The sequence below is a fragment of the Thermobia domestica genome, chromosome 14 (assembly GCF_964235325.1).
Source record: "Thermobia domestica chromosome 14, izTheDome1.hap1.1, whole genome shotgun sequence".
Taxonomy (NCBI): domain Eukaryota; kingdom Metazoa; phylum Arthropoda; class Insecta; order Zygentoma; family Lepismatidae; genus Thermobia; species Thermobia domestica.
The window spans coordinates 16243779-16387957 of record NC_137467.1 but is presented as its reverse complement, the minus strand read 5'-3'; the positions used below and the strand labels follow the sequence as shown (position 1 = coordinate 16387957).

The window sequence follows — 144179 nt, the reverse complement described above, 5'->3', positions numbered from 1 at the left end:
CGATGGTTCGGGGTGTGTTGATAGTACTTCACTTCTACCTGTACAGAATTTTTACATTACTTTACACACTGGTTTCTTTTCATCATTTGTAAATTAGTACTTTGCTACTTTCTAGTGCAAATGGAAATGGAACTTGAAAAATCATATTATTAATTAGTTATATCAAGCACAGCCAACGAATTTCAATATTTTTAACTGCAAATTATTTAAAATCTAGAAGTAATTAATAATAAAGTAAAATAAAGTAATTAGTTATGTGACTCTTATAATTTGTAAAATAAAGTAAAGAAATTGAAATACACTGGGAATTTAAATGTCATGGGGGAAAAACCGGGAATATTCCCATGTTTATTTTCCTTCCTACTGGGAATATTCCCACTGCCCATCACTACTTATGCATAGCATTTTTGGGGAAGTCTAAAAGAAATATAAAGAACAGTGTCGATCACGAGAGGAGACAAAATAAGGGTTTCTTGTATCGTCTCGATTTTAAAAAAGTTTTTTCATCTTGTCTCGATTCGCGTAGAATTCTTTTTTCTTCTCGCCTCGAAAATATTCTCGTGTCGTTTTGTAAATTTATGTACAAAATTTATGCTCTGATTCTTCTTTTCTTAATTTAATTAATAAATGTAGACTGACTAATAACAGGAGCGTCATTTCAGATTTTGCTTGGGGGGGGGGGGCAAAACCTCTCGATATAAGTAAAATTTCGCATTTTTCACTCATTTACTATTACTCTATTGATAAAATCTATATAAATCTCAAACTCGGAAAGGGGGGGGGCAAATGCCCCTCCCTGCCCTCCTAAATGAAGCCCCTGACTAATAAAATACGTGCTAAGTGCCAAAATGAAAATGTTGAGCAAGAAAGCTCAGATGTCACTTCGGAACTGATGAAACTTATACCCATGCCCATTCTTCTGGCGAATATTTGAACTACTTCCACAGTGAATACTAAAGAGCTTGTGGTTCACTGACCAATGTTAGGCACATAGGTCACATTTTGATATTAAACCAAATTTTCCCAATTTTTGGAACTTGGCACGGATTTTATTTTCAGTCTATAAATTATCAGAATCCTTATGCCTCACGAAAGGTCATGAAGAATGCGATATGCCAATGTTTATTATTGAAGGATGTTTTGCAATGACTTTACATATTTTTAATCGTCGGTAAATACTCTTCGTTGTGTTCGCGCAATCCTTTTATCAATTTAAGGCTTTTATACTAAAATAGTGTTTGAGACCTAAGACAAAAGTGAGCTAGAGTTACTCACAAGTCTCGAGAATTGTCTCGTCTCGTCTCGTCTCGATTATCGGCTCGTGTTCAAGATTAGGCGAGAAACTTCTCATGTAGACAAGGAACACTAATAGACTGGAATAGTGATGTCGTCATTTCCTTTCCATTACCATGGTGATCGCCATGTTTTTTTTCTATACAAATGCATGAAGCTAATGGGAGCTAAAGAGCTTATTTCTAAAACTCCTCATCCCTAAGTAACAAGGTAGAAATCGTTTGATTGATTGGTTGATTTTGAGTTTCATGTCCCGTTATATGATACGTGGACCTACTGATTAACGTGGAATCCGAACCACATGAGCTCCCGCCGGGAATCGAACCCGGATATCCCGCGCCAAAGGCGCGTACGCTAACCGCTTAGCCACGAAGAAGCTCAAGGTAGAAATCGAATAGTTAATGTAAGTACATTATCATGTAATGCACCATAAGAAGCAATTATACGCAATATAAGCTCCCTAACGTGTAGATTGACAATATATGATTTTTTTAAAAAAAGAAAGAAAAGTATTTTAGAATAATGTTAATTCTACTGGGGCAGTTACACTTCTAATGTCTAGTCTTTATAATGGAAGTGCACAATATTATTTCTAAGTATAGCCCTACAACATTACAAAAGAAAGAAAAGGCTAGCCTTTAGAAATATTCAATCCAGACCATCAGTGGAAAGAGATAACATCTTTTCTTACATTCTGTATAAACTTAAAAAAAAAAAAAAAAAATAGGAAAGGTGCAATAATTACACATCCAATTATGAATGGTTCTCTGTATATTTTAAACAACTGTTAAACAATAACCCTGTTCAAATTTGCAATATTATATCTATATGATACTCATATTATTGAATAAAAAAAATCTGGAATTATTTAAAGTTAATATCTGATTATGAACACGTTGAGTTCACTTTAAAGTTTAATTTAACCTGAAAAATATAGAAATTCTCAAAATATACGATATCAGAGGGAAAATTTCACAAGATATGTCAACTCCCTGATTTCAGTTTCGATGCTTGTCATGCACTTAACAGTATATTTAACATGTCTCTTTTCTAATTACCTTTTCTATCTTGTATTCAATTTCATTGATTAGAAATACTTAAAAAGAAACATAAGTATTTCTTTCACTCTAATGTTTGCAGTTCCGAAATATTTCATCACTGTTTTCGTTTTGCACATAGGTTCTTTAGGTATTTAGGCTACTTGTTGTTTAGCAAATAAAGTGGCAATTATTATGGCGACGCAAAGGATGTGACGTCACACTATTTTCGTCTATAGAGAATTAAAATGTAAGAGAAGGGGTAAATTTTATCTTTAGATGGTACTAGCATAATGCCTGTTCTTTACACGGGGAGAATATGTTTCATTTTGGACATGAACGGGTGAATTTAGATTTAAACGGCATCGAAAGTGTCACTGTTCGTCTCAGCGACCCCGAAAATTATTTGTTTGTAGGGATGTGCACGAGACAAGATTTGAGGCTGTCTCGTCTCGAAAATGTGCTGTAAAAGTGATGTCTGGACTCGAAAAACATATATTTTTCTATTGGAAGAGCTGTGTCTCGACTCGAATTTTCTCAGGAAAATTCCGTCTCGACTCGACTCGTGCGCATCCCTATTTGTTTGGCACCAATATAGGTCATTTTCGATCATTTTTAAATACCTCCCTCCTTCCCGAAGTTGCGCGGCTGAATTTGGATTTAAACGGCATCGGAAGTGTCACTGTTCATCTCAGCGACCTCGAAAACTATGGATTCGACACTAATATACGTCATTTTCGATTATTTTAAAATATTTACCCCTTCACCCTCCCCTACATAGTATCGTCAAAGTGAAATGATAAAAGCCATCACATCCCCGAACCTCATCTATGTTGAAAATTTGATCGAGATCGGTTGGGTTGTTCAAAATGTACAACGTCACAAACATAGTCACTTCTATTATATAGATGGATAAGTCATTCAGTGAAATAAAAACAAATTATGCTAATATTATGCAAATAACAATACTGCTTCATCAGATTCAGCTGTTCTAACGGGAAAGTTCTTTTGCAATACGGAGTATGCACTTTTATTACTATATTTACGCAATATTCCACGTAACAATGATGTCATTATTAATAATAATAATTACATGTGATCAACTAGCCATAAACTAACTTAGTTTAAGTTTATTTCACGTCACTCGTAAGTTGCTGTGAACGAAATCAGTTTCATGGTACGTCAGGCAGATGAACTATGAGTATGTTGGTAAATAAATTCGTTATTGTTTCCAGCATGTCATCTGCATGTAAATAAGCGCTAGGGAACAAATTATTTACAAACTGTTTTATTTACATATCAGGATGTTTCAAATATGTTTATTACAATACTTGCGAGGTTATTGTGCTCACGAATATTACGGTATATAACGGGACAAAACTCCAAAGATTCGACATATATCAATTAAAACATTTCATTAAGTGCATAAAATGACATGGATAAATATAAGTACTCATGCGCAGTTTTCGAAAAAATCCAGAAAAATCGATTCTTCTATTAATCTAAAATTCGAAACCGTATGGTAACCACGTAATCTGTTAAGCTAAAACTGCTCCTGAAGTGTATTCTAGTCAAGTTACATATGACACTATCAAGACAAAAAAGCTTTCTGTTTTACGTTCCACGGTTATGCGGTGTATTCTAAAAGACACAATGATGATCAGAAGTGAGTGAAATGGTAGAATGAAGAGAGCTCTAAGAAAACACATACAAGTTTGTTCACCACAAAGCCCACTTGGCGCGAACTGGGGCCGAACCAGGGACCCGACGCACATAGATATTACCAAGATGACAGTTCGCTGTGCGGTTAATGAGGTATAGCTAAGGCTTGAAAAATCTTGCTTGCAAGTACTAGCGAGCCAAAAAAGTCTAGTAGCCAGACCATTTTGCAGTCACAGTGTTTATACAAATAAACAAAAATCACTTTGTGACACAGTAAACATAGCAATACATTTTTTGTTTTGTTTATTGGCAGGTCTCTTACAAATAAGAAAAAGAGTGATACTTGCTATTTATTCTTGAACTTCCTGTGAATATGACCAGCTATATGATGGCCACTGCTTTTGATATATCAGTAATCGATAGACTGCTTTGGGTCAATTAATTCAAGGTCAGGTCCATTTAGATTTATGAACATTAGCAAATTAGAACTTGCTGAAACCTCTTTCACAATAACTGGTGGAAACTGGCAGAACACAGATTATACTTAACATTTTTGAAAGCAAACGAAACCTGTCTTTGTGTTACACTGTCTTCTGTAGAAGTTCGGGAAGAAGAAAGTATTTTGAAATGGCTTTAAATGTGTAGTAGTCGCTTAAACTACCCTTAATCAGTTCACCCTCCTACATTTTTTGTTCGTTGTGTGCAGTGGCGTATTTACGATTTTGTTTCGGGGGGCTGCTTTGCCTGAAAATGTGAAAATTCTGCAAGATATTTAATATACTTTACTATAGTAAGTAAGATTTCGGGGGCTTAAGCCCGGAACCCCCCATAAATACGCCACTGGTTGTGTGGAATGAAACATGTTTTTGATCGTATTTTACTCGCCAAATGTAAAAAAAAGCACTAGCCACTGGCGAGCAGGCGGGTGGATTTTCCAAGCCCTGCATATAGCCCAAAATTATAATTATGGTTAATAAGGTATAGCCCAAAGTATAGTTACGGTTGATGAGACAGAGCCCAAAATTATAATTATGGTTAATGAGATATAGCCCAAAATTATAATTATGGTTAATGAGATATAGCCCAAAATTATAATTATGATTAATAAGATTTAGCTCAAAATTATAATTATGGTTAATGAGATATAGCCCAAAATTATAATTATGATTAATGAGATATAGTCCAAAATTATAATTATGATTAATGAGATATAGCCCAAAATTATAATTATGGTTAATGAGATATAGCCGAAAATTATAGTTATGGTTAATGAGATATAGCCGAAAATTATAATTATGGTTAATTAGGTATAGCCCAAAATTATAATTATGATTAATGAGATATAGTCCAAAATCATAATTATGGTTAATAAGATATAGCCCAAAATTATAATTATGGTTAATGAGATATAGCCAAACATTAAAAATTATAATTATGGTTAATGAGATATAACCCAAAATTATAATTATTTTTAATTAGATATAGCCCAAAATTATAATTATGGTTAATGAGATATAGCCAAAATTATAATTATGGTTAATGAGACAGCCCAAAGTTATAATTATGATTAATGAGATATAGCCCAAATTTATGATTAACTCATAAACTTTTTAGTCCTTATGCAGAGTCGTTGTGACGCGCGATTAGCCATACTAAAGAGTTCAAATAATATATGTTTCCTGCCCATTATATATATTATAGCATAACTATAATATTGTCCAAATTTATATGTGTGAATCCATAGATTTCACCGAACTGAACCAAATTACATGTTTGAGGGCAAAATCTCTTGCAGGGTTTTCAAGAATATCGGAAAAACAAATACTTAATACGATAAAGAGAATGTCATTTTTTAAAATGACAACGTACTCAACAAACGGGTCGAATTGAGATCTCTCTCTTTTTTTTTTTTTTTTTTAATCTGTTAAAAGAGAGCTATAGTGGCGTAGTAGTCTACCTACCAACTAGGAGGACAAGGTTTTGATCCGTTTTGGTGTGAGAATTTTTTTCTAATTTCAATGTAGCTTAGGGGTTCACCCAATCTGGGTTTCTAGGGTTTAAAGATAGCCAAAACATGTTGCTATACGTCTGTGTCAAAGATTCGTAGGTGAAGAGAAAGAGGGCACAGTGGCTTTAGTATTAGAGCGCTTACCTCTGGCGCATATGGTCCCTGGTTCGACCCCCGGTCAAGTAAGTTTGTGATAGACAACATCGTGTCCGTGGGGCTTTTCGGGGTACTCCCGTTTCCTCCACCTTTCCAATTCGATCAATTCTTCCATCATCATTCACTTGCCTTAATCACCGTCTTCCTTAATCTAACAGGCATAATCGTGCGACGTTAAACTGAAAGATTTCAATTTTATTTTCGAAAGTGAAATGCCCTTGAGCCCCCTATGCCTAGGTTTATCTTCTCCTTTCTTATTATAACGTTAATTTCTTTTTTAATTAGTACTCCGTTCATGACCATTATGCTCAATTGATACCTGTAACAAGACTTAAAAAAAAAAAAAAAAAAAACAAGAAAAAGGAGAAACACGACTGATGGAATTAATAATTATATACGAAAAAGATTCAACGTATTAGGTTTCTGGTAATCCATTTTCCACTACAGTAATTTTCCTTGTTAAGGACACAAGATATCATCGTATCTATCGCCAATGACAAAAGGAAGGAAAGAAAAAAGGGGGGAGTATGATTACAACAGGGACAAACTGACTGAAGCACTATCGTTTCCTTCGTAAAGTATTAAGTTTCAGATAATCCTCGCATGGAGGCGCCACTATTAAAGTATACCCTTTTGTTTTACTCACGCCATCTTTGGTTTTTGCTCTTGATTGAATACGCTTTGTGCGTGCATTGTTTCTACTGTACTTAGTTTCTCATACAGCTTACACCTCCTTACTCGAATAAAAGCTCAATTTCAAACGTTAAGCAACTTTAATACAACAGCATAGAATGCATGCCTTGTTTAATAATATGGCCCTGGCCAGTTGCGAAATTGCTACCGCTACAGATTCTGCAACCATTGAGTTTATTGGATGGAATGAAGACTTCTTTTTTCATATACACATATTGTATGCGTATTTTAAAAGCACGTTGTTCAAAAGTTATCTTTCAAAACTAAATTATATAGGTATATAAGCAGCGCACAAAGGACCATCTACAGCAGTGCTACCTAGATATTTAAGAGTCTTCATCCCGGCGAAGTTTAAATACCGCTAATTTTACAGTAATTATGTGATATCTTCAAATAGATAAAAGATAATCGAAATGTGGAACAAGAGCGCCCTAGACAATATTATTTTACATGAGAAACCGTTATCACGACTCACTTATCTGCTTTCGATTTCGAGCCATTTTGAAAATCGGCATTTATTTTCGCGTTTCTAAACGGCTGAAAACGGAAAGCTACTAGGTGACATGTGGTAACGATGAAGACTCTTAACCTTTTTTTCTCGCGTACCCCTAGACATAGTTCGCCGTTAAATTGTGTACCCCTGAAGCTATTTATAAGAAATTAAATCGAAATTAACTTATTAAACTGACTACACATGTTCTGTTGATTAAAAAGGGGGACAAATAGAGACCCAACAAAAAGACAATCAGTGTGCCAAGCAAGAGACTATTTACAAGAGGGTACAATGCAGATCCGAAAAACTCAACATCGGAAATTTCAATGCGAGACATCCAGTTCTACTGAGGAGGATGTTCCCCTCACCCTCCCTGATAATTCGTATACTCAAAACAATATTCAAAATTCAGAAACTAAAAGTAACTTTAGAACTAACCTGTCAATGAGATGACTGAGCTTGTTTCCGGGACGTCAACTCCTTGATTCTTGGTCAAATCTTCGAGAGTTCGAGAACCAGAGCTGATTCTGGATTCAAGCAATTTCTGTGCTTCCTTTTTGTTGATGTTAATGCAGAGAAACCCTGTTCTCACAAATATATTGATGGAAATGGATGACGTTCTGAAACAGCACTGTCAATAATTTCATTGTACTCTTTTCGAGCATAAATCCAGAAGTCACAAATTGACAAGTTATCGAATTTCATTTGCAGTGAACTGTTAACAGACATTTCCAGCAGATCCCCAGAAACAGCATTATGTACCCCTAGAAACATCTTCGCCTACCCCCCAGGGGTAAGCGTACCCCCGGTTGAAAATCACTGATCTACAGGATGGGGTAAATGCTCCTCAGATTTTCGAAAGGGGTTCAGCTACTCGAAATACAAACTAAAATATATTAATTAGACTTACTTACTCCACGCTATAGTATTAAATATATTTAATACTGTCGTACTATAGTGTATTTTAAAGGAAGTGTCAGAATGCTTATATCTGGTGTCTGGAAATTCCTGGTTCGATCCCTGGCCAAGTAATTTTGTGGTGGACAACATCGTGTCCTCGATGTTTCTCGGGTTATTCCAGTTTCCTCCTCCATTATCATTTTACCAATTCTTCCAGCCTCATTCACTTGCTGTAACAATTCGTCTCCTTTAGCCTAAAATGGCATAATGGTGGAACGTTAAGGATTTCATTTGATGTTATTCCATCCTCCTACCCATATTTATAGTTTCAATCATCAGTGCTTCTGTCATTTTAATTTTTGCTTTAATTTCATATTTTTGAATCTTTTCCTCAAGTTTTCTAACACGACTTAATATGATCAAGAGTTTCTTCGTGGCTAAATGGTTTGTGTACGCGCCTTTGGCATGGGAGACCCGGATACGATTCCCGGCGGGAGCTCATGGGGTTCGGATTCCACGTTAATCAGTAGGTCCACGTCTCATATAGCCTCGCTGCTGAACGGGACGTTAAACTCAAGATCAACTCAACTTGATATGATCAAGATAAATTCTTAAACTATAAGCAATGCACTGTTAAAAATTCTTTCTTAAATCTAAGAAACCGTTTCTTATCTGTGTACAGACAATATCTTTTCTTAGAAATAAGAGTTTACGACTCTCGTTAATGAGAAATGAAGAAAAGTAAATGAGGCTGTATTAAGCGAAACGAGAAAATATACTGTTACTTTCCTTATGAATGAGAATTGTCAAATCTCATTTCTAAGAAAATATTATCTCGGTGCACAGATAAGAAACGCCTTCTCAAATTTAAGAAATTATTTTTAACAGTGTGGAAAAAAATCTGGTCATCCTACCTCTGCCCTACTAGCACAGTGATTTTTCTTCACCTCTGTTAAACAAGTTAAGACAGAATTTGCCTTTTGGCAGAACAACCACTTAGCAACACAGATTAAAAACAAGAAGGAAAAAAAAAAAAGACGTTATGGTAGTTAGAATTGAGAGAGAAAATATTTTTACTTTCGAAATCCTAAGCGCTTGAAAAGAAGGAAGAAAAAGTCATAATAATAATAACAGCAGAAGATGAGAAAGAAAACAACCGGAAGAGCTACAACCATGCCGCATAAACAAAACGATTCAACTGGATGAAACAGCAGATCAAACGGATTGTATTATGAAATATTAGGAAGCGAAATCTCTGGTTTAGCGTTCTGTGGTTACGCCCTGCAGCATCAAGAAAACGGATGATAAAATACAGAGTGGCCAAAAAGTAGGTATACACACCAGCATGGATCAAGTATAACATTTTAATTGATTAATATAATGAATTTATTTGCTTTGATTTGTTCCGAGCTTAAAGTATAAGTGAAAATAAATTAAGAATAGATAAGGAAGAAACTAAATACCCGGCTATTTGAGGCGATCGCAAAGCGTATTTATTGCTCATGCGTACCCTTGAAATACGCTGACCATGTATTTAAATGTAGATGGCTAATCATAAACGCGAAAGCAATAAAATAGCTGAGAAAACGTCATCTCGAGCGTATTTGGTGCGGGTCGGAACAATAGACCGCTTGCTGTGTAAAAGATTTCAAAAGGAAGGAAAAAAGGAAAGACGTGTTGCCAGGCAAAGGGATTGTAACAAGAAACAGCTGCTTGGAAGATGGTTTGTGCAGAGTATTGGAACTCTGCTATTACAAACCTGGACCCGGCAAAAAGACCTGGAAACCCTGACTGGCTCACAGTATGATTTACACATCTGGTGAAAGTAAAATTACTGAATAGCACTTTGGCCGCGTTCGCTACAGGGGGTAACGCTTTCTCAAATAGCCTAAGACTAAGTGAATAACTGTATGGACAACAAAAAGTAAATCATTTTAAATGCCATGACCGATCAGTACGGGACTGTATACCTACTTTTGGGCCACCCTGTATAGTAATTCATCATAAATGACATCTTGAACAAAATCTATGGACATCATACTCTGTCGCCTAGATTGTTTGGACAGGATTGTAGAGAGTCCAAATGACAAACAGGTCCTCAACCTATGTGTCGCGACCAATGTTGTGTCACGGAATTTTAGAATTTAAAAATCATGAAGAACTTAATAATAGGCTAATTAGTTAAAATCGAGACAGACTGTACCAGTCAACACCTCCAGCGACAACAATAATGCTCAATACTATAAAGAGTCATTATAAACAATAATTGGTTTCAGTATTAAAACGGATATTATTATTATTATTATTATTATTAATAATAATAATAATTATTATTATTATTATTATTATTATTATTACTATTGTTATTATTAATATTATTATTATTTATAATAACGTCAACTAAATGCGTCGCGATGCCCTGGACATACAGTAAAGTGTGCCGTCAGTCAAAAAAGGTTGAAAACCACTGAGCTGGAAATGTACTGAAAAACTGGATGCAAAAATCAGTTTTTATAAAAATTGGACACCAGTTTGTAGAAAAACCACACCCGTAAAACTGACATTACGGTTTTCTCCAAAACCATTTCGTTTTTTTTTAACTGAAACTGGTTTGATAGAAAACCGAACCGGTTTGATAGAAAACCGAACTGGTTTGATAGAAACTCGGACCGGTTTTAATATAAAGTCGAAACCGTTGTTTGATAGAAAATGGAACCGGTTTTAAAAAAGAAACCACTTTTGATACAAAAACAAAACCAGTGTTTGATACAAAACCGAACCGGGTTTAAAACCGAAATCGGTTTTTGATAGACAATCGAACGAGTTGTGACTGAAAACCGAACCGATTTTGACAAAGAACTGTATTTTGGAAAAAAAAAGAAAAAGAAAGAAAGAAAGAAAGAAAGAAACTGTTTATGTGCATCACACTAGTTTGGAAGTCTACACTTGGTTCACAATGTGAAACGTAACAGAATTTATTATTATTATTATTATTATTATTATTATTATTATTATTATTATTATTATTATTATTATTATTATTATTATTATTATTATTATTATTATTATTATTAATCTAGATAAGTGATTTTCAACCTTTCGATACTAGTGAACCGGCAAAAGACAGGGACAATTATTTGTGACAGCAAAGTAGAAAGCACCACACTCCACTTAGTTTAAATCTGGCAGTTATTATTAATACTATTTATTACTGAAATAATGAGTGTTAAAATTCAAAATCTTAGAGCCAGAATTGCATTAGTAAGAGAAGTTACAATTCCCACTTATCTACCAGATTTAGTCTAACTTCTATAGAAAGTAATTTTTATGAAAATGCAATATTTGCTGCTGTTTATTTGCCAAAATCTTCGTTCGTTAATTCAATGCATAAACTGCAATACATAGAGCGGTTCAATGTCCAGTCGGTTCCTGTACATTTTGTCTTAATTGCACACAGAGCAGGATAAATTGTTTCACAGAAATACAGTCTAGTCGATTCCTGTATTTTGTCTTAATTGCAAATAGAGCATACAGAATAAATTGTTTCACATAAACACAGTCCAGTCGGGTCCTGTATTTTGTCTTAATTGCAAAGAGAGCAGACAGAATAAATTGTTTCACATAAATGTAGAGTTGAAAATGTCATTTTAAGTCTCAAAACTTTTCTGCTCACATTACGATATTCTTGACAAACAGATAACCGAAACTAATTAAAAATTTACAGTATTTTTGAATCTTGAAAATGAAACGAAATTTTTAGTTTCACGTCCCACGATTATGAACTTTTTAGGCTGAATAAGACAGAATGACAATGGGGTGTTTAGCCCGGGGCCGGGATGGCAAAAATAATTTAAGCTATTATTTATATATTTTTGAAAGTTTAACTAAAGTTACGACATATCTATCATAGTCTGGGTTCTGGCTTCCACCCAGTTTTATCTTCTAGATCCACCACTACGAGCATGATGACGAAAATGAATGATTGTAAAACAATTTGTAGAGTTGAGTTGAGTTGATTTTGAGTTTAACGTTCCTTTTCAGCAGCGAGGCTATATGAGACGTGGACCTATTCATTAACGTGGAATCCGAACCACATGAGCTCCCGCCGGGAATCGAACCCGGATCTTCCGCGCCAAAACACTTGGCAGAATGAGAATGTGGTAGGAAACGAGAGAACCCAGACACGATGTTTTCAATCACAAATTTGCGTGTTCTGGGATCGAACCTCAGAACTATGGCGCCAGAGTCTTAAGTTTTTACGTCTCACGATTATGCCGGCTAGGCTAAAGCAGACGATGATGATGAGAAATAAATGAATGAAATGGTTGAATGAACAAAGTGGTAGGAAACGGGAGAACCCCGAGAAAACCCACGCACACCATAAAGTTCAATTGGTGCGATCTGGGATCGAACCAGGGACCCCATGCACCAGAGGTGAACGCTGTACCACTGAGCCACAGCGGCCTTATCGCGCCAGAGGTGAGTAACTAATCAATATATCTTCAAATACCTTGAATCTGGAGTTGAGAGTTGCATGAAAACAAAATTCCATGGATGAGATGACACGAAGTCATAGACTAAAACTAACTATCTGCTACGCTAATGCAGAATGGCAGAATATTTTTCGCGGATAGCCGGTTGAAAACCACTAATCTAGATGGTACAAAAAAAATTAAGGTTTCAAATTTCGGCCTTTATTATACACTTCGTATATATGCAAACAAATATGTTTGGAAGCTATATTTAATGTTTACATATGTCTTATTTTGCTCACTCTGCTGATGAGAGTTGGAAAGTCAAACCCACGCTCGGAATTCATTCTGTGAGTTCTAAAGCACTCGTAACGATGGCGCCGTATGTGATATAGAGTTTCAGTGACATTTTATTTCTTTGACCTTCTGATGTTTACTTTGAGAATTCCTTGCAACATCGCTTAAGATCAGAGAGAGAGTATCGCCTCTCCGTGTTCCCTTTCGCTTCTTCAAGCAGGGTAGGAAAATATTATAATTATCAATATTCCATGCAGATGTTCTGTTATTCATAAATTTATATTTTCCTGTTTTAACAAGGTTGTAGATAATCTATTGTGCAGAATGTAAAAAAAAAAAAAAAAAAAAAAAAAAAAAAAAGCCCATAACCCATATTCACATATCTGCCACCAACAATGGCGTATTTAAAATTTTGTTTCGGGGAGAATAATTGTGTGCTAATTTTGCTAATTTTATTCCTGGAAACGTGAAAATTCTGCGAGATATTTCATTTACTTTAAAATAGTAAATAAAATTTCGGGGGGCTTAAGCGCGGAAGCCCCCTAAATACGTCACTGGCAACCAACATTGAGTAAATTCAAGTAAACTCAATTCACGAGCAAAGTACCCAGGGCCGGCCCGTGCAATGGCGTCATTTGCCGTCCCTCCTTTCTCCAAAAAAAATCTTAAAAGTCAGGATTTTAAGTGTGCTACACCATCATGAACAACAAATGGGAGGAAATGGACACTCACTCTCAGAAAGGCCTAAACACTACAAAATCTCGTTGTATCTCTTTTTTTCTGTAAATAATAACCTATTATGTTACGTAGTGAAAGATAAAGCAAACACACTTGCAGAGGAAATATGGTAATCCTTTTTATAGAATTCAATATCGAGCTTCAATCTCAATATATCAGTTTGCAATTATAGTGCAACTAGCTCTTTTATCTTTATTTCTTGATTTTCCTCCTACATCTGTTAAAAAAATTAAAGAAAAGAACTTGTTTCCATCTTTAATGATAAGGAACTTGTTTGTGACAAAGAAAAGACTAGTTTTTCATATCAAAACTATGATAACTAACTAAATGGAACAGGTGTTCGCTGCTCTATGAGAATTGAGTTCTTGTATTTAACCACAATTAAGCAATTCATGTTGGGATTTGACTATTTGCTTTAGCACTGTCCATGTGACCTTAAATTAATGCGACCTAAACATGATTTATGAATGTAGTATTCAAATAGAAGGTTAGATTAGTAAATTTAACTACCATAATGATGAGGTCTGTTTCCAACAAGAAATATTTATTTTAAATAATATAGTTATGACAGATTTTGCCGCCCCTCGAAAAATGTCGCCCCGTACAAATGCACGCGTTGCATATGGTACAGCTGGCCCTGAAAGTATCTGATCTAAATTGACCCTTTGTGTAATAGCGATATTTATATATGTCACTAGCTACCTTAATCTAGTGTACTGTGAACATATATATACGTTTTATACAGAGTGATAATGAGCTACCGACAAACTGTAGGAGGGGATTCCTTACATCAAAATAAGAGAAAAAGTTCATATGGACTTGTGGGGAAAAGTGCATCGTTTCAGAGCTAGGGTTGTCCAAAATCGTGAAAATCCCAAATTTCAAAACACCTTATTTCGAATTCGAGAAACTGTGGGTGGTGGTCATTATCAACGTAAAGGAAGTCACGCATACGCAATCCTAAAATGCATATTTTAGGGGTGCCCACAAGGGAAGGCTATGACGCAAACTGCGTCATTGAAATATTTGGGGGGTAAAAATCTATATAAATATGTTTGAGTGGGTGTAAAAATTAATCGAAACGATTTTTTTCATGGAAGAACACTTACGGATAGACAATTGGGGGGGTTGCGTCATGGACATAAGGGGGGTGGGCACCACTGCATATTTCATTAATGTTCAATGGGTGTACAGAGTATTCTGTGCAGGCTGAAATTCCCAGACATGCTATGAACCGAATTTTGAGATATGCTCTGACTTTATGATTGGTCCAGAGTCGGCAAATGATAAACCTTGATAACAGTGAACATGGAATCTTTCTGGCGCGATGTCGGAAATGTTAAGGATCCTCAGCAGCACGGTCTCTAGTATTCGGGAAAACGCATATGTTGCAATGTTTTCTTTCACGCTTACAAATGGAGAAAACGTGAAATATACCGTGACGAAATACATCGCATCACACGTTATTCCGAACACAAAAATCATGGAGCTGCCGGTTCCTAACACTTCCGACTTCCCTCTGAAGCATTGGATATCCATTGTTGTCAAGGCATACCTTCTGCCTACTTTGGACCCTTCTTGTAATCAGGGTATTTCTAGAAACTCTATTGAGAGCATATCTGAGAATTTCACCCTTTAGGACATACCCTGTACACCTGTTGGAAATTGACGAATTATGCACTTTTGGATTGCATACGTGTGGTTTCCTTTACGCTGATAAGGACCAGTTTATGAAATTCGAAATAGGGCCTATTGAAATTTAGCTCTTTCGCAACTTTGGACAGCCCTAGCTCTAAAACTACGCACTTTTCGCCATTAGGTCCATATTAACTTTTTCTCTTATTTTGATATGAGGAATCAGCTCTTATAGTTTGTCGGTATAGTTCATTAACACTCTGTATATTCGTCCTTAGATACTAGGTACAGTATTTGTTCAAAAAGGGTTTCCATATCTAAAGTTTCGAACGCAAGACATTCTTTAAAAATATGCCTGAGTTTCCATTTAAAAAGCCGAGATTTCTTGTGTAATTTTGAAAACAGCTTAAGTTACCTTATAGTGTAATTATGTCGACAATGATGAAGCTGTATTGTTTACAGGAACAGAACGTTACCTATACTTAGCTTTAACTTTTGGACAGAAGATATACACTATGTTCTTGCAACAAGTATTTATAATTTTCTACATGAATGTGTTTGAAATTATATTTTACTACAATGAAGTGTATTAATCGATTTTTTTTATTTGTCCACCGAACGTTCATTAGAGAAAATACTCTTTACTTGCTGTAATACTGCTTGGAATTGCGAAATAATACTGACATGTTTAAAGAATATTACTAAATGTTTGAATGCCATTGTTGTATCTGAAAAATTAATTAACTTTTAGGAGCCATTTTGAGCTCATAAGATTAACTTTGTTGCAGGCCGAAACTGCGATGTTAGGCAACCAGTAGAGAAGTTACGTATGGCGGGTTGATGGACATTGCAGGCACTTTGCTTAAATCTGTATGCCAAAACCTATTGCATGCTGGCAATTTCAAAGACCTCAAGAGACGTAATGAGGCGTACTCGGACGGATATAGATTTATTAGAAAAACATTTCCACTTGATATCGTGTTACTTCTAGAAATTTGCTACAAACTCATTCCAACATCTATACATAGCAATTCACTTCCTTTGTGAGTCTCCTATCCTTTACTTGTGTGAGTAAGGAGACATGCACAGTGGGAAGGAGATTCATGGCCATAACAGAACGATGCGCTGAGTAGACAGCGCAAGTTCAGCTAGTCCTTATTTAGTTTCGATGGCATTTCAGTGGTGGCTAGTAAGTGTCTGTTATGCAACACAGCAATCAAAAGGATTATATTGGTTGCATAACCACCGTATCAAGTTCCTGAAAGTTACACAGGTTGACTAAATTCAAACTGGCAGCCAAGAGAAAACGTATCCTAACCAAAAAAACAGATACTAAATCGTTTTTGTTTTTGGTACAGTATTTCGCTTACGTCTCGATCTGTGTTCCTGAAGTAGCCCCGCGTAGCGAAGTTGCTAACGCTCTACCCTTCGGTGCGAGCACTCCCGGGTTCGATTCCCGGTGGAGTCACTCGATCGAAAAAGTGTAACACGCTAATTGAGGCCAGCGACCCTGAATGAGGTTTTCCTCATTCACACCAGGCAAATGCCGGAGTGGTACCTAACTCATAGGTCCCAGGCCGCTTCCTTCCTTTCCCAATCCTTTCTTCCTTCCCTTTCCCTGGATTGTGTGCTCGCCGAGGGACGTCATCCCTCAAATCGTGATGGGCTAAATGGCCTTAGGTGCCGAAAGCCCAGAAATCTAAATCCTCGATCCTACATCTCTGTGTTCCTGAAACACTTTGTGTAGTTCTAATATTCTATTAGAACGTAATATAAAAAGTCAGTTTACAGTACTAAAACCATGAACGACCATTTCGGGTGTGATGTTAGTTTAACGGTAGTAAAAGTTTATTACTTATAGATTTTTTTTTCATTTTTATTATGTCAATATATCTGAAGTAGAAAACTCGGGAATAGCATTTTTAACCTTCTCCCCCCTCCAATTTTAATGGACTCAATAAACGTTAGGTATATACAGGGCAAGCCAAAATTGTGGATCCGATTTCAGAAATTTATGCTGTCAAATCTAAACGGCGTGACAAACATCTTGGCATTTGAAGGCGGCACTCCAAGTTCCCTTTAAATGCTACTAGCAAATGAGAGGCTAGCGGTATTGCCACGTTTATTTTGTACACACCCACATCTATCCCTTGTCACCTGATCGCGCTGTAATTTGTCTCCTTAGCCGTAGCTACACCCCTTTACTACTTGGCAACGTCGCGCCAGAGCATGTGTTTTATTAGTTTAGCTGAAATGTCAAGATGTTTGTCACAGGCTTTAATAAACATAACCTATATTATTGTGAGACATATGCTAAAAAGGGCAAAGTGTCAAAGATTTCTTCTAACAAATGACAAATATTTTATGTGAGCACCTCGCACAACAGGGTACACATCAAGTCGATAGTCCATCTTCTGCCAAACCTTGTGCACCATACCGCCAATGCCGGATTTAGGTTTCACGGGGCCCTAAGCTATTGAAAGGGGGCCCTTTATACTTCAAGCCTTCTTTATCAGTGACAAAATGTCGCCGTTTTTTAGGTTTGAATATATGCTATATGCTAATTTATGGACCTTATGGATATCTAAATGAAAACAAGGGCCCATTAAAAACAGGGTTGGGAAATGGGGGATCTGTTATAAGCGGGGCTGGATAACAGAGACCTCAATACAAGAGAAATAGAGCCCTATTACTTGCTTCATAACAATAGAAAACTCCATTGTTGTATGTGCGTTTTATTTTATTTACTTTTCTTGTTATTTGGAAATTACATTACAATCATTTTTTTCTTTAAATTTTTTACGCCCCCAAGCGAGTGGGGCCCTAAGCTATAGCTTGTTTAGCTTATACGTAAATTCGATACTGCATGTCGCGATCAATATCGGCAATTGCTGGTCTGATGCGGACACTCAGGTCATCAACAGACCACTTACGAATGGCCTTCCCCATAGGTGGATCTCTCCGATATTTAGTACGTAAATGCCGTTGCGCGCTAATCACAGACTTGTTCACATGATACTCAAGCACACCCTGTTCTTCAATCAACGTCATTTTCCTTAACTGCTCGCTGCTGACTCTCAGCGGTAGAAAGTAGAAACACCGCGTGAAATCTAAACTTCGAAAGTTAACCTTTCAAAATGCATGTCTCGCAATAACATATGTTCATTAGATTTCACAAAAACAAACCCGAGTCCAGCGTGTCCGACATGTCTTAAATCGGGTCCATCATTTTTGACTTGCCCTGTAGATAGATAGCTACACTTGTTCTGCGTAAGCTCCTACAGAGACTGTGATTTTAGCTCCGAAAACGTTAGAAATTGAAGTTTTAATTTATGGATAAATTCTAAACGATAAGTTTGTTCCGCTAAGTCTAACTACTTCATTTTTAGAATAGTCGCTGCTAAAACTATTACATTTTCACTGAACATTGCTCTGCTAACTCTATAATAATTCGAACGAATTCGAAAAAAAAAAAACTATTTTGTCCACCGATTCGCTCTTTTCTTTCCTATCTTTTATATCGTTGATTATTAAACTTCCCATATTTTGTCCAATCTTCTCCATTCTCTTCATTCTTCTCCACACTCAAATTTTGAAAAAAAAACTTCCAGTAATTTTTCATCATTTTTGCCGTGGCGCTGATTTCTGTATAATTTTGGAGGAGAAAAGACATGTATCTGCTTCGTTGTTAGATGTCCTCAAGAAATCATTGAGAATGTTAATATAAATATGGCGGCTGCACAAAGCTTCCTGGAGAGAATGAATGAGTAGATGGGTGTCTGTTCTTCACACATGCACATAGGTAGCTCAACAGTTGGCAGTTACTACAGAGCTTAGCGGTTGACTTCCATGATGGGACGTTCAAAGTCCAACAGAATCAAGTCCCAGTTGTGAGGAGAAGAAACAAAAAGTTTATACGGTAAACTTAAGAATAAACTTTACGAAGCTACCGTGTACCCCTAAAGGTTAAATGATTTTCATTATCTATACAAAGCTAACAAAAAAAAAAGTTCTGTGTGTTCGCTTTTTATGGAGGTCTATGTTCCATTGGCCCTCACACCTTGAGTTGAATGCGAATGGAGATAAAGCGAAGGTCAGTTGTTAGTATAGGTATATCCTATATACTACCTGGTTGTGGCAGCTCAGTTACACCGTGAACTTGCGTAAGGGCAGAGTGAACATGGGACTTCCACAGAGCGTCATAAGTTCGTGTATGCTGTACGAGTTCAAACTGGGGTCAAACGTCGCTGCAACGGGGCGGAAGATATGCCATGCTTTTGGTGAGGGAGTCGTGACTACGCGGACAGTGCAGCGGTGGTTCAACAAGTTTAAAGACGGTGACAAAGCATTCGAAGACGCATCACGTGACGGAAGACCAATACATGTACAAAATGAAGATCTTCAAGCAGCAATTGAGGCGAACAGTGCCCAGACATATAAGGAAGTGGAACTACAATTCAGTGTGAGTGGAGAAACCATTCAGCAGCACTTCCATCAGCTTGGGAAGCACTACAAGTTGGGTTGATGGGTCACACATGATTTGACTCCAGGCCAGAAGGCAACGCGAGCAAACAACTGTATTTCTTTTCTGTCTCGTCTGAGGAAGGAGCCATTTATGGACATGGTGTTGACATGTGATAAGAAGTGAGTCCTGTATGAAGCTCTACTAAGCCATTATCATTGATTAGCATCTCATGAACCGGTTCCAAAACAGCTGAAACCAGAAGAAGGTCCTTCTGTGTGTTTGGTGGACTGTTTGCGGCATCGTGTATCGTGAACTGCTACCAGCTGGTAGCAACTGTCAGCAGTTGAACTGTGTTCAAGAAAAACTCAAAACTTTGGAGCCAACAATTCTAAATCGCAAAGGGGTCCTCCTGTTGCAGGACAATGCTAAGTCCCATGTGGCTAGGATGACCGGGCATACCATTCTACGCCTTGGATGGGAAACACTATTGTTTTTGCCATATTCCCCGGGCATTGCACCGTACGGTAATCACCTTAGAGAACGCCAGTTTAAATCTCTATGAGAGGTGCAAAATGCATTTGACAGCTTCTTCGCTTCATGGCCCATCAAGTTCTACCGCGATGGAATTCATGGCCTTCCAGAACGTTGACAGAAGGTCGTCGATGCTGATAGGGACTATTTTTGGTACTCAGGTACGTCGTAGGTGACATATGGGTGTTCGAAGGTGGTGGGTGAAAAAGCCACAGAACTTTCTTGGTTACTTTTATATAATAATTATAGAACATTCCTCAAGCCAAGCATGGAAAAGTCGCCTCTGGGTTTGGATATGTAAGTCCTTTACCGTCACGTAGATTTAGGTTTGTTACTTTGCCATAATTTAGTGAAAAATTCTCACTCTTAGAAAAAATGAAGGGAATAAAATGATATTTTAAAAAAGGAATTAAAGTGTTTGATGGTTGGAGGACGTAGAAACATATACAGATTGCATCTGTCTCGTGTGCTTATCATCATTTCTCTCCACTTCCTCCTCGTAGCAGCATGTGATGACTGATGAGATACACAGCCGATAGATGTAAATATACTTTAACTTTAATGTTTGAAAAAAGAAGTTCCAAAGTTCCACATTAAGTTCTTTTATAAGTGCCAGTTTAAAATATTGTAGCCAAGTTTTTTGATTATTTTTCTTCTGTTATTTTGGTTCGTACAAATACACACACACACACACACACACATATATATATATATATATATATATATATATATATATATATATATATATATATATATATATATATATATATACGAACTATATGTACACAAATACATTGATATAATAGCATATATTTGCGGACCTATCACATTAAAAACACGACAAATCAACGAAACAACAAACAAAAGCACACAAAATTATAATGAAAGTATATAGTTTTGCTCAGCAAATAATTAGTTTATATTTAACACAAAATTAAGTGCTATATCCCTCTTTAGGGGTTGCATCTCGCAAAACACAGTCTTATTTACAACCTAGGGCAGTGGTTCCGAACCAGTGTGCCGCGAAATTTGAGAATTTAAAAATTATGAAGTATTTAATAATTTGGCTTAGTTAAAGTCATTTTTGAGACAGTTTTTTTTAGTCAATGCGTCCAGTGGCAGCAACAATGTTCTGTACTACTGTCATAGAGTTAGAGTTACTTCATAGAAACGTATAGGCTTACACGGATCAGTTTATAGAAACTTATAGGATTACATAGAGTCACTTTATAAGTGGGAACTTACAGGGTTACACACAGCCACTTTAAAGAAGCTTATAGGATTACATAGAGTCACTTTACTGAAACTTATAGGCTTACACAAAGTCACCTTATAAAAACTTATAGGCTTACATAGAGTCACTTTATAAGTGGGAACTTACAGGCTTACACAGAGCCATTTTAAAGAAGCTTATAGGATTACATAGAGTCACTTTACTGAAACAGAGTGACTTTGTAGAAAATTATAGGTTTACATAGCCAATTTATAAAAACTTGTAGGCTTACATAGAGTCACTTTATAGAAACTTATAGGCTTACGCGGAGTCACTTCAGATAAATTTGTAGGCTTACATAGAAGTGAAATATTTGAGTTTTACGTCCCACGGTTATGCCGGCTAGTCTAAAGGAGGCGGTCATGATGAGTAATGAATGAAATGGTGGAATGAAGAAAGAGGGAGGAAACGGGAGAATCCCGAGTAAACCCACGCACACGATGTTTGTCCTCCACAAAGTTCACTTGGCACGAGCCGGGATCGAACCCGGGATCCTATGCACTAGAGGTGAACGTTCTACCACTGAGCCACCGCGGTAGACTTACATAGAGTCACTGTATAGAAACTTATAAGCTTATACGGAGTCACTTTATAGAAACTTACAGGATTACATAGAGTCACTTTACTGAAACTTACAGGCTTACAAGAGTCACTTTATAGAAACTTCTAGGCTCACATACGGTGACTTTGTAAAAAATTATATGTTTGCACAGCCAATTTGTAAAAGCTTATGGGCTTATATAGAAAAAAAATGAAATCTTTGAGTTTTACGTCCCACGGTTATGCCGGTTAGGCTAAAGGAGACGGTGATTATGAGAAATGAATGAAATGGTGGAATGAAGAAAGTGGGAGGAAACGGGAGAACCCCGAGAAAACCCACGCACACGGTGTTTGTCCACCACAAAGTTCACTTGGCGGGGGCTGGGATCGAACCCGGGACCCCAAGCACCAGAGGTGAACGCTTGGGCTTATATAGAGTCACTTTATAAAATGTTATAGGCGTATATAGAGTGACTTTATAAAAGCTTATAGGCTTATATAGAGTCACTTTATACAAACTTATAGGTTTACAAGAGTCACTTTATAGGAACTTACATCTTTATATAGCAACTTTATAGAAACTTATAGGCTTACATAGATCACTTTATAGAAACTTATAGGCTTACATAAATCGCTTTATAGAAACTTATAGGCTTACACAGCCTATTCATAGGAACTTATAGACTTACATAAAGTCACTTTATAGAATCTTATAGGCTTACATAGTCAGTTAATGAAAACTTATAGGCTTATATAGAGTCACTTTATAGAAACTCATAGGTTTACACAGAGTCACTTTATAGAAGCTTACAAGATCACATACAGTCACTTTATATAAAGTTATAGGTTCACATAAAGCCACTTTTTAGTAAGTTATAGGTTCAAATTAAGTCACTTTATAGAAACTTATTGACATAGACAGAGTCACTTTATAGAAACTTATAGATTCACATAAAGTCATTTTATAGAAACTTATATGCTTACATAAAGCCACTTTATAGAAACTTATAGTCTTACACAGCCTATTCATAGAAACTTATAGACTTACATAAAGTCACTTTATAGAATCTTATAGGTTTACATAGTCAGTTTATGAAAACTTATAGGCTTATACAGAGTCACTTTATAGAAACTCGTAGGTTTTCACAGAGTCACTTTATAGGAGCTTATAAGATTACATACAGTCAGTTTATAGAAAGTTATAGGTTCATATAAAGCCACTTTATAGTAAGTTATAGGTTCAAATAAAGTCACTTTATAGAAACTTATTGACATACACAGAGTCACTTTATAGAAACTTATAGATTCACATAAAATCATTTTATAGAAACTTATATGCTTACATAAAGCACTTTATAGAAACTTATAGTCTTACATAGCCTATTCATAGAAACTTATAGACTTACATAAAGTCGCTTTATAGAAACTTATAGGCTTACACAGCCTATTCATAGAAACTTTACTATTTCCATAAAGTCACTTTATAGAATCTTATAGGCCTACATAGTCAGTTTATGAAAACTTATAGACTTATATAGAGTCACTTTATAGAAACTCAGGTTTACATAGAGTCACTTTATAGAAGCTTATAAGATTACATTCAGTCACTTTATAGAAAGTTACAGGTTCACATAAAGCCTCTTTATAGTAAGTTATAGGTTCAAATTAAGTCACTTTATAGAAACTTATTAGCATACACAGAGTCACTTTATAGAAATTTACAGGCTTATATATTATATTTATAATAATAATAATAATAATAATAATAATAATAATAATAATAATAATAATAATAATAATAATAATAATAATAATAATAATAATAAATAGACAAATGTATTGCGATATCATGGGCATTTAAAAGAGATTGGTAACCACTGGCCTAGCGAGGGTAGAAAGAGGCTATTTCCACAAAACTTAAAAAATTTAAACACCAGAGATCTGTTAAATGGAAAGTAAATTCAAGTTCTCTTTAAGCCGCTTAGGAATTGTATTTCGTAAAACTCCGTCATATCTATAGCCTAGGACATCAAGGACAAAACATATGCAAAATTTCAAGGTCCTACATTGAATAGTTTCGGGAATATGATGATGAATGAATCAGCTGAGTGAGTCAACGGATTTATTCTTTTATGTACATAAGTGTAATTTTGTTATTACAATTAATTTCGGAAGTACCTTTGTACTTATCTGATGTTGTTTAGGATGAAAAAAAGAAAATGTTTTATTTTGTGTTTTAAAAAATGATAGCCTTAATCTCATTTCAAGGTATTATGCACTTATCGAAGGTCGTAACATTTCCAGTGACGTTTCAGCCTTGTTCTGTGAGGAAGTCAGATCATAATCTGGTCATGGGCGGGTAAATATTTCCTCTGCTGGATAATACAAGAGGAAACGGGACTTTTAGTTTGTCATTATTTACGTCCATTAAAAAAACTACTAAACAAAACTCAATCTAGCACTCACATGGGAAATGAGCAAGTTAACACAGGACGTAGTTGTGATTAACAAGTATTCTGCAAAATTAATTTCGTGAGGCATAAATGTTTCTCCCCTTTCTTTCTTTCGGTTGATGGTAAATTCACAAATATACTATTGTACTTATATCGGCCGAGAATTCCACACTTATTTTGTATTCAATTACTAAGCGTTATGATTAACCCTTTTAAATTATTTTTTTAAACGTAAATTATGGACTTTCAGTCAAGCGGCTACATCATCATCCCTATTTATCCTACGATCATGGTTCGTACCTCATTAACTTCAGAATAGAACAGCCTTTTAAACGGAACCATTCATGTCTTTATCATATATCCGAGGTGGGAAAATCCCGCACAAAGGGATTTTTTGTAAAAAAAAATCCCGTTTTTATATTTTTTTTACCCCTTTTTACGTCCCCTATGTTAACGCAGAGATCTGAAACAAATCTAAAAAATACTAAAGGGTGCACTGAATGTGTGTACAAATTTCAATCTTCTAGGTGCAGAAGTAAGCCCGTCAAAAGTAATATCCCCGCAATATCCCAGATTCCCGTATGAAACAGGATCTTAGGTAAAAATTTCCTAAGACATTTCTATTTACTCTAGGATCATGGTTCGTACATCATTCTCTTCAGAATAGGACAGGCTTTCAAACGGTACCATTCACATGTCTCCATCGTGTATCTAAGGCGAGAAAATCACAGAAAAAGGGATTTTTTGTTAAAAATTTCCTTTTTAAAACCTTTTTACCCCTCTGGACCCCCTGTTTTAACACAGAGATGTGAAAATAATAAGGGGTGCAGTGAATGTGTGTGCAAAATTTTAATCTTCTAGGTGCAAAAGTAAGCCCGCCAAAAAATAAAAATAAACATAACAAAAAATATTTCTTTAAGTTATGACGTCATCACCCCTATGTCTCTAAGCAGAAAAGCATGAAACTATGGTTCATTCCCGTTGTGCCTACTTCCCGTTCTGCCTACAGACCCTCCAGCACTTTAAAGAAAATATTTTTAATTATCTTATCTCTAGGCAGAACGGTAATTCCCGTTGTGCCTACTTCCCGTTGTGCCTACTCTTTCGAGACGGGGAATTATGTGCAGGGAGGAATTTTTGTAGGGAATATTTCTTTAGTATTTCTAAAAGCTTCTGTAAAAACAACCACCACCTCTACAAGTTTCATCATACATGGAAAATTGGTTGACTCAGTTGCAAGAATGTTAGACATTGTATGTGAAACAAACATTAAAAAAAAAAAAAAAAAAAAAAAGATCTAATATCAAGCAATTTCAGAACAAAATTTTATTTGGGTTTCCAGTAGTTTACCTCCAGCATGCTAAGACTTGCAGTACTAAAAAATGCCACAGTTCACATCCCCAAGACATGTCTGGCCAACTATTAAACAAACAACGCAAGAGGATGCATAAGGCAGTTTAGTTGCATAGATCATAGTTGCAGTTTAATAAAGAGATTTTTTTTTTCAGCGGCCATGCATCTAAAATGTTATATATAATTCTTCACTTTATTGAAATAACATTTTCTAAATACTGAAAACCCAACGAAACACATAAGACTGTTATAGTAATCAGATGCGTAGCTAGAGGGGAACGAGCGGGGCTGTTGCCCTGAGCGCTAATAGTAGGGGTCGCCGAACAAGCAAGAAGAAAGAAAAAATATGGGAAGTCAGTAAACGACGCGTCGCCCTGAAAACGTATTGGCGTCCGATTAAATCAATATTGTTAGTTTGCAAAGAAATAGATATGATAAAAATTTTCTTGCTTGCTCCGCTCGCAACATAAACGTTTGCTCGCTACATAAGTACGTTGGCTCGCTACATAAGTACGACATATTGCGTGTAATACAGAATCATGTATAGAGGACAAAGCACCTGATCATATATAGAGGTGATGCCGGAAAAAGATCTGTGATGTAGAAGACAAAGGCTTTTTTTAGAAAAAGAAAAGAGACCGAATTATGCATCTTCTTGCATTGTTTGTTTAATATATGGCCAAATATATTTTGAGGATGTGAACTGTAGCACCTATTACGTACTGCGAGCCTTAGAATGTTGGAGATGAACTACTGGAAAACTGAATAAAATTTTGTTGTGAAATGACTTGATATTAGACCGAAATAAGTTTACTTTCTTGTAACTGAATCAATTAATTTTCCATTTCTCTGTAAGTATTAAAAAAACACATCTCTACTAAAGTAGACGTGAATAACGCTGCTAATAACAAAACTGTACCTAGTCATTTTTTCTGAGAAGAGCAAGTAAGATAACATTTAAAATATATGATGAAATTTAAAGGAATAGTTATTCTTCTTACAGAATCTATTAGAATTACTAAAGAAAAAATCCCTAGAAAAGATCCCTCCCTGCACAGAATTCCCCGTCTCGAAAGAGTAGGCAGAACGGGAAGTAGGCACAACGGGAATTACCGTTCTGCCTACAGATAAGATCATTAAAAATATTTTCTACAAAGTGCTGGAGGGCCTGTAGGCATAACGGGAAGTAGGCACAACGGGAAGACACCGAAACTATACTTAACGTGTTTAATAATGCCTCTAGACTTGAGATAATAATAAAAAAAAAAAAAAAGATCCGACGTAAAAAGACCTATTTGTACTTTTTACATCGAATAATGAAGATTCTACCCTTTGACCCCTAAAAATAGGTGATATAATTTAAAAGGAGTAAAGAGGTCGCTCGTGCTTTTCAGGTAGTGCCCCGCCTTTAATGTGCTAGACCCAAATTCGATTTCCGACGGGAGCTGATATGGTTCGGATTTCACGCTAAACTGTAAATCTATATCTGTTATAGCCTTACTGCTGAACGGGGCGGTAAACTCAATTCAAGTCCAATCCAAATACAACTCGTAATGATTAAATTCAGAATATGTTGGAGAAGCATTTACAGCTTTGAAATGAGATACCTGGGTTCAATGAGTGCATTTTTTTTTATTTATTGTAATTTGGCATTCCTATTTGGCTCCGAAGCTGTTATATATGAGACGGAATTCGAAACAACGTAATGCGTTTAAGAATGCTCTCCTATCGGGGATCGAACCCAGGGCCACATGCACCAAAGAACGAGGAATTGTGAAACTACATTCTCCTGTGTTGACAAGCAATGGTCTGTCATCATTACTCCAATCTATTATCTTTTATAATAGTTTTCCATCATCTTGATGTCCTGACGGGAGTGATCCCCATGTTCACCACTAGAAGCATTGAGACAGAGAAGAAATCCAGGTGATAATGCACGAAATGAATTATAATGCACGTACATGCATCTTAATTCTTGAAAAAACTGTCAGCATGCTTTCTGCAATGTTCATGAAGTTAGAAAATTTTTTGCTTTCCAATAAATTATTCACTAGATCCTGCCAAAGCCATTTTTTTCTGTCATCAGAGTTCCCAATATCACATCTTGCGCCCCTGTACATGACCATTTTTACAGACATGGTCGATAAATTCTGATGAAACCTTACAAGAAAAAAAATGTTAGTTTAGTTTTCTCTAATTCACACATGTTCAAATTCTGATAGACCTTGCACTTATCTTACAGTGCAAAGCTTTGACACATACAGAGGTACACAACAACAGAGAAAATGAAGATATAGTGAGAAGACAGAGAGGGAAGAAGAGAAGGGAAAATAGTGTTTGTTAGCAACCTAACACATGTTCTTCGTGTGTTTGACGATTTTTTGTCATCTTCGGATCAAGGATTTGGTGGATTGCAGGATTTCCGGATTACAACTTCGAGACCTGTTCCATTCAGTGGTGATATTAGTAGTATATTAGTAGTAGGGATGGACAAAACCGGTTTTCATAAAAGAAAACCGGAAACCGGTTTCTAGAAAAACCGACATTTCGGTTTTCTCCAAAACCCGTTCGGTTTTTCACTGATACCGGTTTCGGTTTTCTTCAAAACCGGTTCGGTTTTCAGCAAAACAGATTTCGGTGAAAACATTTGGAAAACACATTAAACTATTTCTGTGGAAACGGAATCGGATTCCGGAGAACAAGGAAATATTCTGGTAAGAAATAGAACCAATTTTGAAAAAAAAAATGGAACCGGTTTTGAAGAAGACCGAAACCGGTTTCGGTGAAAAACCGAACCGCACAATCTTCCGCTAACCTCTTCGTTTTCACATATTAGTTTTCTATTTTGACATCAAACATTAATTGTAGTTTGCTTCTCTCTCTCCTCTCTTTCCTGCCACCATACCCTCTAGCATGTCCCTCATGATACAGTTTCTTCTTAGCCAATGTCCTAACCAGTTTCTCTTCCTCTTCTTACTGATATCTAAAACTGTTGTTTTCCCCCTACCATTTCTAACTCCCTCTTATTCGTTTTCCGTTCGACTCAATTAATTCTTTTTTTTTTCCACACCCATATTTCGGAAGTTCCACTCGTTTTTCATCACTTTTGCGTAAATGTCCATGTTTCTGACCCATACAGTACTATTTCACACGAAGCATTTAATGAGTCTTTTTCTCAACTCTTTATCAAGATCCCACAAAATAGTTTTTTTCTTCCTCCTAAAGTCTTCTTTCGCCATTCCTATTCTTGCTTTTATTTCACGTTCACACTTACTGTAAACAAAATAGTTTTAGAGTTAGATTGTGTGTTTTCTGAACACCCTGTACAATTAACTATATTGCTACAGTGTTCAAAACCAAACACAGTTGAGCAGTAGCTTACGCAAAAGCGATTTCCGCGTTTTAACCTCTCCCTTGAGCAAGATATAGGAAAATAAACATTTAACGTACTCAGTGGCGTATTTAAGGGGGGACTTCCGGGCTTAAGCCCTCCCGAAATTTTATTTACTATTTTAAAGTAAATGAAATATCTTGCAGAATTTTCACATTTTCAGGAATTAAGTTAGCAAAGCCCCTCCCCCCCTCCCCGAAATAAAATCGTAAATACGCCACCGAACATAGTAATATAATTACTGTATGTCCAAATACGTGAATTGATATCAACTTGAGAGTTTGAACTTCTTCTCCTACTTGATGAAATTGTACGTACGCCTCTGTAGTTGAGAGAAAGATAGTTATTGCCAGGGGGGGGGCTATATGATGTATTTTTCTTATCTTGTGTTTAGTTAAAGAATAATGTTTTTTGAACAGAAAAGCCGCTATTTCACGCAAACAGGAAATTACGTACAAGATATTGTGCGGTATAAATCGAGAGAAAGAGGCAGAATGGTTCTGTAAATGGACTCTGCTGCTTTATGGGACGAAAATGATGATACAACTGGAAGAAAGTGTACTGCGCGCAAAGAAGAGAAAAGGAAGAAGAAGAAGAAGAAGAAGAAGAAATAAAACAGGAATCTACATGAAGTGATACAATAAACGTATTTTAAACTTCCGGCAACTTTCTGTGGCTTTATACAACGAAGAACAATCGTTTTAAGTTCTTCTTCTTCTTCTTTTTCTTTTTCTTCTTGGTTAACAGAAAAAGAGACAGAGAAGAAGGACATTAGTTATGCATGAGTTGCATTAACTCTTTTTTCTTTTTTTCAAAACGTCAAACTTATGAAACACAGAGCTTTTAACAATATTTTTGACGCTAAGCAACAGGATTGGAGAGATATTATTTACGTTTTTCGGATAATTATCTATCATGTATTACTTAAACAAGAATTTTACGAAAACCAAAAAATGGATCAAAAGATTGCGATTTTGGCCAATAATTCGTTTTTGGATCAGGGGCCATAAAATTTTTGAACGGGCCCTAAATCTAGTTTTCGTATTTTCTACAGAATAAGCATATAATTCTGAGTTATCGCGGCACACTCATAAATATTATTATTGGTATATATATATATATATAGTGATTACTGATCTCACAGAGAAGAAACCTCGATCACTGTTTTTTTCCGTGGTAAATCATTATCTTATTTTTCGTTCTAATTTTAAAATAGAAAACAATTGCAATGAAATATTGTACTCAAGCTTTTAAAAATACGCTTTCTTTTTTGGAAACTGTATCCAACCTTTCACTAAGAAGGAAGATCACTAAATAACGAACGAACAAACAAATCTCTTGTACTTTTAAAACAAATGTAGGTAATTTGTATGCATGTTTGGCATGATTGCTATGTCGAAAGGATTAAATGATATTTTAAAATTTCAAGTTGCGAAATATCTGCAACAATAAAGAAGCAATAATGGTCATAACAATGATAATAAATACTTTTTTCAACATTAAAAATGTACAGAAAAGTAACAAGGTATGAAACTTAAAATTGTAGATTCATAATAGAGGTTCATTGTAATGTGAAATACAGTTATACATTTTCCCCCATGTCTTGCAATTTGATACCTATAGAATTAACAATTTTGTTTCGATTTTCTCGCGGCACACCAGCGGCCCATTCACGGCACACCGGTTGGGAAACGCTGGGCTAGACTATACGTAGTTCTCCAGTTATAAGGCCTACAAGAAAATTTTTGATTGAAATATATTGGATCTTTTGGTTAAAAGTAAATTTATCCTATAGCAATGTATTATACATACAATACGTCCAGGGAATTTAAATATAGCCCTGTTTGGTGTAGCATTTTTGGATCTATGGTTATCTTAGCTCGTCACGTTTTTAAGAGATGACGTCCCTCGGCGAGCCCAATATCCGGTTAAAGGGAAGGAAGGAAGTGGCTTGGGTAGGTATATGTTAGGTATCACCCAGGCATATTCCTGGGGGGAATGAGGAAAACTCAGGATGGCTGGTCTTAAAAAGCTCTTTACACTTTTCCACAGATTACCCTCACCGGGAATCGAATCCGGGACCGCTCACATCGAAGGTGACAGCATTAGCGACTACGCTACGCTGGGCGACATAACCCAATCCTGTTTGAGAACAGTAGTGCGACGTCAAGTTTTGCCCAGAAGCGCCGGGGGGGGGGGGAAGCAAGATTGTTTACCGATATAAAAGTTTTACGTTTTTGGATCAAAAGATCCAATATATTTCAATCAACAAAAAATTCCTTGTAAGCCTTATATCTGGAGAAGTACATATAGCGTAGCCAAATCCAAGCTTAGCTACCAGTTAACTCAGTGTGATTTGCTTATTCCGTAAAAAAAAAAAAAAAAAAAAAAAAAAAAAAAACTCGATGTAGGGTCATTTAAAAAAAAATATGGCCTTGATTCAAAAACTAATTATTGGCCAAGATCACAATCATTTGATCCATTTTTGGTTTTCCTCAAATTCTTGTTTATTAGTAAATTCGTTTACAATTTATTAGGAAGCATGCGTTTCTCAACGTTAGGGAGCAATTACCCATTCTCTCCCCTAATGACGCCTCTGTTTGAGAAATACCCTCTCCTGTGGTCTAGCGAAGCCGGTATACTGTACTGAACTGCCACTGATAAATAGTAGGTCTCCTGCGAGGATCTTTCCCATACTTTGTACAGCGGGGGACACTTCTAAATGGTACACCTTAGCCGTAAATCTCCATATGGCTGTACCATTTAGAAGTGTCCCCCGCTGTACAAAAATTATGTTGCACAATTATCGCAGACTTGGATTCTTCTAACCAAAATACACAGCTAGCACGCTCGGGACTAATAATGACAGCTCTTTGCTGCAACTGCCGCTAGCGCTTGTGGTGGCTTGTTTCTGAACTAGTGTACTACGTGAGTTGAAACTTGATGTACAGGGTGAGCATAAAGTCCTGCCCTGATTATAAAAAAATATTACGGAATAACCGTTGGACAGAATAATGTAAATTCTGGACCGTTACATAGATTAGTATTACAAGTTTTTTTTAAAGACCAATAGATAGCAGTCCCACAGGAAAATTGCCAAAAGTGAATATTTTTAATTTTTAGGGGGTCTAAAGAAGGGATGAAGAATTTCCTTATATTATTTAAATGAGTCTTTTTTTTTTTTTTTGGACATATAATCTTAGGTACTTAGAATTGGAATAAAAACTTAAATTTGGTACCCTTGTACGTTTTCGTTAGCACTACCTAAATAAATCGGTAAAAATAAATATTCCAAATTTAGAGTGGCTTTATAGGGAACTGAAAACTCTTTCCTTTTTTTTTTTTTTTATGAAACACCTTTTACACCCTCAAATTATTGAGCACTTCCTGTAGGGCTACAATGATTAAATTTGGCATGATTGTAGCTTTCCGGAACTAACCCACAGGAAAATTGCCAAGAGTGAATATTTTTTAATTTTTAGGGGGTCTAAAGAGCGGATGAAGAATTTTCCCATGTTATTTAAATGGTTTCTTTCTTTATTTTTTATCTATAGTCTCATGTTTTAGGTACTTAGAATTGGAATAAAAACTTGAAATTCGGTATGCTTGTATGTTTTCGTTACCGTTATCTAAGTGAATCATCAGAAATAAAAGTTTCCAACCGCAGAGTGGTTTTATGGGGAACTGAAAAATCTTTCCCATGTTATTTATGTGGGGCGTCTTCTACACCACAAAATGTTTAGGCACTTCCGGCAGGATTAGATTGATGAAATTTGACATAATTGTAGGCTTCCAGGACTAACCGACAGCAAAATTGCCAAAAGTGAATATTTTAAATTTTTTTAGGGGTCTAAAGGGGGATGAAGAAATTCCCGTGCTATTTAAATGGGCGTTTTCTTGGGATACAAAATCTTATCTTTTAGACAGTTGAAATAGGAAACGAAACGATAGAATTGTGTGCGAGGCCGACAGTGTGTGGGAGCGAAGCCCCTGGATAGGCAAATTCAGGAAATATGAAGAGCAAATTCACGAAATTAGCTGTTGATACAAAAGCCGATAAATAAGAAATGCGAGGCCGTAGGCCGAGCAGACTCGGGGGTCTGGTGGCGGAGTCCCTAGCTAGCCAAAGGCTAGTCGATATTATAAAAGTTTAACTGTAAGCTATATAAATTATATGTTTCTGCTACGTCATTAATAAATAATATATCGGATATCTTTTTGTGAAATCTAAAATTTGCTGATTTTTTTTTCAGAGTTGTCTTCTTGTAACCTTAATAATTTGGCCACCATTTTTAATTAAAAACCATAAATAAATAAATAAATAAAAATTTAAAAAATGAAGTGTTTCCAAATCCAGGAGCAAAAACAAGTGGCAATTTTCTTTTCTTTTTTTAAAACAAAACGCGTAACTGAACACTTTTTGTTTATATATATATATATATACAGTGAAACCTCTCTAAAGCGATACTGAGATACGAAGCTGTAGTGCGCGTCACGCGAGTGCCTGTGCTCCTGACATCTTTTCGTGTTTTCGTGAAAATATAAACTGTTATTCCCCACATCTTAAATAAACATTGAAATAAACATTTATTACAGTGTTTGCGAACATTTAAGTGCTGTGACGAACTCTAGTGACTGTGAAAGTGCGGTGCAGTGTGCATGTTGCATGCGTAGCTAGCAGTAGAGTTGGTAGTTAGCAACAAAGCACGGCAGCACTATAACCGCCATTTCGACGAACAAGAACAGTTTTGTTCAGCAAGTTGCGTGGCCCCGAGACGACAGAAACCAAGAACCTGCTTCTGATTGGTCGGAGAGACGCAGGTGCGAGAGCCAATCAGAAGCCAGCATTCGCTAGCAGCACACACAAAAGAGCAGGACCATCGTCAACTAGCTCAGTTGCCCGCTGGAGCGGGAGCCCGGCTCATAGGCTGGGGAAAAATAAAAATTAGGTCCTGTTCCCATAAATAATAAAAGATCCCAGCAATACGGCTAAAAGAAAAACTGGCCGCTAGGAGCTCGTCCAATACGTTCCTAGACAGCGTTTAGAAGTCAGCCAAGAAATGAAACAAAACACTCAGGTCGCCCCCCCCCCAAGAAGCAGTGATCCACATACCAACCAAGTGCCTCCCGTCAGGAAACCACCCGCAGGACCGGAAACAAGCCTTGCGAAACAACTAAAAGCTATGAGTTTTAGTAACTTAGGCTCTGTTCAACGCCGCAGAACAACCCGTCAGGCTAAATTGGTTCCTATGAGTCTCGAGGAACTCCACGCCCTCACGGCTCAAACCACTTCTACCCCTCACATGAACGAAACAGCTGACAGTGCAACCGTCCACGCGGATGCCCCCCAGATCCAAGATCAGTCCATCGAGATGGCAGGGTCCAGTGATGAAGAATACGACCCTACCGATAGCGCAGGAGAGTTCCAACACCCCAAGAAGAAAGCGAAAAGAAGACCAGAAAGTAGCATTACGCCACCTGTTGAATTCAGGAACTCTTTCTCGGCGCTGGACACCACCAACGACCCATCCAACGCTGGGGGTGGTCAAACACCCACCGAATATGAAGAAGAAAATCCGGAGGACACCGTCCGCAGCAGGAAGATACCCCCCCTCTTCATATATGACGTCCAGAAAAGACATACTTTCATAAAAACGCTAACCGCAAACTGCAAGGATCCCTACAAAATTCTGCAACCGAGTGCATACATAAAAATCCACTGCACCACCTGGCGCGACTTTGAAATGATGGAAGCCTTCTGCATCCAGACCGGACAATCATTTGCCACAGAACTTCCGAAACAAACACGCCCAATCAAAGTAGTCATCCGGAAGATGCCACTCGACACTCCAACGGCTGACATACTACAGGACTTGAAGGACCAGGGGTTCACCCCAACCAATGTGGTCCAGATGAGGGGACGCAGTGACCCGTCTGGCAACAGGCCCCTGTTTCCGCTATTCCTTGTTACTTTACCCAAGGACCCAACGAACAACAAGATTTACGATCTCAAGTACCTTCTTAGTTACAGAGTGGCAGTGGAACCCTACAAGGGTCAGTCAATTCTCCAATGCTACCGATGCCAACGAGTAGGGCACACCACGCAAACATGCAGGGCGACCCCTCGCTGCATCAAATGCGAAGAATCCCATCTCTCCACGGAATGTCCGAAGAAAACGAGGGACACTCCGGCAAAATGTTGTAACTGCGGAGGCGAACACCCCGCCAACTACATGGGCTGTCCCATGCTCAAGGCGGCCAAAGCCAAGAGGAAACAGCCAACCCAACCACCAGCTAAGTCGGACCCTCCCTCAAAATCTGATACCAGCCGCAGAAGAAACAACGCTACATCTTACGCAGGAGCAGTCACGCCGGAAGACAAGAACAACACCAACCAGAAAACCAGGAGGCCCCCCAACCAAGAAACAAAGAAAAATCAAACAACCCAGGACAACTCCCAATCCAGAGAAGAAGACACCGAGGACAAACGCACTGAACCGTCATTGGCAGACACACTCAAAGAGATCCGAGAACTCTTCTCGGGCCTCAATCTTCGTTCAATGCTAGAAAAGCTGCGAGTAGGACTCCGGAAGGTGAAAGAAACGACAGACCCACTAAGCAAAATCACCATCATGTTTGAGGTAGTCGCGTCCATCCTTGACGATGGCACCGACTAAAAGAAGAATCAACAGACAAGTCAAAGTGCTGCACTGGAACGCAGAAGGAATCCAAAAGAAGAAGAACAACCTGGAGGACTTTCTCCGCAGAGAAGAAGTGGACATAGCCCTATTGTCAGAGACCCACCTAAAACCACACCTTACCCTAAAAATCCGCAACTACTCCACCATCCGTACCGACCGTCCCGACCGACCCCTTGGAGGAACAGCAATTCTAATCAAAGACAGTATCCCGTACGACCCTCTCCCTCTACCACCTCTACAATCCCTGGAAGCTACAGGGATCACCCTCCACTCAGCTAATGGACCGATAATAATAATAGCAGTCTACAAGCCTCACAACAACAACCTCAACGCAACAGATCTGCAAGCCCTGCGACAGCTAGGACACCGGATTCTACTAGGGGGAGACCTCAACAGTAAACATCCGGCGTGGAACTCCAATGTGTCAAACGCAAACGGAAGGATCCTCCACAACGCTCTCACCACCATAGACTTCACTCCCACGGCTCCAACGGAACCCACGCATTATCCCAGAAACGGCGGGATGCCTGATGTACTGGACATGGTACTGACAGCGAACCTGGCAATCCTAGGTGTACCTCAGGTTATCCACGGCCTCGACTCGGATCATCTACCCGTTCTACAAACGATCGCAATCAGCTACCACTTCACAACTCGAACCCTTCCAACTCTGCACACAACAGACTGGGACCACTACAGATCCTTGCTCAGCGACATGTTAGATCCACGCCGGATAATTGAAACAACGGAAGACATAGAGGCCACCACTGCGTCCCTGACCGCAGCCATCAACTCAGCCATAGCCATCGCCTCAACCACCTCAACAACGACTCATCCATCACACCAGACCACTCCAGAAGAACGACGCACCTCAGCCTTGATCCACTTGAAGCGTTGGGCCCGGAAGCAGTGGCAACGTACCAGAATTCCCCAGTTCAAAACACTTTGGAACCACCTAGTATCCAGAGTCAGGAAAAGGCTCCTTCGAATCAAAATCAGAAACTGGAACCTCCACCTCCACCTCCAGGAGCTAGATGCACCCAGCAGGCAATTCTGGAAGTTAGTGAAAAACATCACAAGACCAGAAGCAAACTCCAGAACACTCACACTTCAAACTCCACAAGGAACAATACACGAACCGGAAGAACAGGCAGAACTTTTCGCCCAGACCTTGGAAACCACCTTCCAGATCAACGCTACCAACACGCCAGCAACCACCACTGCAGCAGTACATAGATCCTACCACCTCTCCCGAATAGAAGACCCACCTCCTCCAGAAGCCCTCACAACACCGCGGGAGATACAAGCAATCATCAAGAGGATCAATGCACACCGGGCTCCAGGTCAAGACCGAGTGACGCCGCAAGCACTGAAGCACCTCCCGAGAAAGGCCCTGGTCCTACTCAGTAAGTTGTGCAACGCCATTATGAGAACCGGACACTACCCAGAAGCCTGGAAAGAAGCAAAAGTCATAATGCTGGCCAAACCAGGAAAGAAAAGATCAAACCCGGCCAACTACCGCCCTATCAGCCTGCTCTCGCATACCAGCAAGGTGTTTGAAAGAGTACTGCAGAGCAGACTTCAGCAATTCATAGAAGATCATGACATCATCCCGGACCACCAGTTCGGCTTCAGGAAAGGACACTGCGCGGATCAGCAGCTGGTACGGGTGGTAGAGAAGATATGTGACAGATTCAACGAGGGAGGCCACACCTTGGGGCTTTTTCTCGACATAGAAAAAGCATTCGACAAGGTGTGGCACGAAGGCCTCTTTCACAAGATGATGCTCCAGGGCACTCCGCACTACCTTCTGAGAATCATCAAATCCTTTCTTCAAGGAAGAACCTTTCGTGTTGCCCATGCAGGACACCTAACACCCTCCAGACCTATCCTAGCAGGAGTCCCCCAAGGATCCTGCCTATCCCCAACCCTCTACGCCATGTACACGGCGGACATTCCCACAACCCCCAACACAGCGGTAGCAACATTCGCAGACGACACGGCAATCTTTGCCAGCCATGGAAACATCAGATACGCTGAACTATACCTCAGACGACACGCCGAACTTCTCCACCGATGGTCTGAAGAGTGGAAGATCAAAGTCAGCGAACAGAAGACCTCAGTAGTAAACTTCACAAGAAACAGAAGAAGGGTTCACGTCAGGATCACCATGGCTGGAACACCCCTCCAGAACCGAGATGATGCCAAATACCTCGGAATAATACTGGACAGGAAACTTACATTTGCTCACCACATACATTCCATCGCCAAGAAAGCCAGTCAACGCCATCAAGCCTTGCTACCGCTACTCCTCTCCCCATCCCTCACCCTGAAAACCAAACGCCATATATATCAGATGAGCATTCGTCCCATCCTGATGTATGCCCACCCTGCATGGCAACACGCAGCAAAAACGCACCTCAGCCAACTACAAGTCATCCAGAACAGAGTAGCCAGGGCTATCACTGGACACTCGAGAGACACTCGCCTCGAGCAAATACATGAAGCTTTGGAACTCCCATTTCTACATGACTACAGAATTCACAGATCAGCCAACTTCTGGAGGACAATCAGAGCCTCACCACACCAACACATAGCCACCATAGGAACGGCCAACCCAAGAAGACGAACTTACAAGATGCCGCACCCCTAAAACGCACAACCACTAAACTGACATAGGAACAGCAAAAGAGGAGCGCGACAGTTGCGTCCTCTCTCACAACAAATACGCACGCAAAACAAACGACAGTCAACAACACAAATGGAAGGCAAGGGCCCAAGCCCGGTACTTAAATCAACCACAAAAACCGCCAAGAAATCTCTGCTCTCTGCTCTGCTCTGCCCTCTCTAAAGCGGACAGCCGTGGGGAATCAAAAATTGTCCGCTATAGAGAGGTTTCAGTATTTTTTATGTAAATTAGTGAGCAAGGTAATATACAATTAGAAATATTTTTGCATGAATCACGTTTTTACGAATATAACATGCATTATCCTTTGTCATCCAGTACTCTGTTCGAGGCACAACATGGAAATAACATGTTACAGTTTTCTGCACTTTACACTTATCAGTACTTCCTTCGTTTTCAGTATGGCGCTTTAATTTGTGGGGTAATTGCAGTCCTGAAGTGTCCTTTTTGAGACAATATATATACCTGAGCGCAAAAAATACTAAACTTGTCATCTGGTTGGTTAGAGATTCCAACGGGACAGTAGCATAACGTGTCATCCCTAACGGCGGGCAACTGTCAATCACTTTTGTGTCTAAAATAGCTTGGGTGGGAGCGTGATGTAAGCAAAGGACATAAGAGTGTTGCTAAACAGAGACGCTTCATTTGGGTTGCTGACCAGACATTTGAGGAAGCAAAATGTTTTCACAATGCTTCCTTGGTGACACATGTAAGAATTGCTAAAAATGTATTTTTACTACACTTTTCAACTTATTTTTTAGAAAAAGTGTCCGTAATACGGAGGTAAATAATACCTATAAAAGACAGAAAAGACTGTCCGTGTCCGTACTAGAGAGTGTCCGCTTTAGAGAGGTTTGCCAATATGTTTTTTTTTCCTATTACAGTGTTTGGGGATTACAAAATATGTCCGTTAAGGGAGGTGTCCGCTTTATAGAGGTGTCCGTTAGTAGAGGTTTCACTGTATATATATATATATATATATATATATATATATATATATATATATATATATATATATATATATATATATTGTACAATAAACCATAGTTTTTACGCTGAAATATTTTTTCGTGTTTGCGCTCATTTTTGGTGTTTTTTGGCTTATCTGCGATTTTCGCTATCCGCGGTGCCCTTGCCACCCAATTCCGCGAATAATCCTGCCTTTACCGGGTCCGTAGCCAGCCCCAAAATGTAGAGGCGGCTGGTAGAAGTTTAGTGGGGCCCGATCCAACCATATTATAGTTCATTTGCAAGCCTAGTGAAACATTTTAGGGGACCTGTAAAATTTAGGGGGAGGGGCGGATCCTAACCCCCCGTAGATACAGGCCTGGGCCTTACTGTATTGTAAAGTGCCCACAATTCAAGTATTTTTGGAAATTTATTTTGATTGTTGTAAAATAAGGAAGCAACAATCAAGCTATTTGTTTAAGAAAATAAAAACAGGTAACGTAATTACAGGAAATTTTCCTTTAAAGAAATAACAGAGTTTGAATTTTCATAAGAAAGCATGAACTTCCATTATTATTTTGTGTACTTTACAGTATTCTTTTTGAGAGTTAAATTAATGATTTTAATACATTGATAAATGAAGTTCTTTTTTTTAAAAAAAAATAAATTAATGTTATTTTGTACAGGGACATTTTACATTTTTAGATGTCATTTGTAGGATAAATCCTGTGAACTTCTTTTGTAGCTGAAAACCTCCTAAGGCGTAGTAGTTCTAATTCTTTGTTTTTCCGCAGCGAGGCGCTGGTAATGCTGTTGTCTAGCTGGAAGGAAAGAAGAAAAGAAAGCGGTATTTATTTGTGCTCAGTGTTTCGTCCATGATTAAGGTTGGAGTCTTTCCGTATAATTGGAAACAAAACCAGCGAAAACGACCTTTCTCCGTGTAAATAGACGAACGAACGTTATTAGAAACTGAACGAGTGAAAGGGGCGCTTTGAGCGGAACTTCAATATTGTTTCAAAAGGGACTCAGGCATTCCTAATTCTTTGGGTATTGTTTAGTTTCTTTTTTAAATGAGACTGTGGTTAAACAAATATGAGGGTTGTATAAAAAGTAAATGCAGTACAAGGGATCCGACCAGAGATAGAGAGGTACAGAGCATCTAAAAGATATTTATTTTTAACACATTTGTAGATGCAGCTCACAAGATCAATTTACACTTAAATGATTAACAAATTAAAAAAAAAAAAACATTAGTAGAAAAGGAAGTGGAAGGAAGTCTTTTTTGAAATTTATATTTTGAAGGTACCATCCCAACATTCAATGGTGGAACTGACAAAAAATTGATACAAATTTAGGTTGCCTGGTCAGGAAATCCGAACTTGTGGCCTTTTGATTGCCAAGTAAGAACGGTAACCACTGACCAAAATCTGTTTTCAGTGGTATAACTTTTAATTCTGAAGGATACTACAGGATTTATTACTATTATTATGGTGCAGATTTGTTGTACGGATCCATACATAAATTCTTCACATGCAGACTTCTATTTCAGTACATTGACTTTTTCTATCTTAAACAATCATTCTTCGGGAGTTGACTTGCATTTCTCTGTACAGATTCACTTTAGGGCGGCTTCAATGTAGGTACACAGTACGGGTTATTGTGCGAAAGAGACTTACCAACTTCAGGTAAGTGGCACTAAAAAATACGAATGCTATTCGAGTCAGGGGAGGAGCGCAGTAGGGGGCCTGAAAAGTAACGAGGAAATGTGTCTGTAGGGAGCAGGAAGTTGGGTATACACATTAGCAAGGATAGCGTAAAACGCTGCATATTGCATGAAGTTACTTACTTTATGTGTTGAATTATGTATCTGTACCTTACTGAAGAAGTTATACGTAGGTGGTATCCCGATATGTTTTCATTGTTTGCATATTTGTGTTCCAAAGTAATATAACACATTACTAACGTAAATTTCACAATTATCTGGATCCCTTAACTCTCGGGCATTTCTATAGTTGCGCGTCGTGAGTTAGCACATTGACTTCAGATACTTCACTTTATTTACTATGGTTACTAGGTACCATATGGGCTAATCTATGCATAACATGTTCGACATTTATTAATTTATTTTTACGTAGATACACATGTCACAGGTTAGAATATAACATGTTTAGATTATATACATACCACTATATTATAATATTATTACAAATTTAATGTATATTACAAATCTGTGGATCAGTACAGTAAATCTGCACTAGTACAACATTATAAATAACCATCTGACTACTGTAGAGTAAGCCAAGAAAAACAGTCCCTGAGTTCGAAAATATATACTTTAATATGGAAAGAAGTATCCTGACCAAACCTTTACAATATTGTAAGGTTCCGCGTGTCTACACGTCATGCAATAAACACGTGTGAACTACATGTGTTAGTAGTAAATAAAAACAAACAGACAACGGTCCCGAAGAGGAGTCGCCCACCATCGCCAACAGTCGGAAGGACGAGGATCACCGAAAGAAGCCGACACAACAGGATAAAAGGGAACTGCACGCCTCGACCAACATCAATCTCCACAGGTTGATCAAACCAGCTAAAGCCCTAAGGTGCCCGGCCATTGGGTATCTCTCACGACGCTTGGTCAATTGAAAGATACCTAATCCTAAAGCCCTAAGACGCACGGTCATTGGGTCCTTCTCTCTCTCTCACGACGGCCGGTCACCGAGGGAGACACCTAAATCATACAAAACTTAACCCCTCTCACGACGCCCGGTCAAAGAGAGTTACCTCACCTCAAAGCCCACAACGCTTGGTCATCGGGTTCTTACCACACTCTAACCTAAAGTATTTAAAGGAATTTATTGTACATACTTCTGTATTAGAGAAACTTTTTATAATAAAAAGGTGATGAGAAAAGTCCAAATTCCGAGTACTATATTTGCTCTACCCAAGAAATTTTACAATATTTACATAAATTATTATTATTTATTTATTTATTTATTATTTTTGACTCGATGTGCGCTCCAACTGTTACGCGACAAACGTCGAGACCGTAATCGACCTTCAATCACGCATCCTCAAGTGTACCCAGTGAGATGCAGCTGCAAGCTGTATTGACGCGTTTTTGAAGATCATTAAGGATTTTGGGTAGTGAAGGTGGATACACGTTGTCCTTTACAAACCTCCAAAGATAAAAGTCATACACAGTTGTCCCCTGATCGAGGGGGCCACTGGCAAAGTGGAGATCATTGGGTCCAACTCGTCCTATACATTGGTTTGGCAAGTTGTCATTCAGAAAGCTGCTTACTGATTGATACCAGTGTGGAGATGCTCCATCCTGATGTAGAATGTAATCGTCTGTCTGCAGAAAATTGAGGAATTAACCAGTCACGCAGCATTCTTAAGTTAGTTTCACCTGTGATTGTATTTTTCTTGAAAGAGAACGGACTGTACACTTGATACTCTGACACCACAAAAATATTACCTTCGGTGAGTCACGTTCCACATCAAGAGTAACATGCTGATACTCGTTGCATAGAATTCTGACACGAAACTTCCGTTAAAACGCACGCTGCACTGTCACAACACTGCTTGGTTTGTCTAGAGTTCTAGAACTTATCAGCTTCTTTGCTGCGAGTAAAACTCCATTTTCAACATTATTTCCCTCTAGCTGCCTAGGTTTGAACTAGCGATTCTGAAAAGAAAGATACAAAATATTTTGAGTTAACTGAGTTTTCAATTTTTAAAATATTATTGTAACTATTAAGTACATAATAATTTGAAATCAGCTTCACATCTTTTGTAGAATTTGAGTTGATTTTGAGTTTAACGTCCGTTTCAGCAACGAGTCTATATGAGACGGGGCATACTGATTAATGTGGAATCGGAACCACATGAGCTCCTGCCGGGAATCGAACCCGGGTCTTTCACACCAAAAGTGCGTATGCTAACCCTTAGCCACGAAGGAGCTGGAATTTGATTACAGCCAGATACTTTTGTGTATACTATACATACATTAGAACCTCTATATCATAAATGTTTAGTAATATGGCGTATATTTTTATAAATACCATTAGTTTCTGTGAAAATTTCTACACCTAGAAATAATGATAAGAGTGCTTCTGTACTCACTCAATTTACATGCCAGGATATGATTCCGCTCGAACGGGGCCGCATGACGGGACTACTAAAAACTCGGATTTTCGTACACTTAATAATTAGTGCTAGTTCACGACATCACGCCAAGGTAGAGAAGCGTGTGTGGAAGCGAAGAAGACAAAAGCACAAGTCAATGGATGACCTGCAGCGTCGTCCATAGTGTTAGCTACGGTTAGATTACGTCTGTTGAAGCTGGAATTGTAGGGCACATGTCAATAGTTATGTTCAGCTCACCCAAAAACACAAACGTCTCAGGCTATAATGGGCTGGTGAACACAGTCGCTAGCGTGCTGAATGGCACACGGTCATGTTTTCGGGCGAGTACCGCTTCAAGTTAGATATTATCGTGACATTTCGGGCGAGTGCAATCTAGCAATCTGCGGAACGGCTGGTGAGTCTAATAGCGTGAGGTACCATTGGGTACATCACGAAATCTCGACTGTTATACATTCAGTGCAACCTAAACAGTGGCTTCAGCGAAATTGGTCTTCTTCCCTCAGGCTACTTCGAACGCCACATTTCAGCAGGGCAATATCTGATTGACCACATATATTTAGGAACGTGCTACTCTTCTTCGAGGACCGACTGCGATCACTACTTCACTGGTCTGCACGGGTATCTGACATATTGTCAAACGAACTCGAATATGTACAGGATATGATTCATTAGCACTTGATTTGTGATGTTTCTCTGCAGCCAGTGTCGATACCTTATGGACAAGGACGTACGCAGGGGGGGTGGGGTTCTGGCAGTGTTGGGAAGTAACGTAACGCAAGTAACGCGTTACTAGTAACGCGTTACTTTTTAAGTAACGTTTCCTAGTAACGCGTTACATTTTTCCCAAAGTAACTGTAACAGTAACGCGTTACAAATTTTTAAGTAACGTACCTAGTTTGCGTTACTTTTTTCGCGTTACATTTCAGATGAGTAACTACAATATATGTATATTTTTTTTCGGAAACAAATGTTTTTTCCTATAAGTGAATTTCTCAGAATGAAACAATCTAGCATGAACTACGTATGTCAGTGATCGACAGTCACAGACACACAGAGAAACAGATAAGTTCGTAGTGCCACTTGCTGTTTTTGAAAGATGAGGACAGACTTAGGGAAATCACGTGTACTGATTGCAAGCACCTGGAAGATTTTGTCGTAGATTTTGACAGCTCCAAATCAATACATTCAGTGAGTGAACTACGAGTGCAATGATACCGGTAGTCTATTTACCTTTGATTGGTGTTGTTTTTATAAAGATGGAGAACGAAAATATTTTACCGTTCAAACATTTGAAAGAATACTTTTTTCTTAAGATTTGAGGATGATGGTCGAGTCGAGTTGGAGGAAATTTTTCGAGTCGAGTTCTCGGGTCGAGCTCAAAGATGTCTGTTTCTAGTCGAATCGAGTGTCAAAGAAAACTCGCTTGAACTCGCTCGTGTCCATCTCTACGAGTAACGCAGTATGGCATTTTATCAATGTTACATTATATGAAAATGTTCATATATCAAGTAAAAATTTGTCCTTGCATTCACATAAAGCGGTTCAGAACGTGCAATAATAATAATAATAATAATAATAATAATAATATTAATAATATTAATAATATTAATAATAATAATAATAATAATAATAATAATAATAATAATAATAATAATAATAATAGCGGTAGTAATAGTACTACTGAAAATTGAAGTCATAATTTTTTTCACATTTTTAAAGTTTCGGACCTAAAAGTAACGCGTTAGTAACGCGTTACTTTCGAAGTAAAGTAACAGTTACTTTTCGGGGGCAAGTAACGCGTTACTAACGCGTTACATTTTAAGAGAAAGTAAAGTAACTTGTAACGCGTTACATTTTTACAAGTAACTTACCCAACACTGGGTTCTGGAGATCCGGACCTCCCAAATCCGGACCTCCCAAATCCGGACCTTTTTTTGTAAATTTAGTCTAAATTTAGTGTAGGGGAAATTTTAAAATTTTTAATATAATTTAAGCTAAAATTGTGTTTGGATCCCTCCCGAGATAAATTCCTGCGTACGTCCCTGCTTATAGACTCTCTTGCAAATAGATTGGTAGTCTCAGGAATATATTGAACTCGTGTTTGATTTGATGCTGTCACACATAGAGGCTCCGATTGCAGCACTTGAAGATGTCACGTCGTACTGATTTCTCAAGGTTAGTAGTGTTGTACAATTTCTGAAACTGTAACGTTTCTGTAACCATGTAAGTAATTTACAGTAGAATTGCCACCTTCTCGTAAGTCTAAACCGGAAGACATTAAACATATCGAACCAGCGAACGAACATGTGGAGATCGCTGGTTCATTATACGTGGGTATGAATGAAAATTTACAACAGAAAGTCTTGAAACAGGAGACTCGTTAATTAAACGGAACGTGAACCGAATAAAGAATAACATTACTTGCGGTGATTTCACTATTACCAACATGGAACATTTTTAGTGATAGTCATATTAGAATCTCGACAATCTATATATATAAAAGAGAACGCACAAAATCCTTTGTCCGCTCATCACGCTAATACGGCTGAACCGATTTCTTTCATTTTTGGGGGGTTGTTAGGATTTGGACCCTAGATGGTTTTTATCATATCACTTTAATTTTCAATTACCAGTGTCTTGAGATAATTGACCAATCAGGTGTCAATACGTACAAAAAATCCTTTGTCCGCTCATCACGCTAATACGGCTGAACCGATTTCTTTCATTTTTGGGGGGTTGTTAGGATGTGGACCCTAGATGGTTTTTATCATATCACTTTAATTTTCAATTACCAGTGTCTTGAGATAATTGACCATTCAGGTGTCCATACGTACAAATCCTTTGTTATTAGTTCATCATAGGTATAAAAATAAACGTATTTATATGCAACCCGCATGACCCTGTGACTCGGCGGGTTAACATAACTGACAGGCGCTATAAATCACTTGAAAGCGAAAAAGTAAAAATTATCTAAGTAACAAAGTTTATTGCGTTCCGGGATGACCGCAGCGAAGCGGGGCGGGTTGGGGTGACCGCAGCGAAGCGGGGCGGGTTAACATAAATGACAGGCGATATAATGTTAACATTAGTGCAATCTTCTATGGTTTTTATCATATCACTTGAAAGCGAAAAAGTAAAAATTATCTAAGTAACAAAGTTTATTGCGTTCCGGGGTGACCGCAGCGAAGCGGGGTGAACGCTGCTAGTCATATATATACGCCATGAGCAGAAGTTAACAATTGTCACTAAGAATTTATCTCTCATATTATTTTGTACTCGTAAATGTTTTGGATAATTTAGCGTCCCGCCATATAATGCGTCCCTATCTATCCCATATTTTGTAAGTGTTTCGCATAGCTTGGCGTCCTACCATATAATGCGTCCTTATCTGTCCCATATTTTGTAAGTGTTTTTGATAATTTGGCGTCCCCTTATATAACGCCTCTCTATCTGTCCTATATTTTTTGTTTTGGATAATTTAGCATCTCGCCATATATTCCTATCTGTCCCATATTTTGTAAGTGTTTTGGTTAATTTTGCGTACCGCCATGTAATGCATTCCTATTTGTCCAATATTTTGTAAGTGTTTTGGATGACAGTTATAATTTAGCGTCCCGTCAAATGATCCATTTCCATCTGCATCATATTTTGTGTTTTGGATAATTTAGCATCCCGTTATATAATGCGTCTCTATCTGTCCCATATTTTGTAAATGCTTTGGATAATTTACCGTCCCGTTATATAATGCGTCCCTCTTAGGTGTAATTCGGGACGCTAAATAATTTTCTTAAAATTCGTTATGTCTAACCTGATTCGGGACAAATGCTAAGTGTAATTTGCAACATAAATTTCATACTACTTAGACATGTCTTTCTTATTGTTTCAAATTTTCACAAACAGCATTGTATGATATTACATTTCCCTTTTCCTTCCTTCTTATGCTCCATAGAACCGTCATTGGGTATGGATTCCGGGAAAGCTATCTTCCTTAATTTCCAAGAATAATTTCTCTCCTAAATTTTTCAATAATTACAATTTGTAGACAAGTTTTAATTAGGAAATGCATTTGGATTTAGTTTTAAACTAGTTTGGAACTTTAAATTAACAGAATACTTTGTAATGGATAAAGTACTTTATTAGTTTGAAGCTTTAAAAGAAAATGATTATTGGGGAAAGAAACTGTATTTTTTGTATGCAAACTATTCCAATTTGAAAGTTTTAAATATTGTGTGCAGTTATTATATAAGCCTAACCGTTATTACATTACGCAGCGATTACACAGAGAAAAATCCGTTCTCCGGACAGCGGTATATTGTACAAATATACAGTATCCTCTTGCTTAGTATATAAATCAGTAGTGAGCATACGTTATCCGTATGCTACATAGGCACTGCCCTTAGATGTTACATCATGCCGTTGCAGGATTTCTGACATCTAACAGTTTTCCGTATATCACATGCATATACTTATGTTACATTCCTAAGCTATATGTTATATACGTCCATTTGTATGTGAGATCCTGATCGCCTACATCGTTTCATACAGAAAGTACGTATAGATGGAACACTTATACAGAAAGTATTATAAAACATGCGTTTTCAGTAATACGTCTGTTGAACGTTAAGTCCAAAAACTACAGGAAATACGCATGTAACCTATCTTTTTAAGTACGCCACCTACAATTTTTTTCTCATGTATGTCATGAAGCAGGGACGTACGCAGGGAGTGGGTCCCGCGGGGTTCAAACCCCACCAAAATTCCGACTCTTCTATAAATTTAGTCTAAGTTTACGGGTGGTTTTACAAATTTTAATTTAATTTATCCTGATATTGAATTTGGCCCTTCAAAGAAAAGCTTTCGACCCCCGAAATAAATTTCTGCATACGTGCCTATCATGAAGTGTTGTACGTTTATGTTTCCACAAATGAAGTGAAATTTCTATTTTCATGTCTCACACTTATTTCCTTTAAGGTAAATAAGACGAATAATTACTGAAAATATTTGTTTATGTGCAGCTTCTACGAGTAAGATAAACCATAAACATACGTTGATTTCTTAGACATTTATTTTTACTTCGAAATATTACATTTCAATTGTCAAAATTAATTTTAACAAGAATTTTATGAATGTTCCAAAAATTGATCAAAAGATTGCGATCTTGGCCAAGAATTTTAGGAATGATCCAAAACAAATGCATCAAATATTACAATCCTGACCAATAATTAGTTTTTGGATCAGAGACCACAAAATTTTCGAACGGCTCCTAAATCGAGTTTTCGTAATTTTTACGAAATAAGCACATCATACTAAGTTAAGTGATAGTTTGGGTTTGGCTACATTATATGTAGTTCTTCAAATATAAGGAGTACGAAAAAATGTTTGATTGAATAAAATACATTGGATGTTTTGATACAACAAAAAATAGACTATTTTCATCTGTTTTGTTACTAAGCTGAAGCATGTTATAGTAAAAAAATCAGAAGTTATAAGAAATTTATTTCTTGTGTTTTTTATTAACAATTTGCATTTGTAGTACGTATTTTCATGTATTACACATTAGTATATGCAAATTTTTATAATTTCCTAGAATTAAGTTGTATAGGATTGTTTTTAAGTCCATGCAATAATAGTTAAAATTTACATTGTTGAGTCGAGTAAAAATTTACATATTGTAAAATTTTGTCTATTTAGGGTAGAGCTAAAAAATGGTACACAGTAATTTGCACTTTCCCCAATCATTTTTTTATTATAAAAAATTTCTTATATACAGTAGTAATAAATATTACAGATAAAATATGTTACCCTAGATATCTTAGAGGTCTGCTGGTGAATTTGTAGGAAAAATAGTGAAAATTCTCATTATTAAGTGTGCACCAATTTTTCCTTCATCACACACTTATTTTTATTGTTTCCTTTAGGCTATAAGGAGTAACGATGGAATGTAAAAAATTTCATTAAAACTTTATTATGAAATATTCGATTGAAGTTTTGACTATTGTTTTAAGACAGAGAACGAAATCTCAGATTCTGATTTCTCTCTGAAGAACAGTTAGCAATAGTAAGACCAGTATTAACACTGGAAAGACAAAAGCTTTCAGTTAAAAAAATAAAAAAAAAACACAGAGGAAGAGAAGAAAGAACGAAAAAGAATGGAAGAGACAAGAATCGAATCGAACCTCCCAGCTAAAGGAAGAGACGGAAAAGAACTCGTTAAAGGGCATAGAATTAGAAGAAGAAGACGACCAGGTATTATTGGAAAAGAAGCAGGACGAACACAACGATTCATTGAATCAGGACATTTCAGTCTTCTCTCCTTTGTCTGTAACGTGATCGACGGTAGCGCCACTAGTCAATGTTGCCAAAATGTTAACATAAAAAGATCACTAAACGAAGAAATGAAATAAATCCAATTTTGGGTAAAAAGTCACTAGATTTTCTTTTCATAAAATTTCTCATTTAGGTATATGCTCAGTTTTAAACATTCAGATGTAAGTTCTGTGATGGCTTACCATGTTCTTAAGAAGATCAAGGTCTGTACAATATGTTCTAGTCACGTCTTCTTACAGGACACCCTTTGGTGTGCGAGATCCGGGTTCGACACCCGGCGAGAGCTCATGTGGTTCGGATTCTACGCTAATCAGTAGGTCCACGTCTCATATAGTCTCGCTGCTGAAAGGAACGCTAAATCCAAAATCAGCTGAAGTCAACTCTTACAGAACGCAACTAATCATTGAGATAATTGGGGTCATTTCCTTCCCTCTCTTTCCTGTACATTTGTTTGTATATAGAAGCCATAATATTTCCGACACAACTAATATTATAATACACGTTATGGGATTTAAAAATGAAAATAATAAAACAAAAATTGAAAGTCAAAAAAAAAAAAAAAAAAAAGAAAAAAGAAAGTGAAACTAACAGCCTTTGATGTAACTAACATGTAAGCAGTGATGAAAATTTTCCGATTCATAAAAACATACTCCAATTATTCCTACATCGTTGTTTAGTCGTGATGTGAGTTGGAAAATTTTCTTCTATATTTTTCCGGAAAATTTTCCGTTCTTAACAAATATCAGTGTTCAAGTAACAATTTCTCAGTATTCATAAAATTGATTGAATTCATGTATAGAAATGTTAAAAAGTGAAAGATCGTTTAAAGAATCTGAAAATTTTCATGGCTCAGACAATTTTCAGTACTATGTAGGAACAAGTGAAACAATTTTTCATGAATCGAAAAATTGTCTATCCTGTACAGTGATAAAAATTTTCTTCAAAATTTTGAAGCGGAAAATTTTCCGATTCATAAAAACATACTCCAATTATTCCTACATCGTTGTTTAGCCGTGATGTGAGTTGGAAAATTTTCTTCTATATTTTTCCAGAAAATTTTCCGTTCTTAACAAATATCAGTGATGAAGTAACAGTTCCTCAGTATTCATAAAATTGATTGAAATCATGTATAGAAATGTTGAAATGTGAAAGATCTGTTTAAAGAATCTGAAAATTTTCATAGTTCAGACAATCTTCAGTACTATGTAGGAACAAGTGAAACAATTTTTCATGAATCGAAATATTTTTTGTCTCGTATGGAAAAATTGAAGAACTTTTTATGAGTCGGAAAATTTTCATCATTTTGAAGCAAAAAGTAAAAGAACTTTTGGTGAATCGGAAAATTTATTAATTTGTAGAAACAAGCGAAAGGAATTTTCATTAATCGGAAAATTTTCATCATGATGTACAAACAAGTGAAAAAACTTTTCATAATCCGGAGAATTTTGGATATTATTTATAGTGATATTTGGTGGAAATTTTTCCACTATATTTAACTGCACATTCAGCTATAAAATACAATTCCTGTAGAGGAAAGTTAGACAGCAGCTTTCGGAAACCAGAAATTTTCTATTTCAAGTTGGGAAGTAAAAATGTACAGTGTTTCTCTCTCTCTCTCTCTCTCTCTCTCTGTGTGTGTGTGTGTGTGTGTAAAGTGCAGGGAACATACATCGAGTTCGTAGAACAAATATCCCATTCGAATATTTAAAATATAACAAAAAATTGAAAAGAAACCTTCATGAATTTATCAATTTCACAAACAGGAAATTCCACTACTTTTTCGCATGTAGGCCTGCCTATGTAATGAAATAACTACATACATTTCCTTATGAAGATTATTTTTGTAACAGAAAATAAGAAAAAATGATTTTATTGTGTTTAACGCTCATAAATCATAATTTCAATATTGGAATTTTGTATAATGAACATCTTAGAGCAGATATTTGTATTGTAAAACTGCCATTATTATGTATAAAAATGTATTAGAAATAATGACGATTCGATAGAACAAGTACACACACACACACAAACACACACACACACACACACACACACACACACATATATATATATATATATATATTATTGTAAATTAAAATGAAATTACTTGTTGCTTTTAGAACGCAGTGCTAATAGTGCAGCTTTTTATGTTTCTTTTATTATTTTATTTGGAAGAAGAACTAGACAAATCAGCTTCCTTATTAGTTATATTTCACTTTCTGTTCTGAACGAATATATGAATAAATAAATGTTTATTTCCAGAAAATGGTCAGTATTTGCTCTCATGAGTTACTTAAACTCAAATTTTGAAAAGTAAAAAATTTACAGTAAGCACTTTATATTATATCTGCTTATTTATGAATGTTGCAGTATGTAAATCTATAAAATGAGTAAAGCTATGAGAAAACCGTCTTATGCGTATTAAACTGACAAAATGTAATATTGTATGGTCAAAGGTGGATTATGAGGGAAGAACGCATTGAAGTTTTTGAAACATTCTTGAAATGAAGAATCGTTATATTTTCACTTGAAACTTTTTAAGACAATATTTATTACCAATAAATTTTACAGCTAAAGAACGATTTAGGAATAAGTAATGTTTTTATGAATCGGAAAATATTCATGACTGTTAATAAATTAAAAGTTTAAATAATAGAATGGGATATTTGTACTCTGCGAACTCGATGTATGTTCTCTGTACTTTGCATACACATACACACACACAGCGAGAGAGAGAGGGAGAGAGAGAGAGAGAGAGAGAAAGAGAGAGAAAGGAGTTGAATTGAGTTGATTTTGAGTTTAACGTATCTTTCAGCAGCGAGACAATATAAGACGGGACCAACTAATTAACGTGGAATCCGAACTACATGAGCTCTAGCTGGGAATCGAAGCCAGGTCTTACATGCCAAAGGCGCGTATGCAAACCGCTTAGCAACGAAGGATCTCACAGAGAAAGAGAAAGAGAGAGAAACACTGTGTAAAATTTTACTTTCCAACTTGAAATATTAGAAAATTTTCCGGTTCCCGAAAGCTAATTGGAAAATTATAATTTGTTGCTGTCTAACTTTCCTCTACAGAAATTCAATTTTGTAGCTCTATGTCCAGTTAAATATAGTGAAAAACTTTCCACCTAACATCACTATACATAATATCCAAAATTGTCCGGATTATGAAAAGTTTTTTTGCACTTGTTTCTACATCGTGATAAAAATTTTCCGATCTATGAAATTTCCTTTCACTTGTTTCTACAGAGCAATAAAATTTTCCGATTCACGAAAAGTTGTTTTAATTTTTGTTTCAAAATGATGAAAATTTTCCGATTCATAAAAAAGTTCTTCAATTTTTCCATATAAGAGAAAACATTTCGATTAATGAAAAATTGTTTCATTTGTTCCTACATAGTACTGAAAATTGTCTGAGCCATGAAAATTTTCAGATTCTTTAAACGATCTTTTACTTTTTAACATTTTTATACATGAATTCAACCAATTTTATGATTGCTGAGGAATTGTTACTTGATTACTTATTTTTTTTTCAGAAGTTCGACCTCACATCACTACATGTAAGTATATTTTGGTAAGGTGGGTTATGGCACTTTACTTCTGAAATAACCATAATTCCAGTTTTTGGTCTAACGGGATTTTAGGGAGGTTATGTTTACAACTAATCAGCATCATCATTTTAGGTTCTGCTTTCTTTTTTGGAAAGGGGGAGGGGCGACATCTTTCACCGGCATAAGAATTTAGTGCTTTTTTTTTTTGAATAGTATATTAGTTACAATTGATTAAAATGCGTGTTTTGCTCGAATTCGCGGGGGATTAATTGCTCCTTGCCCTTCCCAAATGACGCCTCTACAACTAATCAACTTGCTATCAGTGATGTGTTTCTTATGCCTCTTAAGTGAAACTCTGCAAACTAAGGACACCAAAGCCAGTGGCTGATCTATCCCGGAACCGGGGTGTCTACCCCCACCCCGAAATAATTTGAGTTTTAAAACAATAAATTAAACTATGATTTATATATTTTTGAAAGGTTATAGTAAACTCATGCTACAACTGGATAGTCTGGGTTCTGGATGCCCGCCCAGTTTTTACCTTCTAGATCCGCCACTGAGCGGAACTTGGAATGTGCAACAGAAGACGAAGCGGGACTGTGGTCTGAAATGAAATCAATGTTTCAGTTCTACGTTCTACTGTTATCCCGTGCATGCTAATGACAGCTGGATTAACCCGTGCAGGCTAATGACAGCTGGATTAACCCGTACAGGCTAATGACAGCTGGATTAACCCGTGCAGGCTAATGACAGCTGGATTAACCCATGCAGACTAATGACAGCTGGATTAACCCGTGCAGGCTAATGACAGCTGAATTAACCCGTGCAGGCTAATGACAGCTGGATTAACCCATACAGACTAATGACAGCTGGATTAACCGATCTGGAGGCCCGGGGCTAGAAAAAATATGTGGCCCCTGCTCATCTCGACTAATACATTTCTATTAAAGTACAGTAGGAAACTAACGGGAATATACAGTGGAACCTGGATAATTCGAACTTCTGTAATTCGAAAACTTCTTTATTTCGAATTTTTCTCTTGGTCCCTAGAATTTTATATACGAACAATGCTAAAAAGAAAAAAATCATGGTTGATTCGAATTATAATCTGGATAATTCGAAGTTTTTGCCGTGTAAATCTAAAAGGAGGTCAAGTCATCGGGTCGGATTTTCCAAGAAACGGATGAAGATACGTACTGTAGCAGGCTTTACACCAATGCGCTGGCCGGTCGCCTATTTTGTTCTGCACACGTCTCTACTGCTCATAAATCAAAATAGTGGCACTTCCCGACACAGATCAGCAGTCGCATTTTCTGAAAAATGTTGATCTTTTTAGTCTCATGACAGTTATTTGTCTATTATGACAGTAATATTCTTTTCTGTTTTTATGATTTTTTCAATGTTCATGCATAATACAGTGCTAGTGTATGTACGTACGTATTACAGTACAGTATTTTACTTCATGTTGAATTAACCTATGTTTTTTCTAGTTTTACAATGAGTGTATGGTACTTAAAACACTTATTATTAGCTCCAATAATGGTCATTATATTAAAACCTGAAGTTTGTTTATTTCAACCATTTACAAAAACTTTTCTAATTCGAATTTTTGGATAATTCGAATTTTTCTACTGGTCCCTTGAGGTTCGAATTATCCAGGTTCCAGTGTATTTCATATTTTTGGTCATTTTTTATCTTATAATGATGAGTGTATCTTGTATGATTCCTTTTAGACAGCTAGGTGAGATATTGATCAGAGGGAGGTCCCCGTACATCTGGAGGCTCGGGGATACATTCCCTCGCTTAGTCCGGCCCTGGCTAAAGAAGAGGATGACAATGAGAAATGAATGAAATGCTGGAATGAAGAAGGTAGGAGGAAAAGAGAAAACACATGCACATGGTGTTTGTCCACCACAAAGTCCACTTGGCGCGAGGCGGGATTCAACCAGTGAACCCACATACCAGAACACTCTGCCACTGAGCCAAGGCTGCCTCGTGGGGTGGTCTGGAAAAGTTGTATACTTGACCAAACTTGTCGTCGCTTGCGCTGATTAAAACAAATAACAAAGTAAGAAATGGAATAGGATATCAAAACTGCTTGGAATTGAAAGTGCTTGATTCAGGGGCGGATCCAGGACCGACTTCTAGGGGCGGGGGCGGTGGGTTGTCATACTGCTAATTTGAAGGGCTCCAAACTTTAGGATGAGTTTTATTTATATATATATAAAATAAGAAAGTTTTCTCTTCTGGGGGGGTGGGGGGTGATACCCCGAATCGCCTGCCCTGGATCCGCCCCTGGCTTGATTACAGAAGAACATGTTTCTCGCTAGATTTGTAAATAAGTCGCTTAATTCCAAGGTTACTAATATTATATATATATATATATATATATATATATATATATATATTGTCGCTCTACTTGGAAGTCGAATCCCACAAATTTAGCGACATTTCCCTCAAATTGGATACACTTCCGCTAGACAGTAGCGCTACTGGCGACTTAGCGAAGAATGATGGAAGAAGAGGAAGAAAAAGAAACGTACTCTATAAAGGCAAGCACCAGAAGAACCCAGAGCACAGAAGAAAAGAAATTCCTGTTTTCTACGAGTCATATTTCAGAGATGCCTCAACTTTAGTGCAGTAAATTGATTGGTCGAGAAAGAATATATATATATATATATATATATATATATATATATATATATATATATATATATATATATATATATATATATATATATATATATATATATATATATATAATATGTGTGTGTGTTTGTAATCTTCCTTTTTCCTTTCTTTAGCTGCTTTACCTCTGGATCTGATTTCCAATTTTCAGTTTAGACAGAACGAAGACAAGGTGAGTAGGCAAATTCTAAGAAATTATTTTCCTTTGCTTTCAGCAACAGAGACGCGAGAATTCTGATCTCTGGCCTTGAACCAAGATCTGGAAAGGTTGAAAAAATATGAAGCTGTTCTCTCTACTACATCACTAACTTCAAAATGGTTTCTAAGATTCAGTTTTCTAATACCAACATTTCTATATTGGGATTTAACACTTCAGGAGTCGCGTCCCTGTTTTGTAACCGAAAGGTCGCGCACGGTTCCTTCTACCGTGTTGTTAAAATTAAATTAAATGATATGTAGTTTGTTCAGAATATTGTTTCAAGCAAGCTTTTTAAAAGTTTTAAATACTTCATTTTGGTTTCCATATGTAGCAAAAACTTTAAGAATGATTAAAAAAAATGGATCAAAAGATTGCGATCTTGGCCAATAATTAGTTTTTGGATCAGGGGCCATAAAATTTTTGAACGGGCCCTAAATCTAGTTTTCGTATTTTCTACAAAATAACCACATCACACTGTGTTAAGTGATAGTTTGGGTTTGGCTACACCATATGTAGCTCTCCAGATATAAGGCCTACAAGAAAATTTTTGATTGGAATATATTGGATCTTTTGGACCAACTGGATCAGGAGCCACAAAATTTTTGAACAGCCCTTAAAGCGAGTTTTCGTATCTTTTACGGAATGAGCACATCATACTGAGTTAACTGATAATAGTTTGAGTTTGGCTACACTATACGTAGTTCTCCAGGTATAAGGCATCCAACAAAATTTTTTATTGAAATATAGGGAGTTTTTGGATCAAGGGCCACAATATTTTTGAACGGCTCCTAAATCGAGCATTTGTATTTTCTACAAAATAACCACATCACACTGTGTTAAGTGATAGTTTGGGTTTGGCTACACCATATGTAGCTCTCCAGATATAAGGCCTACAAGAAAATTTTTGATTGGAATATATTGCATATTTTGGACCAACTGGATCAGGGGCCACAAAGTTTTTGAACGGCCCCTAAATCGAGTTTTTTTTAACATAATAAGCACATCTTTGTACTATCCTACAAAGAACAGGGAACACCTAAAGTTATATTTTTAGAATTACTCTTTCGAAGAGCTTTCATTTCTATTTTCCAATCGATTTAAGTTTAATTATTTTCTGATAGTGCTCCAGATTCAAGTACAATGTTTAAAGTATTCATCGTAATCAGTGTTTCAGAAGATCTCATTCCGGGGGCTAGTAGGGATATCTATATATAAAAATCCTGTTGTAGAAGCACAAGTTCTCTTAATGGCAGTTTTATCAGCAACTAACCATTGTTTCATGGTCTTTCTCGTTCCGAACAAAGACAGAAAAGTGTCAGCCCTTTTTGGTACTGAGTTTTGAAAGGATGTTGGTTTGATAATACAATTTAGTTTTTTTTTTAAATTGTTTTATGATGTTATTCGAATCTAAGTTATTTTTAAAATCGAAAAGTAACATAGGCCTCCTTATTTGTTGAAGTAGCGCCAGAGGTTCTGAAAAAAAAAAGGGGGGTTTTGAAAATAAGTGTAGAAGGCTTGCATTTCGACTGTACCGACGGTATTGACATATATTCCTGTCGTAGTAATTCATTATTGCTTCAGTCGAAACCAAGCAGTCGCTGTTATAAGATTGTAGTCGTGTTGTGTGTTGTTCTCTGTTAACCAAACCATACTTGGTTAAAAATTGTAATTTTAACCACTTGGGATATCAGCTCTTTTTGTGGGTCTCAGCAGCTCTAGTGTTCCCACGAGATGAGGACATCTTTTCGAGACGAAACATGCTTTTTACGAGACAGGACAAGAGAACCTGAAGTCTCGACTCGTTTCGTGGTAATACTATAGTTTTTAACTGTCCTAGATATTTCCATATTTATGTGCCTGTCCAGTCTTGTTGTCATGAAAAGTATCGGAAAGTCACAGTAAAATCAGAAAGAGTTAAGAAAAAATTGTAGGACCCTCTGGTGCGAAGAATTGTTGGTTCAATGCAGGTCCATATGAATTCCTGATGGACATCGTGTCAGTAAGTTTTTTCGCAGTTCTCCCATTTCCTCCCACATTTCTCTACTAACATACCACAAAACGTTAGTAGAGAAAATTTAAAAAATAAGGTAAAATAAATTAGTTCTTAATTTGTTATATTCATCACTGCATATAAAATAATCAATAATGTTCGTGTAAAGTTGATATTTTATAAAATCGTTTCAGTTTGCAAACAGATATGTGCACGATCTTCTCTGGGTATCTGTAGATAAACAAATCTTAAAGTGAATTAGAGAGCAACGTTGAACTTTGACCTTTTGTGAGTGAAACAAGTATGGTTGTAGCCTTCTTCCTCCTTTTCTGTTCATTTGGTTTCGTGTTTTCTTCTTCTTCTTTTCATTAGTTATTGATTCATTTGTTTTGTGTGTTTGTTTTGAGTTCTTTTTTTCTCTCTCTCTTCAATTCTTTCCAAAAGCAAATTCCTTGAAACTACTAAACAATATGGCTTAATAAAATTTGATAAGAAAACGATGATTTAAATTCTCACTTTGATAAAATGGTTTAATTAACGGCACAGATTAACAATACAGTCATTAAAAAGTACAAATGAAAAGTAGAATAAGGTTTAAGAAAGATACTTATGAAGGTCGAAAACTTCTATGTCATTTGCGAATACATATGCTAGCTTGTAATGACACCTAGCACTGGTTGGTGCATGTTTTGGGCACTTCTTTTTCTTCTTTTATTACGCTCATACCTATCATCGTTAACGCGCTTGCTCTTACGTATGTAACCTCGCGTTGTTGTACGGGCGCTCCAGCTTTGTCCCGCCCTAAATCGGAAGAGATTCAATGCTAGTTTGTAGTAAACATTTAGCATAGGTTAGTATATTTTTTTCGCATTTATTTTTATGGCATAGTGTATAAGTTATTAAGAGTTGGGAGAATTTTAATTTTTAAACAATTTCTTTTGGAGGCTCCCCTCAACTTTACTGGTGCCGGTGGTAAGTGGGAAGTTTAGTTATGTGCCTCTACCGACTATACAAAAAAAAAAAAAAAAAAAGGAAAATGTAGAAGGTATTAGGATAGCATTTCCATGAAGAAATGCAGCAAAACTGTTGTGTCTATTTGACCTCAAATTCTTAATCTATGTACAAACACCGTGCTCGTGGGTTTTCTCGGGGTTCTCCCGTTTCCTCCCACTTCCTTCATTCCACCATTTCACTCATTTCTCATTATCACCGTCTCCTTTAGACTAACCGGCATAACCGTGGGACGTTAAACTTAAAGATTTCATTTCATTTTCTTAATCTATGTATGAAAAAGATTGCTTTTAAACAAAAATCAACCTGTTCTAGGTGCACCTATGAAGCCAGATTTTTATTTGCTCTAACAACAATGGGTAATTTATTTCCTTGTTATTATTCAATTGGTTTAAAAGGGGGCACGGTAGCCCAGTGGTAGAGCGGTTACTTCTGGTGCGTGGGGTCGCTGGTTCGATCCCCGACGAAATAATTTTGTTGTGGACAGCATCTTGTCCGGGCTACTTCCGTTTCCTCCCGCTTTCTCATTCCACCTATTCTTCCATCATCAGTCACTTGGTTTTATCATCGTCTGCCTTAGCCTAGAGAGCATAAACGTAGAACGTTAAGCTTAGAGATTTCATTTCATTTTCTCTCCCTAAAAAAACTCAATTATATACAGAGTGGCCCAAAAGTAGGTATTATCAAGTATGACTTTTTTACTTTACTAAGATAATGAGTTTATCTGCTACAGTCTGTTCCAAGTTCAATGTATGAGTGACAAGAAGCTAAAAACAAATAATAAACTAAACTAATTCAAACTTGTATGGATAACAATAAGTACATTAAATAAAATGCCATGGACCGATCAATATGAGGGCCACCATGTATTATGTATTTTGTACCCTCATCACTGATATTTACTAGTACGGTGGTATTTTGATTACATTAGTGGTAGGTTTTCGTTAAAAAAAATGGAGGTTTTGGTAATAAAGAGTAAATAAAATGTGCCATAGCTCTAGGGCTAGTTCTTTTCTGTACCTAGGTATAATCCAACTTTTCGAAAATAGGAGTATCACTTCGCCTTTCGATTACAGCGCCACTACCATTAGTTCTCCGTACTCTAAACTTATAGTACTGTGCAGTATGGTCTTGTCAGCTCTTGCTGCTAGTTAAGACAAAGAGAAAATTAAGTTTGGGTATTCAAAACTGACAAGTCTATCCTAGGATTTTGTAAAACAAAACTAGAGCAAAAAAAGGTAATGAGATCGTAACAAAATGAAATTTAACACTTTTCGAATGGAAACAGATTGTGATGCTGGATAATGAGAAAACGGGTGAAAGAGAAATGATCTACGTAGAATGGGAAAAATCTAACACAGCGCTTGCCTGACACTGTTGGCAGTGTTGAATTCAGACATTTTCACCCGGGGGGGAATATGAACTTCTCGGGGCAGGGGAGTTTGGGTGAAGTAATTTGTACATTTTGTGATTGAAATTTTGAGAGTTTCTCCGGGTGGGGAATGAATTTTCTTCGCGGGAGAGATTCCGCCCCGGGCTACCCGCTGAATTCCTCCCTGACTGTTGGCAATACTCTACTGGTGATGGTCCCCTTGGCATGTTGCAATCCATCCTTGTAATTCTGGTCGTTATTCTATGGTTGACATGATGGCTTCGGACAAAATTTTGACGCGAAAACGATACAAACAATATAAGTTTCGTACATCGAAATGATCTCATATAAAAGCACTCTTTAGACAACAAATTCATCGTTGACATCTACTAAAATAGACACGTAATTCAGAACGTATTGGCATTTTAGTTTGGGTAAAATCGGTGCACGAAAAACTCGCTGAGCCGTATGCAGAGTCATTTTGACACGTGATTAGTGCCATACTAAAAAGTACGACTAACATAAGGTTCCTGTAGTAGTCAGGCCTTTAGTGTGACTCTAATCATTCCTCAAAACGACTCTGCATAAGACGGATTATTTCTTAGGTAATGTCGGAGCATATCTTCCTGAGGACATGTTCTTTGGTTTTGTTGAAAGACCTCGGTCATTGAATTTTTTAATTCAGTGAATCAAAGGCAGTGTGAGGGAAGACCTTACGTAGACTGACGTCAGATAAAGCGATCTTTACAAATACGGATAAAAAGAACAGCCTGTTTTTTTTATTCATTAAGAAATACATGGGAAAGAAAGGATCACAACAATATAGAAATTCTTATAGAAAAATTAGAAAACACATTTCTTATAGAAAACACATTTCAAGATTGATGTGGATTAATTTTCACATGAAATTTGGGAGAAAATAATCGAATTGAAATGCGATTCAGATGCCGAAGAACTGTTTCAATTAACATCTTTGGAAGAATTTTGGGTTTGTTTCCTGTTTATTTACCCAAGAGTTACCAAAGAAGTCTTCAAAGTTGTTGTTCAATTCTCGACAACTTACATCTGAGAATCAGGATTTTCGACGTTCACCATAATACATTCAAAGTATCGCAACCGTTTGGAAGTGTAAAGTAAACTCAGTTGTGCTTTGTCACCCAATATCAAGAAACCTGTGAACGAAGAGCAGTGACAGCTATTAGACTTTTTTTTTTCCTTTGCTCTTACTTGATAAATTTTTGAACTCCGCTTTATACACTGAAATAGCATTTTGTACTCATTGTTAATAATTTTGTATAATAATAATAATAATAATAATAATAATAATAATAATAATAATAATAATAATAATAATAATAATAATAATAATAATAATAATAATAATAATAATAATAAAGTTTTTAATTACGTAGAAATCTTGAACAGTAATAGAAAATACAAAATGTCAAAACATGTAGCGTTTTGAAGTAGAATGTAAATCTTTATTACAAGTTATATTTTATTCATAATTTCATATTTTACTTCTGTCATACCTTCGGACCCCCTTACTCGCTCTTCACGTCTCCTAAGTTGAAAACCACTGGTCCAAATGAACTGTAAGCTGTACTGAAAAAAAAAAAAAAAAATGAAAACAAAAATAATAAAAAGAAAGAAATTAAATCTTTCACTTTAAGTTTCACAATTATGATCTTTAGAGTAAGTGAGATGATGATTAAGGCAAGCGAATAATAATGGGAGAATTTGTGGAATGAGAAAGTGGAAGGAAATTGGAACAGTGTTTATTCCAGACATGTTTTTTGGGGGGCACTGCTCCCTGGAGCTCTGAGAGTGCCCCTCCCAGAGGACACCAAAATAATACGTCTGTAACATAATAATAAATAGAATAGTACCAGCAGTGCCCCCCCAGAATATTAAGTGCCCCCCCGAAACATTTTTCCTGAAAGAACGACTGAATGGGAATATCCCGAGAAAAAACACACGTGAAATAAATTAAAATTTAAAATACAATTTTAACATTGACCTGGTAATAAAATATCAAATGAATTAGGTTTGTTATTTTTCTTTCATAGAATTTCAGTCCAATCTGACATATGTCCGAAACTTATTATTATTCGCAATATATATAAAAATTGTGTTCAATCACGATATTTCAGAGTACAGAGTTTTGTTATGTTTGTCACACAACACATGGTATTATAAATAGCTTAAACGCTTATGTTCTAAAAAACAAAGTACATAATCAATTTTATCAGTATTATATTTTACGATAACATTGAGCGTCGAACTTTGATAACATGTTGAATCACGTGTTTTTTTTTTTTTTTTTTTTTTTTTTTTTTTTTTTAGTATAATATGACTTTGTTCTTATGTAGGTTATCTGTATAAGTGAATGAGAGTTTCTTGTCAACAATCCTGTAGATAGAAAAGTATTATTCATAAAAAATAAACAAATAAAAGAGATATTAATAAGAATTGTAGGAAAACCGCGTCTTTCAAGCAGGCTGGTAACCGTCCAAAAATGTAGAGGGGGCGGTAGAAGTTACGGGGGCCCGATCCAACCATATTATAGTTCATTTGCAAGCCTACCGTGAAAATTTTAGGGGGCAGTTAAAATTTAGGGGGACCCGGTCCCCCAAGACCACCCCTGGATACGGGCCTGCTTTCAAGTCATTAGAACTACAGTTATTGTAACAGAGTGGTGCTTGAGCGATTGACTAGAAATTCAAACTCCGATTAGTGACAATTTTACAGTCTTGTTTTATTACAAGTGTAAACTCTTTAGTCAGTACAGAAAAGGCCGTGGATCGTGTTCAGAGTTGATGACGATGGATTTTGGTGAGTCAGAGTAGGTGACAGTGGATGATAGTGGTTCATGGCTAGTGGTGGGTCACGGTGAATCAGAGTGGGTCACGGTGGGTGGTGGGTCAAGGTTTCATTGACCCACGCCAACTCTGCCCCTGCTGACTTCACCTAATACATTTCTGTGAAAGTACAGAAGGAAAGTTACGGGAATATGTTTCATATTTTTGGTCATATTTTATTTTATGATGACGATTGTATCTTCGTGATTCTTTTTAGATAGCCAGTTGAGATTTTGGTCAGAGTGGAGGCCCCTTGTCCACCTGGAGGCTCGCGGCTATAGCCCCCCCTAAGCCCCTCCCTTAATCCGGCCCTAGTAATATATTATAGTATAGAATTATTTTACTATCTGTTTGCATAGATTGTTAAAATGAAAATACCGCTAAATCAGGGGCGAACCAAGAATTTTTTAATGAGAGGGGGTCCAAAGTTTGACGGGGTTAAATAAGTACAAGATACTACGTCTATGAACCGGTGTTATTCTACATCCGAAAAAATATAAGTATAAAAAATTTAATTGTCATGTACTGTTACTTATATTCTCAGCAAAAATGATAGAATTAGATTCCTTTGTAAGGAATGAAAGAGTACAAATGAAGTATAAGATGCAAATCTTCCGGCTCCATCAATCATTTCCCTGTTAAACAAGTATAGCTTTATTGACAAAGTGAACAAATATATGTTGAAAAATGAAATGAAATGAAATCCTTAAGTTTTACGTTCCACGTTTATGCTGGTTAGGCTAAAGGAGACGATGATAATGAGTGAAATGAAGAAAGTGGGAGGAAACGTAAGAATCCCGAGAAAACCCACGAGCACGGTGTTTGTCCACCACAAAGTCCACACGGCGCGAGCTGGGATCGAACCAGGGACTCCAAGCACCGGAGGTGAACGCTCTACCACTGAGCCACCGCGCCCCTCAAATATATGTTGAGTTACCAGGTTGGAGGAGGGGTCCGAGCCTGGTGAACCCTCCCCTTAGGTGCGCCCCTGCATTACATAACATGTTTTGTTAAGAGGTTTGTACGTTTCACAAACATCTATTAAGCTTAATCATTGTAGAATCTCTCTTATCCTAACAAGCTCATAAAATATGTAGGTTTGTAGTTCATTACTAGCAGGTGTACCCCTATATGTTATGAGGAGGTTTCAAAAAGTCTATACTTGGAGGGAATCCGGAACAGATGGAGCTAGTGGCGCGGATTTCTGTTTAACTTTGTGCGGGCATTCAGGTTTGTCACATATAAACTAATAAAACATTGTTTTATGAGGATTTTAACTCTGAAGCACGATGGTACTTATATTATACCACCTTTTAGATAACGTTTTAGAAACACCGTACCGCAGAGAGTTAATATATATACGTAAGCCCAAGCAAACTCCAGAGAATTCATCCCCTCCACGATCAGCACCCAAGGGTAGGACATCCTTGTGTGAGCCCCTGAATCAGTGGAGTGGAGAACCACCCAATGCAGTTCCGTGGAGAACCCAGAATTAATTTTAAGCTCTCCCCAAGATATGTTTTTCTAAAAATGATTTACATTCTGTCAAGAAAATACCAGGAATTGTACATTTACAAATCCCAATAAAAGGGAGCGTCGAAATTATTCTTGTCGCTACGTTAGCACAACTGCCCTCTGTGCTTACGCGGAATATGAGCGCCATCTGTGAGTTAGTTTGTTTACAGTGTCCCATTTGTCAGTTCATCGCAAGTGTTTGTGGGTGATTTCTACCTAGGTACAATGGATAAAACTATCAAGCAAAGAGTCTGTCTGAATTTTGCATTGCAAATGGAATTATGTGTGCCGAAGCGCTGAAAATCTTACACAAGGCTTGCGATGAATCGACTTTATCAAAAACACGTGCGTATGAGTGATACAGTGCATTCAAAAGCTATCGAGAGGTGGTATAAGATTTGGCTCACTCTGGTCTACCATCAACGTCTTCAACTGAACTTAACATCGCTAAAGTAAAGAAAATGGTGACTGAAAATCGTCATTTAAGTCTGAGAGAGATAGCCGCTGAAATTTGTGTCTCATGAGTCAAGTTGTACCATTTTAAACGATCGTTTGGGCATAAAACGTGTTGCTGCTCGACTAGTGCCGACGCACCGACTCATAAGACTATCATTGTGAACGAATTTCTGGTGAAAAACTAAAAACTAAAAACTAAAAAAAAAAAAAAAAAAAAAAAAACTTCTGGGACAACCACGGTATCCCCCTGATCTGGCTCCGGCCGACTTTTTTATTTTTCCAAAACTCAAATTACCACTTTGAGGCACCCGTTTTCATTCGGTAGAAGACATCAAAGAGAATTCGGGGCGAGTACTGAAGTTGATTCCGGAAAGTGCGTTTCAAAAATGTTTTGATGATTAGACTATTCGTTGGCATAAGTGTATTATTTCGAAAGGGGCCTACTTTGAAGTCAATACAATAAATTTGGATGAATAATGCATATTTTGCTTTATTGACAAATTCCAGTACTTTCTTCACAGAATGTGTCTATGAAATTTCATGAACAGAAGTGCATAGAACCATTAATGGGAAAGTAGACTACTCAATGGTCAACCTTACCCTACATTGTAATTGGGGTTTTATCAACATAAACACCTACGAAAAAAGTAAAATTACGATTAGAAGTGTCGAAACTGTTGGATAAGAGATGGTACATTGTTGATTATCCTACATACGCTTTAAACTACAGCGAGCCAACGTGTTTTGCAATACTCAACCCTACCGATCATTAACCAACCATTCACCCACGTTGGGCCTACCAAGCCGACCATTTTCCTAAGTTGGATCTACCAAGCAGATCATCAATCCACTTTGAACTTACGAAGTATGCTCCTAGGGAATGTAATAGCATCGTGGAGAATAGTGACTCTATTTGGATTTTGTTCCGGAATCGATTCCATTCAATCCATTCCAAACTCCATGCTTCATTGGTGAATAATGGGGTCCAATCCTATACTTTCGGGGCCCGATATCTAGAGACATCGGGCCCCGGGCTGATTTGTGACATCACTACTGTGCTTAGGGAACCACGACCTTTACATTGCCACCTCCCGCGTCCAAAGACTACATATTTCATTGGTGAATAGAAAGGACCCAAGCTTGGAACTTCGGAGATTGATTTCTGGGTTTCCGGGCCCCTTTTCTGACATCACCGCGGCGCTCAGGGACCATTATTTATCGCTACCACTCGCGACCAAAAACTCCATGTTTAACATGGCTTCCTTACCGCAGGAGAAACAACTCCATGCTCTTTATATGTTATCGATTGTACATCATATTATTGAATAGGTTATGTGAGCGTCCACGCTCACAGAAGGATCAGGATGATGTCCTTAACTCATCAACTCACTTGAGGGTAACTGGAAGGCCAGTTGGAAGTTGGCGAGCCTAGCGCGACGAAGCCTAAGAGCGAGCCACTCAGCGGAAAGAAAAAGAGAAGACACCCACGCCTCGCTCTCATTTTTGGCGATTCAGGTCATTCGACTCTCATTTTTCGACTCGGATTCGTCTCTCAGAAACCAGTGAGAAGCTCCAATTCTTCATAGCATCAGTGATATATAAAGTCATTATTTTAACCAGTCCAACGCAGTCTCCAGTTGAAGAGCCAATCATTCGAAGAAGAAGCTGAGGAAACTATCCGGGAGAAGACAGCTTCCAAGAAGGAATCCACCACGTGGGCTAAGAAGGGGCAGACATAATTGCGGTCCTTGAGCGTCTTCCAGCAACTATAAGTTAAGTAAAACGATTTCTTGGGAACGGTGGACGAATACCTTAAATTACCTTTTTTTTTTCTTAAATTCATTCATAATTTTATCACCCTCCATTCTCTTTGCATTCTGTCCATTTTATTATTTCATTAAGTCAGCCGACATCAGTATTGCAGACAGAATTTAACTTCCACTTGTGTCTAACTTACCTTAGTTCAAATAAATAGTTTATAATACCTAAACAGTTCTCTTGTTTAGTTATTGAAACAGTGTGCCTTTTATGTCTAGGTAGCCGCTTCACGGCCTATGTCTCTGTGTGGTATTTCTCTCTGCCATCGCGCGTAACCTCTGTTGCTATCGAGACCGACAATAAACTTGTTTATTGTTCAGGGTTTGTGTTTCCCTGGTTTTATTGATTGGATAATTTTCCAAATTATCACAATCAATCAAATCGGCGTGCACAAATATGAAGATTATGAGACTCAGGTGCAGTTTTACTATAAGGAGGCAGGTTTAGGGCCGTGCTCGATAAAAAAAAAAAGCTTTAATTTGGCACACAGTGTGGGATTTTGCAGGGACCCATCAGATAAAGAGAACAACCATTTCACGCTTTGTTATAGAGAGAGGGAACCGATACAGTATAGTTTTAACGTCTTTTGATTCACCTTCTATATTTACTGCGAACATCTCAAAATTTCTATACTGTTTTCTGCATTTTGTTTCCGTATTTCAGGTAATTCATTCACATTCGTCCATTTTTCCATCCATTTTAGTAGTTGTAGAGCATTATTTTCATGTTATGGTGTTTTATTCAGAAGTCAAATGTATGTATGTGTATGGAATATGTTAGAGTCGTGAGTGAAGTGCATTCTATGTCCGCTGATTTAGGCACAGAGTTAGTCTTTGTTAAGGAAAGTTTTCGACCACGTGGCTAGCATCATCGCCTTGTTTGTTTCCACAAGCATCACGTTCATAAGTTCATTTCATTCCTAATTCATTTTTCTCAAACAGTGTTATTTTCGTGGTATTACTAAGTCATTTCATCATTCTTCGAGTAGCCCTCCCAAATAGAGAAAGATCGTATTCTCATTCATTAGTGTATGATATTACGTTGTGGGAAAATGGCGATGAACATCGACACTTTTAAAGAAGCAATGAAGTCCCTTATGGATGATCAGTCAAAAGAATTGACAGAAAAATTGCAATCCAATAAAGAAGAGCTCACAGACCAGCTCAATAAAAACAAGGAAGAGTTCACAGACCAGCTCAATAAAAACAAGGAAGAGCTCGTTGACCAGCTCAACGAAAACAAGAAAGAGCTCACGGAAGAATTCAATGAACAGCTACAAGCCACAGAACGAAAACTTTCCGGAACAATGACAGCTATTGAGAACCATATGCGCTCAGAATTTAGTGACGCGAACGAGGAAATTAAAAGCGAACTATCGACGATGTGCGACGTCGTCATTTCAATCATGCAACACACTGAGCAAGCTCTGGAAGAAACGCGGAAGAGTATCCAATCCCTTGATAACCGGTGTTCTAGCCTAGAAACTGTAGTTGCTAACAATAAAAGTGCTATTCTTAATTTGGAGCACAAAACGGGTGTCATTTTTAAAGCCACACAATCAGTACAATCTGACTGCGCGAACGCCTACAGTCATATCTCTTCCAGAGTTATTGAAGTTGACCATTCCCTTACAAATTTCGCCCAGAACTTTAACGACTGCATATCGAATCTTACAACCGAGATGGAGAGAAACCGTGATGCTAGCACCCGCCAATCTCAATCTGTGCTAGCACAAGTCCAGGCACTACGCCAGGAAACTTTTACCGGTCAATTCGAGCTGCATCAGCGTTTACTAGCTCTAGAAAATAGACAAGAACGGCACTATCGTTCTTCGGAACACGTTCAACTGCAGGGTCAAGGGGACAACTTTTCCCAAAACCAGCATCTTCTGAATGTAAGGGAACCCGCCACTGTGCCCTTGTTCGGTGCCAGGCAACGTCGCACACCCTCTCGATCCGCCCAGTTTTCACAGGCGACATCCGCATGCGAAGGTGACCTTAGCCCAAAATTTCAGGATGAGGCCTATGAAAGTGAATCCTCAGGGTCAGAAAGTGAAAGTTACCGTCACCCTACACCTCGCGTCAATGTCCGTTTTTCTGATTTGGCCCACCTCACGAAGTTTTCGGGAACTGGTGCTTCTCTATTACCTGACACGTTTTTGGCCAAATTTGAGAGCGAGATGTCATTTCTTCGAGTTCCTCGTTCACAGTATCTAGAATTGTTGCAGTTCTGCCTCGAAGGTGACGCCCTTTCATGGTTTCAGTTAAACAGAACGAACATTCGAAACTACCAGGAATTCCGAACTGAGTTAAGAGCACACTATCAGAATAGCTTCATAGTCGCAAATAAACTGACTTTATTGCGAACGCAACATTTTTCGCCATCTCGTCACACCTCCGTCGAATCGTTCGTAGTGAGTCGTTTTCAAGACATTAGAGCTTTGTGTCCTTCTATTTCTGACACGGAAATCATTTCCACACTGATTCCTTTGTTGCCTACGCGATTTCAGACCTACCTGGTGGCAACACAACACGAGAGGTTTCATGACTTTGTTTCCTGTGTTCAGAGGCTTGAAGCGTTACAGGGATCAGTGACAGACACCCGTTCCGCGGCGCCCGGTTCCAGTAGATATTCAGCGCCTCGCCTCAGCAACAACCCTCGTCCTGCATATTCGTCTCAATTTCCCCGTAATAATAACATACAGAATTTTCCAGCATCAAATAGTCACGTTCCTTCCCGCACGTTCCAGAGGCAAGTTAATCACGTTGCACTTGAGAATGACGAAACCTCTCGCAGGAACCGTGATCACTTAATTGAATCACAGCCTTCTCGTACTTCCCTCAGACGTCCAGCACGGGCTGCACGTAATAGACGCCGTAACCGTAACCATAGCTTACAACCACGTGATACACAGGAATCTTCCCGTTCCCAACAATCGCAGGTTCGATTTCAGTCTCCTGCATCGGAACCGGAAAACGATTCCCAGTACGAGAATCGCAGGCCATCCCCACGACGCCCTATAAGTGACGATGAAATGTACTACCAACAAGAGCAGCATTTAAACTGACTCGCAGCTTTCTTGGTACGGAGGTCAAGAATAGCTTAGACACCGTGAACCGTGGTAGTGAATCCTCCAGTGAAGGAACTAGTTTCCAGTGTAAAACTGAATATAAGACCTTTTACGTCAGGCAGTCATTGCTATGTGTAGACCCACGAAGTGATACTTCTCAGTTTGTTAACCTTAGTGACGATGACAACGAAAGCGAGGATGAAATACAGACCCTTTCGAATAAGCAGTTAGACTTTCTCGAATGCACGTGCAGTTCGAAAGTCGTAGTAAATATTCTAGGTAAAGAATATACGTGCTTGTTGGACGGAGGAAGTGAATGTTCCCTCATAAGCAAAGACATGTGGTCTAAAATAAGCACTATTGTCTCGTCACCGCGACTCGAACCAGTTCCTCACGTATCACTCGTCGGATTCCACGGAGGCAAACGCGCCCATGTAAAGGGTAGAATTTCTATTCCCGTGAAACTTGGTCAACTAGAAATTATCATACCATTTCTTGTAGTGCCTAATATTAACGAGCAAATTATTCTTGGACTAGATGCACTTTCACAACTGCGTACTATACTTGATTATGGTAATTGCACGGCTACTTTTCATCATTCCGACTTTTGCGCTATTTTAAATATTTTGCCAGTGGCCAGTGAGAAAGAAAAACACAAAAGTAGTGATAATACTCAGTTTTATAGTAACAACATATGTGTCAGTACGTCTGTTGACTCTCAGTCAAATTCTAACCACGAACATCGTTTTGACGAGAGCTACGAGTTGCATTACGATCCTGACGATGTCACTCTTGAGGGTGACGAAACTTTTTTGAATGTAAATTCCCATAAGTTAGTAGCATTAGGTCGTACTTGCGTAGAAGAAAGTAATAACATTTTTAATGGACGGGGTATATCTCCAGAACAGCATCCAGAATTATTTGCTACTGATGCTGAAATACTTCAAGCGGTTGAATCTTCCCATGTCCCACCCGAATACAAACAGGATCTCACCGATATACTAATCAAACATCGTCACGTTTTCGCCAAGTTTCCCGGTTTGTGTCGAGACTTCCAATATGACTTTGGTATCACACATACTGAACCGATAGTACGAAAACCTTATCCCATTGCTTACAAATATAGGGAAGCTGTTAACCGTGAGATAGATAAATTGCTTTTCCTTGGGGTGATCGAAAAGGCCTCTTCCCCACATTTAAATCCGCTTCACGTGGTGCTGAAGAAATCAGCGGAAGAAGATGGACTGCCATCCATCCGTTTAGTAACGGATTTAAGAGGTGCTAACGCCGTTACACCGTTACATCACCAAAGGCCAGAGAAAATAGACGAGCTTCTCGCCAAGTTCAGTGGCAAAAATCTCTTCAGTACTTTAGATTTCTCTCAGTCCTATCTACAATGCGAAATTTCTCCCCAGTCCCGACCGTATACTGCATTTTTATATGCCGGAACGCAGTACCAGTACACTGTAGTACCTAACGGTCAGAAGAACGGCTCCACTGCCCTGAACATGTGTTTGAACCATGTGCTAGGTGACGAGTTATCACGTCAAACCATAAGATACATCGACGATGTATGTTTAGCGAATTCTAGTCCCACTGAGCATCTTTCTTTGTTGGATAAAGTGTTGGGAAAAATCAAATGTTCAGGGATGACACTGAACTTGTCGAAGTGTGATTTCTTTAAAAATGAAACACAGTTTTTAAGCTTCAATATCACCTCCCAAGGATACAAGAAGAATCCCCAGGCTGCAGACGCCATTAAGCGCCTCCCCAAGCCTCACAATGTGAAATCTCTTAGGAGATGGTTAGGCATTATTGGATGGCACCGCCGTTACATTCCCAGTTTTTCAGTCTTAGCAGCACCTCTCTTTAATTTATTGAAAAAGGACTCACGCTGGCAGTGGACTGAGGCCTGTGAAATCGCTTTGAATAAGCTTGTCAATCTCGTCATTGAAGACGTTATGCTGTCCTTTCCAGACCATAACAGACAGTTTTTCATCCAAACGGACGGCAATCTACAAGCCGTCGCTGCAGCCTTATTTCAAGTTGATGAGAACGGCAATAAGCGTGTCATAGAATATTTCTCGAAAATGTTATCCCCCGCTCAGTCCAAATATACCATAACGGAAATTGAGGCTTACGCAATAGTGTGCGCCGTAAAGAAGTGGGAAGCATATCTACTTGGCACGCATTTCACGGTCCTTTCAGACCACAAGGCACTCACGTCACTGAACAATGTTTGTTCATGGAACCCCAGGTTATCACGTTGGTTCATCCAACTTCAACGTTTTGATTTTTCAATAGAATACGTCCCGGGAAGACAGAACGAATGTATTGATGCATTCACACGCTTGCTTCCTTCATTGGAACACAAAATTGTGAGAACTCACGCTCTCAATGTGCTGAACGATGACGTCACACGTGTCACCAGACAGGAACTTATTGACATGCAACGCAGTGAATCTGATTACCACCCCATCATTCAGTATATTGAAGCAAAGTCTGCGTCTCAAACAGCGTCACCTGAAATGCCTTCTACGTCAAGCGACACCCAACAGAACGCAGCGACCCACCGTGGTAAAAGATCTTGGGACACCCTATATAAACTGCAAGATGGCATTCTCACAATAAAAGACTTTCGCTTCCCAGATCATTTTCGCATCTGTCTCCCACACCAGTTACGATCCAAAGTCATAGAGTCTTACCACAACATGGGTCACTTCGGTAGAGACAAAGTTCTTTCCAGCATTTCGCGAGCGTTTCACTGGCCACAAATGCGCAAGGATGTTGCAAAATACATTCATGATTGTGTCACATGCATGCGCACGAAACACCAAAAGATCCCCACCGCACCTTCCATGGGATCCATTATTCCTAGCTCTAAAGGCGAATTAATTTCTATAGACTTATATGGTCCTCTCCCACGTGGCAGGCAAGGCGAAACATTTCTGCTCACTGTCATGGATTGCTACTCACGATTAGTCCAGGCATATTGTCTGAGGAGTGCAACCACTCAGAGCATAGTAAAGTGTTTAGAGAGCAGATATTTTCAACACCTAGGAGTACCATTAAAGGTGTTAACGGATAATGGTCCACAGTTTGTTTCTAATCATTTTAAGAGCTTCTTATCTCGATATAACATTAGACATCTGCGGACAACTCCTTACCATCCGGCTTCGTCACCGGTAGAACGCATTCATCAAGACATGTCACGCTTGTTTCGCCTATTTTGTTCACAGAAACATCAAGACTGGACGCTTTTTGTATCTCAAATAATTATACTGCTGAATCACTCCATTTCCTCGTCCACTGGAATGTCAGCAGTAGAGATACATTTTAACGACGACCCTAGTATAGCCATCGCTCGAATATGGCAAACCACATTAAAAGAAAAAGACTCCAATGATAACGCTTCCTTTTGGCGTAAACGTTTACTTATGGCCGATCTCAAGAGACGACGTAAGATCGAGCGTCGCAACGACAAATTGCAGCAAAAAGGCGAAAAGCTGCCCACAATCAAAGAAGGTGATCTCGTTTTCTTACGCTCACATCCAGCGAGTAGCGCCATTAATAAACAAATTTACAAATTTTTCGACGTGTATCTGGGGCCCCTCCTCTGTTACAAACGCGTGGGAAATAAAGCTTTCGAGTTGTTAGACTTAAGAGATGGTTCCTTGCATGGCACTCACTCTGTTGACAATCTGAAGCTTTGGAAGCCATCAGCGGAGATGAGAGAGAAATGGTTGCAGGGCGTGGGACCGACGAATACGGCTGACAGAGACGATTAGGACACGCATTTTGTTTGAGCGAGGTTAGATAGTAAACTCAACCCCCCCCCCCTCCTTCAATTTTCCACCTCTGTCACCTTCCCTTGTAGTATATAACATTCACATTTAATAACTAATTTTAAGCGCATACCCCCCATTCTCCTCCACTGGTCCTTTGTATAACGTCCAAACCAACCCAACAAAAGTGTAATACAGTGCCTCGAACTGTGCTCAACAAAACATCAGTCATCTTTCACTAAAGTGTCGTGCAGCACAAACTGCCAATGTGGTCACAACTCCTCAGTGCATCGTCATGTCACTCCGAACAGTGCTTCATACGCTACTCTGCAACAACCGTAAGCGTATCCAGTTCAAAGTGCGTCGAGTTTTGTCGAACTCACATTTTGTCACGGAACTACAGCACAAACATTCCCAATAGTGCATCATGTTAGTGCGTCACGAACGGTGCCGGCTGTCAGTGAAAAAAAAAAAACGATAGAAAGAGAAAGACAAACCTGCATCTAAGTGCATAAATAACAAAAATTATAAGAGTAGATCTAATTAGTGTTGTTTCTATCTCCAAGTTGATTGTATATTACTATATAATCATTTCATTGAAGTCCGTTCATAAACTGCATACTATATTAACCACATATTTATGAGTGTATAAAATAATGTGTAACTGGAGAGGAATCGCATAATTTATTCTCCAAAATGCGCTGCAGCATACAACATATATATATTGTAAAGTGCGTAAATCTATATGTATAAGTGTAAATAATCACCTGTTTTTACCCCCCCCCCCCATCAGTGTACAGTGCAGCGAACTCAAAACTTCGTTTTCGTTTTGATCTTATTCACAGCTTCAACTCCATCAAGAGAACAAGATCATCCATCACACAAGACAAGAAACGAGCCAGCATTGACAGATGTCCACAACCAACACCAATTAAATTAAAAATCATATAAAGTAAAATATTTTTTGAAGGCTCTCAAGCCATTATGTAAGGGTGGTGCCCATTAACCAAAATTCAATTTGTAAGAGGGTGACCTTTGTAATTAACTTTTTCTTTACATTCAAATTCATTGTAATATTTCAATTCCTTAATTTCAAACCGTACACTGTGACCAAGAAATCTTCACCCACATCTTGTCGAGTATACCAGGATCTTCTTCGTCGTGAGTTCTTCCTCTCGGAGCACCAATCTGTGAGCGTCCACGCTCACAGAAGGATCAGGATGATGTCCTTAACTCATCAACTCACTTGAGGGTAACTGGAAGGCCAGTTGGAAGTTGGCGAGCCTAGCGCGACGAAGCCTAAGAGCGAGCCACTCAGCGGAAAGAAAAAGAGAAGACACCCACGCCTCGCTCTCATTTTTGGCGATTCAGGTCATTCGACTCTCATTTTTCGACTCGGATTCGTCTCTCAGAAACCAGTGAGAAGCTCCAATTCTTCATAGCATCAGTGATATATAAAGTCATTATTTTAACCAGTCCAACGCAGTCTCCAGTTGAAGAGCCAATCATTCGAAGAAGAAGCTGAGGAAACTATCCGGGAGAAGACAGCTTCCAAGAAGGAATCCACCACGTGGGCTAAGAAGGGGCAGACATAATTGCGGTCCTTGAGCGTCTTCCAGCAACTATAAGTTAAGTAAAACGATTTCTTGGGAACGGTGGACGAATACCTTAAATTACCTTTTTTTTTTCTTAAATTCATTCATAATTTTATCACCCTCCATTCTCTTTGCATTCTGTCCATTTTATTATTTCATTAAGTCAGCCGACATCAGTATTGCAGACAGAATTTAACTTCCACTTGTGTCTAACTTACCTTAGTTCAAATAAATAGTTTATAATACCTAAACAGTTCTCTTGTTTAGTTATTGAAACAGTGTGCCTTTTATGTCTAGGTAGCCGCTTCACGGCCTATGTCTCTGTGTGGTATTTCTCTCTGCCATCGCGCGTAACCTCTGTTGCTATCGAGACCGACAATAAACTTGTTTATTGTTCAGGGTTTGTGTTTCCCTGGTTTTATTGATTGGATAATTTTCCAAATTATCACAATCAATCAAATCGGCGTGCACAGTTACATAAATTGTAGACGATATTACATTTTCGAATTTATTGCTTACGTGTATTTCTGAGACTTTTTTGTTATTTTATGAGTTTTCAATAAAGAAGGATACGAGTGTGGCAGGGGCCCCTTTCTCTAGTGCCACTTCGTTAACACTGCGGACCCGTTAGTTACGCCATTGGTTACTATGAACGAGAATGGAGTTTTGAATTAGTTATAATTAATCGAACAATATCTTAAGTGATTTTGCAGAGGGCAGGGCCCACCCGGAAATTTCCTGGCGCTCCAGTCCGCCTCTGCATATATTGTTTTCTTCTTTCATTTACATTAATAAATACAGTATAATATATAAAAATCAAACTCTTTACAAGTGGCAACATTGGAAATAAGGAAACTAATTTATCTGAGTTGGCAATCTTGAAGGCGGGGGTCTGTTGTTAATCTTTTGTGTGATTTATCTGTGAGTTGCTTGTATTCGAATGTTGACACTGATATGACCTTGGAAACATATTGAAGGTCTACGTCCGTAGCTTTTATACACACACATGCATACATACACACAATACACATGATAAAACATCTAGTTGTGACATCAACCTTTCCATTTCTTTTTCTTTCTTCCTTTGCTTTTTTTTCCTTTATGTGTATCAATGAGTCATCATCACTTCTTCTTCTTCTTTATCTACTGTAGTAAACATTGTATTTACACATACCATATTGTTTTAAAAAGAAGAAGAAGAAGAAGAAAAGTTCATTCGTTGATTTCAATTTTGTATAATCAATAAAAGGTACGATCAGTGGCGTATTTACGATTTTGTTTCGGGAGGGGCTTTGCTAACTTTCGGGGGGGAAGGCTTTGCCTAAAAATGTGAAAATTCAGCAAGATATTTCATATACTTTACTATAGTAAGTAAGATTTCGGGGGGGGGGGCTTAAGCCCGGAATCCCCCCCCTAAATACGCCACTGAGTACGATCACCCGAACTAACTCTCGTGCTAAGCTGAGAATGGTTATGAGTTAGGCAACATATATTTAATTCCATAATTATACAGGGTCTTGCAAAAATGTCTCACCATATTTTGGGAACAGATTGCTCGCACCAAAACAAGAAAAAAAAGTTCATATGGACCTGTGCTTAAAAATGGATAGTTTTCTAGTTATAAAATGCCGAAAACGTTGAAAGAAGTGAACTTTAAAAGTTCATAGCTCCACTACTATGAGAACTATCGTCACTGGCGTATCTGGCATGTAAATTTTTATTTGGGGGGGGGGATATCAAAGAAAGTGGTTTAAATGGTAACCTAGCCCCACCTGTGTATTATCCACGATTCCATTTCTTACCTTTCTGCTTACCTTCACGGATCCCGTGAGCTATAGCAAGAACTCTGTTATAATTAAGGCCCGGATTTTTATGTTTTTACATATTTTTTCCTTTGTATGTACGCTGGTGAAAATATGAAATGTTCGCAAATTACGAAGTAAGCAGCCATATAAACCAAAATCACGTTACATATTTTTACATATTTTGAAGTCTGTTACATATTTTCCGTCTACTGTACATATTTTTTATATAAATTCAGTTTCCTTGCTCCTTTTCGCTAATTTTCTTTAAATAATACGCAAATAAAAATAGGCCTATATATGGAACAATAACTCAAAAAGTACTTTATTTAATTATCTGTATTTTTTCTCTCACTTTGTTCAACCGATTTGAATTGCGGGAAAGTTGGGTTAAAACAAATCATACACCCTACAATATGCAAAGAAACGTCGTCTGTTATCGCTTCCAATCCTGAAAAAAAAAGAAAAAGATCTGTTTTTTAATATATATAAAGAAAGAAAACAATATAAGGATTTTTGTGCTTATCGCCTTTGCAAGCAGACGCCACTCGGATGTGTGCCGACAAAACAAACTAAAACGCACACAGTTGACTGGCTCTCTCACCTTTTTTTTTTTTGTATGTGCAACCTCTATGGGTGGGGGTGGGGGTGGCGGTGAGAGGGAGGTGATTGGAGCGGCTAGGCTTTATCACTTGTTTCTTAAATCGAATAAAAAATCGCTTTTGTATGACTCGATGGCTACTTCGCCACTTCTTCCTTCAAACAAAGAGAAAAGAGATTCAGTTTCGCTACCGGTTTATTAGTGTGCATCTTGTGACCGAGTCAGTTTGTTTCTTGTTTTCAATGATGGCTTCCTCTTTAGCGTCAAAATTGGAATCGTGGATAGCTATGGATGACGCTTATACCACAAACGGTAAAAATGTATTTTGTCAAGTATTCGATAAGAAAGTGGGCTGTTCAATGAAGTCGCAATTGGACCAGAACACCAAAACAGCTCTTCACATGAAAAACAAGGTGTTACAGCGTGCCACAAAGCAAAAACTTTTAACCAAAACAAAACCAGCATATGAAAATAACAATGAATTTTACAAAGACCTTGCCAATGCGTTCATAGCAGCAGACATACCGTGGTATAAATGGCAAGTCCCACAGTTCGCGTCCTTTTTGGAAAAATATTGCAAGAGACACATTCCTAACGAATCTACTATCCGCAAGAATTATTTGGATGTGTGCTATGAAGATACTATCAAACACATTCAAGCTGAAATTGGTGATTCGCATATATGGTTTGCGGTGGATGAAACTACATACGTATTAGGACGTTTCGTTGCCAATCTGGTATTGTGCTGCCAAAATGTCTTGAGCCGTGGCAAAAATGCGAACTAAAGCTCACACCCCGACACACCCACGCGTTGAGCCAATAAGGGTTCATCAGTTGCTAAGCGAGAGAGCCTTAGCGAAAGAGATTGGAATTCTTCAGCCGATAGCAGCGCCTGAAACGGAAGACTAGGAGTCAAGTGAATGTGGTATATTTATAGTAGGAAAGCTTGACCCTGATTCTCCATCACGACCATTTCTGATCTGTTCAAAAGTTTTGGACAAAACAAACCATTCCACAGTTGCACGTTTCGTAAATGATGGACTGAGAGTGTTGTGGCCAGAAAGTGTTCCTGCAGAAAAAGTGCTTCTGATGTGTTTTGATGCTGCGGCGTACATGTTAAGAGCTGCCGATGCGCTTAAAGTGTTCTGCCCAAACCTCATTCATATGTGCTGTTTGGTCCATGGATTACATCGTGTAGCAGAGGAAGTGCGGATCAACTTCCCTGAAGTCAATGAGCTTGTGTCTTCTACTAAGAAAGTTTTTGTGAAAGCCCCTGGTCGTGTGCAGTGCTACAACAATATGCTACCAAATATGTCGCTACCACCGCAGCCTGTACTGACACGGTGGGGCACCTGGATACAGCCTATTAACTTCTACAATGAAATTTTGATGCTGTAAAGTCAGTTGTCACCACATTTCCTGCAGAGTCCAGTGCAGCAGTACGTGATTCTCAAAGTGCGTTCAAAAATCCTGTTGTTCAATGTTCACTAGTAATTTCGGGTGGATTGCAAATATTAGCGAGAAGCTAGAAAAAAATCAATATTTTTTATGTTCAATAATGTGATTTTTTACTTTCTTGATACATATTTTCATTTGTTTCTCTTGAAAATTTGTACGTATCTGTAGGAAGTTATTACAGAAAGATGTTACAGTATATTTATTAGCTAAGAAAATAGCACAGACACAAAATAAACACGAAAAAATATTTTTACATATTTTCATATTTTTAACATATTTCTTACATATTTCATTGATTTTTGTTACATATTTATGTACATATTTCGGTACTTTGTACTACATAAAAATCCGGGCCTTAGTTATAATCGTTTCACAGCCTGAATATTACCTAGGTATATTCCAAATAAATATAAATATTATTATTTATATGTTATTCTGCCGTCAATATATAAATTAAATTAGAATAAAATATTGAATATTTTGTACTTCAAAATATTGGGGGGGGACGCGTCTCCCTAGTACCCTCCGCCAGAGATGCCCATGACTATCGTAGTCCTGTCAAGACATCACTACGAAACTTGTGTGTGATCTATCAAATAAATATCCATGTTTAAGAATGCTCCAGTACTTGCACACCAATTTTTAGAGAGGTAAATGGACAGTGATCAAGTACTTCCAAACAGCCTCTCTAAAAATGATTGTGCAAGCACCGGAGGTTCTGAAGGATGGATAATTATTTGGGTAGTTCATGTACTAGTTCCTCAATAATGTCTTGTACCGACTACGACGGTCCTATAAGGTAAACGCACCGGATTTCGACAGGACCTTTTTCAAAATCAATCGCCTATTGTGGGCATAATATTGGTATGTATTGGCTCATTTTTTCCTTGAAATGTACAGTCTCTACTAATACTAAGTCACTTCAAGGCTCAAATGTTAATGTTAGAAATTTTTATGAAACTGGAACTCGCCAATGGAACCCGAATTCGACACACTTCACCTGGTTTCGACAGTTGCGGTACCTGAATTCGACACCTTTAATTATTTACATGTAAAACATTAAGTCTGCATTATTAGTAATAGTAATCTCTTCTCAGCTTCAAATATTGTTTTATTATTATGCAGAAATAATCAGACGGACAAATGAACACAACTTAAATTTTCTGAACTGAGTAGTTACTTCGATGATCCTCAATTCGACATGCTGGAACCTGATTTCGACATTGCATGTCGAACTGAGGTTACAACGATCGAAGAATTATGCAACAAATAGCTTTATGAAATACTTTGAACATACTTGTACGTTTAGATATTCGGTTAAAATTATATTTGCACTATTGAGCATGAATTCGACAACCTTGTCGAAATCCGGTTCACGTTACAAATAAAGGCTCGTGTTTTCGACAACACCCCGTTCATGTTACACCACAACCTTTGTCCTCACAGAAGAAAACAAAACGCACTGATTGAAACTCCTTTACAACATTAAAGTACCACTATTTGCTTGAAGCAAACCTAACTTTAATAAAAGTCTTATGAAAATAACCTGCCGTCTTATGATTTTCTTAAGATTATGTGTTTTTCTCGAAGAGTGTATCACACACACAACAATATACTTCTTTTCTCCATACATATGACTCATCTACTGTAACCGCACTTTTGACACGAGAAAAGACACTCCCATAATGTTGCCACTTCTATTCACGATCGCAGGGATGACATCTTACGCTTATTTCACAACATTAAAGCACAGGTATGTCGAATTTGGGTGCCTGTCTAATTCAGGTGCGTTTACCTTAGTAGTGGTACTACAGACCTTTAAAGTTCATTTTTTTTTCACGTTTTCAGCACCCTATAACTAGGAAACTAAGCACTTCCGACCACTGAACATATGAACTTTTTTTTCTTTCTTATTTTGATGTGAGGAATCTGCTCTCAAAATATTATGACAAACTTTTGTAACACCCTGTATATTGGATTTAAAGTTAAATCAATATTTTAATGAAACATAGTGAAAATAATCGTAAATAAAATGAATACTGCACACTTGGAACCTCATTTCGTAACGGTTTGCGTCAAGACAACACAAAACGTGCGCTTTAGTTTGTGATATTAGGCATAGCAATTATAATTTACTTTTACATTATTTGCGTTGCGTTACGCTCCACATTTTTTGGCGATTGTTCGTACAGAATGATGCTCTTGAGCGTTGTGAGTTTATTGAAAGCTATTATTATTATTATTATTATTATTATTATTATTATTATTATTATTATTATTATTATTATTATTATTATTATTATTATTATTATTATTATTGTACTAGCTCTGGCAGCACAGTTGGTAGGCCTAACGTAGGCTTGTGGTCGGCGTGGTTGAGAATTGGTTCAAAAGAAGCTGAAAAATAATGCAGCCCTAGTTTGACAAGGTTTTAATTGCATCCACTTACATTTCGAGATACTGTACAACCATTTTAAGTTTCGATTTGCTAAAATATGAATATTATTGAAGATATCATTTTGTTCAGCTCACAATACGACAGCACGTTAGTAATGAATAACTGTAGATACTGACCCTTCTAGAAGTGAAAAAAAATGCATATATGAGATCGACAATTTACGTGTAGCAATTAGAGGTCTGCACGGGTTCGGGCTGAACCCGTGAGCTTAAGCCCGACCCAGCGCGTGGGCAGGACTCAGGCCTACAAAGCATATATCACTTCGGGCCCGGGCCGGGCTAGGGTGGTAAATTTAAAATATACAGCCATATTTCTCGGGCCTTTTCGGGCCTAACTTTGTAAATATACTATTCAACAATGTTTATTGGACTGTTCTTTCTGGAGAACTTTTAAAAAACCACTGCAAAATTAAACTTCTAATTGGTGTAAATGAAAATACAATTTCCCACTAATTATTAAGTTTCTGTAATTCGGGCTGATTTCGGACTCATTTGATTATCACACTAACTCGTGTCGGGCCTAAATGCTAACATATTTCGGACTCGGGTCGGACCTACAGTACAAATTCAGATTGCAAGTTTTGAAAATGAACATTCACAATAAATATTTTTTCACAAACATTTCCCTTTTGGGGAAATTTTCTCCCCTCAGGTGCACGTTATATCATTCGAAAGGCCGATTCACGCCGAAGAGAAAGAGGTACGATGCATTATTTTAGGATACATAGTGATAATACTGTAGATACTTTACTAAACTCATTGACTAAAAATGTGTAAATAAAGCCAAAATTCAAACATTGGGAAAATTCCTGGCGCATTTCTATTTACTCTAGGATCATAATTTGTATCTCGCTTTGTTCCAAGTAAGAGTAGGTTTCCAACGGTACCACTTCTATATGTCTGTAAATGTTCCTGAGGGGAGATATTTAGAGCAAAAGGGCAATTTTCTCCTGAAAAAAAAAAACTTTTTTCGATTTGGGCGGGGATTTTCCCGCTTCTGGTACATAATAGGGAAATTTGAGTGTTACATTTGGAGACTCTGCTTTATAACGAAACCAATGAGGTACAAACTATGTTTCTACGATTAATAGGGGGGTTTACTGGGAGGGTGTAGGTTTTGATCCAAACAGACTTCACTACTTGATCGGGGACACTTAAAACAATACAGTCCCACCTCTAACTCAATTTCTCAAAAAAAATTGGAGATTGCCACTTTTGCATCTACACCCCTCAATTATCTGCAGGCTATAACTCTTAAGAATATGCTACTTTATATTTTCAACGAACTTAGAAACTTCGTTACTGAATTATCTATGTCTGTGTGTCTATCTGTCTCTAATTTGCGATTTTTTTTTTTTTTTTTTTTTTTTTTTTTTTACAATTCTAAGCTTTCCATTCGATAGAGCATCAAAAACTATCAGAGAAAGTGATGGAATTTTTCGCGTCACTTACCATTTCCGGGATATTGACCCCCTCAAAAAATGGCCGATTTCCGGAGATTTAAGGAGCGGGAACTATTGTTACAGAGAGATAATATTGATGTTGATCAATATCTAAGAGAATGCTGAACATTTTCGTACCAAATAGTAACCGGAGGCCACTGGCCAACTGGCCACCGTTCCCCAGATATTGACCAAAAAAGTTCGAATTTCCGGAGATTTAAGGAGGTATATCTCAGGAACCATAAGCTTTGGGGAGAGAGAATATTGGTGTTGATCAACACCTAAGAGGATGGTGAATATTTTGGTACCAAGTGGCCACCAGTTAATATCGGTACCAACATGTTTACCATCCTCTTAAAAAATGAAAAAATGAAATCTTTGAGTTTTACGTCCCACGGTTATGCCGGTTAGGCTAAAGGAGACGGTGATTATGAGAGATGAGTGAAATGGTGGAATGAAGAAAGTGGGAGGAAACGGGAGAACCCCGAGAAAACCCACGAGCACGGTGTTTGTCCACCACAAAGTTCACTTGGCGGAGGCTGGGATCGAACCCGGGATCCCAAGCACCAGAGATGAACGCTCTACCACTGAGCCACCGCGCCCCCCTACCATCCCCTTAAGTATTGATTAACACCAATATTATCTCTCTATAACTTATTGGCCAAAAAATAGTTCCGATTTCCGGAGATTTAAGGAGCCATATCTCGGGAACCATAAGTTATAGAGAGATGATATTGGTGTTAATCGATACCTAAGAGGATGGTGAATATTTTGGTACCAAATACTAACCGGTGGCCACTGGCCAACTGATCACCATCCTCAGATATTGGCCAAAAAAGTTCGAATTTCCGGAGATTTAAGGAGTCATATGTCGAGAACCGTAAGTCATAGAGAGATGTTATTTTACGAATTTTTGCGAGAAACAGAAGAAGGTGCGAGTATAAAGATTACATGTAGGAATAATCTCAATTATCCTTCCTGCTCCATTTCTCCATTCTTTTTAACTTCGCTCTGTCAATGCTCTTGGAGCATTCTCAACTGGTAATACGCTAAATGAAATAACGAATTATTAATTTTATACAATACAATAAATGTTTGTTGAGTATTTTATTTACAATGAATAATAGTTTTATTAAAACTAACATGTTTGATACTAGTTCAATTCTCCTTTTAGTATTTTTTTAATCTCCAGATCTGACAACACTTGACTTTTGTTAAGTTTCCACTGTCGCAATATCACTGACCTGTTGCTGCCTCACTTATCTAAGAGGCCTCATCACTGCGAAATTAAAATACCGCTAATTTTACAGTTATTATGTGATATCTTCAAATAGATAAAAGATAATCGAAATGTGGAACAAGATCTCCCTAGACAATAATATTTTGCGTGAGATACCGTTATTACGACTCATTTATCTGCTTTCGATTTCCAACCATTTAGAAAATCGGCATTTATTTTCGCGTTTCTAAATAACTGCAAACGGAAAGCTAGTAGGTGACTCGTGATAACGGTACCTCATGCAAAATAACATCGTCTAGGAAGGTCTTGATTCACTTTTCGATTATCTTTTATCTATTTAAAGATATCACATAATTATTGTAAAATTAGCGGTATTTTAATTTCGCAGTCATAGGGACTCTTAATGACTGCGCCTGATAGTTATGCGGTACAGTATAAAGATGAAAATCGGAAATTTAATTGTGTACCAGTATTGTCCATATTAACATAATGCATAAGTGGAGTTACAATACTGTGTGGAGTAATGAACATACGTACTCACGTTACATTCTTATATGACTCACTTGTGTGAACCTAAAAATAGCAACCGCTTCGAACTGTAAGATTTTTCTTGAGAGTTATTGTCAGTTCAAAATCCTTGTGTGGGAGATATCAAAAAAGGGGAAGGAGGCAGGATTAGGTGGAAATGAAGCAAAGGAAATAAATCATTCTTTCTTTTTGTGGGCGCCGGAAGTGACGTAGAGAGAGTGAAGGACTTACTTCCGGTAAACTAGACCCCTTGTGTGATAGCTAATGAAGTGCTAAATGAAAAAAACTATTTCTCTCTTTTCAGTTTTCTTTATTTTTCTTTTTTTTATCGTTACGTAGTGTCAGAGAAGAAAAGAAATAAATGATATTTCCAAAACGTTAAGAAGAAGAAGAAAAGAAGCAAAATAAATTCAACTGGCAGATAAATTACTTGTTACATAAAGGCTGAGAGAAATCAATGACCATTGAATTACGAAAAATAAACTAACTTTGCTGTTTCTAAGGTAGCCTTCACACTAGGATCCTGTGAGCCGCTCGCGTGAGTCGCAGCTGTTAGCTTTACATTGTCTTAAATGTACACCTTCACACGCTCATAAGCTTCGGTACCAGTGATACGCGGCACTGAGCTGCTATGAAAATCACCCTACCAGTATCTGGCTTTAGCGGGCTGCTGGCGGGGAAGAAAATAACACACAGTCTTATGAGAGCCCTTTACACGTGCGCGTGAACTCAGTTGGAATGGAGAAAAGTGTACAAATATTTGATATTGGTAATTTTCTCATTTTGGTGTTACTTTGATGAAATGCATATTTTACACTATTATACAGTTCATCGAACGAAGACATAGACATCTTGAAGTAATTGAAAAGTTTCTTTCATCTTCTCTCAGTTTAGAAAACAGACTTAAAATAACATTCTTCCAGTCTTGATCGATTTATAGGATGAATCCACATTTTTCTATATCTTCTTTCCCTTTTTTCGCTTGCAATTTATAGCCAAGATGAAAGCTGCAGCTTCTTCTGGCTCTAGCATGGCTGCCATTTTGTTATCACGATCTTTTGAGCGGCTCAGAAGTATTCAATGCCTTCACACTACAGGTTCACATGAACAGCTCACCTGAGCGGCTCACAAGATCCTAATGTAAAGGCAGCCTAAGATTCAGAAATACCGGTACACTTCACTGTAACAATCTTGAATTCCCAAGTCCTTCCGTATATACACTCAAATGGTTATCAGAAATACTAGAAGTACTGTACCTGAAAAAACTGCAAAGTAAAAGCTTAATATGGTGTTGGATGGTCTTTCGCTCTCAGAACAGCTCTGTTGTGACGTGAAATGGAATAATAGACGTAATGGGTAATGGCAAGTGGAATACTGTACCATTCCATTAAGCCTGCCATACGTCCCATAATAAACGGGACAGTCCCAATTTTGGGCCCGATTGTCCCGCGTCCCCGTAAGTTTAGTCGGGACAGGCAAATGTCCTGTACTTTAATCCCGTCCCATTTCTGCTATCAATATTAGCTTATTCGAAGAGTGAAAAGTCCAAAACTGAAGTACACTCTTTTTCCAATTTGAAGGAGAGGTACCCGTTTCTAAAAGCAACGAAGTTGAACTACGAAGTTGACTGCAAATTGCACCTAATGGAAACTCTCCAACATTAAAAAAAAGCAATAAAATATGACATCGAGTTCTTTTATATCTACAAGCATTGGGAAGATGAGTGACTATTTCTTCAGCGAGACATTAGATAAGTAAAAATAATTATCAATAATCTTTTTGAGAGGCTAGAGACATGGAATTGTGCTTTGGTCTAGGGCTTAGAAATATGTAAATCCAGCCCTGACACTTACACACGACATAAGGAGAAAAATCAGCTAAGTTCTCATCAGATTAAAGTGGCAAACGTAATTTTGGCAAATACAGTCAGGTAAATAAATATCGTTAAACGTGCGAAAAACATTAAAAATAGCTTGTATTACAGATATAAATAAAACGAGATTATCTATACATTATTTTCTCGTAAAGCATTTTTATAAGACATGACCCGTGAGTTTTTAAGGCGAGTCTTTTGTAGTTGGATTGTAAATATCTTCACTCTGTACAAGTAATTGACGTGCCAAATATCAAAAGCAGCCAAATGCATTTTTGGGGGGCCAAACTTGAGTTATATATTGATTATCATATGTTTGATCTAAAGGAATTCCAGGAAAACAGTATTTTGTTTAAAAACTCATAGTAAAAATCTAGTTCAAATATGGGACTTTGAACTTGTGTATATGGAGCTTCACTGCACGTTTTGCGAGATTACTCGAAACTAAGCGAAATGGAAGTGGCGGATGTTGATACTTGGCAACTCAATTGCAGGGAACGAAGAGAGAAAAGCTGCAGCTGCAGCTTAGGGAACTTTCGCCTTTGGTCATTAAGAGTCTTCATCATGGCGAAATTAAAATACCGCTAATTTTACAGTAATTATGTAATATCTTCAAATAGATAAAAGATAATTGAAATATGGAACAAGAGCACCCTAGACAATATTATTTTGCATGAGGTACCGTTATCACAAGTCACCTAGTGGCTTTATGTTTTCAGCTGTTTAGAAACGCGAAAATAAATGCCGATTTTCAAAATGGCTCGAAATCGAAAGCAGATAAGTGAGTCGTGATAAAGGTTTCTCATGTAAAATGATATTGTCTACGGCGCTCTTGTTCCACATTTCGATTATCTTTTATCTATTTGAAGATATCACATAATTAATGTAAAATTAGCGGTATTTTAATTTCGCCGGGATGAAGACTCTTAACCAGAGCTACAGTACATTGGATTATGTTGGAAAGTTTGTGGAGGGGGGGGGGGTAAAGATCGAAGGTGTCCCGTATTCTCATGAAAAAATATGGCAGATTTATATTCTATGTGATAACTCCTCACTCAGATCCATGAAATGAGGGCGGAAGGTGGGAATGTACGCCGGATACGTGACCCCGAAATGGAATACATACTGTATGTTCAACTATGTTCAGATCTAATGGTTAAGTGGTCAAGATGAGGTGTTCTACTTCATTATGATGTTCCTCAGATCAGGCACAACAGCCCCAACAGCGGTAACAGCCCCAACTGTATAAGTGGGAGCATTATCATTGGAATGTTCCAGCGTTGTCCGGAAACAACATCTGGATCACAAGATGCACCATGTGCAGGGCCGTGCCATGGGGGGGAGCGGGGCGACGGGCCCGGGCGCCTAAGTAAGGGGGGCGAAAAAATCGGGAGATAAAAAGAAAAAAGCTAGGAAAAATTACTTGGAATATATGTGTGGGGGCGCCGTCATATACTCTCGCCCCGGGCGCTGATTTTTCACGGCACGGCACTGACCATGTGATCGGTAAGCATCAGCGCAGGACCCACCGAATACCAAGATAGTGTGGCCCACAGCATCACAGAGTCACCGCCATGTTTTACAGTTGAGCGCGGAGATATTGCGGATCCTTTGAGCGTCCGCTACACTAAACACGGTTCTGATTTGAAATAAGGTGACCGACCGTATCACACGTTAGAACAGTGCAACAATTCCGATTTTTCTGTGCATTTAGTCTAATTTAACGGGTGATTTTACAAATTTTAATATAATTTATCTTCGTACTGAATTTGGACTCTTCGAAAAACTGTACCTCTGGAAATAAATTCCTACATACGTATCTGTTTCAGCACAACAACTGATTATATTATAACGCGAACCATCTTTATTGTGCAGTACTGTACCTCTGTTGAGTTGAAAGTGAAAGTCTAACTTCCTTTCTGTCTGTGTTGGATATGTTAATAACATAATACACACATACACAAGAAGAACATTAACTGTTTTGAGTCTTTCTCACAATAAGAAGTACCTACACCCATTTCGGAGACTTTTTTGAACGCACTGTATATTCATTTCGTATCACTAGAGACCGGATGTTAGGCAAAATGCTTATTCTTTAATATTAAAGATTTGATTTTAAAAAATAACGTTTTAAAGTTTATAACGTTTTAAAGTTTCAATTTAAGCCAATTTTATTTTGCCTGTTTTTGCCTATTTCACCCCTTCCTGCCTAAATAATTGCTTTAGTGCCTAACGTTTCCCATTCTATGCATTCTCTTCAAAATAAGACTTTATTAGGAGCAGGGTTTAAAAAAGCCGGGTATTTTTTGAAAAAAAAAAAAACAACCTGCCTGGGTCCAGACGGGTTTTTCTGGTATTTTCGAGTTTAATTGGTTTCTTTCGGGTTTAATTGATTTTTCTTGAAATATTTCAATAACTTTGGGGTAAAAGTGTTAAAATGTGATTTATATTTCAAGATTATCATTGTCTCGACTTGCAACAATTTTCTGTTCACTACTGTTTTGAAAAGATGGCCGCCATTTTGAAATTTTACATTGAATCGCCGAGACAATCTATACAGCAAATTTAGATGGAACTTGCTTCTATCCTCAAAACTTCAACTTAAAAGTACGAAAATTGCACCCTGTAGCGTTGATACCTGTTAGTTGAAAAATGACCGCCATTTTGAAATTTTACGTTGGATCGCCGCCAATATATATACAGCTAATTTAGAGTGTCTCATGCTTCTACTCTGAAAATTTCTATTTAAAAGACCGAAGATTGTTCTTTGTAGCGTGGATATCCGCTATTTTGAAAAAAAGGCCGCCATTTTGAAATTTCACGTTGGTATGCCACCAAAGTCTATACAGGAACTTTAATGCGTCTCGTGCTTTTACCTTGAAAATTTAAACTTAAAAGACCGAAAGTTGTACTCTCTAATGCGTGTGGTACATGCAGAAAAACGAACAAATGTAGATCTAGTCATCCCAGCAGCCTTAGTAACGTTTGCCAAATATGAATACCAAATATATTAATTTAAAACAAAGATATAATTCATGTATTATGAAATAAATTTTTCAAAATGTCTTATATGGCAAATATTTTCCAGCGTACAATAAATTGTTTTATTTTTGAAGTTCACTTCCGATACTTTGTGCGTTCAATTACGGGAATTTCCCAGGCACTATCAAGACGGTTCTTTCCCGAAAATGAATTTAAAACAATTAACAAAGAGATAATTCATATTTTACAAAGTAAATGTTTCAAAATGTCATAAATGAAATTAAATAGGGGAAAGTCGGATAAAACCGGGACCTGGGTTTTCTGGCTATATTAGTGCCACTATCTGTCGGCCAACACATGGAAATTAGTTCCAAACAGCAACCATGTCATTCTTAGTTTAAGAGAAAGCTGAGTAAGTGGCTCCATTATCGTTGGCGATGTGTTGAAGAATTTGTGTAGAAAAGTTTTGAGTTGTCTCCCAGCGATAATATACTGCTGTACCTAACCACTGGAAGATTGACTTATGTAAGTATACAACATATTAATAACTCTTCCTGCTGTTATTTCATGTCTTGAATCAGAATTTTTGTGTTCTTTGAGAGGTACTAGGCCTGTAGTTTTGAATAATGGCGCAGTAGGATGAAATCGGGACATCAACAGTCGGACAGAACCGGGTAGTACAGTGTAAATCTGATAAGATTATTAGATACAGTGTCTTAACTGTAAAAGGTGGGCACACGAAGCTTGTAGCAATGGGGACGAATATGATGAAACTTTTGTTTGTGAGTTTTGTTCTTAAATTTAACAAAATTGTGACGTAAAATTATTTTTTCTCTGTTATTGGTCTAATATAGTCTAGCCCTCTATGTTTTCCGTACTTTTTAAGCTGACATATTTTTTCAGTTATATTGATTCTTACTGTACTGGTTCTTCGAGTAATACGGACTTTTTTCGGGCTGGGCCCACTTGGGCAAACCCTGATTAGGAGGAAAATTTACTATTTCGAGAAATGATTCTACCTCTTCCGAGAAATATAAGTGTTGTTTGTAGTGATAAGATGTAAAACTTTGTACTGCTATGTGTACTGATAAAGTGCTGTAAAGCTTTGGACTGATATATGTACTGATAAAGTGTATAAAATTTGGAGTGTTATGTGTAGTGATAAAGTATTGTAGAGGATGTATTTATCAAATATATATACGTGGAATGCATGTCAAGCATTATTTTATATACATATATAATAAATGAAAATATTATCAAACAGGTATGTTTGTATATTTTTTGAACATTATCTATGACTTGAATCTATTGGTTTATTGTATTGAGTATTTATCTTCATTATTTCAAGTTACATTTTAGTACCTATATTACTGCCTATTTTTTTAAACTATGTGCCTATTTGCCTGCCTATTTTCCAGGTTTTTAATGCCTAAACATCCGGTCTCTACATATCACTTACATAAGCTTTAGTTTCTGAAAAAATTAAAATTATTAAATCACACAATTTAATTTTCAGAAATTATGAAACACTTTAATAGATTTCAAGAAGAAATTAGTAAAATAAAACTATTTATTTAACAACTATTTTAGAAAAACTCAAAATGGATCAATAGATTGCGATCTTGGTCAATAATTAGTTTTTGGATTAAGGGCCACAAAATTTTTGAATGGGCCCTAAATCGAGTTTTCTTATTTTCTACGGAATAAGCACATCATACTGAGTTAAGTGATAATTTGGGTTTTGCTACACTATATGTAGTTCTCCAGATGTAAGGCGTACAAAAAAAAAAAAAAAAAAAAAGAAAGAAATATATTGGATCTTTTGATCCAAAAATACGAAAGAATATTTCCTCATGTGAATTAAAGAGTTTAAAAACCAAGATGGTTGTCTTTAAAAAAATAATAAATTTAAAACCCTTTTCTGCTTTTGTCTTCGGCCATTTAAAAGGCTAGTACGGGTTGTTGCTCTTGTTGGAAGAACTGGTCCATTTTGTTACCAGCTCATCTTACTTTGATGCTGTATTAACCGTTGCACTTTGCTGACCAAGAAAGGCACAACTCGCGGACCACGATCTTGCACAACAACCCTTTGTATGAAAGGCTTTGAAAGAATAATAAGCAAAGGAGGGTGTAGATCAAATAACTTTTTAAAAAAAAGGGGGGGGGAGATGAGCAGTTTTGGGACAGACAAAAGTGTCGCGTCTTTTATTTTTTCCTCGCCGAATTTGTATCTTTTGGTTAACAGTTTTTTGAGAACAAACAAGTAAACTGGTTGAGGAATTTCAATATATTAAGGTGAATTATCATTTTGCTAACCGCTTTTATAATCTGTGATCCCTCTTCTCCCAGGATCTTGAAGAAAGGTCAATCCTAAACCTGTCTTGCGATGCGAGCTGTATGAAGATCAGCATCCCCCAAATGAAATGAACTGTATCTTCTGTTACTAGCTACGGGATGCAGTTATATCTTTCCTATTTAAGAGGCCTCATCACGGCGAAATTAAAATACCGCTAATTTTACAGTAATTGTCTGATTTCTTCAAATAGTTAAAAGATAATCGAAAAGTGGAACAAGAGCTCCCTAGACAATATTATTTTACATGAGATACCGTTATCAAGACTCACTTATCTGCTTTGGATTCCCAGCCATTTAGAAACGCGAAATTAAATGCCGATTTTCTAAATGGCTGGAAATCGAAAGCAGATAGGTGAGTCGTGATAACGGTATCTCATGTAAATAATATTGTCTAGGGAGCTCTTGTTCCACTTTTCGATTATCTTTCAACTATTTGAAGAAATCAGACAATTACTGTAAAATTAGCGGTATTTTAATTTCGCAGTGATTAGACCTCTTAAGAAGAACGGACTTTAAAAAAACGTCTACTTCATACCTTACCCTACCCGACTCCACCTCCAAAACTGGCGCCACTTGTATAAGATGGAGTTACAACAGGAGTTCTTTGTGTTAGCTCTGTTCGTTAGTACTACACACACCATGTCGAACGGGCTATGCGAAAAAGTGGTCTTTCTTGTACGAAAGGCAATTGGTAACTCACAAAAGCTGACGTAAGGGAAGAAAAGAAAAAGCAAAAGAAAAATCAATTCCTTTTTATTCCTTTTGTATTTCTTCGTTACTGACTGCTACGGTGGTTTATCATAAAAAGGACTCCCAAAATAATTGACTGCTCTCGTTTTTTTCTTTTCAAAGGACGAAGAAAGAAAATCAAAGAATTAAAACGTATAAAAGAGAGAGAGAGATCTTCGCCCACAAGTAATGTTACAATCGCCTCCCTTTCATCTTTCGCTTGGTCGACTAGCTTTAATACCGCCACATATAAAGATTATTTCTTTAAATAACGAATGTTCACACGGCTTTATTCTACTTAAACAAAGAACACTTTTTCTTCTTTATATATTTTCAGTACGTAGTTTCTGCTAACAAAATACAAACACAGTAGTAAAGCGTTTGAGTTGTGCTTTTTCTAGAAGCTTTTCTGAATCCATATATCTTCTGCTCAACTACATGACTAATGTTTCTAGGGGTACTCTCTAAATCCGTACATTTTTGTTTCACTCTATAACTGGTATTTCTAGGATATTTTCTAAAACCACAAATTTTCGCTCCAGTCTATGACTCCTATTTCTAGGGTATTTTCTAAATCCGTACATTTTTGTTTCACTCTTTAACTGGTATTTCTAGGATATTTTCTAAAACCACAAATTTTCGCTCCAGTCTATGACTTCTGTTTCTAGGTTATTTTCTAAATTCCTACATTTTTGCTTCAGTTTATAACTGGTATTTCTAGGATATTTTCTAAAACCACAAATTTTCGCTCCAGTCTATGACTTCTGTTTCTAGGGTATTTTCTAAATCCGTACAGTTTAGCTTCAGTCTGTAACTGCTGTTTCTAGGGTATTTTCAAAACCATAGATTTTCGGTTCAGTTTATCCAGATTCCTGTTTCGAAGGGTATTTTCAAAATACGTAAATTTTCGCTCTACACTATGATTGCTGTTTCTAGGGTATTTTCTAAATCCATGCGCCACGCTACGATTGGCCCTTTGTATGTTAATTTTTAAGTGCACGTCAAGGATCTTATAAAATAGAGGATCTGCCCTTACAACAAAATCTTGAAGCCATACGTCACAGTTATGCCACCCCTACTCTGCCCACTCCGCCCAATAAGATCGCAATGTTTTGAGCCAACAATCATGGCGGAAACGAAAGTAGCCAATCAGACGATGGCAGATAGGAGAGTAGACAATCAGACATGACGATGCTCGGTTGTTTTTTTTTTTGGCTTCATCGATTTAATCGGATGAAGATACATATGGGCAGATCCTCTATTTATAACACCCTTGGTGCACGTTAAGAAAGTACAAAATAACAATGCACTAACTTGACGTCTTGTATAGTTCCGTTTCGGGCAACCGGAAAATTCGGTGAAAAAATGTGCCTAAATTTAACATCATTTGTAAATGTTCGCTACAAGTTTATAGACGCCCTTGTACACTATGTTTATTCATTAAACTCTTCTCATTGATGTAAGGGGGAAGAAAGGGATAATTCAACAATTTCAAAAAGAGACAGAATTGACTTTAATTTAAAAATTTAGTACACTTCAAAGAAAAGATAAGAATACGTCACCGCATAAATCAATGAACTAAACAACAACAACAATAACAATAAAGATTGTTCACGTTATTCAACACCCTTAAGAGCAGGGGGCGGATCCAGGATATTCCTGAAGGGGGTGCACCAATAACTACCAAAATAACCAATCACACTGAAACTCTTCAAAGTGACATGTGACAATTTTCTTTACCCCTGACAACACTGATGCATAGAACTGAGGAAAGTATTTTAAAGAGGGTCGCAAGTGTTATGCAGAAAAAAAATATATCCCTCTCCCTCCTGGCTTCTGTTTTCTTCCCTATTTGACAAACGCTATATTGTTTTGCTTAGTGAATTCTTTTTCTTCAACCTTTAGAAAATCGACTTAAACTATTGCTTTTGGAAAGCTCTGATTCTGCATCAAACGGAAAAATTATGGCAGAAAGTTTTGGAAACTGTTGGTATTTTCACTGCTAGCTTCTCATTTTAGATAGTGCATATTTACAACGAAGGGGGCGGAGGTGTACTTTTGAACCCCCCTAAATCCGGCCCTGCTTAAGAGTATGCCTCTCTAATTACGCCCATAATTTAGATATTACTTACTTCCCTCTTTTACCTTCTACCTTATTAAAAATTAGGGATGCGCACGAGACAAAATTTGTGGCTATCTCGTCTCCAAAATATGCTGTAAAAGTGATGCCTCGACTTGAAAAATGTATATTTCTCTATTGGAAGAGCCGTGTCTCGACTCGAATTTTGTCAGGAAAATCCTGTCTCGACGCGTCTCGTGCGCATCCCTATTAAAAATACATTTTCTTTTGAGATTATACCTTAACCAACTTCTTTTTCTCCTTTTAAACTATGAGCTCCTCCGTGGCTAAGCGGTTAGCGTACGCGCCTTTGGCGTGGGAGGCCCGGCGGGAGCTCATGTGGTTTGGATTCCACATTAATCAGTAGGTCCACGTCTCATATAGCCTCGCTGCTGAACGGGACGTTAAACTCCAAATCAACTCAACTCCTTTTAAACTATCTTTACTTGTGATCATCCGTCTTTTTTCTTGTTTGCTCATTGTTTGTTCAATTGGTCAAGCTAATTTTCTCAATTCTTCTCCATACCAACATTTAACACTTACATACGTTATTCATCGCTCATTTACTTCGTTTCTACTTCGTACAATACTGTACACGAAATATTTTACGAGTTTTTTTTTAATTTTTGATGTTAAAAAATGAAATTAAATTTGTAATTTTACGACGTCTCAAGGTCATTCCCTTTAGGACAGGCCTGAAACCAGCCAGAGAGGTTTAGGGGGGCATGCATAAGTTAGGGGGGCCAAGTCATTAAAAATTTTCTTACAAATATTTTAATTGTGGATTTTGCATTGAGGTCTGGAGGGGCCACGAAAAGTTTAGGGGAGCAGGCCCCCTAGCCCCCATCTTCTTGCGGGCCTGCTTTAGGATAAGGGAGACAGATGATTGTAGAAGTGAATGATTATGAAAGAATATTGATGATTGTGAAAGAATGAAAATGTGGGAGGAAAACACGAACACAATGTTGTCTATCTCAAACTTACTTGACCTGGGATCGAATCAAATATCCCTACCACGAAAGAATTACATAGATCGTCTAAACTTAACGGCAGACATATTTTTTTAACTTGCACTGAAACAACTCACCGTTCTATACTGCGAATTGCTTTTATTCTACTAGTGATGGAATCGGTGACGGGTCACTGCATCTCTTCAGTTCCTTGAGTCACGACTTATGTCCGTCTACTGAGTCACGTGATCACTTCGGTTTCTTGAGTCACAACTTATGTCCGAGTCATGCGGATCTGAGTCTCTCTTCTCAGACGCGATATGACCCAGTGACCCGGACGGAACTGGAGAACCAGATAGACCCAGTGACAGACATTTAACAACGCTGCTTGGGCTCAGCAGCATCTGTCATATTCTAAGCGATAAGTTTTTCAGGTTTGTTCCATTAAACTTTGACGATCCCACATAAGAAAAGAAAATATGTAGCTTATATTTCCTGCGATTGCCATGCGTTTATACTGTGAAAATCTTGTAGTTATCTTTCAGTGTAATGCTTTGGCACAGGCGCAAGCAAGTGAGAAAGAATGTTATACATTTAGTAATGTAATGTATTCAGAATCTAGTCATTTATAAAATATTATTATTATTATTATTATTATTATTATTATTATTATTATTATTATTATTATTATTATTATTATTATGTTATTGTTTCCTTGCTTTGGTCATTATTTTTACTTCACGGCATTGTAGTTTTGTTTTTTACGAATTTAATTTCTCACTTATTATCAACTGGAGCATGCTGGGAGCTTTGCTGGCTCGCCATGTAAAATTTCTCAGCTGCTTTAGTTGACGTAATTGCCTGGTGAGTAAACTTCATTTTTTTTTTATAGCTCATCAATTATCTATAGTTTTGTGACAGTATAATCGAGTCTTGCCAGTAATATACGTATTGCAGATAAGTTTAAAATATATACATATATATTTATGTGAATCTTACGAGTATTAGTTCATACATTTTTCATACATAATAATTATAATTATTTGTCATTTTTTTTAATCTTTTGGCTGACGCCATTTTTGTAACAAAAAGGAGAAGGACTATTGTGTCCTCGTGGTTAAGGTAATTTTGAACAAAACTAAAAATATTACATATCCACAACTTAGAGTTGACAAAACTAAATTGCGTTTAGTTTCTTGTTGAATATTTTTGATAATTAAAGATTATATGTACAATTGTTAATTATTGATTTTTTTTTTTTAATATTTCTAAAAACCAGCAGTATAACCTCAATAGTATATAGAATTCATATATGTATTTTGGCCAGAAACCAAATTAGATTTTCGGGAAGTTAAATAACTCATCCAGATGTGTGGTTGTTTTGTCTCTCTGGCCTTACGGCCTGCTTTCCAATACATGTTTGGATTTATTCAATGTTGTCTTGGGTGGGTTGTGGGGACGGAGAGAGGAAATGGTTACATATAATAGATTACGTCAACTCACTCTCGTATGTTTTTGTTTCTGGCCTTTAATCGAAGTAGCTCGGTGGCATGTAGTCTTTGCTATTATTTGTATTTGCTTGATAGTGAAAGAAACCTGTCTGTTTCTCGTGTTATCAATTGGATTATAAACAACAGGTGTAGATTGCTGGTGTGTAGCCTTGAACTTACGAATACAGGTACGTGCTATTATTTAATAGGACAAAGAACAAAAAAAAAAAAAAAAAAAAAGCGACAGCTATATTCTGTTTAGGTCTTACAAACTTCATTTATTTGTTTTGTCAACAAATATTTGTGATAATTCATAATGTCAGAATCTGAAGAAGATAAGGACTTGCACCTTACTCGTTCCGGAAAGGTATGGGGTTCAAAACCCGAGGCGAAGTCACAAGTTACTCAAACCGATTTTGTGTCAGGAGGTGATAGTGGGACTAGTAAACATGTGATAGGCGGACAAACACTACCTCATATGAATGAGAGTTCGGGTTCAATCCCTCATAGCAAATTAGAACAAAATGTACAATTGAAGCTTATTGATATGTATGTGAATCAACTTCCGATGTGCGATGGTACAGTGCCCGACCAATTGTATTCCTTTTTAGTGCAATTGAGTGAATTGGACGAGTTGGACATTTTTCCTTTCGAATGTTTAATGTTGGCAGTGAGATCCAGGATGAGAAATCCTCTTAGTGATATTTTTACTGAAGCGTGTTCTTTAGCTAGCGCTTGGGACCCTGTATGTAAGCACGTTGTTCAGCAGTTAATTTCTGACTGTGCTCAATATCACCTTATGGTTACTAATTTTTATCGTCCCCAAGGTCCATGTGAACGTATTAAGGATTATGTAAAGAGGGTGTGTACTAGTGTAAGAATTTTAGATCTTACAGTGGGTGAAGAAAGTATATTGCGTGCAATTGCTTCGGGTGTTACTACCAGTGTTAGGGAGAAATTATTCTATGCTGGAATGCCTAAATCCATGAGAGACTTTGAACAATTATTGGAACAGTATATGAAGCATGAACTTTATTCTCTGCAATTCAATAATTCGTTTCAACCCACATCGTCTTCTTCGAGAACTGCTACTGATAGTGCTTCCCCCTCGTTTCATAAATCTAGATCGGGGCATTATTTTTCTCCAAAAGGTGGTAGAACTTTTCACAATAAAGATAGTGCTGCGCGCTTGCCTTCGTCTTCCTTTAATTCTAAGAACATAAAAGGACATTCGTATAATACTGAAGGCCAGGGACGCTTCAGTACCATTTCACAAGAGACTAATAGAGGTGTTTATGTGTTAATTAAGCTGTTTAGTAAACAATATCATGCTTGTATAGACTCAGCATCTTCAATCAATTTAATAAATAATGAGGTGTTTCAGTTTTTGAAAACAAAAATGAACTTAAAAATTATTCCTAAAACATTTAAAGGAAAGGCAGTTAATAATACCGAACTTGTGTTAGACAAGTGTGTACGATTCAGTTTTAAAATACAAAACAAACTTATTAGTGTGCGCTCATTTGTCTATCCAGAACTTGAATTTCCTGTTTTATTGGGTTTGGAATTTTTGAATGATGCTCAGTGCTACATGGACTTTAAGAGTAAATCTTTAAAACTTCAACGCTATCAACTGTCTATTCCCCTACTTACGGGAATAACAACTCAACTCCCCTCCCCTGGATCTTTTTCCAACATGGATACTGGTGCCTTTGATTCTACTTGCAGGAAGTTTGTCGATGAAGGGCACCCAATACACGCTCTTTTTGGGGATGCTGTCACCTCAGATACTTCCTGCGCTGTTCGAATGTTTAACAATGCAGAGGATCGTCGATCTAAGGCTACATCTGTTTATTCTGTTGCTGGGGCACGGTGGAAGGATTCACATTCTCGGCTATCTGAGGGGAACCTGATTCCTGGCGTTTCTAGTGAGGTGGATGTCCCGGTAAGATACGCCACTGACATTCAAAACCAGCAGGTGAGGTCTTTATCTATGAATAATTATGAGAATCGAGAGTCCACACGTTCAGCGAGTGCTTATCATTTGCCAGCGAAAAATGAATGTTTATCAACAAAAAGACAAAAGAAAAATAACAGCTGTTTTCCTATACACCTGTTTGTGCCAGACATTCAACCAGTGGAATATGAAATGTACTGTTGTAGTGTTGATAATGCAGCCAACTTGGCTCCTAGTGTTGATACGAATAGTATTATAAATGGTGTTGATAAAAAGTTGCTTGTTTCAAATCCTACATTAAGTTCGTTTGTTCAATATATGTGTGATGAATTTAAGGAAGTTCTTACAGACAAAATAGGTAAGGTTACCAATTTTGAATATCACTTAAAATTAAAGGATAACACAGTTGTTTGTGAAAAACAATATCCATTGTCGAAAGCTCACAGAAATGAGATGAGAAAATTTATAGAAGAATATAAGCGTAATGGGGTCATTGAAGAAGCGAATTCTGATTACCGATCTCCTTGTTTCATTGTTAAAAATTCTAAAGGTGAAGGTAGAGTAGTTTTAAATTACGCGAAATTAAATGAGCATTTAATGGGTGACAATATGATCTGTCCTAATGTAGAAGAGTGTATGGCTTCATTAGCTAACGCTAAGATAATATCACATATTGATGCCAAACGGAGTTTTCATCAAATTGTCCTTGCAGAAAGTAGTAGGGCCTACACGGCCTTTGCTTTTGAGGGAAAAACCTATGTGTGGAATAGAATCCCTATGGGAATAAAGATAGGAAGTCAAGCAATTACTCGTGTTTTGTATGATGTGCTGGGTGATCTAAAAGGAAAGGGTGTTGATTTCTATATTGACGATATTGTCCTAACTTCTTCTGATGTAGAATCTCACAAGAATTTGTTGCTTGAGGTATTTTCTAGATTGCGTTCTAGAGGGATAACGGTCTCGCCTCAAAAGTGTAAGCTGTTTCAAACTTCTATTCAGTATTTGGGTTTCTTGTTTTCTGATGGTAATGTTTCATTACTCCCTGAGCGTATTGAGGCGATCCGTCGATTGCCACCTCCCCGTTGTAGGAGAGGGGTTCAGAAATTATTGGGAGCTCTGGGGTATTATGCGAAACATTGTCCTAATTATGCGGAAATAATGTCTCCTATTACGGAGTTAAAATCTCCTAAGAAAAAATTTGAGTGGGGGCCTAGGCAGGCTGATGCCTTTAAAAGAATAAAGGAAGCCTTTGAAGAAAATATAATATTAAAGGTTCCTGACTTTAATAAGAGATTTTATCTTCAGGCAGATGCATCTCTAAAATGCCTGGCTGCGACAATCTCACAAAAGACAACTGATGGTTCAATGCTCCCTATTGCTTTCTACTCTAAACGTTTAAAGGAGGCTGACGCTAATCGTACAATTTTTGAACTGGAACTGCTTAGTATTTTTAATGCGGTGATTAGATTTCAGCAGTTCTTGGTAAATGAATTTACTATCCTTACTGACAATATGAGTTTGGTACATATGTTACGCAATCCTAAGAAAGTATCTCGTTATGGTAACATAATTCAAAGACTTTTTGAGTTCAATTTTAAAATTGAACATATTACCTCGGGACAGAATTTAATACCGGATTTTCTCACTCGTATATATGACACCAATTTGTATGATGTGTTAGATGAACCACTGGATGAAGATGTTTATGCTAAGAATTTTATATGTAGTTTGCGAGATTTGCCTCTAGCCTATGGTGATATTAGGAATTATCAAAAAACTGAATCTGACACGAAAGACTTATATCAACAAGTGGCTAATAATGGAAATAAGATGGGTGATTATAGAATAGAAAATGGTATTCTTTACCAGCGAACTAAAGCTCGTAATGTTCAGTATAAAATATTGTTACCCTTGTGTTTGAGAAATATGATCATGAGTTACTATCACGAATTTCAGCTAACGGGCAATCATATTGGTTATTTTAAAACTTTGTGTAAAATTCGTAGGCTTTTCACTTGGCCGAATATGATGGCTGATATCAGGACTTTTGTAACCACTTGCCATACTTGTCAAATTTCGAAACCTAGACTAGCCAAACCACAAGGGGAATTAATATCTAAATATAATAAGATTCCTAATGGGCATCTATTTGCCGATTTGGCTGGTCCTCTCCCAACTAGTTCTGGTTATTCTTATGTGTTATTGGTACTTGATAACTGTACACGTTTTCTGCATTTAGTTCCATTGCGGAAGGCCAATAGCACTACTATTACACGCGAATTATATAACATTTTTTGTAAATTTGGGTTCGCGTTTTCTCTCACTACGGACAGGGCTTCTTATTTTACAAGTTATACCTTCAGGTCTTTCCTGCATGGCTTAGGTATTAAGCATATACGCAGTTCACCCTATTTTCCTGGGGGAAACGCCGTGGAACGGTACGTGCAGGTTTTGAAAACGGCTATCAGAAGTTATTTTCATGACAAACAAGACAAGTGGTCGAGTTATTTAAAAGAATTACAATTTGGCATTAATGCGGCAGTTCATTCAGAACTTAAATTTAGCCCGTTTCGTTTGTATATGGGAAGAGAACCCATTGATCCCTTAATGGCTAGGTGGGATATTTCTGATAACGATATTGTAGCTCAAGATGCCAAGGATATTTGGTCTAAGGTATTTCACAATATGGAAAAAGTATGGAATGAACGAAGACGTATTTATAATAAACGAGTAACTCCAGTAACATTTTCAGAAGGGGATAAAGTGCTGTATCGCTCTCATATTCTGTCGTCTAAGAAAGATGCGATTAATAAATCCTTGTCGCCCTTATGGGTTGGGCCCGTGGTTATTGAGTCGTTTTTAAGTAAAAATACAGCTTTGTTATTCAATGAATCTCAAAATAGGAAGTTTCCTTATCATGTATCGTTATTAAAACGCTACTTACCTCGGATGCATGTTAATGATCCTTAAGGTTTAAGAAGGTCTGGCATGACTACTAGATATATAATATTTACATATAAATATGTTTCTCTGGTTTTGTTGTGTTAATTGCACTTCATAATTTGTTTTTTGTGGCCACAAAAACGTCAAAATTATCTATATGTAATATTTATTTCCTTTGTATATATTTGGTAGTTGTTTCATTTACTATATATTATATATATGTATTTATGGTTTATATATTTCAATGATCTATTTTCTGAATAAGGTTGGTATCATTCTGGGCCTGAAAAAGTTCAGCCTGATCATCTGAACTTTTTCAGACGGAGGAGGGTGATATGTAATGTATTCAGAATCTAGTCATTTATAAAATATTATTATTATTATTATTATTATTATTATTATTATTATTATTATTATTATTATTATGTTATTGTTTCCTTGCTTTACCATTATTTTTACTTCACGGCATTGTAGTTTTGTTTTTACGAATTTAATTTCTCACTTATTATCAACTGGAGCATGCTGGGAGCTTTGCTGGCTCGCCATGTAAAATTTCTCAGCTGCTTTAGTTGACGTAATTGCCTGGTGAGTTAACTTCATTTTTTTTTTATAGCTCATCAATTATCTATAGTTTTGTGACAGTATAATCGAGTCTTGCCAGTAATATACGTATTGCAGATAAGTTTAAAATATATACATATATATTTATGTGAATCTTACGAGTATTAGTTCATACATTTTTCATACATAATAATTATAATTATTTGTCATTTTTTTTTTAATCTTTTGGCTGACGCCATTTTTGTAACAAAAAGGAGAAGGACTATTGTGTCCTCGTGGTTAAGGTAATTTCGAACAAAACTAAAAATATTACATATCCACAACTTAGAGTTGACAAAACTAAATTGAGTTTAGTTTCTTGTTGAATATTTTTGATAATTAAAGATTATATGTACAATTGTTAATTATTGACTTTTTTTTTAATATTTCTAAAAACCAGCAGTATAACCTCAATAGTATATAGAATTCATATATGTATTTTGGCCAGAAACCAAATTAGATTTTCGGGAAGTTAAATAACTCATCCAGATGTGTGGTTGTTTTGTCTCTCTGGCCTTACGGCCTGCTTTCCAATACATGTTTGGATTTATTCAATGTTGTCTTGGGTGGGTTGTGGGGACGGAGAGAGGAAATGGTTACAGTAAAAAGGCAGAGAGCAAAAGGGAGAGAGAATCTATTTCCTAGAATTACATTAAGAGCCTCACGCATACACCCTACAGGGCACATCCACCTTCAAAACCTCCTAACTGATCATACATTTGTACACTTTCTGAATAAAAGTTATACTTGTTTAACGTGGAAGTGATGGATATAGCCAGTAGCACGAAAATTTTGATCTTACACTTCATCTGTATTCTTTCATTATGAAAACTATCATTTTTTTCTGAAAATATAGCTGGAAGTACTTCACAATTACGTATAGTCTTTTCGGGTGCAGAATAATACCCGTTCAATACTGCATAGACGTAGTGGTTTGCAGTATTCGATCTCCTACAAGCTTGGATCCCCCCCCCCAACAAACATTTCTGGGTGCACGCCTGACTCTCCATGAATGACAATATTTCGTCGTTTCTGGGTTACCAGGCCACTCTGGGACATGAGTCCATACTTTGCGGATTTCAGCCCTAAGCAATAGACACATATATTTCTTATGCCTCGAAGAAACAATATGCCAAGATTCGTCAAAATTTCACGGAAACTGTAAAACAAAGACCCAAAAATGCATTTAGAGTATAATGGTAGAAACCCTAACAATTATAGTTAAAAAAAAAAACAAATAGAAATCAATTAGAAAACAACAATAAACAACAAATTTCCACTGTACTTTTTATTCTTTATGGAAGTGTTAATAGCAGAACGTGGCCTCTGAAACACACGCAAATCCTGAATAGGTGGTGCGAGGGAAGTGAATTGAACGAAAAACATCCGTGTGCAAACAAAAGAACGATCAGTGCATTTATTTTGTTGTAGCAGCCTGTAATGGAAGTCATGACACGTGATTAACTGATAACCATCTCTAAATCTTTATGTGCCTTCTCAAAATGGATGAATGGGAGGGACCAGTTGGTTATTTGCCTTTTTATTATTATTTTTTTCTAATCCATACCAGGCGTAAAGGTTAACGCTATATCGTTAGTTCTCTCTGTAGTTGTCAGGATGGGCGGAATATTAAAATTGCGCTATGTAAGTTTTCTTCTTCTTCTTCTTCTTCTTTTTCTTTTTATAAAAAGGTAAACTTAGATTTTGCTTCACCTTTACTTAGTTTCATAGACACTTAAGTAAATTCAACTCTCTTTCACATTTAGGCATCGGTATCCGTTTTCAAAACTTTACCACACAAGAAACATGTTAGAAAATTACACATCTTAGGCCGGTTATACACGATCATATTTTTCACTCTATATTGTATTAAAGTTACCATCAGACTAGTATTGTCCACGAGACAAGAACATTTCTAGTTTTGCCTCTAAAATGAAACAAGAAGTATGCTTTTCAAATTCGAGACGAGATTAGAAATTTCACGAGTCTCGTGGACGCAGGGCCGGATTTAGCATTTTGGCGCCCCTAGGCCCAATATTTTTTCCGCCCCCTAGTCTAGTTAAAGTTACTTTCCTAAAAACCTTTATTAAAAAATTATATTAGGCCTATATGTTAATTGCTTAAACACCACTCCACGATGCAATTTTATCATTGCAAGTTTTTTGAGGAATTTACTTGGTTCTGGGCTTAACAAAATACCGTTCACGTATTAACAAAAGATTGGTGAATAACTTTGGTTTTGTTCAATTTAACCATTTGGGCAAATAAATAAATAAAAAAAAAAACTCTGTAATACATTATAAAATAGTTTTAATCTCAGAAACACAGCTTACATGAAGTATTTTGATAACGTGACACAAAAACTGTTTTAAAAGTAAAACTAGATATTTTGTATGTACAAATAGTAAATTGTACTAGTATTAAAAAAATGACATTTTTGAGATCAATGTTGTAACGAAGTTGATGCATAATGTTGAAAAATAGTTTAACATTACCAACAATTATTTGTTCCAATGAGCTTCAAAATCAGAATACTTTATTAGCCTGACTTTTTAAAATCAATTCAAAAAATATGTTAAGTTATGGCTATTTATTTTTATTTCTAGATATTTTTTTAAATTTTTCTCTCTCGGCCGTGCGCCCCCTGGGAGCTTGCGCCCATAGGCCCGGGCCTACTGGGCCTATTGGGAAATCCGGCCCTGCGTGGACGACAGTAGTTTACAGAGGCGGATTTAGCTCTGGGCCTACCCAGGCCGGTAGCCATCCCAAAAATTTAGGGGGGGCGGCTGAAGTTAGGAGGGGCCCGATCCAACCATTTATAGTTCATCACCATATTATAGTGCATTTGCAAGCCTACCGTGAAAATTTTAAGGGGGGCAGCGAAAATTTAGGAGGCGGCCCCCTAGACCCCCTGGAGACGTGCCTGGACCTACCCCCCGCAGTTTTTTGAGTGATAAAAATAATTGAAACTATTATTTATAAGTTTCTAGCAAACGTTGCCTTTAATTCTTTATTGGAAAATTTTGAACATTAGAAATAGTGTCAGTTGTAGTTTTTCTGTTATGCAGTGTTTAAAACAATACTTGAGAGCTACAGTGTCAATGTACAGTCTAGGCATAATATCCATCGGGAGACAGTTAAGTTGGAATCTTCTGCAGGAACCAATTGTAAACTGATTATATATCTAATCATAGTCTGGGTTCTGGCTGCCGCCCCCGCATTTTACCTTTTACATCCGTCACTGCTAGTTTAGCCAAGTCTTAAATCTCGAGTACTACAGGGTGTCAATTATACAATGCAACCCGGAGTTTGGGATAGTAAAACTTCTGAACCTGAAGTGATACACGAATAAGGTTATACCAAAATGAAGCCTTGTTCATGCATATATTTTTAAACTAAGGAGCAACGATTGAAGAACACTAGGAACCACACAGTGTTGCCAGATGTAACCGAAGGTGTAAATCTTTTGTGTGTGTGTGTGTGTGTGTGCAAAACATGTAAATTGACTCATAACTCATACGTATGGATGTTCTGTCGTTAATTTTCAGTTTGCTTAGTTGGAGTAGCTTGGAAACTATGGAGCAGAAAAAAGAATTTTTCATTTCCACCAATAACTAATCGGATGAGGCCTCTGTAAGGCGGAACTAGGGAAATCGTAGTTTTCATAAATTAACACTCTGAATTGGCAATCCTGCTGATGTTTCAGTGCATCAAAAGGTATGTTAAGGTTTTGTCTACATTATGCTATTCCTGAAAACAATGAAAAACAAACTTTGAAATTATTATGATAAAACGTTTACTTACATGCACCCGGCAACACTGCTACTATCAGAAATGAGTAACCAGTTCTACAACGGATGCTGAGAGTGTCCCCTGTTTTGATTCAAACACTGGTTCACACGTTTCACCAGGTTGGCAGCAACTTTACGAAGATTAGAAGTGTTAATGTTCTCATTGGCACTGCGAATGTTCGTTTCCAGGTCTTGAATAGTTCGAGAATTGTTCTTGTATACCTCTTGTTTTAAATAGCCCCATAGAAATGAATAGCAGTGTTGCCGGGTGCATGTAAGTAAAAATTTTATCATGATAATTTCGAAGTTTGAATTCATTGTTTTCAGGAATTGAATAATGTAGACAAATCCTTAACACACCTTTTGATGTACTGAAATATCAGCAGGGTTGCCAATTCAGAGTGTTAATTTATGACAACTACGATTTCCCTAGTTCCTCCTTACAGAGGCCTCATCCGATTAGTTATCGGTGGGAATGAAAAATTCTTTTTTTCTACTCCATATTTTGCAAGCTACTCCAACTAAGCAAACTGAAAATTAATGACAAAACACCCATACGTATGAGTTATGAGTAAATTTACATGTTTGCAAAAAAAAAAAAAAAAAAAAAAGATTTACACCTTCGGTTACATCTGGCAACACTGGGTGGTTCGTAGTATACTTCAATCGTTGCTTCCTAGTTTAAAAATATATGTATGAACAAGGCTTTATTTTGGTATAACCATTATTTGTGTATCACTTCAGGTTCAAAAGTTTTACTATCCCAAACTCCGGGTAGCATTGTATATTGGACACCCTGTATTTTAGTGTTACCTGTTTCACAATATAGAAATGTATAAATCGGGAAAGTGATTGTACGAACACAATGAAGGGCATTTATGAATTTTTATTTGATTTGATTTTATCATCCCTTTCAACAGCGAGGCTATATAAGACGTGAACCTACAGCTTAACGTGGAATCTGAACCACATGAGAACCCCTACCGGGAATCGAACCCGGGTCTCCTACGTCAAAAGCAGATATACTAACCGCTTAGTCACTAGAAACTCAAGAACACTTATGAACGTTTAAAGATACACTAGTCATTATACTAGTCACTCGTCATTATATCAAACCACAAAGAAGACATTTCGAATTTCGTATTCCATATATACTTATATATGTTTTTGATAGGCTGCACATGCGCAAGTCTAGATATCCGTAGTTATCACGTTTATTTTTCTCACTCAAAATATTGGGAGTAATATTAGTTAATCAAATTCAAATCATCTTCTTAGCTGAAGTCCAAGCAGACTCTGAATACCAAAAACTACACCTTCCGTACTACAGAACTAATACGACAGTAACTAATCGTGTGACTAACGCTTGATTAACGAATTCTCTCTGAATACCGCCCTAAATGTTTCAACTAAAGAACAAGTTGACCGATTTTTCTAAAAATGTAAGTAAACAAACAAACTTGTAACTACCGAAATCTACCGTTCGTTAACCCATAATTGCATGTGTAAGCTTAATATAAAAATTGATCAAAAGTATTTTTGTGTTGATTTGTTTGCTTCGTCCGCCATTTCGTTACGGATCATCCGCGAAATTTGGTTTTCCGTTGTTGCCGCATCACCCAATTCAAACAAGTAATCGGGAGTTTGCTGTACTCTGTAATATCGTCTTGGTATTATCATAACTAAAAGCTAAATAAAGCTATGCTTTAGTATGTATTTTGAAAAGGTAGCTTCGTTATCATACAAGATTCAATTTTTAGATTTACATAAAAAAAAAAACTTTTTCTACATTTTCTCGAAAGCTCTGCATGAGGATTCGCACTCAAACATATCATTGTGTTCAGTTTATGAGATCTATTTATCGATATGTCTCTGATCTTTGGATACGTTTTAAACCAGATCTGTTAAAATTATTCAGAAGAAAAAGTTAAGAGGCCTCATCCCGGCGAAATTAAAATACCGCTAATTTTACAGCAATTATGTGACATCTCCCAATAGTTAAAAGATAATTGAAATATGGAACAAGAGCGCCCTAGACAATATTATTTTGCGTGAGGTACTGTTATCACAAGTCACCTAGTGGCTTTCTGTTTTCAGCCGTTTAGAAACGCGAAAATAAATGCCGATTTTCATAATGGCTCGAAATCGAAATCAGATAAGTGAGTCGTGATAACAGTACCTCATGTAAAATGACATTGTCTAGGGCGCTCTTGTTCCACATTTCGATTACCTTTAATCTATTGGAAGATATCACTTAATTACTGTAAAATTAGTGGTATATTAATTTCGCCGGGATGAAGTCTCTTAAATAACGTTGAGGACGCATTAAAAAAAAGAAAAAAAAAGAAACACATACTTCTTGGGCGTACAGTACTTTGTGGAAAGATAGTTTGTGAAGTGAAAATGAAAGCAGAGGTTAAGTGAGCTATTCAGCTATTATTTTGGACATTACGGTTTAAGATTTTGGAGAAGCTACTAAACACGTTTGTCCCTTTTTCTCTTTCCCCTCTCCTTGTTATTGTATTTTCTTTCTTTTTGTGTCTAATTTTCTATATACACAACAAAGAAACGAAAGGAAATTCCCGAAAGAGGAAGGGAAGGTAAAGAAAAATACCTTGAACTTTTGCACTGTTGCCAACTAAATTCTCTGAAAAAGGAAAAAAAAAAAAAGAAAGGTTTGTGATACATCAGTTGATATTATAGTCAGTGGCGGATTTAGAAGGTAAAAGGTATTGGGGGGGGGGGAGCAGCCACAACTCAGACTATGATAGGTATATCGTGCGTTTACTATAAACTTCCAAATATATATAAATAATAGCTAAAATTATTTTTGACACTTAAAAAGCTGGGGGTGCCTAAGCCCCTCGGCCTGGGCAAAATCCGCCACTAGTTCTAGCTTTATTTTATTTACTTACTCAGTAATTAATTTTAGCTTTATTTTATTTAATTCTTTACCAACTACTTTGTGTTTTTTTGCGTAGCCCAATTGTCAATCCTTGTGCTTAAGTTGTGTATCGTTCCGAGTTCGAACCCAATGAGGGCACAGAAATTTCGGTGTTTCCACTAAAATGCTACTTTTATAATTGCATAATGGTAGCACGGTGGTTAGCATAATGACCAATGACTTCGATTCCCCAAAAAGGTTTACAACTTGCAAATCTGCAATACAATGTTTCTTTTTCCAAGGAGGCTGCGCGCTAAGCCAACGCAATTCTATTACAAATAAAATTAAATTATTTTACTTCTATTAGGTGAACATTCTTTAAATGTAACACTACTAGTTCTTTTAATCTTTCTGAAAATGTTTTCTAGGATTTCTGCAGTTTAGGGCTTCTGTGCACAGTGTCCATTCTTTAAATGTAACACTACTAGTTCTTTTAATCTTTCTGAGAATGTTTTCTAGGATTTCTGCAGTTTAGGGCTTCTGTGCACAGTGTCCATTCTTTAAATGTAACACTACTAGTTCTTTTAATCTTTCTGAGAATGTTTTCTAGGATTTCTGCAGTTTAGGGCTTCTGTGCACAGTGTCCATTCTTTAAATGTAACACTACTAGTTCTTTTAATCTTTCTGAGAATGTTTTCTAGGATTTCTGCATTTTAGGGCTTCTGTGCACAGTGTCTACTAAATTTTAAGGCTGGCATTATCAGAAAATAACGCAGAAGAGAATTACCTTGATGGGCTTCTAACCTTCAATATTTGACCCTCCTTGTTGTATACAGGCAATTGCAGGGCTGTATAGTTCCTGGATTCCTTTCTGAAAGTCTTCTTGTTCAACAGTGTTTAGTTTCTTTGTCACAGACTTTCGGATGTCCCAAATCGAGTCGAAACGAGTTTGGTCTTTGGAAACAAGAAACTGTCTGCTGGGACCAGGTCAGGTGAGTAGGGAGGAAGATTGAAACATGTCACCTTCTTTTCGGTCCAAAATGTCTGTATTTCAATGTCTCTGTGGCACGCTGCATTGTCGTGCAACAAGACCAAGTCACCCGAATGAACCATTTCCGGACGAAATCGTTGCATTTTTTGCAGTAAGCGTGCTAAAATATCTCTGTAAATCGTAGAAATCTCAGTTTTTCCTCCTGGAATAAGTTCTTTATGCATATCTTACCAGTCTAAAAATGCCACTAGCATTGTCTATACACATGACGAGGTCTCCCGACCCCTCACGGAAACGACAATTCTATATAAAAAATGTTCGCTTGAGAAAGAAAATCATTGTTGTAAGATAATTTAATCATGTTCATGGTCTCCATGACTGTTCTGCCAAGGTTTACACAAAACTTGATGGCCACCATCTGGTCCACTTTACTATCCATGACGAACAAAGAAAACAGTTCACTGAAATCACTGCAACTCACAAAATTCGGAACGTAAATTCGTGAATTCTTCACACAATGTACGGCATACTTGGTACTAAAAGCTGTACACAATAACAGTTTGGTGGCTCCAGCGGTTATCTTATAGTGTTGCCAGTCGAAACTTAGTAGTATACTCTTAATAATTGGTTTCTTGTCCATACTTTAGGACCAATGTAGGTTAATGAATTCTAGTTCTGCATGTTAACAATTTTTAAGACTTGTACGTGTGGAGTTCAATTCATTTTTATTTTTCTGTACTTCAGAATTTCTGGTGTGACTCCTATATCGGAACGAGGGACGTGGTGGTTCAGTGGTCACGCATTCACCTCTGGCCTATGGGGTCCCTAGTTCCATCTCAGCTCGCGCCAAGTGAGCTTTGTGATGGGCAAACACCTTGAGCATAGGTTTTCTCGGAGTTCTCCCGTTTCCTCCCACTTTATCCATTCCACCATTTCATTCATTTCTCATCATCACCGCCTTCTTTACCCTAGCCGGGATAAGTGTGGGACGTAAAACTGAAAGATTTCACTTCAATTTTCCTACATCGGAACGAGAATGTTGTTTTTATGCTCGTGATTCAAAGCTCTTATTAATAATACTATTATTAATAATACTTAGTTCTCTAGTCCTTTATGACCTTGGCGTTGTATAAGAACGTCAAATACTAAACTTGAAACGAACAGTAGAGCAGCACGCGTGACAATAATTACTGTAACAAAGTTATCCTAGAGTTGGCAACGTTGAAATTTTACCTCCACCACAAAATAATCATTCATCATTAGGCGTTTACAGTTTTCCCTTTTTTTCTGTTTTGTATCGTTACCACATGGTAAGAGATGTTCATGGGACTGAGGTTTTATATAGAATTAAACATATACAGAGAAGAGGAAGTTGAGGGATCATCAGACACAATATAAAAAAAGAAAAAAAGTTCCTCTGTCGCGGTAGAAATTTCTTTACTAGGCCAAAGCCAAAGAAACGCGGCAGGGTTCAGACTTCAGACATACAGATGCATTTTTTCTTTCTTTAAAGTTTGACCTGAGAGTTTTTTTTTTTTTTTTAATTTTTTCTTCACTACCCCCCCTCACCCTTGAATTTCTCCTTTCTCTTGCCATACCTTGAGTATTTTCCTTTTTTCCTTTTTGGAGCAGTCGTGCCAACTCGTAGGAAAAATCCCATTTTATGGGATTTTTTCATATTAATTTCTCGAAAAGGGATAAAGGTAATTTTCGTCCCAATTGGCAGCAAATGTAGGATTTTTCATTGAGAGAAATAAAAGGGTAAATCTCATTTCAGGGGTACACATCTCTTATCGTGACTTCCATGAGAACATTTGCTTCTTCATTGAACCGTTCCACGTGAATGCCCACAACACCCTCTGATCAGTTAGTCATACTTGAAGCGACCACTTTCACATGCTTGTCATAGTTGTTATCAGCACTTGCCCGGGACGGTAAGACTTATACGATCCCAATTCAAGAGGACACACTATTAATAATAGTATAATTTTGAATTTTGGGAAAATTACCATTTTATCTCCTTTAAGTTGAAGGGGTAATAACGAGAAACTTGAGCGATATGTTTTAAAATAAGTTTCAATAAATCAGATGCCATTGCAGAGAGAAATTCTTTCAGTCCGTAAGTAGCAATAGTTGTACGTATCCCTGTAATTCTTTTAAAGGTGTACATGTTGACTGGCCTGTAAACTAGTTGGCAACTGATTAAAATGTGTACCTTTGAAATGAGATTGTATAAGTCAGCCCCTACGGGTTGGAGCTGATAAAAACTATGATGTGCGATTCCCGGTGGGGGCACTCGGTCGAAAAAGTGCAAAACGCATTTTCAGGCCAGCCACCCTGAATGAGGTTTTTCCTGGCTTTTCCTCATTCACACCAGGCAAATGCCGGGATGGTACCTAACTTATAGGTCCCAGGCCGCTTCCTTCCTTCCCCAATCCTTTCTTCCTTCCCTTTCCCCGGACAGTGTGCTCGCCGAGGGGCGTCATCCCTCAAAACGTGACGGACTAAATGGCCTTAGATGCCGAAAGCCCAGAAATCTAAATCCTAAATCCTAAAAACTTTGATAAGCGAGGGGGAGAATGGTGTATCCTCTCGCATGGGCAGATCCGTGCAGTGCGGGGCTATGGCCCCAGGCGCCGAAGTAAGGGACGCAAAATTCTTTAGAAAAAAGGAAAAAAGAGAGAAAAAAATACTAAGAATATATGTATGGGAGTGCCGTCGTATACTCTCGCCCCGGACGCTGATTTCCCACGGCATGGTACTGCGCGTGGGAAAATCAAATGCGACTAATTGATCAAGTAGAACGATCTCCAGGGAAAAAGCAAATCTTCTGATGAAAATCACGATAAGAGATGTGTACCCCTGAAATGAGATTTACCCTAATAAAATTCTCTATAGGCGGAAAGTAGACCAATGACTCCTCATTAATTTTGAAATCAATGGTAATTGTCAAATTTTGTTACCGGAAAATGCGTAAAAGTGCAGAAGTAGCTCGTAATTCTGTCAAAACAAGCTGCAAGAAATATAAATTATGCTCTGGCACCTTTTAAGTGCAAGAATATTTAATGGTAAAAGAAAATGCAAAAGGAGAAACAACAAATTTCGAAAACGTTCTACACAAAACGACTGGAGAATACAATTCTTCTAATATCCTTCATTCATTACAATATGAGTAGTAGGCCCCCCACTATAGACAGCCGAGTCAGCAAAATTTTTTGTGACGTCATAGGTCAAAGGTCAATGCCCTTGGCCCAGGGTCAATGACCGAGGGGTATCTAGAACTACCCCCTCTAGATTTTGGGAGGGGTACCTTGGCCCATTCCCTAATTTTTGGCAGGGGGTACATAGGACCACCATCCTTAAAATTTGGAAATTGCCAAATCTAAAAATTTGGTATGGTAGCCTATGACCATAGTATGTACCATTATTAGTATTGGGGGTTCATCTCGTTCCCTTTTATGGGTAAAAAATTGCCAAAAAAATTAAATTTCGGAGGTTTTTGACCTAATTTATCCCCTTTGATGAGGTCTTTTTACCTTATATGGTTATATGGGCGTATACAGGGGTCCACTTCCTTTCATAAGACATGGGTACATTGGTGCACACCTTTTAAAAATTTGGGAGGGATACCTTGGCTCCCCCTTACATTTTGGAAATTACCCAATTTAAGCATTTGGTATCATAGTACAGGACCTCAATATGTATCACAATAAATTTGGGTGGTCCACCTTGTTCCCTTTTATGGGTAAAAAGTTTGCCAAAATATAAACGTAAGCGCATACGTTTTACCACGTGTTTGTTTTTTACTCCAATTTACTCCCTTGGATGAGGTCCAATTACCTTATATGGTTATATGGGTATGTATAGGGATCCATTCCCTTTCATAAGACCTAGGTACAATGGTGCATCCTTCTTAAAATTTGGGAGGGGTACTTTGGCTCACCCCTTAAATTTTGGAAATTGCCTAATTTAAGCATTTGGTATCATAGTACAGCAATCTGATATGTATCACTATAAATTTGGGTGGGCTACCTCGTTCTCTTTTACGGTTAAAAAATTGCCAAAAATCAAATTTTGGAGGTTATTGACCTATTTTATTGCATTTGATGAGGTCTTATTACCTTATATGATTATATGGGCATGTATAGAGGTCTATTTTAATTCCTAAGATATAGGTACATTGGTGCATCCCTTTGAAAATTTGGAAGGGGTACGTTGGCCCACCCTTTAAATTTGGGAAATTGCCAAATTTAAACATTTAGTATAATAGTACAGGACCTCAATATGTACCACTATAAATTTGGGTGGTCCACCTCGTTTCCTTTCATGGATAAAAAAAATTGCCGAAAATTAGTACGATCACGTGTTCGGTTACTGACCCATTTTATTCCTTTGATGAGGTCTTATTACCCTATATGGTTATGTGGACGTATACAGGGGTCTATACTATTTCTTAAGACATAGGTACATTCATGTCCAAAATGATTGTCGCATATCTATAACTGTCTTCTGGTAAAAATATAATTTGATAATGATTTTGCAGGGTACTTTTAATACTGATACTATGTGTATGGTCGAGAAATGTATATTTGTGATAAATTTCATAGGAAAAGAATTATAAATACGAAAATTAGAATGAGTAAAACAAAATGTTGCTAAATGGACAATAAAGTTTTATTTTCGTTTTCTTGTTTTTATTTACTGCTCCTTTGATATGAAATTTGCCACATACATGTCTTTGCCGATTATACACATACTAACATTATAAGAAATACCGGGCGAATTCGTTATCAAATTATTGTATATTCCTACAACATATTTATAGCCATGCGATAATAATTTTGGACATGAGTGTACATTGAAAATTTGCAAGCGGTACATTGGCCCACCCTTTAAGTTTAGAAATTGCCTAATTTGGTATAATAGTACAGAAGCCTAACAAATATTATTATAAATTTCGTTCCCTTTCATGTGTAAAAAATTGTCAAAAATGTAAAATTTTGGAAGTAATTGAACCCCTTTGATAAGGATTTAATACGTTATATGGATGTTACTCCCTCTTATGGCCAAATATTCAAATTTTGAAGGTTATTGGCCTATTTTAACTTCTTCGATACGGTTTTATTATTAAATGAGTACAGGATTTATTACTTTTTCATAAGACACAGATATATTTGTGCACTAACCTTAAAATTTGGGAGGGGTACATTTCTTATTGTCAAATCAATAATGAGGTAATTGTTCTTAGAATTGGGCGGTATTCCATTCTTTGGGTAAATCATTGTCAAATATTAGTATGGTCACGTGGTCAGTTATTGACTTATGATGGGATCATGGGTCCAGGACATTGGTACATTGATACGTTCCTCTTAAACTTTGTAGGATAATTTGAGATTTGTCAAAATGAAATTACGTCGTTGGTCTTGATTATTCCTGCTTATGGGCCAAAATATAAGCGTAAGCAATACGATGTACCGTGTAATTGACATTAATGAGGTAGTGTACAGGGACTTAGGTATACCGACAGAGTCTTAGAATTAATCATATAATTATATGTTGTAGTTAGCTCTCAATGAAGTCAATTAAGGTTAGTGTAAAGGGACAAGTTTTGCCGATAGATTTACAGTCTTAGTATCTCCACCATGTATTTTTTACCATTCACGAAAATTTACAATTACTCTTACAAATTTCAACCTAGAGACGTCAGTTTTTTAGAGAAGGAACTTCATAATCTATTAAATGGAACAATCCGTGTCGATATTTTTATTTAGAATTTTTTCGTTGTTGTAACAGTTCCATTGTTAAAAGTTTGGATATCGTTTTCAACAATCAAGCCATTTCAACAATAAAGAAAATTCTAAATAAAAAAAATGGCACGGATTATTGCCTTCGATATATTAGTAAGTTCCTTTTCTAAAAATTTGAAGTCTGTAGGTTGAAATTTGTAAGAGAAATAGTGAATTTTTCTGAAAGATAAAAAAATACATGAGAGAGATACGAAGACTGTAGTGTCATCTATCGGCAAACCTTGTTTCTAAACCAACCTTAGAAAGAAATAAGCAGAACCAACTGTCTAGAAGTGTGTTATTTGATAAGTCCCACGAATTTTGAAAAGGAAATGAATCCCTTTTAGATTTGGAATGAAATTAGGAATGATTTTTTTTTAGATTTGGCAATTTCCGAAATTTAAGGGTGGTGGTCCTATGTACCCCTGCCAAAAATTAAAGGGGTGAGCCAAGGTACTCCTCTCAAAATCTACAGGGGGTAGTCCTAAGTACCACTCGGTCATTGACCTCTGGCCAAGGACATTGACCTTTGACCTATGACGTCACAAAAAATTTGCTGACTTGGCTATCTATAGTGGGGGCCTACTACTATATGGTAACCACAAAGGCATAACGCAAATGCTATATCTGTCGGTAAAATTTACTGGTTTTATCCAACATTTTCAACTGTCTCTTTCAATTAAGAAAAAATAAATTATTCATCAACTACTTGATAAGCATAGAAGACCGGAATTTACGGGTTGCTTTCTCATATATTGAAGAAAATGTGTGACATACAATAGTTTCATTTTTTTTTTTTTTAATTAACTTTGTAATTAGTATATCGTGGGAAATTCAAAAGTAAAATGAGAATTTCTCTCTCTCTCTCTTTCGAGATGGGATTTTATAATATTTCAGGTTGGCAACATTGTTTTGAAGGAGCATACAACGCAAAAATTAAGAATTGGGTTCGAAAATGTTTATTCCTCAAAACCAACGCTCATTCCAAGTTGACTCTTCACTCTCTTTCTCCCTCTCTCACACACACATATACACAAAAAAATTGTCGGGGCCGGTGGCAGGAGGCGATCAGAACTTTTGCGGCCACTGGTGAGGGAGTCCCACCACAGGTCACGAACATAAAAAGAGATTATTAGCGACAATATCTCTACCAAAGGTAGCCGAAATCAAACTAACAGAATAATTAATAAAGGACCACGAAAGGTCTCAAGAATATCACTGACTTAGAGAGTAGCCTGACATTAAAAATGTAATGGAGCTGAGCAGTCTATGGGGCTCGGCAATTTATTAGTACGGTAAGGAGGAGGTCCGTCCTGTTCAAACAATGTCCGACTAACCAGGCTGTCGGCAAGGTGAGTTGATAGAGAGAGAGAGAGAACAGGATGAGTGCCTATGTATGACAATAATTAATTACAAAGTTCAAGCACGAGTTTACGAGATTATAAGGGAGCCTTGATCCATGAATGTCCCGCAGGTAATTGCCAGCACTTTAGGGCAGTGGCGGCTCCAAAGGGGGGGTCACTAGTTAACGTGAAGCCCACACAACCACGAGATTAATTAGCACACCAAAATAATAGACAACTAGGACTCGTGCAAAGAAATAAATATTTGTAGCGGGACGACAACTTAATAATTAGGCACGTATTATACAACAATGAATTGAAAAATAAAGCTAATGCAATGGAGACAGGATTATTAACACACTTAATGGACCTCAAATACATAAAACTTCACAAGACAAGGTCAGGCTTGGCTATACTTAAATAATTCAGCCTAATAACAATTTAATCGATAAAACAATAAAATGGAAGAGATAGTTATCGCTAACAACCTTAGTTGTAGAATCACTTTACACAAACACTGAAATCGGATATTGGGTGCAAAGAAGTAGACGTGATTCTGAGTCGATGCGAGGAATCAAGATGCACAATTAAAATCACTAAAACAATTTAAATCACTCACCTCGCAATTGGACACCTACATAGATGAAAGAATTCCAAGTGGCCTCTGGAGATATCGTCGAGTCCTGTATAAGTCCAGTTGAGCTTAGCGTGGTAACAAGATGTTCGTTGCAACCAAGAATTCCCAGAAGATGTCTGTATTGGTTCGAGCGGTAAAACCAACAAGATGCTTCCACTTCCTACGGAGAGTGAAGTTCTTTCTCCAATCGGAATTCTCACTGCGAATGCAGGAATAGTACTGGAGTCGCAGAACACACACAGAAGGGTGATGGTTCACTCAACTACAGAAGATAAAGAGTTCGGTCCTCAACAGGCGTGACTGGTGTAGTGGTTCACGTAGGAACCAGAGAACGAAAGAGATGTGATAATAATGACTTCGACGAACGGCTTCTTCGGAGGTACTTTCTGAGAGAATATGAGTAGGTGAGATCGTACTTTGAAAACTTTAGATAGGCGTTTTAAATGACTAGAACGCCGAGTTAGAAGTAGTATGAGTTTTATTGTAAGTTGCTTTTGTACAGCGCAGAAGAGTTGATAAGCAATAAGATGTTATACATCAGATGTAATTTTAGATGACGCATCAGTCTAGTGGCGTATGCGTGAAACTTGATAGGGGTCAGAATATGACCAATGATAAAAGAGAAATAAGGGCAGTTCAATGAAGAGATCGAATTACGACTGCCTGCATGTAGTAGTAGTAAACTTACTAGAAACAACGTTCAGCACAGTAACAAAGTTCTTGCTGTATTGCACACACGAAACGAAAGCAGAGATGGTCCTTGGTAGGAGAACGGAGATGACGGAGTTCTCCACTAACACAGTGTAATAACTCACTCTGATAATGCACTAAGTTCTTCTCTCTATGACTCTATCAAAGTCAGAGAAGAAACGCAAGTCCGGCGGGCGAAGGACAGAAGCCTGAGCCCGAAGAGTGGGCCGGAGCCCCCGGCGACGAGCACGAAGCTCGTGCCTCGTAGACACACAATGATTTCCCCCTGAGAACAGCTTGTACAGCTATTTTGTATTCAGGGAGTTTATTCACACGTTACGTACGTGGGAGTATAGTAGGGTGGTATCTTCCCAAAAAGGGCGGATACTCGTGTGCAATGAAATTAGTCTTTACGTTTAGATTGGGTATTGATAATCTAAACGACTATTTAGGGTGTTAACTAGAATAGTCACGCATGCGCGTTATTACAAACAGTATAAGGCTTTAGCGTCATCTAGTACATAATATCCAAATTAAAAGTCAAAGGTTAATTTGATATTACAAAGAAAATCAAGCTTTATCCAGATTTTACAGGTTTCTTAATCGTTTCACAATGATACCAAAAATACAAGTGTTCCCAAGACACTTATTTTATACGGTGTCAAAATAGACATATTTAGTATTTTCGAAGTGTCAACTTCGGCGCCAAAATGTTAATTATACGTCTACCATGTTTTTGAGAACATCTGGGCTTAAACAGAGGACAATGAGAGTATTCAGAAAATAACATCAGACTCTCAGATAAGACACAAGGGTTAGATATTCCCTTGCACGTGCAGCGAATCGAAGGTTATAGGTTACCAATTCAGATCTGTTTCTCAAGATGCAAAGAGGGGAGAAAAAGATATGAGTTTCCTCTTACGAGACAATAGCTAACTTTAAGTATTCGTCTGGCTTAGTTATTCCACAGAAAGAACAAAATATAAAGAGAGAAATTTAACATTGACCAATACCTGCAATAATTACATGGCAATAAAGCAATTAAAAGGTTTTTAAATAGTAATTATGAATTTAATAACAGTAAGAAAAGCAAAAATTTAGGTCGGCCCGAAGGCGCCTCAGGTCGGCCGCTACAAAATATATTTAAAAAAATCTGCTTTCTTTCATTCGTTTTTCTTTTCTTTTTCTTTTTTACAAAAGTTCATCTCAGACCCCCTGATTCATATACAGCATACGATTAAGGAATGCAGTCCTGTCAGTTTTTTTTTTAACTCCTAACTTTTTTTTAACAAAGCCGCCAAACCATCTTTCCTTTACACTATAAATGTGGGTCACAGAACCATATGTGCTACCAGATACTAGTTTTGGTATATATATATATATATATATATATATATATATATATATATATATATATATATATATATATATATATATATATATATATAAAGACTCTGGTTAACAAATTTATTATAATGCATTCTGACAGGGGCGGCGCCAGACTCTTTCCCCCCCTCGGTAGACAATGAAACATTCAATAAAAGTCTGAGCTTTTTTAAAAAAAATGTTTGTGTTCTTATGCCATACCAAGGTTACAAAGGAGAGACACCGGACTGGAGATTGAATCGTATGGTAGATGGTGCGTGCACTGACCATCATGTAAGATCAGTTGTAAAACTATAGGGCGTTCCCCACCGCATTTTGTCGGCAAATTTAATTTCATGAGCATTCACTTTCATTAAATTTAAGTCTCCTTTACCCTAAAAAAAAGATATACGTGCAGTACCGTGCTGTGGAAAATCAGCGCCCGGGGCGAGAGTATACGATGGCGAACCCCTACATATGAGTGAGGTCAACAGACCATCCGCTAAGTGCTACTAGGTTGGCGTGAAGCGTAAGAAAAGTTTCAAAAATAAACCCTGCTTTTCCCTAATTTTGAGCACTTTTTATTACTTTTTTTCTTTGCATTTTATATATGTATACATGCATTTTCCTAACATGAGTAACAATTATAGGACTGCTTCCTAAAGCAGAAAGAGGATTTAAGTACATACTAGTAATATTTCAAGTAATTTTTCCTCTCTCTCTTTCCCTTTCCTTTTTTCTTTTTCCTCCCGAATTTTGCTCCCTCCTTACTTCTGCGCCCGGAGCCGTCGCCCCGCTCGCCCCTACGACATCCACTGTAGACGTGGGCCGTTAAACAAAAAAAAAAAAAAAAAAAAAACTTCAATTTCAACTTCAAAGTCCTGGAGTAGTGGGGCAGTTATATCCCCTATTTGTCCTAGTATGGACGCCATTGGCCTTAACCAATACTATCTATGATTTCAACTATTCATGATTTCAAAGTCTAACATTTTAAGAGCACTTTTAGTAAAATAAATAAATAAATAAATAAAGAGGGAAGGGTAAGAGAAAAGAAGAACCAGTAACTTTTTTGTACACAGTATGTTGGAAAAATAACGGAACTTTTTTTACCATTCTTTTTATTTAAAATACATCCCTTCCGCATCAATACACCGCTGAGCACGTTCAATGTTAGCATAGAGTTTTTAATATCCTTTTCCGGAATCGCCTCAATGAGCCTCGTCACGGCAGACTGGACGTGTGTAACATTGTCATAAAATGTTCCTTTTATGACCAATTTTAATTTTGGGAATAGGAAATATTCACACGGCGATAAATCAGACAAATACGGAGGATGCGGAAGTACACAGTTTTTTTTAACCCAAAAAATGACGAACTGACACGGTTCTGTGACATACTGTGCGGAACAAATCGAGCACAGACTTTCCGTTTCTTTAAATCCTTTTTCCAAATTTCGTGAATCATGTCTTTCGTCGTATTTAATTCCTCCGCCATTCATCTCACAGTCGAATTCGTATTGTGAGCGATCATTTCACGCACTTGTTCCACAAACTCATCGTTGCGATTTTTGTTTTTCGGTCTGCCTAGCTTGTGGGACGTCTTCCAAGGACTCACGATCGTATATACCACTCGAATCGCGTATACCATTCGAACACACGTGTACGAGATAAGCACTCATCACCATACACTTGTTTGAACATTTCCAATGTTTGTGTAAATGTTTTACCTAGCTTGAAACCAACTTTAATATTGGCTCTTTGATCCATCGTGTTTTTGTGACGAGGTGACACCAGATACACTCACGTTTCTTGTTATAACTTGACACTTCATTAATCGGTTCTCATGATTGTGGACTTGTTTTGTTCAGCAGATATCCAGCTTTCCGATGATATGTTGCTTCAATAGATGGCGCTAGTGATTTTCTGTAAATAAAAAAGTTCCTGTTACTTTTCCAACACACTGTGTACTTAAAAAGAACGAAGAAAAATCGATTCAATTCGTGAAATTATCAGCTAAATGTTTATGTAACTCTCCCTTCTCTTTATTCCATTTGAATTTCAAAGTTAACACGTGCAAAACTAACCTTTAACACTATTTGCATGTTAGCACAAACGGTGTTAACGGAAATCCAACCCTTATGTTCGAACATGGCGACATGTTGGTCTTAGCATGCAAAAAACCACTAGTACCCTATAGTGTATATTATACATATATAGGCTACACATTCACACACACACACACACATGTATACAAGGCACATAGGAAACAATCAATGCAATTTTCTCCCCCCAAAATTCCCATTTGCTAACTTCCTCCCCCCAGTTCATTTGATTTGGTTTTTAAAATTTCCTTCGTAACTAGTGTAGAGGGAGCTGTAGTAGTAATACAGGGAGTTGATTATGGAAACGGACTGGAAAAAGGAAGGGTTTGAGGGGGTGAAGAAGAAATTCGTAAACATTTATACTGCGTTAGTAGATCGTCTATTGTTCATCGTGTCATGCTAGCTTCAAACTCAACACAATTTACATTACATATCTTACATTTAAGAAAGAAAAAGAAAAAAACTAACATATGGTTTGCACGCAATAACTATATTTGCTTGGAAAGAGCGTGTAAAATGAAGGGGTAATAAAAATAATAAAAATAGTAAAATGTTCAAGGAGAGAGACACAATCTGCTCCAAGTATCCCCCTGTCCTTCTCTTTCTTTGTGCTTTAAAATGTTAGTTGTGTTTTATTTTACAACAATTAAAATGACAGCTCATCCTCTATCAATTTGGTCCTAATAAATATGAAATATTAAAGGAAATGTTAAAAAAAAATGTAATATTTCAGATTAACGGGCCCTTTAGGCTAAGGGAGGGCATGATTAAAGGAAGTGATGATTGAAGAATTGGTGGAACGAGAAAGTGGGAGGAAACGGGAGTACCCCGAGAAAACCCACGGACACGGTGTTGTCCACCACAGACTTACTTTGCTGGGGATCGAAGCAGCGACCTCATGCACCATAGGTGAACGCTTTACCATTGAGCCACTGTCCTACGCTTAACGGAAACCCAATGAGTTGTGACGTTCACTTTGCCACCTTTTGAGCTGCTTCTATCTCGGAAACGAAGCTTTAGTCGTAAAACTTCCACATAAACTTCTTGCTTGTTCTCGAGAAACACCCTGTATATCAGTGGTGCCCACAAGGGGGGGGCTATGACGCAAACTGCGTCATTGAAATATTTGGGGGGTTAAAAATTTATATAAATATGTTTGACGGGGGGCGGGGTAAAATTAATCGAAAAGTTTTTTTATCATGGAAGAATACCTATGGATAGACAATTGCGGGGGGGGTGCGTCATGGACATAAGGGGGGCACCACTGCTGTATATTAATCTTCTTATAGCACTATGAGCAAAAAAAAAAAAAGTTATTGATACCGCTTCACTGTCCTAAAAATCTTCCGTCTCGGAGCTTATGGCTATATTGGTTGAAGTATTATATTTACTATGTCTAGTTTCTGAGTGTTGATTTCGGAAGTCTATCCTAGTTTCACAAAGTTCTCAATAGTTCTTAATTCGGTTGTTAGTTGAGATAGACAATTCCGGCTCTTTCGTGGTCACATGGTTAACGGCCTCGTCAGGAGAGACCCGGGTTCGATTCCCAGCTGGAGCTCATGTGTTTCGAACTTCACATTAAGTTGTAGGTTCACGTATCATAGTCTTACCGCTGAAACGGGTGTTAAAATATAATCCAATCCAATCCAATTCCTTATACAGTAAAACCTGTCTTTAGCGGACTCCAACGGGACTTGCAAAAATTTCCGTTAAAGATAGTTTTACGGTTAACGAAGGTAGACCTATGCAAAAGAAAAAATATGTGTATGCATATAATGACATACTGAGATAAAATAGGATGATGTGCGTACCTTAGTCACTTTATATAATTTATTTCTACTACGAATTAATACACAGAACTTACAATAAAAAAAAAAAAAAACTATACACACGCTAACTTAATTTTTCCAATAGTTCCATTGCAGTTCCTTTAATGTTTTGACAGAATCTTAATAAAAGTCTTTAGCCTACGATTATCTTACAATTCAGTGGTTTATTTCTCTTCCTCCACCTCCTCTTCTCTTTTCAGACTTTCCATATAATTCTCAATTAAAACATGTATATCCGTCGTGCCTGCTCGTTTGCACATCATTATCTGTTTAGCTAAAAATATATGTAACCCCTTATAGGATGTCTAAAAACTTTCTAAATGCTGCTACTCCAAAACTTGAAATTTTCCGTTAAGAGGCTTATTTTGATTTCCGTTGTCCGCGTAACACAGTTTCCGCTTAATAAAGGGAATGTAACACGATTTTCACTAGTAAATGCTTGGGACCATGAAATATTTCTGTTTAACACAAGTTTCCGTTTAATAAAGGGAATTTAACACGATTTTCTCTAGTAGATGCTTGGGACCGTGAAATATTTCCGTTTAACACAAGTTTCTGTTTAATAAAGGAAATTTAACACGATTTTCGCTAGTAAATGCTTGGGACCGTGAAATATTACCGTTTAACACAAGTTTCCATTTAATAAAGGGAATTTAATACGATTTTCGCTAGTAAATGGTTGGGACTGTGAAATATTTCTGTTTAACACAAGTTTCCGTTTAATAAAGGGAATTTAACACGATTTTCGCTAGTAGATGCTTGGGACCGTGAAATATTACCGTTTAACACAAATTTCCGTTTAATAAAGGGAATTTAATACGATTTTCGCTAGTAAATGCTTGGGACCGTGAAATATTTCTGTTTAACACAAGTTTCCGTTTAATAAAGGGAATTTAACACGATTTTCGCTAGTAGATGCTTGGGACCGTGAAATATTTCCGTTTAACACAAATTTCCGTTTAATAAAGGGAATTTAATACGATTTTCGCTAGTAAATGCTTGGGACCGTGAAATATTTCTGTTTAACACAAGTTTCCGTTTAATAAAGGGAATTTAACACGATTTTCGCTAGTAGATGCTTGGGACCGTGAAATATTTCCGTTTAACACAAGTTTCCGTTTAATAAAGGAAATTTAACACGATTTTCGCTAGTAAATGCTTGGGACCGTGAAATATTACCGTTTAACACAAATTTCCGTTTAATAAAGGGAATTTAATACGATTTTCGCTAGTAAATGGTTGGGACCGTGAAATATTTCTGTTTAACACAAGTTTCCGTTTAATAAAGGGAATTTAATACGATTTTCGCTAGTAGATGCTTGGGACCGTGAAATATTTCCGTTTAACACAAGTTTCCATTTAATAAAGGAAATTTAACACGATTTTCGCTAGTAAATGCTTGGGACCGTGAAATATTACCGTTTAACACAAGTTTCCGTTTAATAAAGGAAATTTAACACGATTTTCGCTAGTAAATGGTTGGGACCGTGAAATATTTCCGTTTAACACAAGTTTCCGTTTAATAAAGGAAATTTAACACGATTTTCGCTAGTAAATGCTTGAGACCGTGAAATATTTCCGTTTAACACAAGTTTCCGTTTAATAAAAGGTTGGTTGAAGACAGGTTTTACTGTACTTCATATATGAATAGAGAGACACTTGCATATCTGTGCAAAGCAACAAGGTGAAGCAACAAAATTTGACGCTTAGAGATTATACATATTAGAGCATTCCACCATGTTAGTCTGGGTCTAGCTTGTTTCTTTTGTTCTAATTTAGTTAGTTGAATTGGAGTTTAGCGTCCCTTCCAGCAACAAGGCTATATGAGACATGGACCTATAGCTTAACATGCAATCAGGGTCGGTTCTACCACATGTGCAACACGTGCATTTGAACGGAGGGGGGGGGGCAAATTTCCACGGGTGACAGAATTTTTCATAACTGTATTATTTAAAATAATTTATTTCTTGTTGGAAACAGACTTCATGATGATGGTAGTTAAATTTAATAATCTGACCTTCTATTTGAACACTACATTTATAAATCATGTTTAGGTCGTATTAGTTTGAGGTCACGGACAGTGCTAAAGCAAATGATCAAACGAATCCCAGCATGAATTGCTTGATTGTAGTCAAAATACAAGAACTCAATTCTCGAACAGTAGAGAACACCTGTTCCACTTGGTTATCACAGTTTTGATATGAAAACTAGTCTTGTCTTTGTCACAAGCGAGTTCCTTATCATTGAAGGAGGAAACAAGTTTCTTTTAAAAAAAATAAGAGATGTAGAAGGAAAATCAAAAATAAATAAATAAGTAAATACAGATAAAAGAGCTAGTTGCACTGAAATTGCAAACTGATATATTGAGATTGAAGCTCGATATTGAATTCTCTAAAAATAATTACCATCTTTTTTCTGTAGGTGTGTTTACTTTACCTTTCATTAACATAATAGGTTATTTAAAGAAAAAATAGACAGAACTAATTTTTTATAGTGTTTAGGCCTTTCTGAGTGCGAGTGTTCATTCCCCCCTTCGTTGTTCATAATGTGGTAGCAGACTTAAAATCGTTGCTTTTAAGAGGGCATGATTAAAGGAAGTGATGATTGAAGAATTGGTGGAACGAGAAAGTGGGAGGAAACGGGAGTACCCCGAGAAAACCCACGGACACGGTGTTGTCCACCACAGACTTACTTTGCTGGGGATCGAAGCAGCGACCTCATGCACCATAGGTGAACGCTTTACCATTGAGCCACTGTCCTACGCTTAACGGAAACCCAATGAGTTGTGACGTTCACTTTGCCACCTTTTGAGCTGCTTCTATCTCGGAAACGAAGCTTTAGTCGTAAAACTTCCACATAAACTTCTTGCTTGTTCTCGAGAAACACCCTGTATATCAGTGGTGCCCACAAGGGGGGGGCTATGACGCAAACTGCGTCATTGAAATATTTGGGGGGTTAAAAATTTATATAAATATGTTTGACGGGGGGCGGGGTAAAATTAATCGAAAAGTTTTTTTATCATGGAAGAATACCTATGGATAGACAATTGCGGGGGGGGTGCGTCATGGACATAAGGGGGGCACCACTGCTGTATATTAATCTTCTTATAGCACTATGAGCAAAAAAAAAAAAAGTTATTGATACCGCTTCACTGTCCTAAAAATCTTCCGTCTCTGAGCTTATGGCTATATTGGTTGAAGTTGTATATTTACTATGTCTAGTTTCTGAGTGTTGATTTCGGAAGTCTATCCTAGTTTCACAAAGTTCTCAATAGTTCTTAATTCGGTTGTTAGTTGAGATAGACAATTCCGGCTCTTTCGTGGTCACATGGTTAACGGCCTCGTCAGGAGAGACCCGGGTTCGATTCCCAGCTGGAGCTCATGTGTTTCGAACTTCACATTAAGTTGTAGGTTCACGTATCATAGTCTTACCGCTGAAACGGGTGTTAAAATATAATCCAATCCAATCCAATTCCTTATACAGTAAAACCTGTCTTTAGCGGACTCCAACGGGACTTGCAAAAATTTCCGTTAAAGATAGTTTTACGGTTAACGAAGGTAGACCTATGCAAAAGAAAAAATATGTGTATGCATATAATGACATACTGAGATAAAATAGGATGATGTGCGTACCTTAGTCACTTTATATAATTTATTTCTACTACGAATTAATACACAGAACTTACAATAAAAAAAAAAAAAAACTATACACACGCTAACTTAATTTTTCCAATAGTTCCATTGCAGTTCCTTTAATGTTTTGACAGAATCTTAATAAAAGTCTTTAGCCTACGATTATCTTACAATTCAGTGGTTTATTTCTCTTCCTCCACCTCCTCTTCTCTTTTCAGACTTTTCATATAATTCTCAATTAAAACATGTATATCCGTCGTGCCTGCTCGTTTGCACATCATTATCTGTTTAGCTAAAAATATATGTAACCCCTTATAGGATGTCTAAAAACTTTCTAAATGCTGCTACTCCAAAACTTGAAATTTTCCGTTAAGAGGCTTATTTTGATTTCCGTTGTCCGCGTAACACAGTTTCCGCTTAATAAAGGGAATGTAACACGATTTTCACTAGTAAATGCTTGGGACCATGAAATATTTCTGTTTAACACAAGTTTCCGTTTAATAAAGGGAATTTAACACGATTTTCTCTAGTAGATGCTTGGGACCGTGAAATATTTCCGTTTAACACAAGTTTCTGTTTAATAAAGGAAATTTAACACGATTTTCGCTAGTAAATGCTTGGGACCGTGAAATATTACCGTTTAACACAAGTTTCCATTTAATAAAGGGAATTTAATACGATTTTCGCTAGTAAATGGTTGGGACTGTGAAATATTTCTGTTTAACACAAGTTTCCGTTTAATAAAGGGAATTTAACACGATTTTCGCTAGTAGATGCTTGGGAACGTGAAATATTTCCGTTTAACACAAGTTTCCGTTTAATAAAGGGAATTTAATACGATTTTCGCTAGTAAATGCTTGGGACCGTGAAATATTTCCGTTTAACACAAGTTTCCGTTTAATAAAGGGAATTTAATACCATTTTCACTAGTAAATGCTTGGGACCGTGAAATATTACCGTTTAACACAAATTTCCGTTTAATAAAGGGAATTTAATACGATTTTCGCTAGTAAATGGTTGGGACCGTGAAATATTTCTGTTTAACACAAGTTTCCGTTTAATAAAGGAAATTTAACACGATTTTCGCTAGTAAATGCTTGGGACCGTGAAATATTACCGTTTAACACAAATTTCCGTTTAATAAAGGGAATTTAATACGATTTTCGCTAGTAAATGCTTGGGACCGTGAAATATTTCTGTTTAACACAAGTTTCCGTTTAATAAAGGGAATTTAACACGATTTTCGCTAGTAGATGCTTGGGACCGTGAAATATTTCCGTTTAACACAAGTTTCCGTTTAATAAAGGAAATTTAACACGATTTTCGCTAGTAAATGCTTGGGACCGTGAAATATTACCGTTTAACACAAGTTTCCATTTAATAAAGGGAATTTAATACGATTTTCGCTAGTAAATGTTTGGGACCGTGAAATATTTCTGTTTAACACAAGTTTCCGTTTAATAAAGGGAATTTAACACGATTTTCGCTAGTAGATGCTTGGGAACGTGAAATATTTCCGTTTAACACAAGTTTCCGTTTAATAAAGGGAATTTAATACGATTTTCGCTAGTAAATGCTTGGGACCGTGAAATATTTCCGTTTAACACAAGTTTCCGTTTAATAAAGGGAATTTAATACCATTTTCACTAGTAAATGCTTGGGACCGTGAAATATTACCGTTTAACACAAATTTCCGTTTAATAAAGGGAATTTAATACGATTTTCGCTAGTAAATGGTTGGGACCGTGAAATATTTCCGTTTAACACAAGTTTCCGTTTAATAAAGGGAATTTAATACCATTTTCACTAGTAAATGCTTGGGACCGTGAAATATTACCGTTTAACACAAATTTCCGTTTAATAAAGGGAATTTAATACGATTTTCGCTAGTAAATGCTTGGGACCGTGAAATATTTCTGTTTAACACAAGTTTCCGTTTAATAAAGGAAATTTAACACGATTTTCGCTAGTAAATGCTTGGGACCGTGAAATATTACCGTTTAACACAAATTTCCGTTTAATAAAGGGAATTTAATACGATTTTCGCTAGTAAATGCTTGGGACCGTGAAATATTTCTGTTTAACACAAGTTTCCGTTTAATAAAGGGAATTTAACACGATTTTCGCTAGTAGATGCTTGGGACCGTGAAATATTTCCGTTTAACACAAGTTTCCGTTTAATAAAGGAAATTTAACACGATTTTCGCTAGTAAATGCTTGGGACCGTGAAATATTACCGTTTAACACAAATTTCCGTTTAATAAAGGGAATTTAATACGATTTTCGCTAGTAAATGGTTGGGACCGTGAAATATTTCTGTTTAACACAAGTTTCCGTTTAATAAAGGGAATTTAACACGATTTTCGCTAGTAGATGCTTGGGAACGTGAAATATTTCCGTTTAACACAAGTTTCCGTTTAATAAAGGGAATTTAATACGATTTTCGCTAGTAAATGCTTGGGACCGTGAAATGTTTCCGTTTAACACAAGTTTCCGTTTAATAAAGGGAATTTAATACGATTTTCGCTAGTAGATGCTTGGGACCGTGAAATATTTCCGTTTAACACAAGTTTCCATTTAATAAAGGAAATTTAACACGATTTTCGCTAGTAAATGCTTGGGACCGTGAAATATTACCGTTTAACACAAGTTTCCGTTTAATAAAGGAAATTTAACACGATTTTCGCTAGTAAATGGTTGGGACCGTGAAATATTTCCGTTTAACACAAGTTTCCGTTTAATAAAGGAAATTTAACACGATTTTCGCTAGTAAATGCTTGAGACCGTGAAATATTTCCGTTTAACACAAGTTTCCGTTCATAAAAGGTTGGTTGAAGACAGGTTTTACTGTACTTCATATATGAATAGAGAGACACTTGCATATCTGTGCAAAGCAACAAGGTGAAGCAACAAAATTTGACGCTTAGAGATTATACATATTAGAGCATTCCACCATGTTAGTCTGGGTCTAGCTTGTTTCTTTTGTTCTAATTTAGTTAGTTGAATTGGAGTTTAGCGTCCCTTCCAGCAACAAGGCTATATGAGACATGGACCTATAGCTTAACATGCAATCAGGGTCGGTTCTACCACATGTGCAACACGTGCATTTGAACGGAGGGGGGGGGGGCAAATTTCCACGGGTGACAGAATTTTTCATAACTGTATTATTTAAAATAATTTATTTCTTGTTGGAAACAGACTTCATGATGATGGTAGTTAAATTTAATAATCTGACCTTCTATTTGAACACTACATTTATAAATCATGTTTAGGTCGTATTAGTTTGAGGTCACGGACAGTGCTAAAGCAAATGATCAAACGAATCCCAGCATGAATTGCTTGATTGTAGTCAAAATACAAGAACTCAATTCTCGAACAGTAGAGAACACCTGTTCCACTTGGTTATCACAGTTTTGATATGAAAACTAGTCTTGTCTTTGTCACAAGCGAGTTCCTTATCATTGAAGGAGGAAACAAGTTTCTTTTAAAAAAAATAAGAGATGTAGAAGGAAAATCAAAAATAAATAAATAAGTAAATACAGATAAAAGAGCTAGTTGCACTGAAATTGCAAACTGATATATTGAGATTGAAGCTCGATATTGAATTCTCTAAAAATAATTACCATCTTTTTTCTGTAGGTGTGTTTACTTTACCTTTCATTAACATAATAGGTTATTTAAAGAAAAAATAGACAGAACTAATTTTTTATAGTGTTTAGGCCTTTCTGAGTGCGAGTGTTCATTCCCCCCTTCGTTGTTCATAATGTGGTAGCAGACTTAAAATCGTTGCTTTTAAGATTTGTTCTTTCTGAAGAAAGAGGGTGGCAAATGATGCTATTGCACTGGGCGGCAAATTACATAGGGCCGGCCCTGGATGCAATGCAAACTATATGAGCTCTCACCGAGAATCGAATCCGGATTACCCACGCCAAATACACTGAGGATTCTAAAATATTGAAAGACTTGTTTTCCTTGAATAACAGCTATCATTCGGATAAGTCTATGGCAGTTGGAATGACTGAAACAAGAGTGGATATTTTAATCCACACGTAAAACTGAAAATATTAATTATACCGCATAATGACTGTCACTTGTTTATCTGAAGCAATAATTAAAAGAAACAAAGCATTGCATCAAATCTTGTATGCAACCCTACAAACCAACCACTCAGTATCTCATGTATAATGGTAATATGATCGTGTCTGGATTGCTTAATAGTAAATATCTTATGACGTCACTTGGAATAATCTCGGTTGCAGAAGAGTGTATAAAACAAAAACAGAGGAAATGGAAGTTGAACGAGTAGTGCAATAGCAACCATTTAGGGGATATCTGGGAATTCTTTCGAACATCTAAATTGGAAAATCGTCTGTTTCAGCGTTCTTCATCCGCCATTTTTATTCTGGATTTAGAGAATGGGTTAAAGCATTATTTGTACAATTCTCATTTACTTTGACTCAAACGTGCTTATTGCGTCATATGTCACATTGTATGCATAGATCAATATCATTTTCTGTGGCTAAGCTCTGGGTAGGGAGAGACACTTCCGGGCTCTTTTTTTTTTTTTAATAGTCTTTTGTCCCTACAACTTTTCTCTCCCCTATACATTTTTTTTGTAACTGTTATTAACAAGAGAAAAAAATGTTAAACATAAAGCTGTTCCACAGAACAGACAACGACATTTTGTGTGAAGTCTGTCGCTGGGAGATAGTCGGCTGGAAAGAAAGGGAAGCCAAGGTCACAGGGGCTGGTGTTAAAAAAAAAAAAAAAAAAAAAAAAAAAAAAAAAAGATAGTGAAGAAGAGAATTACTGCAGACTTAGACCATTTATCAAACACAACGTGCTGTCTGACCTACCCCAACAGTTGGAGAAGCTTTCGAGACACTGTTATGTCGTACGGTATAAATAAATAAAATACAAACGCGAAGTAGGCCACCCTCGCATCGTTATGGAACATGTTAAAGAAGTATGTGCGTTATTGTCAGGTAAAACTGTAACAGGATTAGACGCAATATGGTACTCAACACGGCTTATTTTCCATATTTAGTAGATAAATATATAAATAATGTATTACAGTGAAATAAAAATTATCAACTGTAACCAGGGCCGGCCCTAGGCAATTTGCCGCCCCCTGCAATGGCAAAATTTGCCGCCTCCTTTTTCCAGAAACAACAAATCTTAAAAGCCACGATTTAAGTATGCTACCCTATCATGAACAACGAACGGAAAGGAAAGCGCATTCGAACTCAGAAAGGCCTAAATACTACAAATAAAATTTTCTTATGTCTTTCTTTTTTAAATAATGATCTATTATGTTAGTGAAAGATAAAAGCAAACACACCAGCAGAGGAATGATAGTGATGCTTTTTATACAACTCAATATCGAACTTTAACCTCAATATATGAGTTTGCAATTCTAGTGCAACTAGCTCTTTTATCTTTATTTCTTGATTTTCCTTCTACATCTGTTAAAAAAAAATTAAAACAACTTCTTAAGTACAAGTAAGAATGAAAATTTCTTGCCTCTATATAATGTTTTTTCAAGAAAACCACGAGGAAATAGTGGGACGCTAGAAGAAGGCAAGGGATCCTCCTAGCGGCATCTTCCGTTCCACGCTGACCCCAGACATCTTGTATTGTAATGTAGGTAAAATAATACGAAAATATTATTTTCAGTATACAAAAAAAAAAAAAAAACTGCTACATCAAAAAGTTTCTGCCTATTTGCTTGCTCCCTTCCCTCCCCCCTTAAGAAATTAGAGCTGTCGTCGTCACTGCAAGGAAACCTAATCAAATTTGTGTAAAAGCAGGTGTGTAGAAACTTGTAATGTACGTTGAATACGTAAAACAGTATACATTATGTGCAATCAAACTTTGAACAATCCAAGTGGCTTGTTTACTTCTTCAGCATCGGATACAATCACTTTGTGTGGCAGTTTCTCGGGCGCTTCTTGTTTTCTCTTCAAAACACAATAATGGCAAAGTCTGGGCAAAATCATGACGACCTAACTGAATGGTATTGGAAGATAACTTATTTGTCATATCCTCTCACTACATCATACTGAAATGAATATATATATATATATATATATATATATATATATATATATATATATATATATATATATATATATATATATATATATATATATATATATATATATATATATATATATATATTTTTTTTTTTTCAAATCCGAAATACTATGTTGACAACAGATACAAACTACACGTCAGTTTTCGTTCGAGATTGGAGTGGATTGCATTCTGTGCTACTTCAGAATGTTCTAATGTGTTGGAGCAAAGAAGAAAGATAGAAGGAAAGAAAGAAAAGAACATGAAATACTCTGGAGTCTTCAAAGAGTAAAAATCTACTGAGTACTGAGGAGAAAATAAAATAAAAAATGACCTTCAAAACTCGCATTTGTAAGTAATTGATCACAGTTAAACAAGAATTTTATGAATGATTTTTTTTTTTAAAAAATGGATCGAAAGATTGCGATCTTGGTCAAGAATTTTAGGATTGATAAAAAAATCAGCATCAAAAGATTGCGATCTTAGCCAATAATTAGTTTTTGAACGGCCCCTAAATCGAGTTTCGGTACCTTTTACGGAATAAGCACATCATACTGAGTTAAGTGGTAGTTTGATTTTGGCTACACTATATGTAGTTCTCCAGATATAAGACGCACAAGAAAATTTTTGCCTGAAATATATTCATTTGAATATCTTTTGATTCAAAAAGTAGGCAGAAATATGACAACATCGTTCGAGTACACAATTTGGTAGAGCTCTGTTATTCACAGCAGGTGGGAATGAAACTGTCCCAAGATTTCTTATAAAGGGCGGGATGGGGATGGGGGTAAAAGTCAGACACACGAGCGAAGTCGTGAAAGGCTGCAGACTACTAAATATTTTTGAAAAAATAATATTTTTTCTTTTGTCCGTTTTTCGTAAATGGAAGGAGGTAATAGGATGTAACTTACCACAGTAATAGATAATGTTATTCTACACCCGAAAATACGAATCGGAAGAGTTTTCAGTGTTGCCATCCATAGAAATTACAGTGTGACCAGAATTTGAATTACTCAAAAATCTAGGTAAAGGCAGCGACTAGAAAAATGAACTCAACGGTAATTGATGACTTATCATGCTGTCTATGTTCCTTGTTTACTACTTTTTAAATAATACTTCTATTTATTTTATAAACCTTACATAAATTATTACAAAATAAATAAGTCATTACAAAAAAAAAAAGAAATATTATTTAAAAAGTAGTAAACAAGGAACATAGACAGCATGATAAGTCATCAATTACCGTTGAGTTCATTTTTCTAGTCGCTGCCTTTACCTAGATTTTTGAGTAATTCAAATTCTGGTCACACTGTAATTTCTATGGATGGCAACACTGAAAACTCTTTCGATTCGTATTTTCGGGTGTAGAATAACATTATCTATTACTGTGGTAAGTTACATTTTATTACCTCTTTCCACTTACGAAAAACGGGCAAAAGAAAAAAATATTAGTTTTTCAAAAATATTTAGTAGTCTGCCCCCTTAATGTAAAACAAATATCATTGATGCGCATTACATAACTTTAAACACTGCAGTAAATACGGTATACTTGAATACTGTAGATTAGTGTGTGTGTGTGTGTGTAACTCTAATATTAATTAATTTATTTATTTGCCATCAACACAACAGGCATAAGCCCAATCATAGTGTTGGTGTATTACATAATACATTTACAACAGTTTTCTTAAACATAGAGTTCATATTACAGATGTCAATTTCTTTATGTTTGATACATATTTTGTTATAAGTAGAACACTTCTCCAAATTGGTGATTTCAATAATACGTTGGTCCTTGCTTTTTTGCAATAGAACAGACCAGAGTTATCAGCACTAGTTTTAAGTGTCGGGACATGAAAATTTAATGTTGATATGAGATCCGTACAATTAAACTCGCTTTGTACTATTTTATGGAGAAAAATCATATTCTGTCACATTTCGTCTTTGTTCAAGTGTAGGGATACAGAAGTTGTCTATTAATGTTAGATAATTTTCATAATATGGATAGATTCCAGGTCTCTTGTATGTGAAGTAAATTTAGATTGGACCTTTTCCAGTTGGTGTCGGTATTGCTGTTGTGTCGGGTTCCAGATCACAGCAGCATACTCCAGTTTTGATCGGACATAGGAATAATACATTTTTGTTAGTGTAGTAATATTGTTAAATTAGTGTGGTAATATGTTTTGGCATGTACTTCGAACAACTGAACCAAACTAAATCAAATATTTGTGGGCCCGAGACACTCCAACATCATCTGCTAGCGACCGGATGAATCACGTTCAGCATAACGATTAACACGTTGTCAGAGCATTGCGTCGTGAAGTTGTATCAGGACCTTTTTAGACCTAGTGAGCGTCACGTCTTTTATTCACATGACTCTCCTCCAGCTAGCCTTACGACGTTGGGTGGATGCCGAAAATTGGGAAGCACCGGCGGGGAATCGAACCCGAGACCATGTGGACGTGAGTCCAACGTTTTAACCACTAGACTACAACTGAGCCCTCTCCAAAAATCTAGGCGAGAGCAATTGCTCCCTTTTGCACCCCGTTGCGGGCTCCAATGATTGCGACTGAACAGAGGTAGAGAATAGGAATGGCCAGAACCGGTTCCTGGTGGAACCAATTTTCGACTCTGAACGAATCCGGTTCTGGAACCGGTTTTTCGGATCCTGGTCTGGAACTGGTTTTTCGGATCCAGGTCTGGAACTGGTTTTTCGGATACAGGCCTGGAACCGGTTTCCAAGATCCGGCTCCGGAACCAGTTTTTCGGATCCAGGTTTGGAACTGGTTTCCAAGATCCGGTTCCGGAACCGGGTCTTTGGATCCAGGTCTGGAACTGGTTTCTAAGATCCGGTTCTGGAACCAGGTTTTCGGATCCAGGTCTGGAATCGGTACCGGAACCGGTTCTGAAAACAGGATCTCCAAGAACCGGTTCCCGGAACCGGAACTTTGTTCCCATCCCTAGTAGAGAATGGGCATCAAGAAATTGCGAGAACTATAAATAATAACAAAACGAGAAATGAAACATATCTACTGCTTTTTACTCCTGTTATGCAGATAACTACTCTTGCCTCTTTTCTATACACCACCAGTAACACAAGCAAACCAATAGCATCGATTCTACATACCAAACGAAGTCAGTAAGTCATCAAATGTATAATACAGTGTTGACAAGAGTTGCTTTGTGCTTCAGTAGTACGCTCAGCAAAGTATTTAACGTCACAATCCAAGTGACCACCCAGCAAAAATATTTCGTACTAACCTATACAGAAAAAAATTACTAGATCTAGGTGAAAAGTACTAAAATTGTATATGTCCCCTTTTCACCCTATTTATGACATTTTACGATATTAATATCTAATTGTCAGAAGGTTTCCGGCAGCTCTACCTCCCCCTTGGGTGAGGGACTGACCACACATTCTTGAAAGAACCCCAACTTTAAATTTTTTAAAGTCAAAATTCGATACAAGCCACTTACATCCTGCCAATTTTAACTTTTCACCCCCAAACTAAAAATTCTGGCGGAATCCCTGCTTAATTGTCATATTAGAACTCAGTGTAAAACCACTAAAGTAACACAAGTATGACAAATATGGAGAATGTCGGATAAAGTAAGAAATATCATAAAATGGCCTTATTGAGAAAATCGAGTTCTAATTCCGTAATAACCTACTGTTTAAATATGTACTAGCAGTGGTTACACTGGTCACAATATAGATATATATTGCTCGGAACGGGACGGGATAAATGAAACATTACTTACTTCCCGTATCACTTGTTTCCCCTTTATATATATAAGGAACTAGCAGACAGAAATATTACACTGCTTGTTTAGCGCTGATCTACAAGCTAGAATAAATACTTTGTATGTACGATGGTGCATGTGGTGTAGAGAGAAAATTAGTACGCACGGCTGTTGTTGCCAAGACTGCAGAGCTAAATGTGGACTGTACGATGGATGGTGAATTTCCTCGCATACTGAAGCATTGTCGTGCAGTATGCGACCTCAACGCACAGAGAGTGCTTCACACGACTGTCTCCCCAACGAATTAACGCAGCTAGACTGGTACATTATTTCTCTCATAGATGGCACTATGTGTCATGAACGGCTTATTATAGTGGCGTGATATTTAAATGTCAGGCTGGAAACTTTTGGAAATACCTTGGTATGGGATCTGTGGGATAACTGAAAGGTGTCCCATGGACATTTGCTATGTAAGCGGAACCATGAACATATAAAGAACGCGCATTAGCTACTCGGTCAAAAAGAGACATTTTGTTGTTATTTGGCCTTTATTGTGTTGCCACAATATTATGTGAAATAAAATAAAACACCTGATTTACCCAAAATGGCTATAGAATGTATGAGTTTATACAGGCGTGCACCCAGAAATTTTTGTTGTGAGGGGTTTAAGTTTGGATTTCAATACTACAAGCCACTTCATCTATGTAATATTGAACGGGCATGACTCTGCACCAGAAAAGACGATAACTGTTAAATAGTTCCACCTATATTTTCATTAAAAAAATACGATAATACCTCTTTAGAACTAGATTTTTTGAGTAAGAGAAAGAGTACAAATGCAGCGTAACCAGGGACGTACGCAGGAATTTATTTCGGGAGGGGTCCAAAGCTTTTCGGGGGGGGGTCCGAACACAATTCCAGGCTAAATTATATTAAAAATTGTAAAATTGCCCATAAAATTAGACTAAATTTACAAAAAGTCCGGATTTCCGGGGCGTCCGGACGCCCAGGACCCACCCCCTGCGTACCTCCCTGAGCGTAACATCAAGTTTTCATGTTACATCAATCAATTTCCTGTTAAACAAGTAAAGTTTTACTGAGAAAATGTAGCTTACAAATGTATGTTGAGTTAGGAGCTTTTTTTTTTCGGAGGGGGTTGTCCAGGTTCAGTGATCCCCCTTGTGGGTGAGCACCTTAGTATACCTACAACCACCTCCATAAAATTTAATAAATATTATAAAACTCTATTAATTTATTCATTTTCCCTACAGAGATTATTATTTAACGTGTACAAACAAAGTAACAAATATAAAGACAATTATTACTTGTTGTACCAATTAGAATATTAATTAAATAAGTATACTGTATTTTCACTATTATATGTGTGCGTCAGTTAAAATTCAACCCACACGTATGAATGGAATGAGAACAATTTCCTGTTTTGTTGCTTTTTTTTTTTTTTTTTTAATTTTAAACCAAACCCCACAACGATTGAAAGCTGTTTCATTATTTCCTCTGACAGGTGTTTATATTGCAGTGGCTTCGTTTAGCTACAAACAGTTTCCAATTCTAGCTCTAACTGTGGGGATGGCTGTCGTTCAAGGGGGTGGGGAAGGAGAGGTCGTGGTAAATGCGCGGGAAGGGATGGAGTTAGTTACTTGCCTATAACACCCAACAGGTCAAACAGTCCGCTTGAACATTTTGTGTGGGCAAATACCATATTGCGCATAGGGTCTATACGAATGCTTTCAGTGTTGCCAATGTGTAAACTACGATAGTAACAGTTCCTTTACGATATAAGCTAGTTGGCCCCCCTTCCTTCCGAAGCCTTCGGCTCGCTCCATGTTATATATATTAAAATAGTGATTAATTAAAACTTCTAATTGTTTACATGTAATATTTTCTTTAGAAATATAGCATAATCTATGTTGAACTTCAAATTGCATAAAATTCATTCAACAACCAATAGAAATCCACAAATGCAGTTAACGCAACGAAACTGAATATATTAGAGCAGCGTTTCCCAACCGGTGTACTGTGGCACACTGGTGTGCCGCGAGGAAATCGAAACAAAATTATTTTTTCTATAGCAACCAAATTGGAAGACAAGAAAAATGTAAATAAAAAAAAATTTAAAAATGTAAATTTTAAATTTGTATTTCACATTTCTATAAACCTCTACAATGAAAAAAAATACTGTAATTGTAATATATTATTGTACATACAATACTGTGTAGGTGCTAAGCTATGTAGCTAATGAAAAAGTATTTGTTGTCATTGTTATGACCTTTATTGTTTCTTTATTGTTGCAGACTATTTCGTAACTTGAAATTTTAAATTGTCATTCAATCCTTTCGACAAAGCAAACGCATAAAAATTACCTACATTTGTGTTTTAGAAGTGCAAGAGATTTGTTTGTCCATTCGTTATTTAGTGATATTCCTTCTTAATAAAAGATTGGATACAGTTTTCAAAAAAAAAAAAGTGTATTTTTAAAAACCTGAGTCCTATATTTCATTGTAATTTGTTTTCTATTTTTAAATTAGAATGTAAAATAAGCATAATGATTTACCACTGGGGAAAAACCGTGATCGAGCTTTCTTCTCTGAAGGAGATCAGTAATCTCAGAAAAAATATCACAGAATTTTATTTTTACAAATAATAATAATAATAATAATAATAATAATAATAATAATAATAATAATAATAATAATAATAATAATAATAATAATAAATATCTATAAGTGTGCCGCGAGAATTCAAGTTACATCCGTAGTGTGCCGCGACTGGCGTTGCTGTCGACGTGAGTTTTCCCGTACCTTCTTTGAAAGAGGAGGTGCAAGTTGCTTTGGCCGAGATCTTTCAGCAGTTGGATGCGGACAAGGTTGTCACATTGAATTATTTCCCGCGCTTCGCTGTGCCCCATCTTGTTAGCCATTCTAAGTAGCCTACGATCTTCACTCGTCAACACCAAACGATTGAATGACAAATTGGCAACACAGGTGACGTCATTCACTTCTTTCCCCAAAGCAAAGGAAAAGGTTTCCTCCATAAGAGAGCGGCGGGGGTGGGGCCGAAGTATGCTTCACATATTTTCTGAAGGCATACTTGAAATAAAAAGATTCTAGTAGGTTATAACAGTGATGCTAACCGGAAATACTACGAAATCCCATCTCTAGAGGCAAAAAATCCCATTTTGTATCTGAATTTTCCACTTTGCACTATTAGTAATTATAATAATAACGCTAATAATAATAATAACAAACACTAAAATACAAATGCTGAGCAAAGCAAGATTTATTATAAAATAATATAATAAATGTGACAGTTTCGGATGTCTAACATATCCTTCTTCAGACACTATCAAATTTTGATAGTGTCTGAAGAAGGATATGTTAGATGTCCGAAACTGTCACATTTATTATTTTGTAATAAAACGTTGCTTTGCTCAGCATTTGTATTTTAGTGTAAGTTATTGAATATAGCAAAGCTAGTATGAATCAGATAATAACAAAATATAGAAATAAAACTTAAGTTTGATATGTGTTACTTCTTTCAATTTCTGAGCTCCTTCATGGCTAAGAGCCGGTGGCAATAGCCGAGTAGTTTCGGGAGTTCGGCTTCGGATCATGAGGTGCAATCCACTGGGGGTTCGAATCCCCCTGAAGAGCAAGGTCAGAATTTTAACTGTCCTGGATCTTTCTGTGTTTGTGTCCCTGTCGTGTTTGGGTTACGCAGAAATTGCGCGAATTGCCAATGGCGAACAGTATCCCGGTTGGGACGAACTTTTTTTTTTAAAAAAAAAAGCGGTTAGCGTACACGCCTTTGATGTGGGATACCTGGGTTCAATTCCCGGCGAGAGCTCATGTGGTTTTGGATTCCACGTTAATCAATAGGTCCCGTCTCATATAGCCTTGCTGCTGAAAGGGACATTGAACTCAAAATCAATTCAACTTATTTTTTTTTTTTAATTTCAGGGTGAATTGCCAATAAATTTTGATCTTTTACGTAGCTATATAGAATGTTCGTGAATGACTATTTTCCTTAACCAAGAACAAGCATATTTTGTTATGTTGTCAGAAATTCAGTGACTCCATGAGACCCTTGTACCATCACCTTATACTGAGCTGGAAAATACTAGAAAAGTTTTACTCTCCATACATTTCATTTCGAACGTTTGGATCCTCCTTTGATATTTTACTTTCTTCCTTTCATTCATTCATTCTTTTGTTTTCTTCTTTCTTCAAATACCGAAGCACAAAACTTCTTTCTTGGATACTTGATTTTTAAGAATTATATATGATTAGTTCACTCCTCACTAGCATAGACTTTGCCGATAACGAGAAAAAAATTCAGACTAAAAGTTGGCAACACTGACACGCTTATTGATGACTCATTACGTTTGCTTCTCGCTCGTAGAAAATTTTGTATGGCGTGGATTATAGATACAGTGAAAAAATCTAATATATCTTGTCAATTTCGACGAAAATTCCTTTTATCTTATTCCGAATAATGAATGTCAAAAAATCCCACGATATGGGATTTTCTCCACGAGTTGGTATCACTGGGTTGCAATAGAAACAGCCGTCTAAAACACACACACACACACACACAGAGAGAGAGAGAGAGAGAAAATAAAGCAAAAATTCCCAATGAAAATTGAACACCCAAATTTTCCTACATTTTTATATTTGATGATAAATATTTAAAAAGAAATCAATAACCCCCAGATTATTTCCCTCATTTTATATACAGTACTTGTATGATGATAATTACTTAAATAGAAATAGACTATGTCCAGATTTTCGACATTTTATTTATTTATTCTATAAAAGGAATTGGTTAATCCAAATTCCCAAATGATACTGTAATATTTGGTAGAGTAACTGTATAAGAATTTTTCCCTCACCTTTTATTATAAAATATGTTAATGCAGTTTGTACACAAGATTAAAAAATGAGTAATTTTCTATTTGTCTCTAAAAATTCTTTACAATAGGACCTCCTGCCCATTGCAGCTCAAAGGTCTGAGGTTTACCGGTAAAGAATGGCCTTGCCCGTTGCAACTTGGAGATAAGGGAATATCTCTTCCAGTTGCAGCTCAGAGACAGGTAGGAGATGAGCAGGTAACAACTGTTATCTTCTGCCTCGAGGTATCCGTTTTTATAGCCAGTCTTCGGAGGCGGTTCCTGTGGAAGGGGTTGAAGGGGTCTTCTTCGTGTCTCTTCGTGTCTCTTCGTGTTCCATCGGTGGTGACGTCATCCGTCGTCTGCTTACAGGTGTTTGTGCCAAAACATGTAGTTTTGATATTAGCATGAGGGGATATGTTGACAGGTATAGAATACATAAAAAAAAAATTAAAAAATGACAATAGGTTGTCCCGACAAACATTAACTTAAACCGAATTGTTGCGTAAATTACTGGGTGGCCCAAAAGTAGGTATATACCTCTGCATTGATCAAGTCTAACATTTTAGTTTATGAGTTTATTTGCTCTTCTGTTCCGGGCTTAAGATGTAAGTAAATACACATTAAGAACAAATAATAAAGAAACTAAGTCTACCTGATGGATAACAATAAGAAATTATATGATATACAGTGAGCTGAACAGTACGGTACTGTATACTTATTGGGCCACTCTGTATTTCTTATGAAAATATCCACAAGTTG

The 144179-nt window shown here is 37.0% G+C and overlaps 1 long non-coding RNA gene across 1 annotated transcript; it reads right to left on the bottom strand.

Annotated features, from left to right (window-relative positions):
* Positions 1-40563: 40563 nt before the first annotated feature.
* Positions 40564-120899, bottom strand: LOC145669545 (uncharacterized). The gene is made up of 3 exons (XR_014128212.1): positions 119061-120899; positions 62553-62625; positions 40564-43419 (listed from the first exon to the last, which is right to left on the bottom strand). It is a non-coding gene; the product is annotated as an uncharacterized LOC145669545 (long non-coding RNA).
* Positions 120900-144179: the final 23280 nt, after the last annotated feature.